This window comes from Manis pentadactyla, chromosome 15 (assembly GCF_030020395.1).
Source record: "Manis pentadactyla isolate mManPen7 chromosome 15, mManPen7.hap1, whole genome shotgun sequence".
Classification (NCBI taxonomy): Eukaryota; Metazoa; Chordata; class Mammalia; order Pholidota; family Manidae; genus Manis; species Manis pentadactyla.
In genome coordinates, this window is record NC_080033.1 from 18,435,802 (window position 1) to 18,579,980 (window position 144,179).

Here is a 144,179-nt window from a genome sequence, read left to right on the forward strand (position 1 = left end):
GAAAGAAAAAGGCAGCCAGGTAGTGAGTTCTCTGGGTTTTCTTTTTTATCTCCCATGTAACCCCAGTGACACGCAGGAGAAGCCTGAAAACTGGAACTGCCAGAGACATAGAGAGGCAACCCCCAAAGCCTAGTCCTTCTGGCCAAAAGACTAGGGGTGGCCTACCAGAGACCTAGTAGACAGCCCCCCAACCTCTGCCCCACAACTGAGGCACCTGTGGGATGGAGGTAGATTTGGTGCAGCTGCAGCAAGAAGTTGGGCTGTCCCAGCCCCCACCTGACAACTGGGTAACTGGAAGTGGTTTGACCCAACTACCGGGGCCCCAGGTTGGAGCCCTGTCTCTCTCTGTCCTCCTTCTAGTGGCATAAGGAAACGCAGGCTTAACAACTGCTCCCCCACTTCCCTGGTGGCAAAAAGTGGCCCAGGCAGCCAAGGGAGACCCTTTCTCTGCAGGGAACAAACAGGGATTGAGTGGGAGTTACAGCGGTGCCAGAGAGCAAAGCAGGCCAGGATAGCAGTACCTGGGCTCCGAAACTACACTGTCATGGGAATGAAAGCCTGCAAACGTAGGCCAGAATCCACTGGCACGCTGAACTGAAATAGGGCGACTGCCTGCTGAAACTGAAGATTTGATACGATCACGTCTACTAGCACAACAACAAAAGGTCCAGGATGCAATAAAAAAATATATCACTTGGCATACCAAGAACCAGTAAAAACTACAATTTGAATGAGAAAAAATAATCGGCTGAATCCAATTCCAAGATGAATCAGATGTTGGAATTATCCGACAAGAATTTTATAAGGCAATCAGTATAAAAACGCTTCAGTAACTGATTATGGTTTCTTTTGAAAAAGACTGAAATCCACAGTAAGAAAATAAAACTTATATGTGAGAACCAAATAGAAATTACAGAACTGAAAAACACAATAACTGATGCAAAAAAACCTTATAGACGGACTGATTACTATAATAGAGATAGACAAGAATCAGTGAACTTGGGGACAGATCAATAGAATCTACTACTTCTGAAAAATAGAAAACAAATGGAAAGAAAATGAACAAAGTCCCAGGGATCTGTGGGACAATGACACAATGGCCTAATATTTGTACCACCTGAGTGCCAGAATTAGAGGGGAAAAAACATGGACCTAAATAATATTTTAAGAAGTAATGTCTTCAGAAACTCAATGAACCCAATACAGGGTAAACCTAAACAAATCACACTAAGATGTATAGCAAACCCTTGAAAACTAAAGAGAAAGGAAACAAATCTTACAACAGCCAGAGAAACAATGTATTACCTACTAAGGAACACTAACTCAAATGACAGGAGATTTTTGTATCTGAAAACATGGAGGACAGAGGGAAGTGGCACGTTTTTCAAATGCTGAAAGGAAAGAACTGTCCGCTATGAACACTAGAATACAAATACTGTATCTGGTAAAATTACCCTTCAGAACTGAAAAGGAAATAAGGAAATTCTCTGATGAAGGAAAACTGTGAGAATTCATTGCTAGCTGACCTCTCCTTAAAGAATGGCCAAAGGAAAGAATGTCCAATTCATCCTTTTGTTGCTTATGTTTGATATCCGATCTAAATCTAACCAATACTAAAATAATCAAAGTCAAACAGAGTATGTTCCCTGACAGCAATAATCAAACAGAAAGACAACTGGAAAATCTCCAAAACAGCATGTATCTAAATAATCTAAGAGTCAAAGAGGAAATCTCAAAGGAAATTGAAAAAGCACCAAAATTAAGTTAAGTCCACTAAGTTAAAAAAGCAAAAACCAAATGAGAAACACCCAAACTTTGTGAGATGCACCTTAGGCAGTGCCCAAAGGGGAATTTTTAACCCTAAATCCTTACAATTTAGAAAAAAAGGAAATAGCTCAAAATCAACAACCAAAGGTCCTATCATAAGAAAGTACAAATAACAGCAAAATGAACGCAACTGAGAACAGGAAAGAAATAAAGATAACAGCAGCAAGGTGACCTTTACAAAGGCACCCCGCATGGATACACTGGACCTGAGACCCCGGAAAGAGCAGGGCTGGGTCTATATAGTCAGACTGGTTCTGTGGGTAAAACATAAACAGGAATGAAGAAGATGGGGTGGCTGTGAAGGCCCCAGTCTTTTCTCTTCTCCTGGGGTTAAAGTCAAGTGGAGCCCTTTGGTTTGCGGAGATTGGTCCTCACACCACCCTGTCCCTTGAGAGGTAAACGGGCTCAGTGGGAAGACAGCAGATGGGAAAGGCCTCTGACACCAGGTGCGGGGCTCAGCCTGGAGGAGCTGGAGGGCGACTTTGTTTGTTGCTTATGTCTGATGTCCTACCTAAAATCTAACCAATACTAAAATAATCAAAATCAAACAGAGTATGTTCCCTGACAGCAATAATCAAATAAAAAGACATAACAGAAAGGAAATAGGAAAATCTTTTTTGGGGCATGCTTATGCAACTGGCTGCTTGGGGGGTCTAGGCTGGGTCTCAGGGACCAGAATGCTAGGTCAGGCAGGGGCTGCTCCATGTGGGTAACAGGTTTGTTTCCAAGGTCGGGACCGAGGGCCAGAGGTTCATCACAAACCCTTCCTTGCTGTAGACAAGACAGTGGCCTGACTCTCAGGGGCAGAGAGATTTCCTGAGAGGCCCCAGCAGGCCCTCAGCCTCCCCAAGGCCTTACTACGGTGCAGCGATCAGCCACGCGGGAGTTGTAATGGACGTGCAGAGATTCCTGATTTACAAATCAGAGCAGAATTGGGTTCTCCCTGTAACATAGTCTGCCTCCTGGTGTCTGGTGTCCCATAGAAATGGGCGGCCTTTCCAGCGGCCCCTCCCAGGGTGACCTCCCTGCTGCAGCCCTGGAATGACAAAGCTGCGGCGCTGTCCACGGTGCTGACAATCCCGCTACCCAATGGCTCGGGGGACCCGATGGTCCAGTGGGGATCAAGGCACTCTTTCACCTTAGCAGATGAGGACTAATGACAAGCAAGAGGTGCACAGGGCTTCAGGGAGTGTGGACTGGCTCTGTCTCCACCCCTCGAGGGCAGTCAGGGGCTATGGGCATCACCGCAGGAACTGCCCCTCAGTCGGGGTGACCAAGTCCAGGCTGCCCAGGAGCGGTTAGGCCAGCAAGATGATGAGCATGGCCTTGAGAGGCGCAGAGGATGGTATATGGGCCCTCAGTGACGGGCACAGCCTTGTCCCCCACGTGTGTGAATATGTTGCATGATAAGGAAACTTACACACTGAATTCAGGCCAGTGATTGGCAGGTTGCGGTGGTTTACCCAGTGGGCCTGATATAATTACAAGGGTCCTTTCCTGTAGGTGAGGGAGGGAGATGGCAGCTGGAGAGCCGGTAGGAGACGTGGGATGGAAGCAGATGACAGCCTTCAGGCTGCTGCACTGCTGCTCTGAAGAGGGAGGAAGAGGCCCCAGCCCAGGAACACAGCTTACAGGCCAAGAAAATGACTCCAAAGAGAATGCAGCTCAGGGGACATCTCCATTTGTGCTGAACTGCACATGAAGTTTGTCGTGATTTGTTTCAGTGGCAATAGGAAATCAACAAACACGTTGCTCTGCCTAACCCAACACCCGGTGCATCGGGATAAGGAGCATCTGAGCTACATGGGGATGTGACACTTTGTAGGTCATTTCCTTACCTCTCACCTCATGCAAGGACCCTCGGGCAATGGGAGAACCTCCTTGGAGATTGTAGGTTCTGTGCCTCGGTGCTCAGACCCTACATGGGAGCAGCACCCGCCCCAGGTCCTCAGGGAAGGACTGGGAACTGCGGGCCAGGATGTGTGGCAGGGGCTGCAGCTGAGGCCCAGTGGGAGGAGGGACACTGGCCCTGTGCTTGGGAGCCCAGGAGGGTTAGTGGGGGAGCCCTCCCTCTGGGACATGGGCCCACATATGTGGTTGGACACATGTCTCAATGAGGTCCACGTCAGGGAGGAAAGGGGAAGCAGATGGGAAGCAGGGCCGGGAGCACCATGCTCAGGGCAAAGAGAAGCTGCCAAGGGGAAGTGTGCAAAGGTGTGGGTCCTGCCCATGGCTGCTGCCCGTGGCAGCTCCTCTTCCTGCGGACATCAGATGGCCCCCTGTTCTGTGTACCTGAGACCCAGTGCGTGTCTGCAAAGGGGCAAACACTGGGAGGTGGCCACGGCCCGGGGTCCTGAGCAGGCTACGGACGGCGGGGGTGCGCCCCTGGCTGGGTCAGCTCTTGTGATCTCTCCCTTTCCTGTTAGTATGGCCCCACTCCATCTGCACTCCTCATCCTCCTCCTTCCCAGGAACAGAGATAAAATTACCCCTGTGTGACTCAGGAGAGAAGGGACCAGAGTTTCAGGTGAATTTCTGCCAAGACATGTTCCCATTCACAGCAAAAGACAAAAGAGGTGAAGGGTCCTCTTTATTCACACCCTCTCAGGTGGTGGAGGAGGGTCAGGTCACCATCCCTGGGAGCTCCCCCACTTCCTGGGGGGATGGGAGCCTTTGTCTGGCCCACCCAGGAATCAGGGCAGCCCTTTGGGGACTGAAGAAATCAGGAGAGTCGGGAACCTGGCCTCGGGTCCCTGAATATGCCCAGGCTCAGAGCTGATTTTCTGGCTCAGGCTCCAGCTTGTGACCCTAGCCAGGGAGTGGGGTCAGGCGGACCCTGCCACAGTTCTTAAAGAGCAGCTGACAGAGGAAACTAAGAAGCCGCATCTGCTTTATGGTCGATGCGGCAGTAAATGTTCGTGTTGGGGTGTGACAAACACTGTAAAAGAAGAAGAGGCCAAACACTCACCAGGAACCTTCGCAGAACCTGTGCAGCACCTGCCAGGCCCTGAGTCCACCTGGGGCTGCTCTAGGCAGGACCGGGCTGGGCCAGGGGGTTTGACCCCAAAGCCCCCCCTCCTCCCATCACCTTCTGTTTCCCTTTCTGCCATCGTTTTCTGAACCTAGTAGATCAGCAGGGGGTGGGTTGGGGGCATCTGGGACCCTTGGGGCTGTGGGACCAGAGCATTCATTGCCCACACTCACCTCATAGGAAGACAACAAGGATGTCACTTTCAGTGTCCCATTTGTACAGTAGAAAAGCCCCAGTCATAACAATCAGGCAAGAAGGAGAAATGGATGCATCCAAATCAGAAAGGAGGAAGTACAGTTATGTACATATGTTTGCAGACGGCATGAACTTACATGTAGACAACCCCAAGGATTCCACAAATCTGGTAGAACTAACAAATGAATTTGGCCAAGTTGCAAGACACAAAATCAACATACAAAAATCAGGTGTGTTTCTCCACACAAAAATGAACTATCCAAAATGGATATTAAGAAAATGATTGAAATTACAATAACTTTGCAAGGAATAAAATACTTAGGAGTAAATTTAACCAATGAGGGAACAGACTTGTGTAGGGAAATCTAGCAATCATGTGGAAAGAAATTTACAAAACCACAGATAAATGGAAAGACATCCCATGTTCAAGAATAGGAAGACCTACCATAGTTAAGATGACAATACCACCAAAGAGACACACAGATTCAATGCAATCCTTTCCAACATTCCAATGAAATATTTTATAGAGAAAGAAATTTCCAAAAACTCACATAGAATCTCAAGGGATCTCAAATAACTAGTTGCAGACTCAGGCCCCATAGAGGCAGGTGGGGCATTCTGTCCTGCTGTGTGATAATGACTGACCAGACACACTGACCCCGTGAATGGCACTGCAGGGACTAGGAATCCAGAAATGAATGAGGGGGGCAGGCAGGGAGCAGGGGGTGGTGAGTACGTGAGGGAAAGCTCTACCAGTCAGTCTACTGTTTGTGAAGTACAATTCACCCCACCCAACACCCAGAGGTCAGAAAGGAATCACTCACGGTAGACACCAAGCTGGACAGCTGCTGTTGTACTCAGAAGACTTCCGTGTAAGGCTTGTAGGGTGTAGTATCCTGTGTCCTCTTGGGTGACATTCTGGAACAACAGGGATCCACTGAGGTATATTGTCTCTCGGCTGCTGTATGCGATCCCTGGGGTAACTGCTTGTGTGTTTATTACATATGATACAATTGTAGAGTTGAAATTTACATGGTCCCCTTTGTACCAGGCATAGCCTAGAAGACTCTCAGGAGGATTGCGAGCAAGCAGAAGAACATCCTGCCCTTGGACAGCATTGGGCGGCACCGACTCCACAGCGAGCTGGGCAGTTGTGAGCAGGTTCCAGGTTAAGAGTGAGACTAGGAGGGAAGAGGGAGAGATCCATCAATATGTGGATGTATTATTGGGATAGAAAGATGAGACCCTGGGTCCTGAGCAGGGCTCTTCATCCCTCAGCCTTGGTATGTGTGTGTGTGTCTCCTACTGGTCAAGGTCAGGAGCACGACCACCATGACTTCAGCCCCTCGGCCCCTCTGTTTCCAATGCTCTTCCCAGTGTCTGTCCGGTTGGGTCCCACACACACTGAGGGCATCCTTGGGAGACACCTGCCCTGACCATCTCCTCTAAAGACCCTCCGTCTCCACTTTCTGACCGGCCCCTGCTCTGTTCCCTCCACGGCCCTGTCTGCCCTGGACAGCACATCCTAGATCTCCCTGCGTGTCTGCCTCCCTCCCCGTAGAACGTGAGCCCCAGGAGGCAGGGCCCGCCTGATCTGGCTGCACCCAGCGGGGGAACAGGGTGCAGGTACCCAGGCGGCAATGAATCAGTGTTCCCAGGCCTTCTGTGTCCCTCCTGGCGTTTATATGACAAAATCTGAGGTTGGTGAGAAAGGGCGATATTTATTAGCCTTTGGTTGTGGTTTTATTTTAATTTTAGTGTTACCTCAGATTGTTATTTTTCTTCTCAGTTTTCATAATTCAATACTCAGAGATGAATAACCTGTAAACCTCACAGCAGTTGAGATTTCCCTGCCTCTGACCACTTCCGGACCATGAACCCTCCTGCTGCTGAGCCGCAGCCCCGCCCGCCCCTGTGCCCCTGTCCTCTCCGCTCAGGCGCAGAGGGAAGCCGCTGCCCCTCTCGGAGCCCTGTCCTCCCCCGGAGACCCCAGCCGCTCTCTGTCTCCCATCCCGCCGCCCTCTCCCCGGGAATCGTCCCCTCTCACCTGCCAGCAGGAGCCCCTGCCACGGAACCAGCCCTCGGGGGGCAGGGGCTGTGGGGGGCGCCAGGGTGTCCGCTGCCGGTCTGTCCCTGCCTCTCTGAGAAGAGCTCCTGCTCCGGAACCGCTCGGACCACTGCCGTCCCCAAGTGCCGGCTCTGCCTGCCTTCCTCCCTCTGTCCTCCTGGGGTGGAGCGCTTCGCGGGGTCACGTGGGCTGGGGGCGGGGTCTAGCCCGACACCCTCCCTCTCCCCGCCCCTCAGCACTGCCTCCCACGTGGTTCCGCTCCCCATTGACTACATCTGGCTGGGGGATTTCTGAGGCCTCTTCCTCTTCATCTGTGACTCCCCCCCCACCACACACACACACTCTCACACTCACACAAGCACGCCCTTGATGGATAAGCACGCCCTTGATGGATAAGCACAAGCCTGTACTGTTGGTTTGGGCGCACAGTCAGCCTCCCCTCAGTCCTCACACCTCCACATCAGGCTTTTCCAGAGCAGGAGCCTGGGGGCTACATCAGGACTTCTTGTCGCACTATGTCCCCGCTGTTCATCGAAATCATCCGTGCGACTTGAAAACACTTTCATATGCCCAGGTGACAACCTTAGAAATGCTGCCTTAGGAGCTGTGCCGGTGACGTAGATGCTGAGCCGGGTTGAGGCCCCGTGATGTGTGGCGCGTGACACCCCGTCCCCTTCTCCTGCGCTCAGGGAGGCTGTGCAGACCCTGTTCCAAAGCAGATTCTGACTCGGCAGGTGTTGGGGGGACCGGATTCTGTGTCTTTAATAACCACCAGAGGATGCTGGTCACATTGATAACCACACTGTGGATAACAAGGCTGATGGAAAACCCCTCCCCCTGAGAGGACAGCTCGCCCACCCACCCCAGCGTGACCTCTGCTGTGTCCTGACCTTGGTTCTGTCCACACCATACACACAGCCCCAAGAGTCCCCAAACCCAAGGGATTATTTCCCTTTGAACACAGAAACAGAGCTGGTTACCAAGGTCTTCCCACTGATCTTAAATGCTCTGGGAGGAGACTCCCAGCAGGCAGGTCAGAGAGGAATGTAGGGTGAGAAAGGGGCCAGCTGGGTGTAAGCAAATGTTTTCACAGCATACCTTGTGTATATGTACAGATAACTATTTAATTCTCACTGTTCACTTTTAACTGACAAAGAAAAAGAAAAGTGAAAACTACAGAAACTGTGGTAGAACTTGGCTTGCTGTTCTGGCCCTGGTTGTACCCACCTTTGGTCAGTCACATACCTACTCAAGACATCTTCCCCGTAGAGTACAACAGGATGAGAATCTGAAGTCACTTAGATATCCCCGACTAAGTAGTAAGTATAAGACTTTTAATTGACAGTATTCTGTGGATTGTGTTTAAATAATTCAAAAGTACATTTCTGATTGTGAAGATACTGTGGTATTGCACAGTTGTCACTTTATTGAATGTGCACAACAGTCCCATGAAGTTTATAAAGCGTACCCTTCAGGTGCTAGAATTAAAACTGATCTGTTATTAAAAAAAAAAAAAAAAAGGCAGACCCTGGGTTCTCCTGTCCCATCCTGCAAGGGACATTCCCCTTATTCCCCAGGATCCTCAGGGAACCACAGCTGGTGTCCCCACAGACAGGGACCCCCAGGATGGGGCGTGGCCTATGTGGTCAGGGTGAGGCTCTGACCTCCCGTGGTGATAATTCCCCCTGGGGTGGAGGGCCTGAGTTCGTGGGAGGTCAGTCACTCCAAGGAAGAGGTGGGGAGGGGGGCCCATTTTCTGGGAATGAATGTGCATTGAGCCCTCACTGTTGTGCAGCCCCCATCCTCCCTTGTGACTCTACAAGACATAAAGGCCCTTCCCTGGGACATTGGCAGGCACCTGCTGGCCACCCAGGCTGGGGTCAGGGCCCCTGGGTCTCAGGGAACATGGTCTCTCCCCGGGTGTCACACAGGTGGTGACATGCTTCGAGTATACGGTTTCTCATCCATTTAACGGTTATTTACTGAGCATCTGTGACGTGTCAGGCACTGGGAACTCCAGAGAACAGGACACACCTGGGCCCTGCACTCACAGAATCACAGAACTGAGGAGTTAATTATAATGGGGAGAAGGGCCATGGAGGGAAAGTGTCTGGAGCATCCGGAGCATGGAATGGAGTCTCACCTGATCTGGAGGTGCATGGAGCACCCCTGAGAAAGGGACCTTCTGGCAAGACCAGGAATGTGAGTGAACATTTGCCCCTTGAAGGAGGGAAGCTGTGGAGGAAGGAGCTGCCTGCAGAGGGACCCGTCTTCGGGTGGGCAGATGTCTGGCTGGCTGGAGGGGCTGACGGCGTCCAGTGTGGGAGCTTGGAGAGCGAGAGGACTGTGGGTTCAGCGAGGCTGGCACGGGTCAGGCCTGCTGTGACGAGTTTGTTTTCCTTTTTATAGATCCTTGAGGTGTTCATGTTAGGGTCTTTATTTCAGATCATTTTTTTTTTTAATGTAGGCATTGATTGGTACACATTTCCCTCTTAATAGTGCTTTTGCCCAGTCCCATAAGTTTGGGTATATTGTATTTTTGTTTTCATTAATATAAAGGTATTTTCTAATTTGCTTTCCATGCTGTGGTGGAGGGGTTGTTTTCACAAACGTTTTTACAAAGACAGCTTCTATGATATTCTGATACAAATTCTTTGTACCTAAGTGTGCATTTTTGTACAGTATATAGCTAGGGATGGAATTGCTGGGTCATTAAGGTATGTGTATCCTCAGCTTTATTAAACAGTGACAAATTTTGTCAAAAAGTTAAATCATGCTTAGTCTGTTCTTTCTTTTTTTAATTTATTTTTATTAAGGTATCATTGACATACACTCTTATGAAGGTTTCACAAGAAAAATAACATGGTTATTACATTCACCCTTACTATCAAGTCCCCCCCTACCCCATTTCAGTCACTGTCCATCAGTGTAGGAAGATGTCAAAGTCCCTATTTGTCTTCTCTGTGCTATGCTGTCTTCCCCATGACCCCATACACACCATGTGCACCAATCATGATACCCCACAATCCCCTTCTCCCTCCCTTCCCACCCGTCCTCCCCCACCTCTCCCCTTTAGCGACCAAGTCCATTCTTTTTTAATATTTTCTGGCTTTTACCTTGGAGAGGTAGAAAACTCCCCAAATACAGCAGAGTCCTTTACGTGCTGGGCAGCTAGAACACGAACTGTGCCCATCATGAGAATTTCCCCTGGGCCCTCCAGGTGGCGATGTCCAACAGGGAGCGGGACATCCAGGCCTGGAGCTCAGGAGCCAGGTCCTGCTAAGAGCTGGAGACTTGAGAGGCACGTGCTTATGGAAGAGAAGTCATGAACGGGGAGTGGAGGGCTTGTGGGCAGTGAGAGGAAGGAGCCGGCACAGACCCTGGGGAACAGCCACATTTAAAGGTTGGTGAAGCAGCTGAAAACAGGAGTGACGGGCAGGATGATGTCTTCCAAATTCACCAGGTTGGGGGTGCCAGGAGAATGTGATTAAAAGGAAAGGCGCCTCTCAACCCCCAAACCCTCCACACAGGTAGAAGAGGGAATCAAAGGCAGTTGTATGACTGACTGAGCATTAAAGCCAGAATGGGATGAGCATCACAGGCGATCCACTAAGAACTACAAAGACAGAAAGAAAGCTGACCCCTTATGTGGCCAGGCAGACAGAAGCCATTACACACACGCTGTCAAGATAAACAACAGCTAGTCCTCAAGTAAGAGGACTGGACAGCACCATCTGTCACCCGTACTTCATCCTAAATTCACCTGGTAATGGGGTGGCCGCCTGTGTCAGCGAATTGGCTTTCTCCAAAGGAAAAATGAACTTCTCATATTTTGATGCAGATAGTTTTGCAACTTGGAGGGGCCCGCCTGACTCAGGCTCCTGCCCCCCCCCCCCGGGAGACAGGGGTGGGACCTTCCTTGCCATTACATTTCAGAGCTGGCAAGAGGCTATTTAAATTTTTTTAAAGATTTCCATACACCTCTCAGAGATAGAGAAAGAAGTTCAATGATACATTTTCTATAGAAAATGCTCTGAAATAAAGGGGGATCTCTTTCCCTTTTTGTGCCAGGGAAGATGAAGTTTTCTTTCCTTTTTGATTTGCATTTACTCTTAGGGGGCTGATGCCAGGAAAGTACAGTGTTGGGTCAAATGCCGCAACACCAGCCTGAGGAGCACCGGGCAAGTGTAGCAATGGAAGAGGATGTTGGTGACTTTGGTAAGAGGGATGTTCGAGAAGGGGGCGATGGAAAGCGGGCAAGGAAGGGTGAGTGGAAGGTGAAAAAACAGAAGCAAAGAAATGTATCCAGGCAGCTGAAGATACGTGACTGAGAAGGGAGGAGGCGGTGGCAGGAAGAATAAGCCAGGAAGTGATTTTCTTTCTTAAAGTGGCTTGGTAGGACTTGTAGGAAGGGGGACAGAGCCAGTGCAGAGGGGAAGGCTGGCGACCTGACCCACTCTTAGATCTCTGGGTGCCCTGCCCTCCCCTCACGTAGAGAAACCCTGTGTTGGGGGAAAGGATGGTGTGTTATCAGACACAGGTGGCCACTGCTTGAATGTCCATAGGGCAAGTTCAATGTTCCCAAGCCCCTCCCTAAGTGGTTATCAGGTCATAAAGTGTGTGGGTGTGGGTGGGGATAATAATACATGGAGAGGACTGGGAAATAATTCAGCATCCAAGGCTGGTCCCGTTATGAGTTCAAGGGAGGGTTGGGTGCAGAGGTGTGGCAGGGGCTAAGAATCATCTGGAAATAGGTTCAACACGGAGGGTTCCCCATACCAAAGGGCTAAAAATACACCAAGGCCAACAGCCCAAGCCAAATAGAGGGGAGGGGAAGCTCTGGCTTGGGGGAGAGTTTCATTCCCATCAGAACTCTCATGTACAGAGAAGACCCCAATATCACAGGTATGGTTCAACAAGGAGCCAGAAGGCTGGGTCATGCAGCCCTGAACGTTCACTGTGTAGGACGCCCCACCTAGAGAGTGAACACTGAGTCAGAGAGGACTCAAAGTGGGCCGCTGAACCTCCTATGGCCTGGGAGTCCCAGACGCTCCCCCTCCAGCCTCAGACCAGGAGACCAGACTCTCAGTCCCCTCCTCCCTGAGACCTAGACATTTGGGTTCCCAGCCCCCTCCACCCACAAACCCATGAGTCAGGGCCTCATGCACCCTCGCACCTCAGAACCAGTGAATCCAGGACCCCAACACCTTTATCTTTGGAACCTGCCCTTCAGTACTCACCTCCATTGAGACGAATGTAGCCACTGTAACATTGAGTGGTGCCCATAGGACACGTGACATTTTTAGAATTTTCTGCACAGGTCCCAGAGACCTCCACACAGGCAGGACACTGCAGGTCTCCTGGGGCAGGCACAGCTGGGGAGCAGAGAGAAAGCTGGGGGTGCACAGCTCTGCTCCCAGGTGCAGCCACCTACCCTGAACCTTGGAGTCTCTGTGACTCTGGGGCCCATCACTCTGTCCTTGGCCCCAGCCGTCCCTCTGGGATCCCATACCTGGATGGGGGAGGGAATTCAGCAGGATGCTGGTACTGTTGGCCCTGTTGCAACCGTCAGAGGAGCAGAGCTGGGCGTAGGAGGCAATGAGCATGCCAGGCGGCCCCGAGTGTATGGAGATAGTGGGGGCATGCTCCATCTGGTCCAAGCTGCAGCCTTTGCTCCCCAGGATGAGTGACGTGTGTCCTGAGGGTGAGACGGCAAAAGCTGGATTGGGAGGGAGGCCGAGCCCCAGGTTCTTCATCACCAGCAGGCAGGCAGAGGGTGGGCTCAGCATCCCTGATTACAAGAGCCCAGGTCCTGCTGAGTGTGGGGTCCAGGCTGGGGCCAGTGCCTGAGTCCTCCGCAAGCTCTGCCACCTCTCACGGTGTCGCTCAAATGTCACCTTCGGAGTGAGCCCCGAGTACCCATTTTCAAATCACAACCTTCATCTCACTCTCCCTTTTCCCTCCCTGCTGCATCTCTCTCTACAGCTCTCACCTGCCCATCCATATCTTACGTCTTGGTTCTTTGCTGTTTTCTGCTATCCTCTGTGCTTAAAGCTGCAACGACGCAGGCACAGTGGGATCTGAAGTGCCTACAACATGCCCTCCATACATTAGGTGCTCAGTAACCTTGAGTGAAGGTGTACTTCCCCGAGGTTACTCTGGTGGGTGGCTCTGTGCTCAGCCCTTCCCCTGGACCAGCCCCTCTATCCTCACCATCACCCAGCCAGGCAGGAGGTATTCTTGCCATCACCTTGCCCTGTTTTCAGGCTGGGAAACTGAAGCACATAAGAGCAAGAGTTGGGCTTAGAACTCCTGGCCTAAGGGGAATCAGGCAGGAAATGCATGGGACAGAATCCAGGGTGGGGAGACCCCAGGCTTGTACAGCGAACTCACCTACATCTATGAGCAGAAGCGTCTCCTGACACACCTCCGCAATATCACAGGTCTGTTGCCTCTGTGGGGCCATTTGACAGGTTCATGAGACAGGTTGTGATGAGTCCACTGCATGTTTCCCTGGTGACAGGTCAGTAAACCTGAGGAGGAGGAATACCAGGGCCTGTTCCAGCCAAGGGCCCAGCCACGTCTGTCCTTCCTGGTGTCATGCTTGGAAAGGTGATCACATCCTTGGGTTGCAGTCCTGGTGACCTGGCCCCAGTGTCCCCTAATCTCACATTGATAAAACATTGGAAGGCAGAGTTCCACTCCCATCCTTTAGGCTGTTTTTGTTCAAACACCCGCAGAGAACTTTACCTGATGCTACTGGAGGAAGGCTGCTTCTGCCTTTGGGATGAGAGAAACTGTGGCTCTTTCTGAGCCTGAGTCTGACTAACTCTGCTCCCCTTTCCGGGCATCAAGGTCCTCACCAATGAGGACAATGAGGAAGGTAGCTTCATGCCATATATTTCTTTTAATGGGAATCGCTATATTCCTAACAGAAGTACTCCATTGCCACATGTGCACTGGGCACTTCCTCGGTGCCCAGCTGTCCCGCTCCCTGGCTTAGCCCATATAAGCCTCCCAAGGGGCTCACTTCACCTGGACTCCGTCATTCCTCACAGCCACTCCCATCGTCGTGCCCATTTTCAAGATGGGAAACAGAGGCAGAGGACGGTTACGGTGCTTGCCCAATGCCCCACCACTAGTCTCTGGCAGAGCTGGGCTCAGAACTGGCATTCTGGTTCCTAGGGTGAGTGATGGGCAGACGGGCGGATGACCAGCCTCGGCTTCCTCGGCCCCTGTGGGCCTCAGGAGCGCAGTCGCAAACCCGTGAGCTGGGACCTTGTGAAGGTCCCCCCATGAGCCCCAGGAAGGCGTGCCCCGGTGCAGAAGCTCCTCACCGAGATGTACCAGCTGCAGACGTGTGACCTTCTCAACAGCCCCATGAAGGTGACCACTCATTTCCCCACTTCACAGACCACAAACTGGCCCGAGCCTGGGGCGCGCTCCCCAGCCCCCATCTTCCCCATTTGGGCCACAACACCTCCTTCTTTGCACTTGCTCATGGAAACTGCTGGAGCTCTTGACAGTCCCTTTCCCTCACACCCCACGTTGCACCCATCAGCAGATCCTTGGCTTAAACTGCAACATACTTCTGGAACCACTTATGAACTACGTCCGCGGCTTCCTCCAGGGTCCCAAACCCCTTGGTTCTAAGGTGCTTCGTCCCGAGTCTCCCTGTGGGTCTCCCACCCTCTCCCACCTCCCCAAGCTCTGTCCTCCACCAAGCAGCCAGAAGGATCCTCAGAAAAGGTAAGGCGATTCACCTCTCTCTGCTCAGAAACCTCCAGTAGCTCCCCATTCCGCTCAGAATAAAAATTCTAAGTCCTTAAATGGCCCCTAGGCCCTCCTTGCTTGGGCACCACTACCTCTCCATCCACACCCTGCTCTGCTCTCCTGGTGACACTGCTGGAGCCACTCTGGCCTCTGCACTCTTCCTTCAACACACAGCAGGCGCTCGCTCACCCCAGGGCCTCTGCATATACTGCCCTGCCCCCAGCTGTCTGGATCATTCCATCCTCCCTGAACTCACAGAAAGAGGCTCAGAGAAGTAATGATCCCCAGAGCCCATTCAGTAAGAGCCCAGCGAGGAACCGCATCTTTCCAATCCAGACACAGGCTTTTTTGGGAGGCTGTGCTCGCCCAAACTTTCACCCCACCGCTCTCCTGGAACAACTGCCAACGTCCACAGGAGGACAGTCAAGGCTGCCCACGATCCAGGCCTCGGTGCTTCCTCAATGGGCTCCCGCCTTGGCCTGTTTTGGGCAATCTGAGCTCTTGCACCGGGCCTTCCCACATCCCATTTCCTTGGCAGGAGCCGTTCTCCCATCCCCCGGAATGGCTGCCTCTCTCCATTTGTCGGGGTTTGGGGTAGTATGGGGTATGTGTTATGTGCCTGGTACGCTTGTCTGCTGAGTAGTGTGTGTGTATGGCCTGTGAGCAGTTGTGTGTGTGGTGTTATGTGGTAGATGTTTGTTGTGTGGGTATGGCATGGTGTACAAGGTATTGGGGGCCCTCCCGGTGTCCCCATTTGGCTGCTGCTTTCCCTGTCACAGTGAGGCCCTTGATTCTCTCTCTGGTCTTCTATCCCCAGCAGCAGGCCTGCTGGGGCAGCCAGTCCCCTGGGTGGGGATGAAGCTGTGGTGGGAGCAGGAGAAGGGAAGTGGAGGCCCAGAGTTACCCAAGTCAGGGGTGAGGAGAGGCAGGACCAGCAGCACTGAGGGATTCCCAGTCTGAAGCCAGGAGCAAGAGCTCCTGGACTGGCTCGGGCACCAAAGGGTGGGGCATCCGGCCCCCTGTGCCCCTCTGCCCTCCTCCCTGCTCCCGCTGCCCTCCCACCGGGACGCTGGGCTCTGTCCTATTTACCTGTCCCCTGGGCCACATGCCTCACCCTGCCCCTCAGCTGGACACCTCCTGGCACCCCTGGAGAAGTGCCCACTGGGAGCATCCTGCCCTTTGCCTACGCGTCTAAGTGACATGTGGGTGCTGGCCTCGGGATGGGTTTGAGGGCAGGCCTTCTCCAGGGGCCCGAGCCCGGCTGCACTGGGGTCACGGCCCGGCTTCTTGTCAGGTCCTCACCTCTAGGAATGCAGTTCTCAATCATTACCAAGGGCCCGATATGCTGAGTCCCTTTAAACAAGTTGCAGCCTTCTTGAGGCACGCATCCCTGGATGCTGACACTGGTTCCGATGCCCCCTGTGGAAAGAGGAGAGAGGGAAAGAGGGAGCCGCTGCCCCTGGGACCATCTAACCCTCCGCAGGGGCCGCAGCACCTGGAGCCAGGCCCGCCCTCCCCCAGGCCCCAGGTTCAGCGGTCCCCCTCCCCAAGGCTGATCTTGGTCCTCAGAACCCTTCCCCTGCCCCAGTTAGTGCCCGCAGGGACCTGAATCCTGGCTGACCTCCGATAAACCCCAGCTCCCCACTGCAGCAGTGGGTGGTCCCAGCTGGGCAGGTCTCCTCTCTGGCAGGCCTACAGCTTGTGGGGATAAGCAGACCAGACACCTCACGGATACTGGGACTGGGGGTGAGACTGGACGGGAGGGCTGAGGGCTCTGGACTGGGGTTGGGGGCCTTTTCCCCACCTGCCTTTTGCTGGCCCAAGAATCAGCTTCCCTATTCCACCCCCGAGTGCCCACCTCGGGCTCCTGTCCTGCTGGCCTCAAGCTGGGCATTAAGGACGGCTGACTGGGGAGGGGCAGAGAGGGAGGGGACAGGAGGCCTGGGGAGGGGCACCTGGGACTCATATGGGGGGACACACGGGGAGGCACACTGTGGGAGGAAGCAAGGCTTCACCCCGAGTGCCACTGAACAGTCCATGAAACTGGTAACCCGAGGTCACGAACTATTCCACAGAGCACAGAGGATCTACACATCACCCCAAATCCAATTTGTGATCAAAGACAGGACAGCGGGAAGTTACAGAACAATTTGCCGAGGAAGAGGACACCCAAACCCTAAATAGCACATGAGTGAACCAAACCCAAAGGCAAGAGAATGGGCGCAGACACCAGGGCCGTGGGTGGAGTCTGAGCAGCTGGTGGGACATCAGGGTGTCAGCGCTGGTGGGGGCTCAGGACTGACAGGAGGTGCACTCAGGGAGGGAGTCCAGGGAGCGTGGGCGGGACGGAGGCAGGGGCACAAGGACCTCAACCCTCAGCCCGGGTTCTGCCCCCCTGACGGCCCCTTCCCCTCCCCTTGCTCCCTGGGCACCTGTGGGGGAGGGCAGGTCCCAGAGAGGAGGGTGGTGGGGAGGTCATTGCAGGCATCCTGGCGGCACACGCGGGTGTAGGAGATGACAGACACGCCGGGGCCTGGGTTTTGCTTGGTGATGTGGGCCTCGTGATCCGTGGCCTGGGTGCAGCCCTTGGTGAGCACTATGTACACTAGAGGTCCTGGATGGGGAGACGGGAACATGCCACTGGGACTAGCCCTCGTGTGGCCTGGAGGGAGGCTCTGCATCCTGGCCTGCGCTGAGAGGCTGGAGAGGAGGCAGCTGGGCACCCACAGGGGGGCCCCTGCTGGGGAGGCGGACAGCTCTGGGAATGAGGACAGGGGTCTCTGAGGCCTGCGCAGAAGGCAGGTGGGACCGGTGAGGGACAGGGAGGTCTCTGCCCAGCAGAGGGGACTCTGGCGTGGGGTCCAAGGGGCCTTCTCACCATCCTCAATAAGCACAAGCGTGTCCTGACAACCTTCATCTCCCTCACAGACTCTCTGGCCAGCCGTCCACTGGAGGGGCATTCAGGACGTATATTCCAGAGCCTCGAATGTCCCCTATTGATAGGTCAGGTCCTGCACTCCTGAGATGGGAAGGGCAGATCCATCTTAGTGCATCCTGCAGGGAAATGCCCTCCCTAAGGAGGGGGTCCTCACTCACCAGGCCACATGAGGACGGCACCCAGGAGGGGCAGCAGGGCAGGGCTCATGGTCAGGGCTCCTGGGAACTCTCCAACCTGCTCTTTCTCCCAGGAAACTAAACCCTTTATATCTAGCCTCACCCAGGGCAGCCCAGGAAAGGGTGGGGAAGGGAGGCCTTGCTAAAGGAGGCCTGGGCCCACCCTGAGTCTCAAGGGCTTAAAGACCAAGAAATCTGGGCCCTTCCCCCTTCTCCTACCCAGGAGCCCAGCCCCCAGCCCCTCCACAGACAGAAAATGAGGCCTCCTGGCCCCCAGCCCCACAGCTCCGGCTGCCCAGCCCGCCTTCCTCCTGAGCCCGCCATCAGTTTCAGCGGGGTTTGAGAGGGCAGTTTCCTCATCCCTCATAGGAACCTGGCCACCTTCTGGCCCAAGGTGGGGAAGTGGCCCAACCACCTGTGAGGACACTGTGCGGTGGGCATTGGCCTCTCCCTGTGTTCCTGCTCCCCTAACCTCTGCCCGCCGGAGTCCTACTTCTTCTTCTTCATCTTTCCTGCCTATATTGCTCACCTTTTCCTTGGGTTTTCAGGAACTACTCTTGGGCTCTTTCCTCTGCCCTCCCAGCACAACTAGGACCAGGGTCTCCACTTGCCTCCACCCAGGAGGGGGCTGGAGGCTGACTAAATACTTATGCAAGACTTGGGCTATGCTTTGACCAAGCCAAGTGTATTTGCCAGAAGGAGATGGAACAGCGTGTGCGAGAAAACCACATTTTCAGAGAAGAGCATCAGCAAACCCAGCCTCGTGTCTTGGCCTATTTCTGTGGCGTAAATACTCCTACATTGTCTCGTCTTAAGCTACCAATAGTTCTACAAGAAGCCTGGAAATGTCCTAAGTATTTAACAATAGGCCTTTGCAAACCAGGGCAAAGCAGCTCTAGCTCACTGGGTAGGGGAGAGACAGGGCAGGATCCTTGTCAGTGGGGCACTTGTCAGTGACGGCAAAGGCTGGATGTGGGGGGTCGCAGGAAGACAGGGAGAGGAAAGGGAGAGGAGAGGGGGGAGAACAGTAGAGCAAATAGTAATGAACAGGTATTGCAATCGTGTTTTTTTGACAACTCCCTGCTTTCTATTTTTATTTTTGTTTGCAAATTTAAAATTTGCCATATAGAAACACGTTTCTCTTCTCCACTGTATCTATACCACTAACCAATGTGAATTTAGTGCGATCAGTAACTATATATTTGAATGAATGAATACGGAGGAAAAGACGACCACAGAGCCCTCAGTAAGTCTGTACATTATTGCTGTGTGAATGGCACCCTCCAGAGGTCTGGGTGGCCTTGAGCTTGTCCCTGGTGGAGGAAGGGAAAGGATGGGAACATAGGCACATAGGGTCCTAGGCAGTCAATGAAGCATCTTGTTTTTGTCAACAAATGTTCCCTGAAGCTGGACTTTGTGCCAGGCACTGTCCTAGGTGGAAAGATACAGGAAGACCCTCAAGAATGAGGCCACTGCTTCTGTTGAGCTCACAGCGCACTGAAAGAGACCGACACTAATCAAATACATGAGCACAAAATACAGTGCTGGGTTCTGGGTGGAGAGTGAGAACCAGCTGATGGGACAGTAAGTGACTGAGCTGGGATCATGCAGGGCCTCCCTGAGGAGGTGACATTTCAGCTGAGAGCAGAATGAAGACTTTGCCCTGGAAAGATATGTGGAAAGAGCATTCTAGGTAGAAGGAAGAGAAGGTACAGAGACCATGTAGTAAGACCAAGTTTGGCTTCTGTGAGGATTAGAAAGAAAGCAGTTAGCTAGACTGTAGTGGAGAAGAGGAGAGTGATAGATGATGAGAGGGGAACGGCAGGCCGGGGCCCAGCAGTCAGGACATTAACTTCCCCTCCTTGAACTCCATCATCATCTTCTGTAAAGTAGGTGTGATGATTATCCACAACTCATCAGCTGTGAGGAGGATTAAGATCTGTAACACAAAGTGTGTTCTCATTGAATGAGAAAAACAGTGAATATTCTCAGCCCTTAAAATGTTCTAACCCTAACAGGAGCCTCACAGCTGGACAGAAGCGTCCCGGTGCAATCAGCCCAGGAGCTGGGAATCCCGGGGAACTCCGGGCGCCCGAACCCCCTGGGCGGCAGCGCAGCTCTGAGGCCCCTCACGGCAATAAACAGCCTCCCGCCTGCTCCCTGCCGGCAGAGCGGCCACGCCCACAGCAGCAGGCCTCATATCTGTGCAGCTGCCCAGTACAAGCTGCTAGGCGGCGCCATTCTCCCAGGAGAGGAAGGCCACAAACCAGCAAGAAGGGACGTTCTCCCGGCTGACACACATGCCAGCTCCCCACAACTACCTCTATCACCATGAAAAGGCAGAAGAATTTGATCCAGACCAGACTAACAGAGACAACCCCTGAGAAGGAGCTTGGGGAGATAGACCTAACCAATCTTCCTGAAAAATAATTCAAAATAAAGGTCATAACCATGCTCATGGAGCTGCAGAGAAAAATGCAAGAGCTAATGGACAAAGTAGGGAGGGAGACTACAGAAATAAAACAATCTCTGGAAGGACTTAAAAGCAGAATGGACCAGATGCAAGAGGCCGTTAATGGAATAGAAACCAGAGAACAGGAACGCAGAGAAGCTGATGCAGAGAGAGTTAAAAGAATCTCCAGGAATAAAACAATATTAAGAGAACAGTGTGACCAATCTAAACGGAAGAACATCCGCATTATAGGGGTACCAGAAGAAGAAGAGAGAGAAAAAGGGGGAGAAAGTGTATCTGAAGAAACAACTGCTGAAAACTTCCCCAAAATGGGGGAGGAAATAGTCGCTCAGACCACGGAAGCACACAGAACTCCCAACTGAAGGGACCCAAGGAGGATAACACCAAGACACATGATAATTAAAATGGCAAAGATCAAGGACAAGGACAGAGTTTTAAAGTTTAAAGGACAAGGACAGCTAGACAGAGGAAAAAGTCACCAGAAAGTAAAACCCATCAGGCTATCATCAGATTTCTTAACAGAAACCTCACAGGCCAGGAGAGAAAGGCATGATATATTCAATGCAATGAAACAGAAGGGCCTTGAACCAAGAATACTGTATCCAGCACGATTATCATTTAAATATGAAGGAAGGATTAAACAATTCCCAGACAAGCAAAAGTTGAGGGAATGTGCCTCCCACAAACCACCTCTACGGGGTATTTTAGAGGGACTGCTCTAGATAAGAGCACTCCTAAACAGATGTCACCAGAGAAAATAAAATCACAGCAAAGAAAGCAGACCAAATACTAACTAAAGGCAAAAAATAAAATCAATTACCCACAAAAGCAGTCAAAGGAAACACAGAAGAGCACAGAATAAAACACCCAATATATAAAGAATGGAGGAGGAGGAATAAGAAGGGAGAGATATAAAGAATCATCAGACAGTGTTTATAATAGCTCAATACGCGAGTTAAGTTAGACGGTAAGATAGTAAAGAAGCTAACCTTGAACCTTTGGTAACCACAAATATATAGACTGCAATGGCAATAAGTACATATCTTTCAATAATCACCCTACATGTAAATGGAATGAATGCACTAATCAAAAGACACAGAGTAATAGAATGAATAAAAAAGCAAGACTCATCCATATGCTGCTTACAAGAGACTCACCTCAAACCCAAAGACATGCACAGACTAAAAGTCACGGGATGGAGAAAGATCTTTCACATGAACAACAGGGAGAAAAAAGCAGGGGTTGCAGTACTAGTATCAGACAAAATAGATTTTAAAACAAAGAAAGTAACAAGAGATAAAGAAGGACATTACATAATGAAAAAGGGGTCAGTCCAACAAGAGGATATCACCATTATAAATATATATACACCCAATACAGGAGTACAAGCATATGCGAAACAAATACTAACAGAATTAAAGGAGGAAATAGAATGCAATGCATTCATTTTAGGAGAATTCAACACACCACTCACTCCAAAGGATAGATCCACTGGACAGAAAATAAGTAAGGACACAGAGGCACTGAACAACACACTAGAACAGATGGACCTAATAGACATTTATAGAACTCTACATTCAAAAGCAACAGGATACACATTCTTCTCAAGTGCACATGGAACATTCTCCACAATAGACCACATACTAGGCCATAAAAAGAGCCTCAGTAAACTAAAAAAGATTGAAATTCTACCAACCAACTTTTTAGACCACAAAGCTACAAAACTAGATATAAATTGTACAAAGAAAGCAAAAAGGCTCACAAACACATGGAGGCTTAACGACATGCTCCTAAAGAATCAATGGATCAATGACCAAATAAAAATAGAGATCAAGCAACATATGGAAACAAATGACAACAACAACACAAAACCCAAACTTCTGAGGGATGCAGCGAAAGCAGTCTTAAGAGGAAAGTATATAGCAATCCAGGCATATTTAAAGAAGGAAGAACAATCCCAAATGAGTAGTCTAACATCACAATTATTGAAATTGGAAAAAGAAGAACAAATGAGGCCTAAAGTCAGCAGAAGGAGGGACAAAATAAAGATCGATGAAATAAATAAAATTGAGAAGAATAAAACAATAGAAAAAAAATCAATGAAATCAAGAGCTGGTTCTTTGAGAAAATAAACAAAATAGAAAAGCCTCTAGCAGACTTATTAAGAGAAAAAGAGAATCAACACATCAACAGAATCAGAAACAAGAAAGGAAAAATCACAACGGACCCCACAGAAATACAAAGAATTATTAGAAAATACTATGAAAACCTAAAAGCTAACAAGCTGGAAAAAGGAGAAGAAACGGACAACTTCCTAGAAAAATACAACCTTCCAAGACTGACCAAGGAAGAAACAGAAAATCTAAACAAACCAATTACCAGCAACCAAATTGAGGCGGTAATCAAAAAACTACCCAAGAACATAACCCCCGGGCCAGATGGATTTACCTCGGAATTTTATCAGACATATAGAGAAGACATAATACCCATTCTCCTTAAGGTTTTCCAAAAAATAGAAAAGGAGGGAATACTCCCAAACTCATTCTATGAAGCAACCATCACCCTAATACCAAAACCAGGCAAAGACCCCACCAAAGAAGAAAACTACAGACCAACATCCCTGATGAATGTAGATGCAAAAAGACTCAACAAAATATTAGCAAACTGAATTCAAAAATACATCAAAAGGATCACACACCATGACCAAGTGGGATTCATCCCAGGGATGCAAGGACGGTACAACACTCGAAAATCCATCAGCATCATCCACCACATAAACAAAAAGGACAAAAACCACATGATCATCTCCATAGATGCTGAAAAAGCATTCGACAAAATTCAACATCCATTCATGATAAAAACTCTCAAGAAAGTGGGTATAGAGGGCAAGTACCTCAACATAATAAAGGCCATATCTGATAAACCAACAGCCAACATCATACTGAACAGCTAGAAGCTGAAAGCCTTTCCTCTGAGATCAGGAACAAGACAGGGATGCCCACTCTCCCCACTGTTATTCAACATAGTACTGGAGGTCCTAGCCATGGCAATTAGACAAAACAAAGAAATACAAGGAATCCAGATTGGTAAAGTAGAAGTTAAACTGTCACCATTTGCAGATGACATGATATTGTACATAAAAAAAACCCTAAAGAATCCACTCCAAAACTACTAGAAATAATACCGGAATTCAGCAAAGTTGCAGGATACAAAATTAACACACAGAAATCTGTGGCTTTCCTATACACTAACAATGAACTAATAGAGAAATGAAGAAAACAATTCCATTCAGAATTGCATCAAAAAGAGTAAAATATCTAGGAATAAACCTAACCAAGGAAGTGAAAGACCCATACCCTGAAAACCATAAGACACTCTTAAGAGAAACTAAAGAGGACACTAACAAATGGAAATTCATCCCATGCTCTTGGCTAGGAAGAATTAATATCATCAAAGTGGCAATCCTGCCCAAAGCAATATACAGATTCGATGCAATCCCTATCAAATTACCAACAGCATTCTTCAATGAACTGGAACAAATAGTTCAGAAGTTCATAAGGAAACACCAAAGACCCCAAATAACCAAAGCAATCCTGAGTAGGAAGAATAAAGTGGGGGGATCTCGCTCTCCAACTTCAAGCTCTACTACAAAGCCACAGTAATCAAGACAATTTGGTACTGGCACAAGAACAGACCCACAGACCACTGGAACAGACTAGAGACTCCAGACTTTAACCCAAACACATATTGTCAATTAACATATGATAAAGGAGCCATGGACATACAATGGCGAAATGACAGTCTCTTCAACAGATGGTGCTGGCAAAACTGGACAGCTACATGTAAGAGAATGAAACTGGATCACTGTCTAACCCCATACACAAAAGTAAATTCGAAATGGATCAAAGACCTGAATGTATGTCATGAAACCATAAAATTCTTAGAAAAAAACATAGGCAAAAATCTCTTGGACATAAAAATGAGCGACTTCTGCTTCAACATTTTCTCCCCGGGCAAGGAAAACAAAAGTAAAAATGAACAAGTGGGACTATATCAAGCTGAAAAGCTTCTGTACAGCAAAGGACACCATCAATAGAACAAAAAGGTATCCTACAGTATGGGAGAATATATTCATAAATGACATATCTGATAAAGGGCTGACATCCAAAATATGTAAAGAGCTCATGCACCTCAACAAACAAAAAACAAATAATCCAATTAAAAAATGGGCAGAGTAGCTGAACAGACACTTCTCCAAAGAAGAAATTCAGATGGCCAACAGACACATGAAAAGATGCTCCACATCACTAGTTATCAGAGAAATGCAAATTAAAACCACAATGAGATATCACCCCCCACCAGTAAGGATTGCCACCATCCAAAAGACAAACAACAAATGTTCACAAGGTTGTATAGAAAGGGGAACCCTCCTACACTGCTGGTGGGAATGTAAATTAGTTCAGCTACTATGGAAGGCAGTATGGAGGTTCCTCAAAAAACTCAAAATAGAAATAACATTTGACCCAGGAATCTCACCTCTAGGAATTTACCCTAAGACTGCAGCAGCCCAGTTTGAAAAAGACAGATGTGCCCCCATGTTTATCGCAGCACTACTTACAGTAGCCAAGAAATGGAAGCAACCTAGGTGTCCATCAGTAGATGAATGGATAAAGATGTGGTACATATACACAATGGAATATTATTCAGCCGTAAGAAGAAAACAAATCCTACCATTTGCAACAACATGGATGGAGCTAGAGGGTCTTATGCTCAGTGAAATAAGCCAGGCGGAGAAAGACAAGTACCAAATAATTTCACTCATATGTGGAATAGAAGAACAAAGGAAAAACTGAAGGAACAAAACAGCAGCTGAAACATAGAACCAAGAAAGGACTAACAGTTACCAAAGGGAAAGGGACTGGGGAGGGAGGGAGAAGTGAGGGGAAAAAAAAAAGGGAGCCATATGATTAGCATGTATAATATTGGGGGGGGGCACAGGGAGGGCTGTGCAACACAGAGAAGACAGGTAGTGACAGCATCTTACCGTGCTGATGGACAGTGACTAATGGGGTAAGTGGGGGGGACTTGGTGAAGGGGGGAGTCTACTAAATATAATGTTCTTCATGTAATTGTAGATTAATGATACCAAAAAAATAATAATAATAAAAGAGAAGTAGGAACCTAAACATTGTGATGACAGCACGAGCAGTGGCTTAAGGCTTTAGCTTTAACGCATCTATCATGCTGGGTGCTACTCAATGCTTTACATGTACTAATGTTATCAGCATTAATAGTTCATCTGAGGAAGTTCTGTGCCCATCTTATGTTACAGAGGTAAAACAGTGTCACAGACACTGTAAGGAACTGGCCTCTGGTCCAACAGCTAAGAAACAACACAGAAAGCGCCTGAACTCAGGTGGTCGACCTTCAGAATTAAATGGAAAGAATCCAACAGCTAAGTAACAGAGCACTAAAGTACACGGACAGAGGGTCCTCTACCAGGAAACTGGAAATAACGTCAAGGTTAACTACCTGGGACTACAGAAAAGGAAATTATACGTGCACACATACACATGCAAAAAGTACATTTAAATAATTAACAGGACAGTGGAAGAAATAGGTAGAAGGCCAAGGAACATACTGAAGATATAATTTCCATTGCTAAAAGTATAAACTTGTTTACCATAAGATGTCTTTTAAAACAACAATGGTCTTACACATCTATGTACTTGTACATGTACCTACAAATACACCAATTATCTGCCATGGGAAAAGGTGTCTCTCAACTAATTTTTGAATTGATTTTTTATCATCATTTTTATGTGTATGTATTTTACCTTCTTTGAGACAATGAAAATAAACCAATGGTACTTATTTCAGTTTGTCAGCATCATTCAATAGGACAAGGGAAAAGTACAAGGAAAAAAATCGACAATACTTCATTCCCTATAAAATACCCATATACAAAAATATAATTTTATCCACTCAAATTTAAATATGTAGCCATTAAACAAAGCGAAATAGACTATTTACTGCACTAATAATGACTCAAGCTTTGGAAGTTATCAGCTTTACACATTACATAACAGCTCATTAAGAAAAAAAAAAAAAGACCACAAAAATGAACACTAGAAACAACTACTGAATAATTGAAAAATCATGAAGAAAGGTTATTGGGGAAAAAAACTGTTATTACACTAGAAATTTCAACAAACACCATGATCATTGCAACACTGGACGCATTTCTTCTGAAATTATGGTGGAAAAAAGGGCACTGCCCAGGGCTCCTGCCATTCACCCCTGTCCAGGCAAACTACAGATGCATGAATCTCAGGACAGGGAGAGGCTCAAAAGGAAAGAGGGAAAGATCCCCGATGCCCCCGGGATGCTCCAGACAGCAGCAGCAGCCGTATCAGGGCACAGGAAAGAGGCCAGTCAGGAAATGTCACAAGAGACAAAGGACAGTAGAATGGCAAGAGGGACAATTCCCAGGAAGATGCAGCCATCATAAATGTGCCCACACTCTCACACTGATGAAGCAAACACTGAAGGAAGGGACAGAGAGACAGCATCACAGAAATAGTATGAGAGCCAACACCCCAGTGTTAGTATGGACAGAACAACCAGCCAGACGGGCGAGGAGGAGCCTGAGGTCTCACACAGCTCCACAGCCCGACGGGGCCCGACAGCCAGGAAGGACACTCCCCCGCAGCCACAGGGCACCTTCTGCGCAAGCACACGTGGGACATTCTGCAGGACAGGCCACATGTTATGACACAAAACAAACCAGAAATGTCCAAAGATTGAAATAATAGTATGTATCTTCTCTATCCACAGTGAAGCTAGAAACAGATAGCAGAGGGAAAACAGACAACTCGACAACATGTGGAAATAATACACCTCATGTTTAGACACTAAATGGGTCAAAGAAGAAATCACATGGATTTTTAAAACTATCACAATAAAAATGGAAATACAACACAGCGAACCTGGGGGACGTAGTGGAGGCAGCACTGAGGAGGATGCCTGCAAGTGGTAAATCTTACATTACAGAAAAGGAGTGGTCTCCGATCAGAAATAGGATTTTATACCTCAAGAAATCAGAAAAATAACAAACTGCACCAAAATTTAGCAGAAGGAATAAGATCAGAGCAAGGAGAAATGAAACAGAATAGGAAAACTACCTAAAAATCAAGAGACCGAGAACAAGTTTTCTGAAAGATTTAGAAATTGACAAACATTTAGCTAGGCTGAGAGAGAGACAGAGAGACAGAGAGAGAGAGAGAGAGAGAGAGACGACGAGCCCTCAAGTAAATCAGAAATGAAAGGGGGACACTGCAACAGGTGTCACAGAAATGTTGCAAATGGTCTATAAGAAAGTACTATGGGGGGCGGAAGATGGCGGCGTGAGTAGAGCAGCGGAAATCTCCTCCCAAAACAACATATATCTATGAAAATATAACAAAGACAACCCTTCCTAGAATAAAGACCAGAGGACACAGGACAATATCCAGACCACATCTGCACCTGAGACAACCCAGCGCCTCGCGAAGGGGGTAAGATACAAGCCCCGGCCCCGCGGGAGCCGAGCGCCCCTCCCCCCAGCTCCCGGCGGGAGAAGAGCAGGCAGAGCGGGAGGGAGACGGAGCCCAGGACTGCCGAACACCCAGCCCCAGCCATCCGGGCCAGAGTGCAGGGCGCTCGATACTAGGAAAACAGGGCAAAAAGAACAGTGAGCAGGCACTGGAGGCTGGGTGACAGAGGGCATAAGAAAAGCGCGCGACCATTTTTTTTTTGCTTTTTTGCTGTTATGTTCTGGCGAGCGCTTTTTGGAAGTCTTAAAGGGATAGGGACCCCAATACTAGGGAAACAGGAGAGCAAGAACAGTGAGCAGGCACTGGAGGCTGGGCGACAGAGGACATAAGAAAAGCGCGCGACCATTTTTTTTTTTTTTGCTTTTTTGCTGTTTTGTTTTGGCGAGCGCTTTTTGGAAGTCTTAAAGGGATAGGGACCCCAATACTAGGGAAACAGGAGAGCAAGAACAGTGAGCAGGCACTGGAGGCTGGTCTACAGAGGACATAAGAAAAGCGCGCGACCATTTTTTTTTTGCTTTTTTGCTGTTTTGTTTTGGGGAGCGCTTTTTGGAAGTCTTAAAGGGATAGGGACCCCAATACTAGGGAAACAGGGCAGAAAGACCGGTGAGCAGAGGCCTGAGGCTGGCACCGGAGAATAAAGAAAAACGAACGACCACCCATTTTTTTTTTTTTTTTTATTAAAAAACTTTTTTTTTTTTTTTTAATTAAAAAATTTTTTTTTCTTATTTTTTTTTTTTGGTGGTCGTTGTTTTGTTTTGGCGGGTGCTTTTTGGAAGTCTTAAAGGGGCAGGGCGGGTCACTTAATCCAGAGGTAGGGAATCCGGGATCTCTGGTCACACTAACCCCTGGGCTGCAGGGAGCAGGGAGGCCCCTTACGGAGATAAATAGCCTCCCAGCAGCTCCTGCTCCAACGCGACTCCACCATTTTGGAGTAGCTGCCCAAGCCAGGCCACGCCCACAGCAACTGCGAAGATTAACTCCATAGCAGCCGGGCAGGAAGCAGAAACCCTGTCTGCACGCAGCTGCGCAGCACAAGCCACTAGAGGTCGCTGTTCTCCCAGGAGAGGAGGGCCACAAACCAACAAGAAAGGAAGTCCTTCCAGCCGTCACTCGTCCCAGTTCTGCAGACTATTCCTATCACCATGAAAAGGCAAACCTACAGGCAGACAAAGATCACAGAGACAACACCAGAGAAGGAGACAGACCTAACCAGTCTTCCTGACAAAGAATTCAAAATAAGAATCATAAACATGCTGACAGAGATGCAGAGAAATACGCAAGAGAAATGGGATGAAGTCCGGAAGGAGATCACAGATGCCAGAAAGGAGATCGCAGAAATGAAACAAACTCTGGAAGGGTTTATAAGCAGAATGGATAGAATGCAAGAGGCCATTGATGGAATTGAAATCAGAGAACAGGAACGCATAGAAGCTGACACAGAGAGAGACAAAAGGATCTCCAGGAATGAAACAATATTAAGAGAACTGTGTGACCAATCCAAAAGGAACAATATCCGTATTATAGGGGTCCCAGAAGAAGAAGAGAGAGGAAAAGAGATGGAAAGTATCTTAGAAGAAATAATTGCTGAAAACTTCCCCACACTGGGGGAGGAAGTAATCGAACAGACCACGGAAATACACAGAACCCCCAACAGAAAGGATCCAAGAAGGACAACACCAAGACACATAATAATTAAAATGGCAAAGATCAAGGACAAGGAAAGAGTGTTAAAGGCAGCTAGAGAGAAAAAGGTCACCTATAAAGGGAAACCCATCAGGCTAACGTCAGATTTCTCAACAGAAACCCTACAGGCCAGAAGAGAATGGCATGATATATTTAATACAATGAAACAGAAGGGCCTTGAACCAAGGATACTGTATCCAGCACGACTATCATTCAAATATGACGGTGGGATTAAACAATTCCCAGACAAACAAAAGCTGAGGGAATTTGCTTTCCACAAACCACCACTACAGAACATCTTACAGGGACTGCTCTAGATGGGAGCACTCCTAGAAAGAGCACAGCACAAAACACCCAACATATGAAGAATCGAGGAGGAGGAACAAGAAGGGAGAGAAGAAAAGAATCTCCAGACAGTGTATATAACAGCTCAATAAGCGAGCTAAGTTAGGCAGTAAGATACTAAAGAGGCTAACCTTGAACCTTTGGTAACCACGAATTTAAAGCCTGCAATGGCAATAAGTACATATCTTTCAATAGTCACCCTAAATGTTAATGGGTTGAATGCACCAATCAAAAGACACAGAGTAACAGAATGGATAAAAAAGCAAGACCCATCTATATGCTGCTTACAAGAAACTCACCTCAAACCCAAAGACATGTACAGACTAAAAGTCAAGGGATGGAAAAACATATTTCAAGCAAACAACAGTGAGAAGAAAGCAGGGGTTGCAGTACTAATATCAGACAAAATAGACTTCAAAACAAAGAAAGTAACAAGAGATAAAGAAGGACACTACATAATGATAAAGGGCTCAGTCAAACAAGAGGATATAACCATTCTAAATATATATGCACCCAACACAGGAGCACCAGCATATGTGAAACAAATACTAACAGAACTAAAGGGGGATATAGACTGCAATGCATTCATTCTAGGAGACTTCAACACACCACTCACCCCAAAGGATAGATCCACTGGGCAGAAAATAAGTAAGGACACGGAAGCACTGAACAACACAGTAGAGCAGATGGACCTAATAGACATCTATAGAACTCTACATCCAAAAGCAGCGGGATATACATTCTTCTCAAGTGCACATGGAACATTCTCCAGAATAGACCACATACTAGGCCACAAAAAGAGCCTCAGAAAATTCCAAAAGATTGAAATCCTACCAACCAACTTTTCAGACCACAAAGGCATAAAACTAGAAATAAACTGTACAAAGAAAGCAAAGAGGCTCACGAACACATGGAGGCTTAACAACACGCTCCTAAATAATCAATGGATCAATGACCAAATCAAAATGGAGATCCAGCAATATATGGAAACAAATGACAACAACAACACTAAGCCCCAACTTCTGTGGGACGCAGCAAAAGCAGTCTTAAGAGGAAAGTATATAGCAATCCAAGCATATTTAAAAAAGGAAGAGCAATCCCAAATGAATGGTCTAATGTCACAATTATCGAAATTGGAAAAAGAAGAACAGATGAGGCCTAAGGTCAGCAGAAGGAGGGACATAATAAAGATCAGAGAAGAAATAAATAAAATTGAGAAGAATAAAACAATAGCAAAAATCAATGAAACCAAGAGCTGGTTCTTCGAGAAAATAAACAAAATAGATAAGCCTCTAGCCAGACTTATTAAGAAGAAAAGAGAGTCAACACAAATCAACAGTATCAGAAACGAGAAAGGAAAAATCACGACGGACCCCACAGAAATGCAAAGAATTATTGGAGAATACTATGAAAACCTATATGCTAACAAGCTGGGAAACCTAGGAGAAATGGACAACTTCCTAGAAAAATATAACCTTCCAAGATTGACCCAGGAAGAAACAGAAAATCTAAACAGACCAATTACCAGCAACGAAATTGAAGCGGTAATCAAAAAACTACCAAAGAACAAAACTCCCGGGCCAGATGGATTTACCTCGGAATTTTATCAGACATACAGGGAAGACATAATACCCATTCTCCTTAGAGTTTTCCAAAAAATAGAGGAGGAGGGGATACTCCCAAACTCATTCTATGAAGCTAACATCACCCTAATACCAAAACCAGGCAAAGACCCCACCAAAAAAGAAAACTACAGACCAATATCCCTGATGAACGTAGATGCAAAAATACTCAACAAAATATTAGCAAACCGAATCCAAAAATACATCAAAAGGATCATACACCATGACCAAGTGGGATTCATCCCAGGGATGCAAGGATGGTACAACATTCGAAAGTCCATCAACATCATTAACCACATCAACAAAAAGAAAGACAAAAACCACATGATCATCTCCATAGATGCTGAAAAAGCATTTGACAAAATTCAACATCCATTCATGTTAAAAACTCTCAGCAAAATGGGAATAGAGGGCAAGTACCTCAACATAATAAAGGCCATCTATGATAAACCCACAGCCAACATTATATTGAACAGCGAGAAGCTGAAAGCATTTCCTCTGAGATCAGGAACTAGACAGGGATGCCCACTCTCTCCACTGTTATTTAACATAGTACTGGAGGTCCTAGCCACGGCAATCAGACAAAATAAAGAAATACAAGGAATCCAGATTGGTAAAGAAGAAGTTAAACTGTCACTATTTGCAGATGACATGATACTGTACATAAAAAACCCTAAAGACTCCACCCCAAAACTACTAGAACTGATATCGGAATACAGCAAAGTTGCAGGATACAAAATCAACACACAGAAATCTGTGGCTTTCCTGTATACTAACAATGAACCAACAGAAAGAGAAATCAGGAAAACAACTCCATTCACAATTGCATCAAAAAAAATAAAATACCTAGGAATAAACCTAACCAAAGAAGTGAAAGACTTATACTCTGAAAACTACAAGTCACTCTTAAGAGAAATTAAAGGGGACACTAACAGATGGAAACTCATCCCATGCTCGTGGCTAGGAAGAATTAATATCGTCAAAATGGCCATCCTGCCCAAAGCAATATACAGATTTGATGCAATCCCTATGAAACTACCAGCAACATTCTTCAATGAACTGGAACAAATAATTCAAAAATTCATATGGAAACACAAAAGACCCCGAATAGCCAAAGCAATCCTGAGAAAGAAGAATAAAGTAGGGGGGATCTCACTCCCCAACTTCAAGCTCTACTATAAAGCCATAGTAATCAAGACAATTTGGTACTGGCACAAGAGCAGAGCCACAGACCAATGGAACAGACTAGAGAATCCAGACATTAACCCAGACATATATGGTCAATTAATATTTGATAAAGGAGCCATGGACATACAATGGCAAAATGACAGTCTCTTCAACAGGTGGTGCTGGCAAAACTGGACAGCTACATGTAGGAGAATGAAACTGGACCATTGTCTAACCCCATATACAAAAGTAAACTCAAAATGGATCAAAGACCTGAATGTAAGCCATGAAACCATTAAACTCTTGGAAGAAAACATAGGCGAAAACCTCTTAGACATAAACATGAGTGACCTCTTCTTGAACATATCTCCCCGGGCAAGGAAAACAACAGCAAAAATGAGTAAGTGGGACTATATTAAGCTGAAAAGCTTCTGTACAGCAAAAGACACCATCAATAGAACAAGAAGGATCCCTACAGTATGGGAGAATATATTTGAAAATGACACATCCGATAAAGGCTTGACGTCCAGAATATATAAGGAGCTCACACGCCTCAACAAACAAAAAACAAATAACCCAATTAAAAAATAGGCAGAGGAACTGAACAGACAGTTCTCCAAAAAAGAAATACAGATGGCCAACAGACACATGAAAAGATGCTCCACATCGCTAATTATCAGAGAAATGCAAATTAAAACTACAATGAGGTATCACCTCACACCAGTAAGGATGGCTGCCATCCAAAAGACAAACAACAACAAATGTTGGCGAGGCTGTGGAGAAAGGGGAACCCTCCTACACTGCTGGTGGGAATGTAAGTTAGTTCAACCATTGTGGAAAGCAGTATGGAGGTACATCAAAATGCTCAAAACAGACTTACCATTTGACCCAGGAATTGCACTCCTAGGAATTTACCCTAAGAACGCAGCAATCAAGTTTGAGAAAGACAGATGCACCCCTATGTTTATTGCAGCACTATTTACAATAGCCAAGAATTGGAAGCAACCTAAATGTCCATCAATAGATGAATGGATAAAGAAGATGTGGTACATATACACAATGGAATACTACTCAGCCATAAGAAAAGGGCAAATCCAATCATTTGTAGCAACATGGATGGAGCTGGAGGGTATTATGCTCAGTGAAACAAGCCAAGCGGAGAAAGAGAAATACCAAATGATTTCACTTATCTGTGGAATATAAGAACAAAGGAAAAACTGAAGGAACAAAACAGCAGCAGAATCACAGAACTCAAGAATGGACTAACAGGTACCAAAGGGAAAGGGACTGGGGAGGATGGGTGGGTAGGGAGGGATAAGGGGGGGAGAAGTAGGGGGGTATTAAGATTAACATGCAAGGGGGGGTAGGAGAAAAGGGAGGGCTGTACAACACAGAGAAGGCAAGTAGTGATTCTACAACATTTTGCTATGCTGATGGACAATGACTGTAAAGGGGTTTATAGGGGAGACCTGGTATAGGGGAGAGCCTAGTAAGCATAATATTCGTCATGTAAGTGTAGATTAGTGATACCAAAAACAAAGAAAAAAAAAAAAAAAAAAAGGGCAGTTCCTGTGTGGTAACCTCCAACGAGTTCTACACAAGGGTATAAAGGGCATATAAAAGTGTAGGCAAAGGGTCTGTTTGTGTTTATACAGAGGATCAAAGCCTAATTGGGCTACCCCAAAAATGAACTAAGATACGATATGAAAAAGAACTTCCAACATCAGCACTCTCTGGAAGACTCATGCCAGAAGATGATCACCAAAAAACCCCAACAAAGATCCACGCACTGCTACAGCTGTAGATGCACTCATCCCACCCGTTCCTGGACTTGCCATGGGAATGAGGAAGGAGATATCTAAGCTGGCCTGTGCATACAGTAAAACAACAAATTGGACTGGATCTATACTGTTGGAACTCAACCAAGAATTAGGAGAAGTGCAAATTGTAGCGCTCCAAAGTCTTACAACTACAGACTATTTACTGTTAAAAGAACATATGGTATGTGAACAGTCCCCAGGAATGGGTTGTTTTAATTTGTCTGATTTCTCTCAGACTGTTCAAGTTCAGTTGGACAATATCCACCATGTCATAGATAAGTTTTCACAAATGCCTAAGGTGCCTAACTGGTTTTCTTGGTTTCACTGGAGATGGCTGGTAATTACAGATATGCTTTGGTTATGTAACTATACTCCTATTATGTTAATGTGTGTGCGCAATTTAAGTAGTAGCTTAAAACCTATTCATGCTGAAGTTACTCTACAAGAAGATATGCCAAAGAAATAATCAATCTTCCCATGTTTTCTTCCGCCTGCTACTTCTACAGCTTTTCTTCTTCCTTCCTAATTACAACCCTTAAATAGAATTCGTGCCTTGTATCAAATTTATCGAGTATCATAATTCTTCCAAGTGGTAAAGATACCTCAAGACAAATGCTGGTCATAGAAGCCACAGGGCATAAATATGCAAAGAAGTAAAAAGCTAACCTTTTCAAACAATAAGGCTTCTCTCTCACTTACCAACTTCACATTTCCCTGTATGGCCCCGGAAGATGACTGGTTAGCCAGAGACGGGTAAGATTCCTCAAGGGAGGAACAACCTAAGACAGGCACAGTCGCAGGGGGGCCATCAGGTGAGAAATTGGGGATCAACAGAGGTGAGGCTTAGAACCTCACCCCCCCTGTTCTGAGAGAAATCTTCTGCATACGTGGACGTTTTATTGCCCTGGTCTAGCTTGGATTAACACATAGTCTACAGGCACACACCTGATCATCTACATTTGCTCTCTTACAACACTAAACTATGTTTTCTACCTTTATCTTGTATCTACCTACCACTTCAGCATTTTATTAAAAATAATAATAATAAAGAGAGAAATGTAGTATCCACACATAAATCAAGTATAAAAACCAAATGAATATTCATATTTGAACTGACTGTTTAGAGTTCATAATGCATGAGCAAAACTGAAAGTTTCTGTGATGACTGCCCTTGTACTGTTCACTATGTAACTTATTCATTATGTAAGAATTTGTTCTCCATGTAAGAACTTGTTTGTTATGCCTCAGAAAATTGGAGACTGACGAAAATTAGGCTTGGGGTGGATTAATGATTGTGCATTGAGCATTGACTCCCCTATACAGAATTTTATTGTCGTTAACAATCATTTGATCAATAAATATGAGAGATGCCCTCACAAAAAAAAAAAAAAAAAAGGACAGACTTCCAATGGTAAAATAAATAAGTAACCGGGATGTAATGTATAGCATAAGGAATATAGTCAAGATAATGTAACAGCTTGGTAGGGTGATAGCTGGAACCTCGAATTATGTATATAAATGTTCTACCACTGTGTTGTACACTTGAAACTAATGTAATGTAATACTGTGCGTCAACTACCCGTCAAAAAAAAAAAATAATTATTATTAAAAAAAAAAAAAAAAAAAAAGAAAGTACTATGAACAATTATATGCCAAGAAATTACATATCCTAGAAAATATGGGTACATTCAGATAAACATACAACCTCGCAGACCACATCACCAAGTAATAAAGAAAATGTGAACAGTTACAATGAGAGAGAGTCAAGCAGTCCTCAGAAACCTCCAACACACACCCAGGACCAGAAGGCTTCCCCAGGAGCCTACCAAATACTTACAGAAGAATAAACACGAATCCTGCTATAAATCTTCAGAAACACTTGTATGGAATCGCATGATTCTGACACCAAACCCAGAAAAAGAGACAGGAAGAAAAGTAGAGACCGATATTCCTGAAGAACATTGATGCAGAAATCCTTAACATACAAGCAAATAAAACTCAACAGCACATTCAAACCAGTACAGACAAGTGGAATTATTCCTGCATGGCTAGGAATATTCAACATACAAAACCACTCAATGCTAATGCGCTCCATTAATAGGAAGGAAGGGAAAAGAAACACACAATCATCTCAGTTAATGGGAAATAAGTCGTTGACAACGTTTGACAAACTCTGAAGATAAACACTGAAGGAACCAGGAATAGTAAACACGAGGGCCCTATATGAAAGGCACACGTAGAACAGTGAGAATGGAAGCTTTCCTTCAGGCCCGGGGAGCGGCCCAGGATGCACCCGGCCCGGAGTACCGTGCAAAGTGCTGAACTACCCAAAGTCTCAGTCAGGTCATTACCACGCACACGACCAGGAGCCATCCGTGCTGGAAAGGTGGACGCCATAGTTTAAAATGCATGATAGAATCCCACACCCTCTATCTCTGATGGTGTTTCCCAATCATTAAGATTTTGGGACAGTGACTCACATGTCCAGCTTCAAATATATTAAAAATCAGGCTGAAAAGATTGCCCCTCTTTGGTCTCCTTTCCCATTAGTACGCGGCTTCTCCCTGCAGCCTCTTTCATCCGGGCTACAGAGAGCTGACGGTGCATCCAGGTGCAGCCCTGGATGCGTCCCTGCTGCCCACCCACCCTGACGCCCAGTCCCCCGCACAAGCCCCATGTCACTGGGTCAGCTGACATGGAACCGAAGTGGGGATGAGAGGTGCTGAGGGGTGAGTGGAGTGACCAGGGGTCACACCGTCAGGGTCAGAGCTCAGGGAGACCCAGGAAGGGCCCTTCAGGAAGGACAGACAGAAGGTCACCCAAAGGGTAGGGACTTTACCTGAGGAACAGCCATTCCAGCTCCTTCTCTGCTGTCCTCCTCCTCTTTTTCCGGACTTTGGCCTCAGGGAACGTGAGTCTTTCTTAGAAGCCAATCCTGAATGCGGAAAACATGCCGTTTAATGCTTAGAGTCATCATCGCATTCCCTTCCTTTGCCATAACCACATGGGGGGGCCTCCCGGTGTGGAAAGGACAGTTACCTGCTGCCCACTGCTCAGGAGGGACTCGCGGACAGTAACCTCCTTAGGCCACCCAGTGAGTTCCTCCATCATCTCTTCAGATCCCACCTTCCTGGGAAGCCCTCGCACACTCTGCACCAAAAACCTATGATCAATAAAGGTGAATTAAAAAGAAATCTGCTCAGAGATTACAACTGACTCTCTTTCCGTATTTTGCACATGTATAGCTATGTTTTTGCAATTCTGTATTTTTAAAATATTTTACAATTATTTCCTGGAAACGGAGTTATGTGTTACTATCGGTGTGAAAACCTTTATATAGTGTCACCTGACCAGAGGTTCTCCTTCCAGGAGGTGAGACGGGACCAGCCTTAATGTACGTCACCTGTGTGCAGCAGTGAGCACCAGGGCGCTGAGCCTCCTCTCCTGAGGCTGGGGGTGGCCGCAGGGAGGGCTGTCAGGCCTCCATGGGGTGTGATCAAGACCGGGTCTGTGACCTGAAGAGGGGTGTGGGGACAGCCAGGGTCCCCACTGCTGCAGTGTGTGCGATAACGTTTGCTTTTAAAGATGGGAGGATAGAGTGCATAGAAGACCTGTGTTTGTGTGCGGGGGTCCTTTGTGTGTTTCGGATGCACATACCACCATTTGTGGCTGCTGACCGAAGTAACATCCACGAGTCAGGATTACACATCCAGGTTCTCACCCTGATACCAACACTTAATTCCTTTCCAGAAAGTCATTGTGAAATGTTTTTAAAATGCAGAATTATGAAAAAGCGACTACAGGTGTGCACAACACTGAACGAGTAAGTTGTAGAAGTAAGTTCTGAGCATGCTTCCTTTTCATTTCAGCTTTACACATGGGTGCGGTTTTGTTTTTGTTTTGAGAATATTGCTGCACCAGACATAGTTGGGCTCTGTTGCACAGAGCTTCCAAGTCAATCCGGCACATCTTCAACACTGCAGAAAAAAGACAAGAGAGACCAGAGGGGAACAACTACTCTGAGGTCACAGCTCACTATGTTAATAAATCACATAAAAGGGAAGAAAACTGAGTACTACAAAACTGATTACATTAGTCTTTGACTCTTAAAACATTACTGACATCCCTACCAACTACCAATCAAACAGTCCAAAATTATTAACTGGTCACCAAAGAACACGTCCAAGACAGAAGATACAGGGGACAGAGACTGCAGGCCTGATTTAAACCACAAACAAGTTTAAAAAGGAAATGACGTCTAGTTTTTCAAGTCTAAGTCATTTTGATGTTAAAAGTAAATGTTAGAATATATCATCCTGATAAAAGAATGACATGAGTTCATTAAGGCCACCAAAACTTATTTGAGAATCATAAGGAAGTAGAAAATTGAAGAACTAACATTTATCTCAAACTACCAAATTATGAATTAAATGTTAAGTGTCTATATATGTACATATATAAAATTCCATTATAAAGAAACCAAAAAACAAAGCAGTCATTTTACTGTACCCTTAAAAAGAGCACCGTACAGTGACAGTCGTTTCGTCCACACTTGTCTTTCCCAACCTCTAACCCACACCAGGAAAACGGAAGGGGGTGACCCACCACTGACCAAGTCGGGTCACTGCCCTCAGGCTAAAAGTTGCAAATTTAAGCTATTTTCTGACATACAATATAAATTGCCCAAGCCTATTAGAAGTTTTGCAATTCTCAGTGTTATCTCTTCCACTGAAACGAATTTTAGATGTATTTTTAAAGCCACCAATGTATCACAACTTAATCACTGAGCAATCACCAGGATCCAGAGCCTCACCACCACCGCCCCCGTCAGCCTCCACCCCTGCCTCTCTAATGTTGTGTTACCATCTTTTATTTTGTATATCCACCTCCCTATTTCTTTTTCTCTTTGATTTTGTGTTTTTCCGCTGGGTTGCTTCTCACTCAGTTGCCCTCCCCTTTCCTGCCGTCTCTCCCTTCGGTGCCTTCTCTCACCCCTGTTCCGCCCACACTGCAACTGGTTCCCCTCCTGCTGCCCCTTCTCCCCAGCCTTCCTCACGGTCCCCACTCTCCCCGCATGCCCGCCCTCTTACACTCTCCAGCGCAGTCACTCCCCTGCCCTCCCGCGCGGTCACGCGCCCTCCGACCCTCTCCGGCGGCTCTGCTTCCCTCCTCCGCCCTCCGGGCCGCCCCGGTCCTCTCGGGCGCTACACCACGCCGCCCTGCGGCCATGGCTACTAGCCCGCAACCTCCCCGGACTCCCCCTCGAGGGCCTCCCCGCCGCACCCCAAGGGCCTCCCTCCCGGGGGCTCACCTTCATCCGGAGGTCCCGCTGGCCCGCTGGCCTCTAAGCCTCCCCGGCTCCGCCGCCTGCTCCTTCCTGGGCTCGCCCGTCCTCTCCGTGCGCCAGCTCTCCCGCAGCCTCCCGGCCTCCGCACTCGTTCCGCTTCTGTCCCCGCCGCTCCGGCCCGGCCTCTCCCGAGCGCCGCCGCCCGCGAGCCCAGGGGCGCGGAGGCACCGGGCGCCGGCCTCCCGGGAGAGCACGTTCACCGTCGGCGGAATCAGGGCTCGAGCCCGGGCGTCCCAGGCGTCCCGGCTCGCCTCCCGCACCGCGCTCTGGGGAAGAGGCGCCTCACAGGGGCGGCCTGGGGGGGAAAGAGGGCCCGGCCCGAGGCCACGGGGAGGCGGTTGGGGGGGGGGCGGTCGGCCGGAAGGTCCAGCAGGAGACCGGCGGGCGCGGTGGGCCTCCTCCTGGAGTTGGGCGGCCGGCGCTGCGCTTCGGGAGCCGCACAGTCCCCGGTGGAGGGTCACCAGGCGCGGGAGGCCCGAGACGCCAGGGAAGGGCTTCAGGCAAGAAAACGACGGGAAAGGGGCGTGGAAGAGGCCAGGGGCGGGGCCCAGCCTCACGGGGACTGTGAACCGCAAGGGGTGCGCGTGGGCGGCCGCAGCGACGTCGGAGGTAGCACGGTGGTGAGCGGGGAACAGACCGGAGGGACCCCGGACCGCGTATGGCGGACGGAGGGCAGGAGGACTCACGCTCTTCTGGGCCTCCGCCGCCTCGAGCTGGGAGCTTGCAGGTCTGAGGGGACCTGCGCGCGGCAGGAAGAGGCGGGCGACCTGGGGGCGGGGCGTGCGCGGGGACGGACTGCGCATGACGGCGGGCGGGTGAGGCCGAGCCCTGAGCTGGGCTGGGTCAGCCCCGCCCCCTGCTGGCAGGTCCCTTGTTCACTAACTTTTTCTCCTTTTTCCGTCAAGGTCTGCATCCTACCTATCTGGATGTTTCAGACTGTTCAAGATACAATGTTGCAGAGTTGTGAGGACCATTGTCGCTGGGAAAGATGTTTTCTTCCTCACAGTGAAAACAGTTCAAGTGAAAAGCTTTTTCCAGTGGGGTGGGATGCAAGTTCTGCCAGTGAAGCTGAAGCAACTGACAATCCGGGAACCAGGACCTTGGGGGGTGGGGGGAGAAGGACCGTGGGGCCATGGTTGGATCCAGGAACCTCCCTGCAATTAAAATCAATTTAAGCAATGCAATTAAACCCTGGAATTGCGTGTGAGGGACATGCAAACTAGAATGTGAAACGAAAAGTCTACCTGGGGGGAATGGGGTTCTTCACACTGACACCCCAGTAACCACATTTGCACTTCTCCATTCGTCCTGGAGTCACAGCTCAACCCTCCGCTGAGTTCAAAGACTTTCCCAGAGAGGAGACCTGGCAAGGAGGGCGGAGGCATGTGCTAATGCAGATCGCCAGTCCTTGTGAGACAGGGAGGGTGGGTGTAGTCAGAGTAGGGGGAGGGCCTCCGGAAAAAGCAACGGAAGGATGTTTGCAGCCAGAGAAGTGTAACTGACAGGGAACGCCTTACAAGGACAGCGGTCTGGCCCAGGTGGCTCCCTTCTGCTGCTCTTCTTCGCAAAGACAACAGAAACTCCCTTAACTTCCCCCGAGCTTCACTCCCGGCTCTGCCAGGCACTTACTCCCCCTTGCTTGCTCGTTTGCTGTGCACGTAGAAATGTTGCAGCTACGAAAGCAGAAAGATATGTATTGCTACCCTTGCCTTTGTTCAGGGCTCAGACCTTGGGAGATTACTCCCCTCTGAACCCGCAGGTGTATGAGACCGCAGGTGTAAAATAAACCCTCAACACTCCAAGACTTCCCAGGGCCGCTTGGTTCTTCCGTTGGTGATCCAGTCCGGGTTTCTCCAGGCCCAGCTTCATTCATCTTTACCTATATGCTGTTTTTTTCTCCTTCCGTCCCTAATTAAGTAGTTCTGTAACCTAGGCAACTAATTTAGCATGCAGGCCCAGCCTTAAACAACATAGTAAAAGGCAGGAAAGATTCCATCTTAAAGATTGTATTTTAATACCCAGGAAGTTAAAAATGTAGGATTCTTAACTTACTCTTTAGCAAACAGAGAACAGCGCATCCCACCTCGGGGGCTGGGAAGGAAGCTGCTCTGCTCCCAGACCCAGACACCGGTATTCCAGGGAGAAATCAGAGCAGGAAATTCCCTGTGTTAAGTTAATTCTAAGTATTCAAAGACCACTTAACAAGTCTGCACCCCTATCCCTTCGTCATCCCAGGCTCCTTCCTGCTCAGTCTCTCTGCTGGGTCTCAGGCTCAGAGGCTGAGCACTCTGGCTCCTAAAGTTGAGCCCCCTCCGCTCCTCACAACCTGGCCTGTTGGATTCTTGGATCCCACCTCTGCAGAGTCCCAGATAAAGGGTGATTTCTTAACTTGCCCTCTCATGAGGCAGTGTGATCCATCTGGAAGACCAATCTGAGGGGTAGAAAAATCTCCCATGATTCCTGCATACCGGAGACAGTTACTGAGTGTCTGTGAGCCCAGCAGTGAGCCTGCAGAGTCCTGGCACCCAGGGCCTTAGGTTCTGGAGATTTGAGGTCAGTTTCCCTTGCTTCCTGGACCCCAAGCTGTCTCTGTCCCAGACAGGAGCTTCTGCAGACAGCCATTCCTCTGCAAGACAGAAGCAATCTGCTCCTTCCTTCCCAAGCTGGCCCTCGGGATATTTGAAGACCTCCGCTCTGCCACCTGCACACCCCCAGTCTGGTCCTCAGGTGACATGACTTGTTAAAATACCTTTTATCACTTTACCAAGGGACACAGAAAGCATGGAGACATATTCCAGTACCGAAGAAGAAGAAAATAAAATTGGCTCATAATCCTATCAGTCTATTCAATTCTCTCTGTTCTCTATTAAAATTTATTTTTCTTTTTTAAAGACTAGGATAATTTTGTTTTGTAACAGGCTGCTCTTTTCTCAGTATTAAGGCATGAATGTCCTTTCATGTCATCAGATAGTTTTCCACAGTTTTACCTTAAATGCTTATGTCCTAGACCATTTAAACCATGATGGTGTCACCTACATGCTCTCTGATCAGGTAGCAGGCTGTTCTAACAGGAAAGGCAATGCTGCAGGTAATTCCCCTGCAGTTAACTCCTCATATAAGTGTACATTATTTCCTTTAAAAACCCAAAGGTAAAAGTGGCTGGGAGAAAGGATTTATACTTCTGTAAGTTTTGGATGATGTATTTCTGGATTGCCCTTGTGAGAGAGCCATGATGTCATAAGGCCCCTGCAGCCACGGCAACCTGGTTCTTAGAATCCTTCCAGGCCACAACTGACCACAGTTTGGCCTCTGACTGGGCACTGTACTGCAGTGTGGCCAGACCAGGGTCCTTTCTCTCCCAACTCCCCGGTCTACGTCTTGTTTTCTCTGTGAATTAAGGTACTGGAGATGGAGAAAGGGTTCCTGGGCCTCTCTTCCCGAGTCTACTGTGGTTCTAAGAGTCAGGGAGCGCTTTAGCCGAGCTCTTCCATGTCCCCAGGTGTCTCTAACGTGGGCTTTCTCCTTCTGTTTGTTTAGACCTGAGGCTGGCCATGCTTCAGGTGCCTAGAGATGGTGACGAAGGAGGCAGGGCCACCTCCGGGAGCGCAGGGAAAGAAGAGCAGCATCACACTTCACCTCAGAAGCCGCTTCTGGATTGTAGCCTCTGCGGGAAGGTGTTCAGCCGCGCCAGCTCTCTTAGCAAGCACTACCTGACGCACAGCCAGGAACGGAAACACGTTTGCGGAATCTGCAGCAAGGCCTTTAAGTGCAAGGACCACCTGTATGTAGGAGTCTGGTCACCAACATCTGTGCAGGGGCCTGGGGAGGAGGGGGCATGTTCCTAGGTCGTTCTCATCACCTCCCAGATGAGCCTGACACACCCTGTCGGTGTTGGGTCCCTGTGACCCGTGCTTAGACGAGGACTCCATGTCTGGGGACAGGTCTGCCACTGCCCTGAACAGGTCACCCTTGCGAGCTCCCAAAGTCACACCAATGAGAAAATCATTGCCTTGATTTGCAGATGGGACGTCCCGAGGCAATTTTGTCATGGAGGGAATCGGGTTAACTTTATAGAGAAATATTTGGAGACAGTGATAGTTGCCTGAGGAGAACCAGCCCGTGTTTATTTGAGGAACATGTACCGGGACTCCACAGGGCACGAGAGATTCCAAAATCCCTGTGCCTAGAATGGGGCAATGGCACATTAACTCTTGTCTCTCTTTTTTAACTCCTGATTTTTTTTATTTAACTCTTGATTTTAAAAGAAAGCCCATAAGGAGTCTGGAGCAGAATTCCTTTTGTTCCTAATGTCTGGTAAATGATAAGCTTTTCTTGCTAGTGAGGAAGGACAGACAGACTTCCTCAAACCAAGAGACTGGCAAGTGGGAATCGGCAGTCCATTGCATTTTATATGCTCCTGGCCTTCCCACAGGGCTTTGACTGACACACCTTCCCACTCATCCTCTCGCCAAGCCCCCCCACCAGGGAAAGGCAGCGATTTGCTCATGTCACAGACCGATTAACAAGGGAGCTGGAGATTGGGTCTCTGCCACTCTCCTCAATTGGAGGCCAGGGCCGCCCTTTGGAGAAGGGCTCTGTCATTTATCAGCATGCCCCATGCGCCGCATTATTAGGACTGTCCGGAGTAGGGCTGCTGGGAACACGGAGGGTATTTACTCATCTGTTTATGTTATTAATATAGATATAAGTATGACATAAACATAGGACATATTTGTATTCATTTATTTTATAGGAGGCACGTTTGACTGTTTTCTAGAATGTTCTGTTTGGGCATCTGTAAATTGTATTTTTTCCTGTGGGGGGTTTCAGGCAGCTGTCTCCTTATAGGAATTCTATGATAGGGGAAAGACTCCTTTGTTAAAGGCAGGATGCTCCCCAAATGAGCTTTTCCTCAAATGTATTCTGCAAAATTGGTTCTTGAGGGCACTAAGAGGAACTATTTCAAAAAACAGTTCTGTGGGCAACTATGTTTCAGAGACATGGCAGGTTAAGCAGATGACCCTCTATCTATCTACCTGCTATGTGGCTGTTACATTTGCTCCCATGAACCTCCAAGAAGCACATGGTGCTCTGTCGGGACTGACTTGCCAGCGGAGCCCACGTCCTCGGGGAGCCACTCTGGAGGGCTGGTGTTCCTTGGGAACCCATTCTGGGGAACTCTGGCCTGGCTTCTGTTGATTTTTCTCTCAGATAAGGGGTTTGCTTAACGGTGAGGGAGAGAGGCACCCCTTCCAGATGCTTAGACCGTAGCTGGGGGCTGAGTACAGGCTCTGAACTGTGGTTCTGAGCTCCACTGCCCCTTGGGAGCACTGTGGGGGGAGTCAGGCTCGGGACCCTGCAGTGGGAGGCTGAGCCCCAGTAACCTCTGACTCCCTTCTCGTGTGTGACTCCAGGACTACGCACATGCTCACCCACCAGAAGACCAAGCCCTTTGCGTGCAGGGAGCAGGGCTGCAGCAAGAGCTACTGTGATGACCGCTCCCTGCGCCAGCACTACGAGGTCCAGCACGGCTTGTGCATCCTGAAGGAGGCCCCCCTTGAGGAAGAAGCTTGTGGGGACTCCTCTCCTGCCCACGAGGTGGCCGGCCAGCCTGCTGCGGATGGCCTGCGGTCCCTGGTGCCTCCAGAAGCCAGGTCCCCAGGCCCCCTTTTGCCCAACCGAGAGCCCCTGCGCTCTATTGTAAGCAGCATGGTCCACCAGGAGATCTCATCTTCCGGCCCGGTCCTGGCCGGGCCCTCAGATGACAGGGAAGGGAAAAACACAGCCTGTCCCTCCCCACCCTCACTGGGGCCCTACCCCTGCACCCCAGCGGCCCCAGGGACCCTGGGCAGTGATGTTCCTGAGGAGTGTCACCCCCTGTGGAAGGAGCCCGCCACTGGGTTCACAGCCATTCACTCCAGGGTAGCAGAGGATGGTGGTCCAGACCCAGCTGAGTCGGAGCGGCCGCCCCAGCTACCGCCCACCCTGGAGAGCGGGCAGGAGGGTGGGACCCTGCCGGCTGGCCTGCCTCTCTTCCAAGGCCAGGCAGCACCTGCCATTGCTGAGCCTTCAAACCACAACTTCCAGTGGCTCCAGAACCTCCCAGGCTGCCCCGAGAGCGAAGGGGATGATGTGTTTGCCATCCAGAAGCCCACTTCCGTGTCCTCTCAGGAGGGCTCCAAGTCTGGGCCCAGGCCCAGCAGCACCTCCCTGATGGGGGAGCCCTCGCCCAGCGGTGGCCCCAGTCTGGAGGATGCACTGCCCTTCCCCCCCACACTCCTGAAGGCACCTGGGGAGGCCTCAGGCGGCCCTGGATATGCTGGCGAGGAAGGGGACACCAGGGCTTCCAAGAAGAGCGATTCTGACAGCGACTCCTGCTCACGGCAGCACGTGGAGGAGCCCAGCCTCCAGGCGGCCCTGAAGCTGAGTGGGCTGTCCTCTGACAACACGACGCTGCTCTCCGGGCAGTTGTTCCTGAAGTCGGAGGAGTGTCTGGTGAGTCAAGGGCAGATGCAGGTGTTCCAGATGATCACCAAGTCCCAGTGGATCATCTCTGGACCCCAGGTGGCTGTGGCCTCCCCCAGCATGCTGTGCCTGAGGGCAAGCAGGCTGCACTGAAGCCACTTCAGGGGCCGCGGCCACACCAGCCCCCACCACTGGCACCCACAGTTGACTCCTTCCATCCTGGTCCTGCAAACCCAGAGCCAGAGGGATCCCCGCCCCACAAGAGAAAAACCACGCCCGCCTTCCCCAGGGAGGCCTTGCCCAGCAGCAATAGACAGGACCCGAAGGGAGGACCAAATGTGGCTCCTGTACCATGGGAACCCCCTGGGAATGCAGATGTCTCCTCTCTGGCCAAGCAGCTGAGATCCACGAAAGGGCCCTTAGACCTGGGGGACATCCTCCCCACAGGGGGCCCATGGCCGACCCAGCTAGGTGGGGACAATCCTGCCGGAGCCCAGCTCCCAGGGAAGCAGGCCCAGGTGGAGAATGGCCTGGCCTTGGGGGCCATGAAAGGTGCAAAGGGCCTGGCCTGCTCCCAGGGCAGAGGCCACAGGCTCTTCTCTGGCAACATGTGGGCCCAATGTTTCTTGGACTTCCAGAAGGAGAAGGTGAAAATGGATACGCGCTGTGAGGCCTCTCCCAGCCAGGTGGCCATGGCCTCCTTCTCATCGGCCGGGCCTTCAGTGGACACCCCGCAGGACTCAAAGTCCAAGCTGACGATATCCAACAGGATCCAGGTACCTGACTTTATGCTGTGAGATGAGTGACTCACTCATCACTTGGTTCTGAATTTCTGAGTGTCCAGACATTTTATTTAGTGCCCGTGAGTCCTCAGACCCAGTTTTACAGAGGGGAAGTGAAGGTTCAGAGAGATCATGGCCCCCCACCAACCTTCCCCGCAAAAAAGCCAGGATGAAGGCTTTGCAAAGTTGCTGGGATGCCCCGTGTCACCTTTCCTCACTGAGTTTTTTCTGCTTGTTATCCTCTTGTCCTTCTCTTCCTTCTGGGTTTGCCCCCTCAAACTCTTCAGAGGATATAAAGGTAGAGTTCCTTCCCCCTCAGTATTCCTGCATGAGATGCCATTTATGGCTGTGGGGCAGGGGTGACCACATGTGTAAGCACTTGTGCAGCATTAGCCTGGTTCCTTCCCAGGTGGTGGCCACGAGGACCTGGGCACCAGGTGGTCAACCGCTTCTCTTTGCGACGTGCTCAGGTCTAGCACCCGACAGCTGTATCCTCTTTGTTTTTAAACAGCTTTAATATTCATATGCCATCTAATTGACCATTTTAAATCACACCATCTGGTGATCTTTAGTAGTACTAACAAAGGTTGTGCACCATTACCACTTTTTCCACAACATTTTTCATCAACCCAGAAATTAACCCCACACCCTTAGTTGTACCCCCAGGTCTCCCCATAACCTCCCAGCCCCTGGCACCGTGAATCTACCCCTGTCTCTATGGATTTGCCTACTCTGGACACTTCATATAATTGAAATCATACACTGTGGCCTTTAATGTCTGCCTTCTTCCACTCAGCATAATGTTTTCAAACTTCATTCATGTTGTAGCATATGCCACGCTTCGCTCCTTTTTATGTATGAATAATACTCCATTGTGTGGATACATCACATTTTGTTTATTCATCAGTTGATGGCCATTTGGGTTGTTTCCACGTCTTGGCCATCGTGAATAGTGCTTCTGTGAGCATTCATACAAGTTTTTGTGGGGACATACATTTTCATTTCTCTTGGGAATGACCTAGGGGTGGGATTATCAGTTCATGGGGTAGCTCTGTGCTTAACCATCTGAGAAGCTGCCAGGCTTTTCCAAAGCAGTTGCAGCCTTTCACATCCCTATCCTCGGTGGACGAGGGCTCTGATTTCTCCACAGCCTCATCAGCACTTGCTATTGTCCAATTTTTTTTTTTTACCATAGCCATTCTAGTGGGTGTGAGGTGCTGCCTCATCATGGTCTGACTCACGAGGCTCTAATGGCTGATGGTGCTGAGCATCTTTTCATGTGCTTATCAGCCATTCATGTCTTCTTTGGTTTGGTGTCTGTTCATATCCTTTGCCCATTTTTGAACTGGGTTATTTGACTTTTGTTAGACTGTAAGAGTTCTTTATGTATTGTACATACAAGGCCCTTATGAGATGTATAACGTGTAATGACTTTCTCCCATTCTGTGGGTTCTTACTTTCTTGATGGTGTCCCTTGATGCAGGGAAGTTTTAAGTTTTGATAAGTCCAGTTTGTTCTCTTTCTGTGTCATCCAAGAAAGCATGGCCTAATCCAAGGTCATGGAGTCACACCTGTGTTTTCTTCTCGGCACCTTGTAGTTTTAGTTCTTGCATTTGCCTCGTTTTTGATATGTCGGCTCAGATGTATTTTCTTCTTCAGGATGGAAATACCTACCGGCTCCCCGATCCAGTGAAGGAGGAGAGCATGGCAGCAGGTGGATGGTAAGTTCGGAAGCCCCTCCCTGCCAGGCCTGGGGGCTCAACCCATCAGGAGTCCTCTGGGGGCTTTTATGTGCTGGCCTTGGGCGAGTGAGCTCTGGATGCTTCAGCCCTGAAGAGGTACATGCCAGGCCACGAAGGAAGGGGGTATCGTCTCCATTTCTGGGGATTCATCGAGAGTTGTCAGTGGATCAGACTTAAAAGAAAAAAAAGAAAAAAACAGAGGATACAGGGGTGGAGTCCCTTTCCCCAGTTCTTCCCCCCTGGTGTGTCTCTCCATAGTATGCAGCAAAATGGAGGCCCTGCAGACTGGGCAGAGCCAAGGAGCACGTATGTCTGCAAGAATTGCAGCCAGATGTTTTATACAGAGGAAAGGCTGATCAGCCATATGTGTTTTACCAACGACCAGTGGCTGCCACCTCGAGGGAACCAGGACCAGCAGGTGAAGGGGCGCGCGCAGTAGGTTCTGTGCTCGCAGGGCGCTCACAGGCTTTGGGGGAGGGAGTCAGTGGCTGGGTGTCATGGTCTCAGGATGGAGGCGTCCTCCTGGGGAAGCCTGGGCAGGGACCAGGGGTCAGGCTGCGCTGCTCTGGGGGGCAGGCCCGTGCTTGAGCCTGGAGCAGCCTCTCTGCCACCTGCCTACAGTTCCTCTTACGCTGCCATCTCTTCCTGTGTTTAGGTGTCAGGCACAGAGTTTTTCAAGCCTCTGAGTCAGGCGCTGAGGGTGGAGGTGGAGGCACAGGGCCCCCCAGGAGCCATGAAGCCCCCAGACAGCATGAGCACAGCTCCTCTGGGGATGCCTCTGGGCCTAGTGAGCTGGCGCCTGGGAAGCACAGCCAAGGTGGGTGCTGGTTGGTCCACTTTCTTCCCACTGCTTCCTGCACAACTTGCCAGTGGAAGCCACGGGCAGAGCCCAAACCAGATGCCACAAAAAATCTTCTCTCCAGAACAGCTTAGCTTGCACATTCATTCATTCATTCACCTTCTGTGCCGGCGCTGTGGGGACAGTACTGGGGACACCTTGGTGACAGGGATGGCCCCAGCCAGGCCTCCTGGGGCTCCCAGTCCATGCGAGTAGATGGACCCATGCCAGGCAGTGAGGACTCAGACTGGGCTGGGCTAGGAGGGGGAGCAGAGGGACTGAGGGGACACCAGAGACCCTGCCTGAGGAGGTCAAGGGGGACATCCTGGAGGAGGGGGTCAGAGTTGAGACCTGGAGGATGAGGAGCAGTAAGACTGGCAGAAAGAGGGGAGATTGTGTGCAGGTGGGTAAGAGATGTAAGTTCATGGGATCAGCCATTGCAGCCTGGACTGGAGGGCCCCACCAGGAGAAGCCCCCTCCAGGCGGGGCAACAGGTTGCATAGATCCACTTATCCATCTCATGGAGCTGTGGTCATTTTTCATTTTGTCATGCTGTTGCACTGCATCTCAGGCCCCATCTCTAAGTGCCAGTCATTGTACCAACTTGACCCTGGCCTCATACATCTCCAAAACCCTTTGTATCAGGGCCTCTCCTTGTGGGGGTGGGCACATGAGGAAGCTTCCGGCATCATCCATCCAGGCCGAGAATCCGGGGTCTGGCTCGGGCGTGGTGGCCATGCTCGGCTCCCTTGCTGAGCCCGGCTCAGACAGGGGTGTTGGGTGTTACGTTTCCCTCTGGCTCTGTGGCAGTGCCCTTGCCGGTGCTCACACCCGCTTGAAGACTGAGCTGTGCACAAGTGGCCCCAAGTCACCCACCTGTGGCTTTGAATTCTCTTCTCCAGGGACAGGACAGAGACCAGGAGAAGAGAGATGGAGAGGAGACCAGCCAGCCCAGAAAGCGGAGAAAGCGCCCCCGGCCCAAGGCATCATTCCCACCTCCCGCCCCTTCTGCCTCTGGGGGGCCGGGCCCTGAAGAAGGCCACCAGAGCTGCCTGCAGTCTCCGGTGCTCCTGGTGGACCACTCCCTGCAGGGACTGTGCCCGCACTCTCCCGATACACCACCCCTGGTGCTCAGCCCCATCCGGGAGGAGTCTGGGCTGGATTCCAGCACTCTCTGTTCCATGTCCACTCAGGCTGGTCCTGACAAACTCATCAGCAGGAAGCTTGGTGAGTGAGGCTGGGGCCCGTCATCTCTGACCATCACACGGCAGGCCTGCGATGGGCCAGATCCACCTCGATGTGTAGCATTTGGTCCAGGTGTTCTCTCTGGCCTGTGGCTGTGTCTGGCCTGGGTGACCCATGGCTGCTCAGAGGTATCCCAGGACCATGTGGAACCAGCAGCCTTCTAGGTGCTGAGAATTTTACAGGCAGAAGGAAAATATAGAGGCCATTTAGCCTGACCACCCTTCTGCCTGTCCTTTTGAAAAATTTTGTTAGCAGCTTTATTGGTACATAATTCACATACCATATGAATCACCCATTAAAGTATACAATGTGTTTTAGTAAATTCAGAGTTGTGCATCCATCGCACTATGTAATTTTAGAGCAATTTCATCACCCCAGAAGCAGCACTGTATCCATTAGCAGTCATACACCCCCCACTGCCCCCGTCTCCCCAGCCCTGGGCAACCATTAATCATCTCTAATTATCATGGACACACTTACTCTGGACATTGCATGTAATTGGAATCATACAGTATGCGACATTTGTTGTTTAGTTTATTCATTTAGCATAATGTTCTCAAAGTTCATCCATGGTACAGCGTATACAGTGCTTCAATCCTTTTTATGGCTGAATAATATTCCGTTGTGTGGATACACAACATTTTATCCATTTATAGCTGATGGGTATTTGGGCTGTTTCCATCTTTTAATGGTTGTGAATAATGCTGTTATGAACATTCACATACAAGTTTTTGTTGGACAAAGGCTTTCATTTCTCTTGAGCTTATGCCTAGGAGTGGAATTGCTGGGTCACAGGGTAACTATGTTTAACAGTTGAAGGAACTGCCAGACTGTTTTCCAAAATGGCTGAGCCATGGGAATAAATTTCCATGCACGTTGCACGCAAGTTCCAATTTTCCACATCCTTATCAACGATTCTTACCTTTTTCAATTATAACTCTCCTAGTGGGCATAAGATATCTCATTGTGGTTTTGATGTGTATTTCTCCAATGGCTAATGATGTTGATATCTTCCCATGTGCTTATTGTCCATTTGTGTATTTTCTCAGAAATGTCTATTCAGATCCTTTGCCCCTTTTTAAAATCGAGTTATCTTTGTATTACTGAGTTGTAAGAGCTCCCTTTATATTCTGTATGCAAGTCCCTTATTAGATATATGATTTGGGAATTCTCTCCTGTATCATGTCTCGTATTTTCATTTTATTTATGGCATTTATGGTACAAGAGTTTTTATTTTTTGTCACTTGTGCTTTTGGTGTTGTATCTACGGTTTTGCCTGACCAAAAGTCACTTTAAGTCAGTTAAGAAAAGAGAAGAAATATGCAATTATGCTGACTTTTGCTCCTTTTTCTTCTAAGAGTTTTATGATTTTAACTTTTACATTTAGGTCTTGGATCAATTTTAACTTACCTTTTCTATATTATGTGAGATAGGAGTCTAACTTCATTCTTTTCTGTTGGGATATCAGTTGTTCCAGCACCGCTTGTTAAAGAGATTATTCTTTCCCCCATTGAGCTGGTGTGGCACCTTTGTGGAAATCAACTGACCATAGTGATTTTAGATTTTTCTTCTTTTTTAATACAGACAGTTACAGCTATAAGTTCACTTGGAGCATTGCATTAGCCACATTCCATAAGTTTTAGTATGTTATGTTCTTCTTTCCTTTATCTCAAAATATTTCCTAATTTCTCTTTTGATTTCTTCTTAAATACACTGATTATTGAGGAGTGTGTTGTTTTATTTCCACATATTTGTGAATTTTCCAAATTGTCTCCTTTTATTGATTTCTAATGTAATTCTACTGCAGTCAGAGAACATGCTTTGTATTAAGTTGGTCCTTTCAAATTTATTGAGACATGTTTTATGAGCTACAATATGTTCTGTCCTGAAGAATGTCCCATGTGCACTTGAGAAGAATATATTCTACTGATGTTGTGTGGAACGCACCAAAAATGTTACTATGTCTTGTTTCATTCTGTGTGGTTGTCCTATCCATTACTGCAAGTACTGACATCTCCAACTATTGTTTTGAATTGTGTATTTCATACTCAATTGTGTCAGTTTCTGCTTCATGTATTTTTGGACTCTGTTTTTAGGTGCATATATGCTTATAATTGTCATAACATCCTGATGAAGTGATGGTTTTTCTCATGATATGACTACAATGTTATTTATCATCACTGCAATAATTTTATCATAATCTCTATGTTTTTTTTGTTTTAAAGTCTAATTAGCCTAACAGTACCATTCTGCCTCTTTTAAGGTTGTTTACTTGGTATATATTTTCTGACTTTGTATTTTCAAACTGCTTGTGTTTTTTAAAATAAACCATGTTTCCTATAGATAATATTAGTTGGATCATACATTTTTTATCTAATGTGACAAACCGTGCATTTTGATTGGTTTATTCAATCCGGTGTCATTTAATGTTACATTGATATAGGGAGGTTTACATTTGCCATTATGCATTTCCTTTTCTGAATGTACCTTGCCTTTTCCTCCTAATATTCCTCTATTCTGGCTTACTTATGTATTAAGTATTTTCTATTGTAACATTTTAATTCCTTTATCTTTTCATGTTTTTCTTAATCCTTCCTTAGTGGTTCCTATATGATGTAAAATTACATCTTAATGTCATCAGAATCTGTTCAGATGTATAATAACTTACAGTGAAATACAGAGATGCTACTCCTATGGAGCTCAATTTCTCCTAACCCTTTGGCTTTTATTATTTATATATGTACATTATATATGTATGTGTGTGGGTGTATAAACCCAGCAATACATTAATTCTTACATTATATGAATTTGTATTATGGAACCAAAACTGAGGGAATAAAGGAAAGCAAGCATTCTTTATACAGTTTGTTATATAACATTTTTAGTTACCATTTCTCATCTCTTCATTTATTCCTGTGGATTTGAGTTACTGTATGGAGTGTTATTTCTTTACTCCAATGCGTCTCCCCTTTGTTGTGCTGTTGTTGTCATATATATGTTTATAAATTACAGGCCTATAACAGTAGTGTTTTATGCAATTACTTTTTAAGTCAATTAAGAAAAGAGAAAAAAATGCAATTATACTGACTTTTATAATTACCTATAGAAGTACATTTACCAGTGTTTTTTGTTTGTTTGGATTCAGATTACTATCTCATGTCATTTTCTTTTTCAGTCTGAAGAACTTCCTGTAGTATTTATTTTCATTGTGGAGGTGTAATTCACATGTCATACAATTCATCCTGTTAAAATGCCCAATACAGTGGTGGTTGGTATATTCACAGAGCTGTGCCACCGTTGCTACCATCAATTTTCGGATATTTTCATCATGTCCCAAGGGAGCCCTGTCCCCAGCCGTAGGTAACCACGAATCTACTTTCTGTCCTGTAGGCTCGGCTCTTCTGGACATTTCATATAAGTGGGAATCATACAATGTGTGCTTCTTTGTGTTTTCTTCCAGTTAGCATGAAAACTTAAGGTTTCACCCATGTTGTGTATATCAGAACTTCATTTCTTTTCATGGCTGAATAATTCTCTCCCTTTAATGTTCCTTGTAAGACATGTCTGCTAGCAACAAGTTTCCTCAGTTTTTATTTACCTAAGGATGTCTTTTTTCACCTTCATTTGTGAAAGGTAATTTGCTGGATATAAGATTCTTGTTTGAGTTTTTACTTCCAGCAATGAGAACATGTTGTACCCACTGCCTTCCAATTGCTATCATGTCCGATGAGAAGTCAGCTGTTAATCTTACTGGAGTGTACATGTATATCACGTTATTTTTCTCTTTTTGCCTTCAAGATCTTTATCTTTGGCTTTCAGTATTTTGCCTATGATGTGCCCAGACGGAGAGCTCTTTGTGTTTATGCTACTTGGAGTTTATAGAGTTTCTTGGATGTATGTATTGTTTTTTCATCACATTTTGTGCATTTTCTGCCATTAAATACTTTAAATATTTTTCTGTTCCTTTCTCCACTCCTCCTTGTATTCCCATTGCATGTGTTGCTGCACTTATTGATGCCCCACATTTCTCTGTGGCTCTTCGCTTTCCTTCATTCATTAATTTTTCTCTCTGTTCTTCAAAATCCATAATCTCCATGGATCTCGCTTTAAGTTGGCTGCTGGTTACCTCCGCCAGCTCAAATCTACATTTTGGTTATTGTTCTTAACTCCAAGATTTCCATTTGGTTCGAAAGAAAAACAATTTCTACCTCTTAATAGTATTCTCTCTTTGATGAGTATTTTTCATTGTACCTTTCTTTAGCTCTTTAGGCATGAGAGCTGGGAGGAGAGGGACCCCCTGTGTCCCTGGCTGCACCTCCCTGGAGTAGAGCCCTCCAAGTATAGCTTCTGATACACAGTGCATGGGGTTGGTAGGTAAGGGAAAAAGTCATGGCTCAGGTGCCACAAACTCACTATTCTTACCGACATTTACTCAGTTGTCCTGAATGAATATTTCTTAAAATGCTGTATAACTTTAGGATAACTTCTGGAGACTTTAACTGCTTTTAAAATAAGTTTTACCTGTTAATTTGTTTCTTTACTCTTTGCATTTTCAGAAGTCCTAGTCCTATTCCTCATGATCTTTTTAACAATTATTGTTGTGACAAGAAGAGTGAACATAAGACCTACCCTCTAACAAATCTTTTAAGTGTTCAATATAGTATTGTTTGTAGTGCCATACAGCAGATCTCTAGACTTTATTCATCTGGCTTAACTGAGACTTTACATTCCTTGGTTAGTAACACCCCATTTCCCACAACCCTAAACCTAGACACCACCATTCCACTCTTTTTATATGGATTTGACTATTTTAGATACTATATGTTAAGTTGCATTCATGCAGTATTTCTCTTTCTGTGACTGGCTTATTTCATTTAATATTCTCAAGGGGTTCATCCACATTGTTGCATATTGCAAAATTTCCTTTTTTCAATGCTAAATAGGATTCCATTGTATGTATAAACCACATATTCTTTCCCCATTCATATGTCGATGGGCATCTTGGTTGTTTCGACATCTTAGCTATTGTGAATCACGTTGCAGTGAACATGGGAGTGCAGGTGTCTCTTTGAGAGCCTGATTTCAGTCCTTCTGGGTCAGTACCCACAAGTGGGGTTGCTGGATCATACGGTAGTTCTGTTGTTAGTGTTCTGAGGGAGCTCCCGACCTTGCAATCTTGGAAACCCTGCTTTCAGCTGCTCTACAAAGGCAGGCAGAAGGTGACCCTGCATCACTTCCAGTCCGTGTTCTTGAAGCTTTCTGTGGCATGTTTTCTAGATCTAGTGAATGACTCTTCTGGCATCTGTGCATTCGAGGATGACACGGAGCTCAGCACTGAACCGTGAGTTGGAACAGACTTAGAACCTGGGGGTCCTACCAAAGTGGGGATATTCTTACCCTCCTTGTGTTCCCCCAGAGCTCCTTCCTCACAGGGGCGTTAGCTTCTCTCTGGGAGAGAAGTGGTAGATTTCTCTGGGTGTATGTGGGAATTCCTCCAATGTTCCTTCTTTCTGGGCATCCCATAGTTGGGCCCATGGGGACAAATGCCCAGGACCCTGGGGATATAGGTAGAACTGTTGATGGCACATGTGAGGCTTGAGTATCCATGGAATGTGACTAGAGGGATGTAGCCATGGATTTAGAAGCATGCCAGGCATCAGCATACACCTCCCCTGTCCTGGACCCCTAGAGGGGTACCTGAGGGAGAAACGTGGTGATAAGGAAAATTGGAGGAAGGGAGTGTAGCTGGATGGTATCCAGAACACTTGTCCATGTCTGTCCAGGGTGACGAATACTCAGCAGATGCATCTGGGAGATGACAGACGTTTCCACAGAGCAGGGTTGTGGCCTGAGTGTAGGGCACGTCACACATCTCCGTCTTATTTTCCATCTTAGTCACATGTGCATGTCTTGTGTGTGGCCTCATTTCAGACACATCAGGATAGGAGGCGAGTTTCAGGCCGAGATCCCGGAGCTCCTGGAGCGCCCTCCAGCTGAGACCGGTGAAGATGGAGCTTCTCTCGTCTGGAAGCCATGGGACGATTTGTCAAGCAATCCAGAACCACAGGATAGAGGTGGCTGAGACATGGGGGTCAAATTCCCAAGGGTAACCCCCTTTCCCTCTTCTCCAAGGAGTTCCTCCTCTCAGTTCTCACCTGGACCAAGAAGCAGTATTCCTGGGTGGGGTAGCAGGCTGTGGGACCAGGACTTCTCCCGCCCCCCATTCTCCTCATGCAGTAACCAGCCAGGCCATCCTGAGCAGGTGCCAGGAGAAGGTTTTCTGCCCTTCCTCCCTGTCCTTCAAATGCCTGCTTTTCAGGGAGCTGTGACGGAGACAGGGACAAGAGCCCCTCCCTGTGCTTTTGGGGACATCTCCTCCCCGGCATTCACTGACTCCCTGTGTCTCCCATCTCTCTCGCTCGGCTGGGGACGTTTGCTGGGAACAGTGACTGAACTCTGCAACTTGGCCTGCTCCAGCACCATGCCAGGAGGGGGCACCAACCTGGAGCTCGCTCTGCACTGCCTGCACGAGGCCCAGGGTGAAGTTCCGGTGAGCTGGAGGCAGGGGCGGGCTTGGCGGGTCCCTGGGAAGCCCCTGCCCTGCTGAGGCTGGGGATCTGTTGCATGTAACGTGCCATCTGTGGGCTTTGCGGCTCATGAAAACTGAGAAAGTCCACCCATCCTTTTCCCCAGTGGCTGTGGGGTTGATGTTCTTGTCAGTTGTAGGGCAAGTGTGTAGATGGGGCCCAGTTAGTCAGTTATTTACCTGGAGCAGCAGCAGAGCACCAGGTTTCTCCGAGATCGCAGGGGCAGGGGAAGTGGAGCCGAGTAGACTGACTCAGGTCCTGCACTGATCTGGTTTATTGATGGAGCTTTATCTTTTTAATTTAAAACCCATGTACGAAAACCCCCGATGCAACAAAAATATCTGCTTCCTCCAAGGACCCGCTTCACCATCCTGAAGTTTAGAAAATAAAAAGTCCCACTCTGAGTAGTGGGAAGGGAGGTCAAGTCACCTGAGTTAGGGCCCCAGGTGTCAGTGTTGGCAACTGTACTGTTCCTCAGGTTGCAAGGCAGTGGGCGGCGCAGAGTAGGTGCTCAGCCAAGGAACCAGCACATGTTTGTTGGCCCTCATGAGTGTCGTGGCCCTGGGTCACGGCTGGCTTTGAGTCCCCCCTTGGACTAATGCTCTGCCTCCACCATTTTTGAAATTAACAAATTTTCTTAAAGGGGCCTGCGTTTTCATTGTGTGCTGGGCCCTACAGGTTCCACGGCCAGGCCCGATCGGGTTTGCACTGGTGAACGAGACAAAATCCTTCTCTGTGGGGCTTACGTTTTAATTTTAGGACAGTCAAAGGGAAATCTGTTTTCAAAAATTGTTAGTGGTTAGTGCTATGAATAAAATACAATGGAGCGTGGCACAGGCAGGGCTCCTACAAATGCCAGTCCTTGACGAAGGAAGGAGCTGGTGCCGGAATAAATCCACACGCTGCTTCCTTCATCAAGAAAACAATACTGAGAAAAACACAAGCTGCACTCAGCAGTATGCGTAGTGACGGAGCTGGCATGTCCACTGTAGTTCACAGGCTGTGGCCAGTCCACGGCCCCACCACGCGCTGAGTAGCCGTGGAGCGAGGGAGGCCTTAGGGATGGCCTGTCAGTGCTTTTCAAATGAATGAAAGAATGAAGGCAGGCCTCCACCTCACCTTCCCTCCCTCAGAAAGTAGCCTGCTTTCCTTCCTGCTCCAGGTGGCCCTAGAGACCCTCTTACTCAGCGGACCCCAGAAGCCACCGAGTCACCCACTGGCTGATTATCACTACGCAGGTACTGGAGCGAGGCTGCGGGGGTGGGTGTGCCCGGCTAGTACCCGGGAGCCAGTCAGTCTCAGCGGCAGGCTCTGCTTGTGCCTCTGGGTGTTCTCTTGGGGCCCTCCTTCTCCTGCCTTTCCAGAAGGGCCTTTCCTCTCCAGGGGACCTCAGGGGGTGCCTGTCTCTCCTGGCTGGGTCCTCCCTTCCCCCTTCCAGTGGTTCCCTCACCGTCTGTGCCCAGCCAGGAAAGGGATCCCCTGGCCAGGGAGAGGTGAAGGCGGGCTCAGATGCAGTGGCTGAGCACCCCAGCCTGGGAGTCAGGCAACTGGGGGTTGCTGCCTCCCATTGGCAAGTCTGTTAACCAATGGAAGCCTTGATATTGCATCTGTAAAGTGGGGATAGTACTGATCCCAACCTGCTAAGGTTTTTCTAAGGATTGTATGAGATAAAACAGAATTCTTGGCACATACTTGGTACTTGGTAATGACAGCTTTAAAAAGGGCAGGCTGCATTTCAGCCATGGCTGCGGCCGCAGAACTGTCCTTCTCCCTCCTGTTTCTCCGATAGGTTCAGACGTCTGGACCCCCACAGAGAAGGAGCTGTTTAATAAGGCATTCCAGGCTCATAAGAACAACTTTTCCTTGATACACCAGATGGTAAGGTGTACGTGGGTGGGCTGGTGTAGACAAGGCCTCATCTCACACCGCTGAGCTGAGCTAGAGCTGGAGGGCCTATCCGGGTGACACGCTGTTCACACTGTAAACTGCTTGTAGTTTATAAAGCCATTGATGTGAACAACTCCAGACAGTACAGAAATGCCATCACGTGCTCAAAGCCCTCCGCACCCATCCCCGTCGTCCTACTTCTGAATGATGACCTCTGACTTTGGCTGGGCACCTCAGGCATTTCTTTCCCTGTTCAGATCTTACGTGCATATACACATGTATTTAGAAAAGGATGTGAACATACTATACTTAATGTCTGCTGATGTTTTTTGTTCTTTTAACTTGATACACACAAAACTGCACGTAACCAAAATGTAAGATTTGATGTTTTGACATATTTATACCTGCAAAACCATCACCATGATCAAGATAAGAAACACATTCATCACCCCCAAAAGGTTCCTCCTGCCCCCGTGATAAATCCCTTTTTCCTACCACCCCTGTCCCTAATCACCTCCTTATCTTCTTTCTGTCACTATAAGTAAGTTTGCATTTTCCAGTGTTTTCTATCAATCCTGCAGCATGTGCACTGCTTGTCTGCCTTGTGTGGCTTCTTACACTCAGCATCACTATTTTGAGGTCCATCCATGTTATTGTGTGGACCCTTTTTCTTGCTGAGGAGTATTCCATTGTGTGGATGTAACACAGTTTGTTTAATCATTCACCTATTGAGGGACATCTGCGTGGTTTCCAGGTATCTGCAATTATAAATAAAGCTGCTGTGAACATTCACATTCAAATCTCTACATGACCAAGTACTGTTGGTGGCAGGGAGGGTGGTAAATACTTAGGAAAGGAATGAGTGGCTCACATGATAGGTGTACACTGAACTTTTTAAAGAAAGTGCCTTTTCATCTACTTCTTCCAGGTGGTTCTTTACCCAGTTTTGGGCCACCTCATATGCATATGCTGGTCAGCACATTGCTGAACGCTCGAGGGGAGCACCCCCCAGATCTGTGGAAGTTTCCTCTGTGCAGCTCTCTTCCCTGTCCTGCCTTGTCCTGTGAACTCTCACCGCCTTGTTCTCCCAGAACCCTCCCTCCCATCTCAGCTCAGGAAGGCCACCGGGCTCTGCCTGGACCCCTCTCCCCAGACCATGGCCTGGAAACTCACTCAGGGTGTAGTGTGTAGGGACAGTGGGGGCTTATTTTCTGTCTCTCAGAAAGACTTGTTCTTGGCTTGCCTAGTGTCTCACCAAACATCATTTCAGACATTTTGACTGTTTCTTCTCATTGTTTTCAATGGGAAGGTCAGTGTAGCTCCTGCTGCTCCATCTTGTTTGGAAGCAGAAGTCCAAGTTCTTTTTTTTTCTTCTAACATAGTGATATCTCTTAGGCAGAGGATTTACTACTCTGGCTCCTAGTCTTTGAAGATATACAGAGCTGAAAAATCACATGGAGAAAGTATTTTCTGAAGTGAGCCCCACATCTTAAATGGCCAATTTAATTTTCCTGAGAAATAGCCTTCCTAGAGCAATTAAACTTTCCTGTTCTGCTTTGTTTTTACAGAAGTTATTATTAATGGGGTCCATTCTTAGTGGGGGGAGAGCACATGTTGGAGTCTGAATGCCCAAGGATCCGACTGTGCCCTCAAAACCCCCTCCTCCTCTCGTGGGCCGCCTACCTCTGCACTGCAGGGCTCTGCCTGGCTGTTGCAAAGGCTTTGTGGTACCTGCTGATGAGGGCATCCTGCTGCAGGCAGTCCCAGTTGGTAAATGCAGAGCCATTAGGCCTGATGTCACAGTGAGCACCTGTGTAGGGAGCCCTCGTGTACACCTTCCCATAGGGAAGGCCTCCCGGGATTGACTTGGGGCTCAGAGAATGTGCAGAGCTTGGACGGTGCTGGGTATGGCAGCTTTACCCTGAGCCCCTCATCACCAGCAGGACTCTGTGCTTCTGTGCTCCTTGTAGCCCAGGGGTGTGCCAAGCCCAACAGGAGAGACATTCCAGGAGAGCTTTCAGAAAGTGCCTAGCCCCATGGCGAGGGGGCGTGTGAGGCAGTGCCCAAAGCCCGCTGCTGTTTTCTTTCACCAGGTCCAGACAAAGACCGTGGCCCAGTGTGTAGAATATTACTACACCTGGAAAAAGAGGGTCAGGTTTACTACCTCTTCTCTGGCCCCAGGACAGAAAAAGAGGGTCAAAAGAAAGCTGGCCGAGGCAGACCCAACAGAAGCAAAGGTAGGGGATTCTGGGACAAGGGGGTCTCACTGGAGTTCAGTGCTGGTCTGAAGACCTACTGACCACCCAGGTCGGGGTGGGGAAGGGGCCCCTACAGAGGAAAGCATCACTGTCAGAAGGGTGGAAGATCGGCACCCTGATGTCATTTCTGCCCCTTCTGCAGGCCACTTGCAGCCCTAAGAAGAGACCCAACCACCATCCAACCCCTGAGTTGAAGACAGAGATGGAGAGTTGCAGGGGAGAATCCTTCATCACCGCCAACCCAACTGCTGCTCCCAAGCGGACCCCTTAGCCTCCGGGGCGTGTCCAGGGCCAAGGCACTTTTCCCTGTGGGGAGTGTGAGAGGTGGGCACCAGCCCTGTCCCCGGATGCACCCGTACAGCCTGCCCTCTGTCTCCGTGGGCCCTCAGCCCACCTTCCCCCTGCTCTGACCCGTTTCCTCTGCTGACTCTGCAGGGTGTTTGATAAGATCTGTAGTGGCAATGCCCACATGAAGCGGAACCGGCTTCAGGACCCCGTGGAAACAACTGACAGGGAGGAGAGGCCAGCGAAGGCCCTTAAGCTGGTAGAGGAGGAGAAGGAGGAGGAAGGGGAGACGGGGGCTGACATGGGCCCCTTGCAGGGGTGATTTGGGCCGTGAACCGGGGCCAGGCAGCGTATCATCAGGATGAGGACCTCGGGCCATTACCTCTCCCTTTAGCCTCCCCGAGGTGTTCAGAGCATCCCTCTGCCTCCACCCCCACCCCCCGGACCCCCTGACCAGCTCAGCTTGTCCACCTTAGACCGATGGGCACCGTGACAGAGCAGCACGCAGCATGGTTTCTATACACACACCATTTACGCTGCATCTGATTTTTCCTGCTCTTCCAAGTGTGTCCCAGGGTCACGTGTCACAGTTAGGATTCCTAGTCTTTTTCTGCAGTGATCCTTTTGATTATACCTCAGACCCAGCATTCCATCACAACCACGGAGGTTATTTAAGAACTATTGGATGGTTTACTCCACAGGCACACATGAGTTTCAAAGCTTCACTCACTTGTTTCAGTAAAATGAAAAGGGCAGCTCCTTTTACACGTGAACCTGCTCAGCCAATTTACAACTTAGCCTTCAACTTGTCCGGGCTGGGCAGAAATCAACCGTGCAAACTGAGTATGTTTCCTCCTTCCTCTCCCATTACTTAACTTAGTCATGTCTCTTCCTAGAAATAGTGCCATTTTATTTCTCATCTCTTCCATATCCACCCCACCCCAAACAAAATCAACCAACCCACCCCAACTTATTTCTCCTTTAATGCCTGCATCCTGACTGTGCCGCACTTCTCCCAGCATGACTACAGGGTGACTTGAATTTTCATTTTGCTTTCCCATGTCTGGGAAGTTAAACATATGACTGTTAGTGGACAGTTCTGATAACCTCCTCCCAAAGGACATGGCTTGCCCGTGAGATTGCCTACAAACTCCAAAAGTATCTATTTCTTTCAATAAATAAGTTCTTTTTGTATTGTTTATAGGCAACGAAACAGCTACAAAATCTTCTTTCTATAGGGGTTTTGTAGTGCTAGTGGAGTTGGGAAGTTGGCAGTGGTGGCAGTGGTGACAGGGTACGTGTGTGTGTGTGTGCTTCATTTTCCTTTCTTCCTAATGCAACAGTCTTTATAGCCCAGGAACAGTGTGGCCATTCAATCCTGAGAACCGTTTAAAGCAGACCTGGGAAATGAATTACTGACGGCCTCATTTCAGCACAGTACTACATGATCAGACCTCCCTATGTATTTTGCACAGCTCAGAATTCGAAGTCACACGTTAAGTTTCATGAACATTGCTAAAAAACAAAAAAATCACACCAAGATCACTTGTTGAACCCACTGAGTGTATTTTTCTTCAATCATCTCTTTTAAGATCAACATTAAGAAATCCACATTTGTCTTAACGGACTCCTCCTGCTTGAAACTATTCCCATTTAATTATGACACATTTGCTAAGATGATTTAGGATTCTTAGCCTTGCCAAAATTATGGATTCTGTTTCCTAGGGCGAGAGTATTTAACACTTTGTATATTTACAGTATAGTGCCCTGAGGACCAGATCAGTTTGGAAGCCTCTGAGTAACCCATCTGTATACACACCATGACCGCTGGCCCAGGCTCCAACACACTCAACACTTTTCCTAAACTCGTGTCCCCAGTCCCTGTATTAGAGATAACGAATCATCTCATGGCCAGGAGCAGATCGTGATATTCCATGGTCTCAGCTGAGATGAATCAAACCCCTGGAGGTTGGGAATATGTCTTAATTGTATATTTGGTCTTGAACAAAACTACTGCTTCCATTTGATTTCTTCCCCCCTTTCCTTATCCGGATGATTTTCATTCTTACCTCACCCATCAACTAGTCAATAGGAGAATAGGAGCTATTTCCCTTCTTTGTTTGGGATTCTGGCTGCAACCCAGGCACCATTTTCCAAGTAATTCATGAGCCCTGCAATGTCCTGGCTTGTGACCACCGGCCTCTTCCTTTGTTATATTACATCTTGCCAGGGAAAGGACTGAATGCAGGAGCAGGCAGTAGACTGCCACTTAATGAAGAGCAAGCTGCTATTTTTAGGTGAAAATACCCTAAGTTCTTTTACTTTTGCCACATGGAAAAAGTGTCTATATAAAGCTGAATCTTAGGCTTATGAAGAAAGCCGAAGAGGCACAAGTATTTAAGAGTTACAGAGACCGAATACATTGTCAAGGGCTGGAACGGAGCACACAGTCTGGTAGGGTAGGAACTCAGTTTGTCCTCCCACCTGTCCCCCAAAATCACTTTCCCTGCATCAGCAATGAGATATCACCAGGTGACCCAGTTTTGGGTGAAGGGCAAAAAGAAGTCAAAAGGTTAAAGTGAACTTTTTTCCCTATTCCTTAGAGGCAAGGGGTCAACATTTTGAGGTGTTGTTTACCGTGCTGCATTAAAAAAAACATGTTCTCACCATCTGCTGGGTATCTAAGATTGATCTGGGTATTAGTGGCAGAGTATTCATCAAACAGAATCTTTATACTCAAGGAACAGCCTAGTTGAAAAGGACTGGAATGAATGAATGAATTAATTAATGGGTGAATGCATGAAAGGAGCAGCGAACAAATGAGCTTAAAATGGATTTTATTCACTTTAGGATCACTTGTTTATGGTCACAGCAGGTTAGGTAACATCTGTAGCTTGTAGTAGTAGTAGGTAACATCTGTAACATGTAGGTAAAGCCATGTAAACCCAATCTCTTAACATGATCATAGGCTTTTTTTCCTTTTTTTAAATTAAGGTATTATTGATATACACTCATATTGTTCCTTCAGTTTTGCTTCATTGTTATACTGCACAAATGAGGGAAATCATTTGGTATTTGTCTTTCTCTGCCTGACTTATTTCCTGAGTATAATACTCTCTAGCTCCATTTACATTGTTGCAAAAATGTTGGGATTTGTTTCTTTCTTATGGCTGAATAGTATTCCATTGTGTATATGTACACTAAACAGTGTGACGAAGGCTCTTAATCAATGTCTCCTCACACTTGATGAGAGGAAGTGTTGACTCCCGGAACCACCTAATCTTTTGTTTTTTTCATATATGGATCTAATTGACTTTAACTAAACATGAGAGAAGAGGTCAACATTTCTTCTCAGTTTATAGTGAGGGGAAGAAAACCATGAAATGGCTTAATACTATTTTTTTAGGGTAGTGGTCTAACTTCTTGCTAAAGGTAGCCACATATTTCTGAGCTGGTAGAATTTTGTAATTTTTAGAAGTAATTTCATTCATACATCTAGAATTGAAGTTTTCTTAAAATGCCTGAGGGGAAAAAAACCCACAAAATATTTTTGTTGTTGTTTTTCCCCTGACAGACTATATCACTTTTATTGGCTTAATGATTTGGGGAATATTTGATAACAAAGCAAAACTTGAAGGGGTGAACTTTATTGCTCTCATTTATTTTGCTAAGGGGTCAAAGTGAGTTGAAACATTTATCTCTGTAGTGTATCTTCTACACAAGCTCCAATCATGAGGACTGACTCATAGTTACATGTGAAAAGATTCACACCTCTGAAAGAAAATTTTGCTTAATACCATGTTTATTAAGTTATTGGGCCAGAATTTTTTATAATTAGTGTAAATAATAGTGACAGAGTGTAGAAGGAACTTAAAGCCCTCTAAAATTAATTTTAGAAGTCAGCTTTAAGACTTGCTTATAGAATTTCACATTAGAATTGCATCAGAATTTCACAACTAGAAGGGTTACATTTTTTAAAAATTTGTACACTAAGAAACCAAGACCAGAGAAAATAATAAACTGATTGCTGAAAAATTGTAACTAGGATCAAAATCTTCAGTTTTCTAGAGTAAAGCTATTTCTCTAATCCCCCCAAAAGTGGTAATAGTTCAGATAATTAATTTAGAATTCTCTTAATGAATAAAGTCACAAAAGGCATTGATAATAATGATTATTCAAACTAGAACCAGTATCCAATATTACTTAGAAGTCCATCAATTGATATATGAATAGCTAAAAAAGACTAGATACATATATACAATGGAATACTATTCAGCCATAAGAATGAAATCTTGCCTTTTGGGACAACCAATTAGTCCTAGAGGGTATCATTCCTGGAGGGTATCATGCTAAGTGAAGTAAATCAAACAAAGAAATACAAATACCATAGGATCCCCCTTATATGTGTAATATAAAAATCAAAACAGAAATAGACTTATAGACACAGAGAAGAGACTGTTGGCTGCCATAACGGTGGCAGGTAGAGAGACAGGAGAAATAGGTCAAGCAGGAATAAAAATTAGAATGTCTGATATCTTGATGAAGATGATTATTACATGAGTGTATATGTGCATGTCAAAATTCATCGAGCTGTACACTAAGATGTGTGTCTCAGAAAAATAACAATAATAATTTAAAAGACTGAAACTTGAAAGCTTTTTCACTTGCTATACTCTTCATGTTATTTGCTTGTTTCTTTTTTTTTTTTTTTCTGTAGGGGAAGAGAATAAACTCTTACTAAGCTAATACAATGCCCAGACACTGCGCTTAGCATTTTGTTTATCTTATTATTATATTTAACTCTTAAAGGAGCCTCTTGTATACTTTCATTCCATTTTCAGTCACGGAGACAGAGATTCAGATTAGTAAATGTCCCCCAATAATGCAGATAGTAAAGTGGCATAAAGGTTCTAAACATGTTTTTTACTTCAAAGCCCATTCTCATTTTTCTATAGAATAACTTACCACATCCTCCATAATCGTATTTTTTGTTAATTATGCGATATTTCCTAGCTCTGATTTCTTTCAGTCATTAAGTATTCTCTTGCATTCACCAAATATATTTCCTTTATCAATTTATGATCAAAGAGATATGTTTGTAGGCATTTATATTATTTATTTCCTGAGCAGTATTCTGTCCTTTCTACTTCCAATTGCATGAATATCCCTTCATTAAACAAGGTGGTCAAAAAGACATTTTATTTTTGAAATGACATCTTGCAGAGCAATACTGTGTGAATACTGAGCTCTTAAAATCTCAGCTTTGATAATGTTACAGGAATTAAACCAGAAACCCAGAGAACTTGTCATCATTGAATGACAAACCAATGATTAGGTAAAGATTTTATTCTGATGAAGCAGTGATCCTTAATAAAAAATAAACTGACTTTTCCTTTACAGCAAATTTGCATTTAGCCTGATACTTGATGGCATTTTTTTTTTTTTACATATATATATAGGACATCCTCAAAGTTTACTTTGTAAGTATGGGGAGAAAAATTTAACAGATGGATTAACCAACACAAGAAAAGTACATGCACGTTTGGGGTCAAAATAAAAAATAAATTGAAAATCTTTTGATTCTTTTAACTGTTATTTACTCAGCAATCTAATGAGAGATTAATAGATACACAGGTAAGGCTGCAGTGATAGTTTCAGATTAATTAAATTAGTAGCTAATCCTTCACAGTCAGCTCCATGTCCCAAAGACACTAGGGACAAAGACAAGTATTTCAAAGACGTGATATGTTCTGTTACCCAGTACATGCTCTCATTATGGTTTGATATCTTCTAATGAAGCAATAAAAGGAAATTATCACTTAAATGACTGTTTTAAGACATTAACTAAGGCAAATACTATTGGATTGACAGGGAGTCCATATCATAAATTTCCTGGCATCAAGCTCTTTTTCCTTCTTTTCTTTTCCTTTTCCTTCCTTTCCTATCTATCCATCTGTCCATATCTTTCTCAGATACCATTCCTTTGTTATCCATCAGGGATTTGACACTCTGGCTTGAGATAAATAGAATTCTCACTGAAAGTACTATCTTATAAGAGACAAAATACAGAATAACAGATCTGGGATAGATTGACAGTCATTTCCTGATAATACAGACAAGTATTATCCTCTAAAGCTGTTTTCTGCTACTTAAAGAAGCAGTATCCATTACAAAAGGAATATATGAGTCTACCTTTAAAGTATGGCTCCACTGGAAAATGTTTTGTTATGATTGTTGCAAATACAAGCATTTGCCTTTGGCTGTTTGAAATTCAAGCAGTTTCATTTCACTTAAGAAGGTTATGTGAACACATTTAAATTGGTAACATGTAGTTAAATCTTTCTTCCAGGAGAACAGAAAAGTTATTTATGTCCATTTCTATGTATAATAATCTTGAACCAGGATTTTCTACTATACATTCTTAGTACAAAGCCCTGTTTGTGTTCTCTGCACCTCGTCCATGCATAGTATTCAGATTTAGCAGAATAATCACTTTTAAATTTCATGGTGGTCACAGTTCCCTTGCTCATGAACTTCTATTCATATCTATTAGGTTGGCAGAGAAAAAGTAAATCATAAGCTAGGCATGTGATGGCCTTGACCAAAGAAAATTCATCATTTCTTTCATTTTAGATATGGATGTCTGAAAAAAAATGGGAGGAATTGAAAACTGAACATTTTACTCTACCACCAAGGAATGATCTCTATCGCTTTACTAGGATGTGTGCTTGTAGAGATTGCATCATAAAAAGGTAGTAATAGTGATCATCAACTTTTTTTCTCTTGCATTTTATTTTCTTAGGGAACAATGGCTCGCCTACTCTCAGTCCTTTGCACAGAATTCTAGGTTTTGAATCAGAGTACACTATATTTCTGACCACAAACACTGACTCAGGGTTAGGTATTTGACTCTTCTCTAGCAAATTTGCCAGAATTATATAGAAAAGATTCCTTTTGGGTTCACAGCCAATAAGAACCATGGAAACCTGAAGATGCTAGAAGCCATTTCACCAATATGTACATACAAAAAGGAAAGAGCTTACCTGAGACAAGAAAAACAAACAAACAAACAAAAAAACAAAAGCAGAGCCAGGGGAAAGAAAAACATTTCTGATGACATTTTGAGCAGAAGGACTCAGTTGCATCCAAAATCATTTACCTGAGTTGAAAATTTCTTTTTTTTAAAGAAAGTTTGGTTTTTTTATGATTAAGAGCTGAATAAACAGCATTACCAAATATCTCTTACCGTGATCTCATTAAATGTATTATAAATCAAGAAGCTTTTGAAGTAACTTTAAACTATGAATTTATAGTAAATGATGCTTGATTTACTACATATAAAGCAATTTTAGGGAATAAAATCAAGATAGATTTATAATAAAAGTAGTAGTTCACAGCATGTTTTATTTTATCATTTTTGGTTGTAATACTTTGTAATTTAATTCAAATTCAATTTTATTATATGTTTACATTTATATAAATATTCATATAAATACATTTCTTTAATTTGTATTTAATTATTTAAACAATATTTTCAATCACATGTCTAAATTTTTGTTTAATTATTAAAAGATATATAATCATTATCTACCTCCAAACCCTGCCCTCACACATTCCCAGTTCCATCTCATTAAATGAATGGCAGTTATATGGATTTCCATATGTAGATTTATTAGGTATATTTATAAAACATTGTGTTCATATACAAGTAAACATGGTTATATATCCCTTCCCCACCTGATTTTTTTTTTAACTCAACAGGGATGTACTTTACACAATTTCCCCCTTACTTATTGCATTTTCCATGTGGGCTAGTAATTCCCTAGTTTCTGTGTATAGATTAGGCCTCTCTGCTTAATTCTAGACCCGCATATTTCATGACCTAATTGACATCTGCACTAGGATAAAAAACTGGCATCTCAAAATGAAGCTGTTTCACAATGAGGTCAGGAGGCCTCTCTTTCCACAGCTCTCTCTCTGACTTTCTTCATCTCAGTCACTGACAGCTCCATTCTACACGTTCAGGCAAATGACGTCACCTTTGCCCTTTCCCCTTTCTCGTGCGGGTTCCAACAACCAACCCTATTGGCTCCATTTCCAAATATATCCGGAAGTCAACTGTGGCTCACCATCTCCATTTGCCAACCGACATTGGTAAAAGCCACCATTTCTCCCCGGGACTGCTGCAGTAACTTTTGATCTGGGTTCCCTTTCTATTTGCCTGAAACCTACTCTAAATACAACAGCCAAATTTACTATTATTACCTGCAAGACCCTGCATGACGTGCACCTCCTATTAGTTCTCAGACCTCCTGTTTTCTGATCTCCTTTCTGTTCACTGCCACAGTCTCATGCGTTTTATTTCTGTTCCTCTAATACACACAGCACTCTACTGATTCTCTCCTTAACTGACTTGCTTTACTTCTTTTCTCATACTCATTGAACTCTGTTTCAGTATTTTCAATAATTTAAAAATTGTTCTTTAAATTTCTATGTATTCAAGTCAATGTTAAATAATTATGATTGTTTTCTGTATAGTGCTCTAGGTATTGAGGACTATTTATTTTCTTCCAAGTGTTCCTTTAGCGATATCCCATAAATTCTTAAATACAGTGTTTTTAAATTCATTATATCTATTCTGTAGATTTCCTATTACATTATTTTACATTTGCTCCATGAACCATGACTTATTAAAAAACATAGTATTAAAATTTACAGTTAGCATGAAATTTTACTTTCTGGTTATACTACTGTCATTTTTATTTATCTATGGTCACAGTATAGTTTCTATATTCTCTTGATAGATATTAAAATTTTATCTTTGATCTAATATATGATCAATTTTTATTGTGATCTAAAAGAAATTATAACATCAATTTTAGAGAAGTTTTATATAATATACATATTGTATATTTATATATACTATGTATATAAAATTTTATATTCATATAAGATATATACAGATATACAAATCATTAATCTATACATAGTAAATTATATGCATATAAGAACCAATTAGCACTGCATTAAGTCATTTTGTTCTGTACTATTATTTTTTCAGTTGATCTGAGTGAAAAAACTGAAATTAACTATTCTTTGATTCTGTTTCTTCTTTCATATTCTAAATATTTATTTATTATTATATAATACTGTTTTTCTTGGCTTTATTTTTACTTTTTTTGGTACAGCTGCAGAATTTCATGTATTCATTAAAGTATGTTTTCTTGTTCAGATTTTAGTTATGTTCTAGGAGAATTTTTCATGTCAGATTTTTCTTTGTAAAGTAATGTGAAATTAGTTTCCCATTGATTTTAGCCCATTCAAACTTACTTGCCATTCCAATTATGTTTTCATATTGCATCATGTTACATTTACTTTTAAAAAATTGTATTGATTTTTAAACTGTGTGTTTGCTTAAATTCTCTTTATGTAGATTTTCTGATATTTAGGAAAGTTTGCATTTTGTTGTAGTAGCATCTTTATGATAATATTTTAATTTAAAACCATTAGTCTTTTATTAATTCTATATCATGAAAATTATTACTGTATTTTCTCTACTGCTTTGTCTCTTACCTCTTACCTACATCTGGTTTTAGAAAATAGCATTATTTTTATTACTTAGCTTTGCATTGCCAATGTTAGCTATTTATTTCCAGATACTTTGGATGAGGTAATTAGTGAACTTGTTCTACTTTCTGTCTTTTTTTCTCTCACATTTTCCTTTAACTTAATCATTTAGGCATAGTGAGGTGTATCCCTTTTACATTTTTTTCTATCACCTTATAACTGAAATATATCTTAAACCTATTCCACAGTTTCATATATTTAGTGCTCACAACCTCATCTTGTACATAGTCTCTTGAGATTTCCCATAGCTAAAGTTCTTGTAGTTTACTTAAGAAGTACGCTTGAGGAAAAAAATTTTTTCAAGTCTTTATGTATGTTCAGGTTTTACAGTTGAGGAATATTTTTCCTGTATATGAAATCCATAGTATCACTTTCTTCTGAGTATATTATAACTTTGCTGCTCTATTTTCTGGTATACAAATTTAAAGCATTCCGAGGCTAGCTTAATTCCATTTTTCTTCAAAATAGACTTTATACTTTGGCCTTGCTTCCCAAAGATTTCTTTCTATATCCTTCCTGGGTTCTTATTGTTCTGCCTTGTGGCTGGAGTAATCCAAATCCCAGAAAGAAACAGGTGACCACTCAGATGGGGCCATGCAAGTGAGGAGACTCTAATAAACAGATTATTACAGCAAGTAGATAGATGGCGAAGCACCTAAGGCTGACAAGAGTGGAAAACGCATTATGCCATCTAGACCTGAAAAGAGGGGACTGCTGGAGCGCAGAGGAAACAGCAACACATCTACTGCTGTACCTTTAGTGGAGGAACACAGCATACCAGCATCCTGGCTGGGAGAAAGCTGGGGAACAAATGTCCTGAACTTAACCTTCTCCTGCCCTTCGGCCTCCTCCCAGCACTCCCACCAGCCCACTGGCCAATCAACGTGAAGGAGCAAGAGAGAGCTGCTGAGAAGTTCTCAAGGACCACCCTTCATGTGTACCTAGCAAATTAGAGCAGAGAGAAGCATGTATCAGGAAGAGCCAATAACAGATATCCAACACAAGGTCATTATTCTTAATCAGCTGGTAAATCTTTTCTGCTCTATTTCTTGTTTTTCTTCTGGTATCTTTCCATTCTTTGTTAATTCCTTTTTAGTATTTATCATACTGAATGAGTTTTCCTGATTGAAGAATGGAAATATGGCCATGTATTGTGTCAAACCACAGGAATCTGCCATCTTGATTAGCTTTAACTGGTAGAATATAAATATAACAGGATTCAACAGATAGAGGCTCATTCATTTCCATGACCCTTTCTCTCAGGTATACATGATACACTTCCACTTCCGGGTTTGCCTAGGCCTTGTCATTCTCGTTGAACTCTTTCTTTTTTAAACTAGATTGGGTCTCTTGGCTTCTGCTGCCACGCTCTCTCCTGTGGCGCTTCAACATGCTATTGCAAGTGAGGGTATATTTGGGCATCTTGAGGTATTCCCTTCCCATTTGTAAATTCTTTTAGTACTTTAGGCCATTGCAAGATATCTCAGAAAGCACTAACAAAAATACACTCCCACTACTGAAATCTCTGTCCAAATTTCTTTACTTCTTTCCACTTCAATTCTGCTTAATTCCAGCTGCTTTTGAACTATTTAGACTTATTTGTTAGTCTGGGGATTATAGTTGTCTTTTGCTTCTCCAAAACTGGAAAATTATTTTTATGGTGCCACATTCCGACCAACATGTAAATATTGCATACAAAGTTATGTGTAATGTCCAAACTTTAGGGATACAACAAAGTTTGCTAGTGAATCTTACTTATAGTCTGTATAGATAGAAGGATTGGTAGATATTTATTTATTAATATTTATTTATTAATAAATGGATTTATAGAGAGATGGGCAGAATAGACAGTTTATGTTTTTCAGGTCATCATGATTATTGTCACAGAGCTGTATTTTGGCTGAAGATTTGTTCACTTGGGCTGGATCCCCCTGGCTGCACCATTAACCCTGGGTGGGGCTTGCTCTAGTAACTATTGATTGGCATGAGGGTGGACAGGGGTATGTGAGCTAATCTAAGCCAGCCTGGGCTGGGGCACCATCTCTGCTTAACAAGCTCATCTTTCTAAGATGCAAATTAACCCAAACTTGTTTCTTTTTCTTTTTCTTTTCCTCCTTTTCCATTTTTTTTTCTTTTTGACAACGGCTGAGGCACAAATGCACAACAGAAAACACAAAGAAAAGGTCTTTGAGGTCTTGACTCAGAACTAGCTTTTGCTCACTTATGACCACTGTGTATGTACAAACCAAAAATTAAGGTGTAGGAAGTCTGACCCAGCTATGTTGCACAGACATGGAAATACACGGTAAAGGCCATGGACACAAGGAATAATGAACAACTGGAACCAATAATGCAATCACCCAGCAAACTCCCCCTCCTTGCAATGTGCCAATAATAGCTTACCAGAGATTTGAGGCCGACCATGTCTTAGCGACAGAGCTGCAAACGAACACAATTCTACATAGCCGAAACTGACACGCTCTAATATTGTCAATGCATAGTTTTGGAACAACCAGTGGCCTAACCATTAATATATCCAGTTACTTCTCTAACCCGAGATCCATCAAGCACCCTGAAATTCTAGTAATATTAATAAACTATAATAATTGTATACTGCAATATTAAAAAATGCAGTAATTGAAAGAACTTTTTATTCATTCTCTGCTTTGCATTAATTGAATAAATCTAAATTTATCAGGGAAGTCCTATAATCAATTTACTTGCTGCTTAATGCAGAGAATAAACTCAGCAATTTAGAGAAATTTCGAGAGAACAAGTGTGTAAAAATTCTTTTAATGCATTTTCCATGAAGGATAAAGTTTTACGAAGTTCTTACAGAGTCAGGTTTAACTGCTAAACTCTGTGGTGTGGTCAGGGTAGGGTACTGTACTTGTCAGTACCTGAGGCCATTTATTAAGGTCTTGTTCAGTCTGTCTATGTTCTATAATTTTGTCAACCAGGACATTGTAAGAAAGTACAACAGCCCCTAAATAGCAGTAAGAGACAAAAAATTTCACTAAAGATTCTTTTCCGTTAATCCCATAGGAGAGATTTAGTCCTGGTCAGTAAAGATAAAGGAAGCTGTTGTTATTCACGAAAAAGATTAAGGAAGCCTGTGCATGTATGTATGTGTGTGTATATATATGAAATAAGCAAGAAATTGCAATTATGCAAACACTGGCTGTTATAGTAAGGAATAAAATATGTTAAAGTACAAGTCTATTAAAACAAGATTTCTCTTAGAAGGTCAAAGATTACACATAGAAGAAACTAAATAAGATCGCATACTATACTTAATCCGGAGAGTTACAGAAGCTCCACTGGTGATGTATAAATAAAATAAAAAATCATGTTACTGTGGAAATTAGTCACTGTACTACTTTCAAATTTAAACATTTTTCTTTATATCAACTACTAATGATTGTTTTCCTCCTATTGCAAGTTAACTTATTGTGAACTAACTCCATGTTGTGTCACACTGACCACCTCATCAGAATTTTTCTTCTCTCAGACACCTTTCCGCTCATGTGTGCTTTGATTCACATGCACCTATTACAGGAAGTGAGCTGTGACCCCCTGTGGTCTACACAACATTGTAAAGCTATTGAATTATTGGAATGGAAATCAAAACACTCTCAAGGGCTATACTCAAATAGCTGCCTATTTGTATTTCAAACAATGAAGTTTGGGGCGGTAGCATTCTCTTTTGCATTTTGCTTTATAATTCACATATGCATTACATATATTCTTTGGCATGAACAGTTCATTCATGATTGAATGGAAGGAGTTCTGTTTCTAGGATAGCTGAGTAAGGTTCTTCCAACTCTGCTGCACAAACACACACATTTCTCCAATAAACAGTAATAACTTACTAAATATTTAGATAAGCTCTTCTTAAAATAATGACAAAGTCCACAGGGCTGGGGTAAAGTCAAAAAAGTATTAACTGATACTCCTCCATTGGATGATGGCTCTTAACTCTTACATGCCACTTAACCTGAGATGCATCTTCTGTCAACTAAATGGGTCTAATATTCTTTCCAGTTTTAAAATTCCCAAAATGTTGAAACACAAGCAAAACAAATGTAGTCTAGCACTTCATTTCTACTATGAAGGCATTACCTCACTCTTAGTAAAGGCATCTTTTACTCCACACCTAGGAAAATCCTCGGCATCCTTTCTGTTATCAGCGTGTAATCGTCCAGGTACAGCCTTTAGGTCCAACAACTGCAATAAGTCTTTCAATACTTTCTTCACAGTCCGATGTTTATTTCCAACATTTCACTGATTTTCTTTCTTTTTAAAAAGCACACATATCTCCTAAGTAATATTTCTATAATTTTTGCCTTAACTAACTGATGTTTTTGGATTAAAACATTAACAATTACATTAAAATTTATCTCATATAAAAGGAAAATTCTTTTTGATGACAATGAAGCTTACTGTACTCAAGAAACATTTAATTAACCTGTATTGAGTAGTTTTAAATCTATGGTGAATATTAAGTAACACTTGATCTTGAGCCATGAAATGCTTACTGTGGGTGTCAACTTCACAGTAGAGTAGCTAAGGCAACTTCTGGGCCACAATTAACACGAATGTAAGCTGTGCAACTAGAAGGCGCTCTGCAGTATTACATGAGCCTGGTTACAAGCATTCTGAGGGTTTTCCTTAACCAAATTTTAATTACTGATTCATGTGGCATCAATAATAACTAAATTTCTGCCCCTGTAAGAAATGACACTTAGAATGTGGCTACATATGTTATTTCCAATGAATTTAGCATTTGCTTTACTTTTCAAAGCAATAAACTGTAATTGTGTAATTTATTTTCAAGTACAATAAAGGGAACTTTGCTTTTCCTTTTTTGGTTATAGGGGATTTTTGCTTTGAGTTTACTAGTGAAAAGAAAGCTTACAAATGCACTAAAATTTTAATATTTTATTTTAATGGTGGCTGTTTTTATGTCAAGGATTCAGAAATAAGATGAAATACAAAGAATACAAACAAGAGAACACCAAAGCATAAACAGGTCATTTGTAAAAGGACAGACATTCCTGTGATTTTTTTTTTCCCCATGTTTCTTCAGTTGATTCTGTTTTTATGCACCCGACAGGAAATTCTGGAAGGCACTAAGCTCCTTTTTCACCAGAGAAGACATCATTTTTTTTTCTTTTAACATTGACCCTGACCTCTCTGCACAATGAGCTAGACAGATAAACATTTAGATGGCTGGCTTCAACCTAGTAGCTCATCTTTATAACTCCTCATCTCACCCACTGCTGCAAACAAGATTATCTTTAAAATATTAAAGCTATAAGCCCAAAAAGACACTATGATGAATTGAGAGTTTGTAATCTATACATACAAATGCTGTCTAAGGACAGCAAATCAATAAGGTGCAACACAGGAATAAACAGGGATGGGGCTCTTTTTGTCAGGAAGATAATGATGACCATGGAAAGCACAAAGAATACATACTCAAATAAACAGAACCACAGAGTTATCTTCAAAAAAGAGAAAATTTTATCCACATCCCCAAGTAGAAAATTTTGTTTTTGACTACCTAAATATGGGAACCTCTTTGTTTACTATTGTTATTGATAAGGGGTACTGAATGAACATGAAAGCGATTCATCCTTCTCTCATTTTGACCCCTAATAGAGCTTTCTCTCAGACTGTTTACATTCACAATTTGAACAGCGAGATTAAAGCACAAAAACAACTACAATGGGAGAAGTTTCTCAAAGCATATCAGCTAAATCCAAAGGTTAGTGAACTCTCAAAGCTCAATTGCTAGCTTTTTTCTTGACTCAGTAAGGACTATCAACTATTTGAACTTGACAGAGTTATTAGCAATGGTGCATTTCAAGATGACAACACACAGAAATTTTGTTACATCTGAATATGAGTACGTGTTCATATTTCTGTTAAGACATAAAAGCTAACAAGCTAATCACAACCCAAGCTAAGTAAACATCAGATAAGAGTAAAGGAGAAGGTGGCAGTGAGCTTATTTATTAGAATGGATCTGAGCACAGATTCTGGGACACGTACATTCAAACTTCCAGAAGAAAAATCAGAACACAGGTTTTATAGTCATCACGTCATCTGTTATACATTTGGGATCTAAAAGCCATATCTCCAATGCCTCATCTGAGGATGTACTTTAATTTGGATAATGCTTCAGGACATAAGCTTTTGCCTCTAGAACTACTTATAGGAAGGTTTGAGTTTGGACACATTTCTGATGCAGAACCCTCAAAAACAGATGTTTGGTCGATCAATCAATCAAAGAGCTGTAATCATATTTAAATCATACATACCGTTGATACCTTGGGTACAGAAGCCTATAGATGTTCATACTTCAGTTCATACAAGGGGTCAGTAAACTATGGAGGAGTGCCTGTTTTTGTAAATAAAGTTTATTGGAACACAGCCATGCTTGTTCATTTCCATATTATCTATGGCTGCTTTTGTGCTGCAACAGCTGAGTTGAGTAACATACAGACTATATGGGCTGCAAAGCTGAAAATATTTATTATCTGTCCCTTTACAGAAAAAAAGTTTGCTGTACTCTGGTCTATCTGAGTTGTTTAAGCATAATTTGTTTAAGCAAAATATAGATAATTTGTTTTGCCAGATTTTCTCTCAATAGTCTATACTTGAAGTTTTTCTGAGCTACTCAGCAACAAATGAGTCTTTCAATCCAATATTAAGTAAATGGGTTTCACAACTACACTATTATTGACCATTCCAAATTCTTTTCCAAAGTGTAGTGAAATAAGTCACGAAGAAAAGCCTTTAGAGTCTTCTGAACTTATATTTGGTCCTATCTTTATAGACTTATGTGCCAAAATGTGCTAGATATTCTTTTCGGTTATTAATAACTTTTAATAATTTTTCTTTTAAGAATTTGGGTAATTTCTAATATCAAATAGAATCTAGATAGACATGGTCACATTTAGAAATAATGTTAGATCAGGCCTAGCTTAAGCGAAACATCAAACGAGCATGGCTGTATTTAAATAAAACTTTATTTACAAAAATAAGTGGTACATTTGATTTTACCTGCCGACCATAGTATGCTGACCCCTATTTTAGGTCTATGGTTGCCAAGGAAACTGGCTATTGGCCTGGTGTTATGCAAGATTAACTCCTAATATGTGGGGAAATATGGGAATAAGAGGAACATTAATTTGTATTTATTTGTCTTACCCTTAAAAATTCCAGTTATATATGTACATTATTGTGAAGAATATATTTGTAGAATAATACGATTATCACTTAATTGCATATGCATATACCTATACTGGAAGTGCTTGCTCAATACGATGTTTTGAATGTGGGTATAGGACCAAAAAATACATTTGTATATAGACAACTACTTCAGGTGATAGGGAATAATTGAATGATAATAAATTTTTTAAATCAGTAAAATAATACAATCAGATTTTTTTTTCAGAAGGGTAATTTTGTGAGCTGTATTTTCATTATATTTAATTTCTTTACTGGGAATACAGCTATCATTTCTTTTTTTAATTTGTAAGTTTTCTTAGTTTGGTTTCTTATGTCTTTGACTATCTTAGTTTTATCAAATATAACGTTTCCTGATAGTTGCCCCAAATTGAAGTCACAAAAAGCACCAGCATTATGGAAAGTAATAACAAAAAGCAATGAAGAATTTAATAAGTTGATGAGATCTTACTGCACCAAAATAATTCAGTGCAATTTTTGGTTTTGCTTGGAGGAAACAGTGAAACCACTCAGGAGGGCAAGTCCAATCCTCATGACGTAAGGAAGTAATTAAATGGTGAGGTCTCTGAATCACTGCCAAAGGAATATTAAAAGGAGTTAACATAGAACATGTCGTGATTTACTATAATAGAGAAAATGCATTTTTAAAATTTAAGCAAATCAGGAATTCTTCTGACCAGAAAGAATGGAATGCTCATTTCAGAATTAATATAGTAAAAAGACAACAGGAAAGAGCTCATCAGGCTGAAAGAACAGTTGCAAGACCAAGAAAACAGACAAATCCATCGTGGTTTTAACAAAAGAGGGTATAGTTTCTACAAAATAATGGAAGGGAAAAGCTACAGACATCTGTTGGGGAAGGATTGTTTTCAAAGGTAAAAAAAAATCAAGCATTCACATTTTTCCTACTGTTTGAATTTAAAAGAAATAACCAAATCCTAGTACAGACAAGCTTCAGAAAGATAGTAGATGCTGAACAAAACCAGAGAAAAGCGGAAACCAGATGGGATGACAACAGATGCTAACCTCTTGGTCATCAAGTAGGGTGCTTGAAAAATACAATATTCTCATGGGTGACCCATTATGAACTCTGACTTAAATATCACCACCACTGCATCTCAGGTTCTCACCCCTGTGATCCCATCCTCAATATCAGTATAACCAAAATTATGGCAACCAAAAATGTAACTATCCATTTCTATTCTTCTTGTTCATTTGCTCAGTGTCCCTCTGCAATAATCTTTATACCTCATTTAGAACTCAAATTAAGTAACTCTAATAAATTGTATTATCAATTATTTTTCTCCATATTAGACTGTGCTTGTGGAATCGTCACTATAATCACTCTTTTGTACAAGTACTCAAATCTTACCAAAAAACAGCAGATTATCCATCAAGATTTTATTAACTCACTATTTGTATGTATAATGGCTGCAACACCACAGTCTGCTAGTTTATGCTAAATTGTGTTCAGGAATGGACAGTGAATAGTGGTAGACAGCTTCCTGGAGGCAGTTTAGCTTGATCTAGGACTTCAGAATGTATAGAAACTGGATGGATGGTAAAAAATCTGTAGGAGGAAGGCTCTGATGAGAATAAATGAAATAACTAAAATATGAGTTTAGGCCTCAGAGGTAAATACAAGGGATTAAGATTAGGAAAAATCCTAACAATACTTAAAAAATATACAGTTCATCTTTGCATATACCCAGTGTAAGTTTACAAAAATTTACAACATAGATTGTTGGGCAGGACACACATTGAACAGTCATCTATTTTTTAGGATGCATTCTCAGTCAAATAATAGTGCTTTTCATGAGTAGTGAGAGAATTATTTTTCAACAAAATTATTTTTCTAAATTGTACATGCTTGATTATGTTTAGTTTCTTAAGCATTAATTTATAGATACATGTGAAAATTATAAAATTAATTAAGTTCAATGTTTAGTATTTGATTAAGTCTCTTTATATAATGTCATACCCAATCATGTTTATGGCTCTAATATATTTAGCATGACATGGTAAACAAGATTAAAAGCACAAAAGCTACTTACTGAGCTCAATCAGAATTTTACCCACAATCTGCATTTATTACAGACCTTCATTTGCAACTTGGTATAAATTGAAATCTAAGAGTATATATTAAAGACAATCATGCCATATTAGTGGTTTCCTATATCTTGATCTGTGACAGCCATCTCCTGCATTCATAATTTCTGTGTGACATGTCAGGAGCTGAAAATTAATTTCAAACACTGGAGCAAAATTCAAGAATTTTACAGCTATGTATCAGAAAAAAAAATTCTTTCTTAATAATGAATAAACAACATTTGCACTTAAGAAATATAGTAATGGCAGGAAATGTTTTAGACTTTCCTTCTAATGTCCACAAACAGACAACATATTTATAGAACACAGTAAGAATAAGGAATCAATGTATATAAGCCTTTATTTAGGAAAAAAAAGTTAAAGAGTTTGACCAGAATGTTTACTTCAAACAAGTATTTTATACCATAAAGTGGATATGAAAGAAAGATGAACACACCTATGAATCAACAGCCACACATTAAGTTCTAGAAAACCTGTAATTTCATTATTCTGTATGTCTCGGAGGACTAACTGTTGCCTGGGAACTGAGAAGAGAAGAGGGATAAAGAGAGACAAAGTTAACTTCAGGTGATACTGATTCTTTATCTAGCCGGGTAGTTTATTAATGGTTATTGTAGAGATGGCTGTCTATATATAAACAAAATTATAGTCTTTCATTAATTTATTATGAATAAGCATGTGTTGACCTAACTAGTTAAATCTGTCAGAATATATAATCTGCTATGTTTACATAATGTGCATATAGAGTATCAGACTCATTGAACCTGTTCTTAAGAGGCAAGGGAGCCAAGCCAAAGGTTTGGATCAAGGGTCATAGCTCACATACAAATGCATGGGCACAAGTTCACACACACGCACACATGCACACACACGCACACACACACACAATGTTAGATCAGGCCTAGCTTAAGCAAAACATCAAATGAGCATGGCTGTATTAAAATAAAACTTTATTTATAAAAGTAAGTGGTACATTTGATTTTGCCTGCAGACCATAGTATGCTGACCCATATTTTAGGTCTATGGTTGCCAAGGAAACTGGCTATCGGCCAGGGGTTATCCAAGATGAACTCCTAATATGTGGGGAAACACAACCTTTTTGAGTGCATCAATAAACAATAATCTAGATTACAGGAAAATTAGAAATACAATAAAAAGCTTAAAAAATATGGTCATTGAAAAAGAACACAGAATAAATTGAAGTATACAAAGCTTTTCTGACATGAAAAAGAAATCAAGGTTTCCATCAGAAATAGGTCATGATTCTTCTAACATAATTAAGGTAATAAAACCTATGATTCTAATGAACTTGAAAAATTGCAGTAAAATCATACTTGCCCCCAAATTTCAAAATAAAAATGCATACAAATGAAAACACTTGGGGACTGATCCTACCCAGTGGTGTAGAAAAAGTCTGAACCCACCTCATCCCACATACACACCAATTCCACACTTATACACAGGGTAATTTATCCTAAGGAAGGAATGAGGCCTGAATGAACACCTACTGCACAATAAGGGAATTAAAAAAGACCACAGAAAAAATCCAGGTGAGATGGAAACATCGTAGCAGAGGAAGCCCCACCTCCAGCCCAGCTCTGTGTTAGGGAAGGATATCGCTGAGGGACTGGAGCACAGAATAGCCTTCTCTGGGGAATGGAATAAAAGCCACAGTTTGTGGGTCAAAGAACAACCATACCATCAATGTAAGAAACGGTTTTCAGAACTAAAGCACCCACCAAACACCGGGGGACCTGCTAGAACTTGCTCTGGGACTACAGGTGCTAGGGGACACCCTCATTTATGTTCCTCCACACATTGTTACTGCAGAAGGGGCAGGGTGAGTACCAGTGTTTACATTTCCTCCCCATATTGCTGGTGCAGACTGAAGCAGCACGAGTGATACTGTTAATGTCCTAAACCCATATTGACAGTGCAGGTGGGAGCAGGGTGAGTACCGTTGTTTACATTCCCCCTCATGTAGCTGGTGTAGACTGCAGCAGACTGAGTGATATTGTGTATGTTCCACACCCATACTGACAGTGCAGAAGGAGCAGGGTGAGAACATCATTTATGTTCCCCATGCATATTAATAAAAATATGTCATTGGCAAAAGCAAACACATAGCAAAGGCTGTAGATCAATCACTTAAAAGGTAGTGTGCAGATAAAAGACAATAGTAGTAAAATCAGTCACTTCTAAAAATTAGTCAATGGAATCATTAAATAAAAAGGAGCAAAAGAAGATGTCATATACATAAAATGTGGAGGAGGCAAAGTAAAAGGGGACTGATGTTAGAATGTGTCCCAATCTAAGTTACCATCAACTTAACAGACTATTATATACATAAGATGTCATAGATAAGCCCTGTGTCAAACCAGAAGCCTACAATAGATCAATAAAAAAAGAAAGAAAGTTATCACATACAAAGGAAAAGAGAATAAGAAGAATGGATTAGAGAAGATTGGCAAAACAATCATAAAACATTTAACAAAATAGTAAAAGTCTATCAAAAATCACTTTCAATGTAAATGGACTAAATGATCCAATCAAAAGACACAGGGTGATTGAATGGATAGAAGAACAGGACCCTCAACTTGCTGTCTACAAAAGACACACTTCATACCTAAAAACACACAGACTGACATTAAAGGGATGCAAAAAGATATTCTATGCAAATAGAAATTAAAATAAAGCTGAAGTAGTAGTACTTACATAGAACAAAACAGACTTTAAAACAGGACTATAAAGAGACAAAAAGGACATTATATAATGATTAAGGGCTCAATCTAGAAAGAAGACATAACAATTGTCAATATCTACACACCCAACAGAGGAGCACCTAAATATATGAGGCAAATATTAACATGTATAAAAAGAGAAATTGATAGTAATAATAACAGTAGGAGAGCTTTACACCCATTTACAGTAATGGCAAGATTATTTAGAAGAAAATCAGTAAGTAAAGGGTGGCTTAAAATGACACATTAGAACAAATGAGCTTAATAGATGTATACAAAACATTTATACATGTATAATTTATACATTTATACATGTACATTATACATGTAAAAAGGAGATGTATACATATCCTTTTGAAGTGCACATGGAACATTTTCCAGGATAGATCACGTTAAGCCACAAAAAAGTTTCAAAATTTAAGACTGAAACCATACCAAAGAACTTTTCTGACCACAATGGTATAAAACTGAAAATCAATTACAAAGAAAAAAACTGGAAAAATCACACACACATGGAAACTAAAAAACATGCTACTAAACAACCAATGGATCAATGAAGAAATCAAAAGAGGGAATAAAAAGAAATACTTGGAAAATAATGAACATAGAAAGACAACAATTCAAAATCTTTGGGATAAAGCAAAAACAGTTCTAAGAAAGAAGTTTATACCATTATAGGCCTATCTCAAGTGAACAATGTAACCCTACACCTAAAAGAGGTAGAAAAAAAGAACAAAATGCCCCAAGTTAAGAGGAAGAAGAAAATAATAAATATCAGATTGTAAATAAATGAAATAGAGACTAAAAAAAAAAATATATATATATATATATATATACAGCAGGTCAATGAAACTAAGGGTTATTTCTTTGAAAAGATAAACAAAATGATTAAACCTTTAGCGAGACTTATCAAGAAAAAAAGAAAGGGGACTCATAAATGACATCAGAAATGAAATAGAAGTTACAATTGACACCACGACAGCTGTAAGAGATTACTCTGAAAAATTATATGCCAACAAACTAGAAAACCTAGAAGAAATGGGTAAATACCCAGAAACATACAATCTTTCAGGACTGAACCAGGAAAAAATAGAATATCTGAATGGACTCATTACTAGTAATAAAAATGAATCAGTAATAAAAAAAATTTCCCAACCAACAAAAAGCCAGAACCAGACGGCTTCATAGGAGAACACAACCAAACATTCAAAGAAGAATTAATACCTATCATCAAACTATGCCAAACAATTGAAGAGCAAGGAAAGCTTCCAAATTCATTCTAAGAGGCCAGCATCACCTTCATACCAAAATCAAAGACGATACAGAGAAAAAGGAAAGTACATACTAATATCCCTGATGAACATACACGCAAAAGCCTCAACAAAATGTTGGCAAACCTTATTAAAAAATACATTGACAGGATCATCCAGCATGACCAAGGAGGATTTATTCCAGGCATGCAAATATGGTTCATATCCACAAATCAATTAATGTGATGCACTGCATTAAAAAAAAGGACAAAAGCCATATGATCATCTCAGTAAATGCTGAAAAAGCATTTGGCAAAATTCAGTTATCTATTCCTCATAAATACTCTCAACAAAGTGGATATAAAGGGAATATATCTTAACATAATAGAGGCCATATATGACAAATGCACAGCTAACATCGTATTCAATGGCAGAAAGCTAATAACTTTTCCTCTAAGATAGGGAATTAGACAAGGATGCCCACTTTCACTACTTGTATTCAATATATTACTGTAAGTCCTATCCATAGCAACCAGACAAGAAAAGGATATAAAAGGCATCCAAATTGCTGAGGAAGAATTAAAATCATCACTTTCTGCAGATGACATATATATACTATATATACAGATACTATATATACAGTAAACCCCCAAAACTACATCAAAAACAACTAGAATTAATAACTGAATTCAGTAAAGTCACAGCATACAGAATAAGTATACAAAATATGTTGTATTTCTATAAACAAGTAACAAACTAACAGAAAGAAAAGGTAAGAAAACAATCCAATTTATAATTGCATCAGAAAGTATAAAATACTTCAGAATATATATAACCAAGGAAGTAAAAGGCCTGTGCTCTGAAAACTACAAGGCAACTTAGGAAAGAAATTGAAAACAACACAAGTAAATGGAAAAATATCCCATGCTCATGGACAGGAAGAATTAATATTGTTAAAATGGCCATACTGTCCAGAGTGACCTACATATTCAATGCAATCCCTGTCAAAATACCAATGGCATTTTTTCACAGAATTAGAGCAAATGATCCTAAAATTTGTGTGGAACCACAAAAGGCCCTGAATAGCCACAGCAATCTTGGGAAAAAAAGAACAAACCTGGTAGTTTCACACTCTCTGACTTCGAACTATACTATGAAGCTACATTATTAGTATGATGTTAGCTAGGGTTTATTGCATTTGGTCTTTATTATGTTAATTTATGCTCCCTAAATACACATTTTATTTGAGAGTTTTTTTTTAAAAGGTCAGGGTTTAAAAGGAAGTTTTTAATCTTTCATTTATTTTGCTTCCCATGTTTTAATGCATAACACAGTGTAACACTAATACAGATGTAGAAGGAAGGACAAGGAAATGTAACAGGGAGAGAACACTGTGGTAGAGGTGACAGAAAGTTTTCACCCAGCCTGAGAACCTAAACTGAAATCCAGGTCTTCCAGCTGGAGAACGGGAATGCCATTTCATCTTTCATCATCCTGTTTTTGTCTCTGGCCGGCCAAGTAGCTGGGGAGTAAGGCGTTAGAAACTTGTCTTGCTGTGCTCTAAATGCCACCCCTTCTCTTTGCTTTGCTTTAAGGCAGTTTAGTTTGCATTTTGTTCTTTACCTTCTTGCAATCATAAAAAGACTATACAGATATTGCTATTACAGTTTCATAATCAAGTAGAGGAGGAAAATAGCAAAAATTCTCAAAGATGGATTACCTTAGAAAAGAGAGTGTGAGGAATATTTTAAACAGGGACGAGAAAATGGAGATTTAATTCTTGGCAACTACTTCCTGCCCAAGTAACCACTTGTACGTAAAAATGCTCAAGCCCATAATATAGATGCCACTGAGACGGTCGAATGAGGTATAGGTCTTCAACAACCATTTTCCTCCTATGAGTAGCATACGGTTCATTTGCATATGCAATGACCAACATCTGAACAGTAGCATATGCCTCTTAAACCTGAGGCGTATTAGAGGAGTTTGGTATCTGTTGCTCTTAATGAAGAGATGCCTCTCTCATTCAGATTATCAGGTAGACGTGAAAACAAATACTTTCATTGGCAGACTCCCCAGGAAAGATTCTAGCAAGATGAAAAAATCCAGGCCATCAAGTCATACTTCATCACTAATGTTATTTTTTCCTCATCTGAATGCATATGGGAAGAGCTAAGAGCTTTTCATCAGTATTTGGGTAGGCCTTTGCATTTAAAATGTTTCTCCATAATGCAAGTACCATTTAGAATGCACCTATTTTAATTATGTACATGTGTTATGCAAGACAAACAGGTAAAATAAAGTGCCTTTTTTCTCTAAAGGATAAAATCCTTTAGGCTTTTAAAAAGTGACTCAACTAACTGAAAGACTACTAAAATTACCCTACACAAACACACACACACACACACACACACACACACACACACACACACGCATGCATGCGCACACACGTACACACATGCAAACAAACAAAATCAGAAATTCTTGCTTTCCAAGGTGCTCACAGGGAATAATTAATCACTTTATATATTGTTATTTGAGGAGAGATTTTTTTCTATTATATCTTTCATACATGTTATCTGTCTACTTGCTCCCTGCCTACCCTCAACTGCCATGTGAAGATTATGAAACAAAATTATGGTTCATGGAAATCAGTCAATAATGTGCCAATTGTTTTTGTATTTACTGAATGTGTGGATTCACCCCCTCTATCTTGTGTGTACAGGCTCTCAATACAGTATCTATTTTCATGTGACTCTTTGTAGTTTGCAAATAAACAGGATGAGTTCACAATCTAACAAAGCAAAGAAAATCCACAGCAGGAAAGCAAGTCCAATCCTAGGAGAATTTGGGTAAAAACGAAAAGCTCTGTATTAAAATGATTGAGAAATATTTGAATTAAACATGTTAAATCGTGCTCTAATTTTTTAGGATGTTGGGAAATGGGAGAAGGAAAATCAAGACAGAAGGTGATGGGCTGTCACTGTTCCCTTCATACTTAAAACCTTCCTAAATTACTGAGAACGTGGTCCCAGACAATCAGGCTTAGGATGTTTTTGGGTTTTTTTCCTTTCTTTCTTTTTCTTCTTTCTGCTTTTTTTTTTCGTTTTTACCCTGTTTGTTGCTCAACCTGGCCGCAAACGAACGCCACCACCCGCGTGTGGGCAACAGCTCCACGGAGCTGGCGGTGGTTGCCTGCATTGAGCTCCCTGCCAGCGCCTTCTGGCTGGACACCGTGTGCCAAAGAGCGCCCAGGGAAGCAGACAGCAATAGTGGGGACCCCACCGATGTCATGGATGCACATGCATGTTCATCATCTGACCAGAAAGGGAGAGAGAGAGAGAGCAAGGGCCTGCGGATCCCGGCTGGGAAGCCGCCGCTATGGAGCCGGCAGCGCTCGGTGGGCGCACAGGTGTCTCAGGGCGGTGGCGCCGGGCGCGCTCGCGGCCGCCCCCCGGGTCAGCACCATCCCTGGCGCCCTGAATGCCGGGCTTGCAGCCGAGCCTGGGACACCCGCAGCCCGAGCCGAGGGAGGAAAAGGCGCGAAGGGGGCAGGCGGGCGGGCGGGGCGGGAGGCTCGCGTCCCTTCGTCCCGAGTTTCTCCTCCCGCGCTCTTGGGGTCGGACCCTGCGCGGGGCTCGTGCGCCGCCCCACAGGGCGGTCCCCGACCCGCTCCTCGCCCTCCCCGCCCGCTCCGTCCCTCCCTCCCCGCCGCGCGCCTCCCCTCCCCGCCCCCCCGCCCGGCGGCAGCGCGGCGGCCGCAGAGCCGGCGATGGCAGAGCGCGCGCGCCGCCCGGCAGCTGCGGACCCACCGCGCTCCCGGCCCGCCGCGCCCCGAGCCCCGCCGCCGCGGCCGCCGCCCGGCGCCCTCCGGCCCCGGCCCCGCGCCCGGGATCGCGCCGCCCCCGCCGCCGGCCCTGCCCGCCGCTTCTTGAGTTTTTATTATGAGCAGATATTGAATTTTGCCAAATGCTTTTTAAGCACATATTGAGATGATCATATGGTTATTATCCCTTTTTTCTATGAATGTGGTATATCACGTTGATTGACTTGTGGATACTCTACCAACCTTGCATCCCTGGAATAAATCGTACTTCATCATGATGGATGATCCTTATGATATATTTTTGAATTTAGTTTGCTAATACTTTGTTGAAGATTTTTGTATCTATGTCATCAGGAATGTTGGTCTTTAATTTTTTTATATTGCCTTTGGTTTGTCATTAGAGTGATGTTGGCCTCATAGAATGGATTTGGAAGTATCCCCTCCTCCTCTGGGAATTTACGTTGAAGGAAACAAAATCACTAATTCAAAAGTTATAAGTATTCCTATATTTATACTAGCATTATTAACAATAGCCAAGATATGGAAGCAACCTAAGTGTCCGTTTATAGATGAATGGATAAAGACATGGTACATGTATACAATGGAATATTATTCAGCCATAAGAAATAATGAAATCTTGCCTTTTGAAACATGGGTGGACTTAGCATTATCCTAAGTGAAATAAGTCAGACAGAGAAAGACAAATACCACATGATTTCACTTACATGTGGAATCTAAAAAAAAAAAAAAAAAAAGCAGAAATAAAATAGACTCATAGATGAAAAACAGATTGGTGGTTGCCATATATGGGATGGGATTTGAAGGGTTGGTGAAATAGTTGTTGGGGATAAAATTTAGTGAGAACGTTTGATATGTTAATCTGCGTCATGGGCACTTAAGTGTAAATACATGTCAAAATTCACTGGGTTGTACACTAAGATTTATGGATTTTATTATATGGAACTCAATAAAAATAATCTACCCCCCACAAAAACCTGAAAAACTTGACTCCTATTAGACTTTCCTCTTTCAATATAAATGTTGAAAGATACTGGTTTTGAGAAACTTAGTTTGAGAAAATTTGTTCAAAAACCAAGAATTCTATTCTCATTCTCATATAGTTTATATTAAAGGCCAATGGGAATCCATTATTAAATTTGTAGGGAATAAGAATCAATATGCATAGTCTTGTATGAATATGAATATATTTTATAATTATATCAGATATAAATGTAGACATAAGAATAAATACGTTTGCATACAAATATAATCAAGCTATAAGAAAGATGAAATAACACTGAAAAATCCTAGTAAAGACAAAGATTACATGAGAAATGAATATCAAGTATACAAAAATATAAATCTTTTGGAATAGTTGGTATTCGTCCCTGTGGCAGAAATTGAGGAAAACAGAGCAAAAATAATTCTTTTAACATTGTATCATTAAAAATTATTCTCTGCTACGGGGACGTAGGGCCGGGCGGTGCCAGGTGGCAGGGGCGGCTCCCAGCGCCGGGGTCTCACACGCCCGGCCGCCCGCCGGGCGCTCGCCGCGGGGCCGCGGCTTGCGGAGGCGGAGGGGGCTGTGCGGGCGGCGGCGACGGGCGCGGCGGGCAACGCGCAGCGGCGGCGGGAGCGGCCGGGCACGCACGGCGGCGGCGGCGGCGGGAGCGGGGGCCCCGTCCACGCGCGGCCGCGGCGGCGGGAGCGGCGGCGGCCGCGGATGGCCCAGAGCTGATCTATGCGGCACCTGGAGCGGCTGTGTCGGCGGCGGCGGCGGCGGCGGCGGGGCCCTGCCCGCGAGCGGCGCGGGAACAAGATGAAGTACCAGAAGTACCTGACGGTGCTGCAGCTGGCCATCGGCGTCACCCCCTCCAACCGCGGCAGCCTCCTGCCGCTCAAGAGGAAGCTGTGGGTAACGCCATCCTCTGAAAATCCTAATGGTGCTACTTATAGTGTCAGCCAAGGAAAACCTTCTTTAAAAAGAATAAAAGGGAGACTAAACTGAAAATCCCGTCTGGGACTCTGAGCTAAGATGCCAGGCAGAGGTTACCAGAGGTCGCCTGGAAGAAGAGCTCTCCAAGTGCTACGGACACTTGGCCAGCCCCACTAAAATTTCATCATTTTCAAGCAAAACTTTGAACTTTTGTCAGAAAACTGTAAGCTTGAGTTTATATATCTTAGAGGAGGGGGCTGAGAAAAAGAAAAACAGGTCTATCATTTTTTATGCATGGAACACACCGGCATGTGATTTCAGTAATTGCTACTTGTTTCCTGGGCGTGTGGCGAAAGACTAAGTGAAGAACATGGGGCTCTTCCACCTCTAGAAAGGATCAGCTTTATCCTTTTGGGCTTTTATGGAAAAATTTAAAAAGCACTCATTCTCATCAGTTAGTATTTTTTTCAAAAACTTATGAAGTGTTGGGCATTTTAACAGATTCTTAAAAAAGAACAAAACAGTGTATTCATTTTGATTAAAGTCAATGAAAAGGGAGAAGCAAATAAGTAGAAAAGCAGACTTTATTTTTAGGAGATTAGGTTGGATACTAGGAAGAATTCAGGGTAGAATTAAGGAAAAAAATAGAATTTGATTTTCTTTTTCTTTAGCTTTTAAGATTAATCCATCGGTTTAAAGTACACAGACATTCTATGTTGAATATCTCAAGAAAAGTTGGGGGCAGCTGGACTGAATAAACTAAACTCTCAATGGTTTTCAGGATTTTTTTTTTAAGTGAGTAGCAAATTCAGAGATCTGAGTAGTAGTGATGGTAATGATAACTAATTTATTATTAGCAATGGCTCAGTATCTGTAAGAAACAAAATATTTTAGGGGAACATGTAATTTAATTATTAACAAAAACTGATTATCCTCATAAATAAGAAAACTGAGAACACAGAGATTTAAAAGTGATATTGAGGGGGTTGCTCCATTAACTCCAAATCAGTAGGTGATAAAATTATATAAGTATTTCACTGTTATTCTCCCTTTTTTTCCCCTTCCATTATCAGTACCACCCGTCAGCTTCTGTTCTTTCTTGTTTACTAAATACATATTCATCTTATGTTTTCCAAGTCCACTTCGGCTTCCTGAATAGGTACCTCAATGACACAATAGGCCAGCAAACATGGCTTCTTTCTGCTGAAACTGTAATAAGCTATTGTGATATTTAAAGGTATAAATTAATGTTGAATTTAATAGGTAAATTAAAAATAATCAATGAAAAAATGGCAGACTCTAATCACTCAATTTTATATTACTTCTCATGATAAACCTTATTGTTTCAGAATTCCTATATTTAGTAGGATCTATATATAATCTATAAAACACAGGGCACCTATGGTTTTACTATATTACACGTAGGACTATATTGTATATCATCACTAGTCATACTAGGCAATGAACTCTTAGGAAGGATTTTAAAGAGAGAAATTCACACATCAGAAGAGTATGTAACCTTTAATACACCTTTCAACTCCAAGTTACTTTGATTAGAAAATTCACCATTTAGAAGTCTTATTTCCATTATTTCATTTTCTTTTTCTTTTTTTTTTTTTAACTAAGAAACTGGTCTCCATAGTTATGTCTTATAAAACATGACATACATTGTTTTGAAGTTCAAGAAAATCTTTTTAATATGTTACATCAAAATATCAAGAGTCATGGTTTTTATTATTTTCTTCTAGGATTTACAGCTTTTTATTTATCATTTAAGTGCATTCAACTGGAAAAAAAACATTTTCCTGCTTAATACAGGAACCATCAAAAATAAAGATGGACTGATGTTTTTAGTACCTGCTAACATTGGGTCTAGATGTATCTGCTTTGAAAGATGCTCTATTTGTCAAAGGCTTATTTAATATGGAAAATCCTCTATGGTCAGTATTAGTCAAGTTCAGTCTTTCTTGTTTTGTGTTTCATGTGAGGGAGGGAGAAAAGAGAATCATCAATAATCCAAGCACACACTTCTATTTGAATGATAGATTTAATAACTTCTTACATAAAACATAATTTTTGTAGACATTCATACATGAATTTGGATTAAGTATATTTTTTGTGCTTAAGATATCAAGAGTATATGTGTGTATGTGTGCATGTTTTGGTGGGGGAGGAACCTTAAAATTTCTCTCACTTTATTTAAACAGCCTGTGAAATTCCATGCTTTTTATTAAGTTACTCTAGTTGATGAGATCATTTTCTACGACCCTTCCAAGTCTGGGTTTACATTGCCCTAGGCTTTTCCTTGAAATCCTCTGAATCTATGTGCTTTCCTTCACTCAACACATAAAATGAAATTACTGTTTTTTTTCTACTTGTCTATTTGCTAATTCATTCAATTGATTATTTATTTATATCCTGACAGTTAGATATGTACTTGGTAAAAAACACGTAAACTGGTATCAAGGAATGCGCTAGTGTCCCTCCTGCCCCCAAGCCCCATTTCACTGAAGCCACAGAGAAAAATATTTTTATGTACATTGATGCACAAATATTTACATTTGCATACACATGTTTTCAAGATGAATTCAATAACTTGAATCGTTACATCAAAAGTTTGCATGTTTTAGATATTGCCAAATTTTTCTCCAAAGGCTTTTGATCATGTTTTTATTATCACATAGGGAATACCCGTATTTTTTATCAACAGCGTCTCATTAGACATTGTAATCTTTGTCAATCAGACAAGTAAAATTTACTAGTTACTGCAATTTTAGTTTGCATTTTGAAGTTATGGTTAAGATCAGGCTTATGTTTATAGGTTCATAAGTCATTCCTATTTCTTTGCTCATGAATCACTTGGTCATCTTTCCTCATTGTTCAAATTGTGTGATGCTTTTTCTTACTATTTAAAAATATCTATAAAATAAGGTAACCAGCCATTTATCTGTTATATTATCATTTATGGTTTGACTTTATGTATGTATTTCAATATATCCATGTAGCAACATTTGGTTTCTATGTATGTAGCCAAATTATTCTTTCTTCTTAAGTTTCTGTGTTTTGGTCTTTAAAAGGGCTTTTGGATTATAATTAGCAACTTTTGAATTATAGTATGTTTAATGTAGCTCTCATACATATCAAAAGTTTCCTTCTGATATCCTTTTTCACCAAACATAGTTTAAATGATGGAAATTATTTTTACCCTATACCATGTATTTTTTTGTTTGTTTTGGGCAATGGGTTTGACTTTGACTTGCTAGTGCTTCTGTGGCCTAATATATGGTAATTTTATAATATTCCAAAGCCACTTGTAAAGAAGTGTTCTTATTTGATTTCAGGATAACTATCCTATCTCTAGTAAGTATGTTTACTATGTTTGAGATTATGTCTAATTTTCCTTCAATTTGATTTAGTTGTTTGAATTATCAAATTTTCAATCTAAGTTATTTGTTTTCCAAATTTCTGTCTCCTTTTCTGCATGTGCAGAGACATGGGGGACTCACGATCAAGCTCTGCAGGTAACAGGTATGTGTGTGTGTGTTTGTGATGATTTAGGATTAACTTCTCTTCAGCTCATTCTCTGCAGTGACTAAATGCAAATCTGATTGCCGTGGACTGTTTCTCCATTCCTTTGCTATCCGTTCCGTTTCCTGAAAAAATGTCATGCCAGCAATTCATCCTTCAGCTGCACAGTGTTGACAGTTCTTTGTCATTCAAAGGGACTGGGGTGCTCCTGAAAAGCACCCACACAAGTGCCCACAATCATTTTCTACTTCAAGCAGTGGAGTGCAGGGTGGTATTTATTGTCTTCAGAAACTCTAGTTTTGAAAAAGTCTCCAATAAAATTATATCCCCTCTTAGAAGCCTCCCTTGATGTGGTCCCAGTTTCACTGTCTAAGGCAGCTTTGCTTCACAGTTTGTGGTTTAGTCAGTGAGCAGTTTTCCAGTTACTCTGCAGATGAGGTTGTCTTTGCTTCATTCTTTTGTTGTTTCTTTTTATCAGAGAAGAGGAAAAACAGTGGTCTTGTCTTTGCTTCTGTTTCTAACTGGAAGAATCACATGCTCTCATTCTTCCTCTGAACTTGAGGTTTTCTGTACCTGCATGTAATACATTATACTCATAGCCTATTTTCATTCACTTACATGTGCATGTTTTCATTTTTCCTGGTTCAGGGATTCTAGAAGAATAGGAATAAGTGTTCACATTCTATATTTATGCCAAGAAAACAAACCCTATTCAAAAACCCAACTTTGATTGCTTGGTGCAAGTTGTCCCTTTAGAAAGAAGAATATTAGTCAAAATATAAGCCTTTTGGGTTCTTGACATCTCAAATCAGAGATGAATGTACAGAAGCTGAGAAAAGAGGATGATCTGCTTTAATGCAAAGGACTGAGACCTCAAGGACTAAACATGTCTAAGTGTTTACCAGCAAAGAGAAGAGTGGTCATTGTTGTCTCCCATGACAATGTGTTCTAAGAAAAGGAGGGAAATCAGTGTTCTACGATTTATAAGTGTCTTTGTAAGAGACACACAGAGGAAAGACTTACAGGGACAAGAGGAGATGGCCACATGAGGATGGAAACAGCGACCGGAGTTAAGCAGCCATAAGCTAAGGAACACCCAGCTCCACCAGGAGCTGAAACAGGCAAGGAAGGGTTCCCCTTAGAGCATTTAGGAGGTGGGAGCACAGTCCTACTGACACTTTGATTCCAGACCTCTGACCTCCAGAACTGTGAGAAAATAAATTCCTTTGTTAGACATGCAGTTTGTTACAGCAGACACATTAAATGAATACAGATGGTTAAACTTCTGTCTGTACACATACACAATGGAATATTATTCAGCCATAAGAAGAAAACAAATCCTACCATTTGCAACAACATGGATGGAGCTAGAGGGTATTATGCTCAGTGAAATAAGTCAGGCAGAGAAAGACAAGTACTAAATGATTTCACTCATCTGTGGAGTGTAAGAACAAAGCAAAAATTGAAGGAACAAAACAGCAGCAGACTCACAGAACCCAAGAATGGACTAACAGTTACCAAAGGGTAAGAGACTGGGGAGGATGGGTGGGAAGGGAGGGAGAAGGGGGGGAAGAAGAAAGGGGGCATTGATTAGCATGTATAATGAGGGGGGTGCACGGGGAGGGCTGTGCAACACAGAGAAGACAAGTAGTGATTTTACAGCATCTTACTACGTTGATGGACAGTGACTAATGGGGTATGTGGGGGGTCTTGGTGGAGGGGGGAGTCTAGTAAACATAATGTTCCTCATGTAATTGTAGATTAATGATACCAAAAAAAAAAGTAAGACGTAGAGAGCTCGTGTGTGTGATCAAAGGGGAAAAACGTATGCATAGGAAAGGGAGCTGGAAAAATCAACCCCAAACTCCTCACGGTGGGACGAGATAGGGACAGTGAACAGACCTCTGTAGTGTTACATGACTTTTTTGCTTGTATAATAATGAATACAGACCTGCTCTCAAATTGGGAACCCCAAAAGCCATGACTTGAGGAATCTTCTTTCAGCCTCAGCATCCGATGCCCTCCATTCCACTTGCAGAGCCCTTAAAGCAACTCAGAAACCACTGAATACCCCCTCTGCACCTTGCTGCTCAGACATTGGCCCCTTGCCAGGGGCAGCAGGCAGCCTCACCTGGGAGCTTCTCAGAAATCCCATATGTTCTCTGAGCAGGGAGCTGGTTCCCAGTTTATCACAGCCTATGTGATGCTGGGGACCCTGATGTGCATGGCCCCAGGGACACTCAGACAGGGCTCTATGTCTCAGGAAGCAGGTATCCCTCCAGGGCCTGGACTGAGCCCCTGTACAGGGCAGCAAGAGCCATGTTCTAACCTGTCACTCTGACAGAGAGACAGCAACCCAGAAGTCATGTATGTTTGAGTTGGTCTGCATAGAGTTACTTTGGCGAGCCAAATTTTAAAAACCCAGAGGAATTTTTTTTTTAAAGATTCTGGGGTCCCAGGTTTTTCTTGAAAAAAACTGGCATGTCCATCCTATAACAAGAATTGAGCAGCAACTGACCCCTTCTGACACAGGATGTGAATCCAGAATATATACAGAAATCCTACAACTCATTAAGAACATAAACAACCCAGTTGAAAAACCAGCAAAAGTAGGCCTAGCTATAAATGGCCCACAAACCAATGAGATGTTCAACACTTTCAGTCATCAGGGAAATTACAATTAAGACCTTAATGAGACAGTGCTACTTACCCATTAGAATGTGTGAACCTCAAAAAAATGACAGTATCAAGTGGTGGTGAGAATGTGGAGCAACTGGAACTCTTACATGTTGCTGGGGGTAATGTAAAACGTTACAGCCACTCTGAAAAATGGTTTGGCAGCTTCTAATAAAGTTAAACATATCCTTATCTGACCCGGCCATTCCACTCTTGGGTATTTACCCAAGAGAAATGATAGCATATGCCTACACAAAGATCAGGACACAGATGTTCACAGCAGCTTTGTTTGTAATGGCCAAACAGTGGGAACAACTCAAATGTCCACCAACAGGTGAATGGATAAACAAATTGTGATATATCTGCATGAGGGAAACCTGCTCAGCAACAAACAGAAATAAACCACTAATACATGCAATGTAAATGACTCTCAAAATCATTATCCTGAGTGGTAGAAGCCAGATACAAATGTACATGCTGCGTGATTCTCTTTATAAGAAACTCTAGAAAAGACAAATCGAACTTATAGTTAAAGAAGGCAGATTTTATTGCCTGCGGCCAGGAGGTAGAGAGGACTGACTGCAAAAGGCATGAGGGATTGTTTTGGGCATGGAAATGTTCTGTGTCTTGATTGTGGTGGTGGTTACATTATGGTACTGTTCACCCAAATATATCCAATAGTAGTCTTAAAATAGATATATTGCATCATACATAAATTATATCTCAATAAAGTTTGTTAAAAAAAAACTGCACTGGACTCCGAATCTAGCCTGCCTGGTTCAAATAATGTTTCTGCCGCTTACTGGCTGTGACTTGGGGCAAGTGTCTTCACTTCCCTGTCCCAGGGCCTTTGCACTTGCTGTTCTCTCTGCCAGGAACACTCTCCCTGCAGACAGAAACAGGGCTTGCCCCATCACCTTCCTCACATCTTTGCTCAAACGTCACCCTTACAGCAAGGGCTGGTTAAAATTCACACCCTACCACCAAACCCCTCCACCCACTTCCCCTCTCTCCTTTCTCCCCAGCACTCAGCACCTTCTGATGAGTCCTATCACAGGTCTCCCCAGCCAGCAGCCAGCTCCCCAGGCAGAGATCATTGTCCTGTTCCTGGCATATCCCTTCCTGTGACACAAAGCCTGACACACACCAGGTGCTTAGTAAAGAACTGCTGAATAAATGAACAAAGGGATACATGTTACTCCCATTTTGGGATGTGAGTTACAGAGACTCTCAGTATGTGTCTGATAAAGAAAGGAAGGAGAAAGGCCAAGGGAAGACAGAAAGAAACGGACTTCAAGACTATCCTGTGAAGGAACTGAGGCTCAGAGAGGTGAAGGCTCTGGCCCCGGGTCACATGGCAAGTAAGGAGCAGAGCTGGGGCTCCCTCCGGGTGGGACACTGTCACGGTCTGCACATCTGCTGCCCTGGGGGACAGCGGGAACTGAGGGCCACCAGGAGACCCAGACTTCACCTCCTCAATCCCCAGGGCCCAGAGGGGCTGGAGGCCTCTCATGGGAAGACTGAGAACCACGGCATGAGAAACCAGGGCCAGAGAAAACAGTCAGGGAGGGAGAGTATCTGGGGGACAAACAAGACAATCAGGAACAGTGGTGCCATCCTTCATCTGGAAACATAATCAGAATTTAATACCCCATGAAAAGAGGCTCAACATCTTTAGCCATCAGGGAAATGCACGTCTAAACCAATGAGACACTACTTCACACCCACTAGGATGGTTATGATAAAAAGGATGGAGAACTGGGGTCCTCTAACACTGCTGATGGGAATGTAAAATGGCGCAGCCACCGAAGAACAATCTGGAGGTTCCTCAGTAAGTTAACAGAGTTCCCACATGCCCCAGCAATCCCACTCCAGGAATATACATGAGGGAAATGAAAATACACACCCACACAAGCACTTATCCATGAATGTGCATGGCAGCATTGTTCATAACAGCCCCAAAGTGGAAATGACACACATGCTCATTAACTGACAAATGGAGAAACAAAAGGCGGGAGAGCCAGACAATGGAATATTATTCAGCTATACAAAGGCATGAATGCACCAACAGGCTGCAACATGGATGAACCTTGAAAACACTGTGCAAAGTAAAAGACACTAGACACACACCACATGGTATAGGATTCCATTTATAAGAAATGTCCAGAACAGAGGCAAATTCACAGAAATAAAAAGGTGATCAGTGGCTGCCAAGGGCTTATGGAGAAGAAAGACTTGGGAAATTGAGGAGGCTGCTAATGGGAATAGGATTTCTTTCTGGGGTGATGAAAATACACTGGAACCTGACTGTGGTGATGGTTACGCAAGCCATGACTATACTAAAGCCCACTGAACTGTATGCTTTAAAAGGATGAATTTGATGGTATACAAATTATATCCCAATGAAAAGAATGTAAGCAAAAAAGCACACCCCTTGATGATACCAAATGACTTAATTTTCTCATATTTGATAATGTCATTGTGGTTATGGAAGAAGATGCTTATTTTTATTCTTTAAATACATACTTCAGTATGCAGAGTTAAAATGATAGGAGATCTGGGATTTGCTATAAAATATTTAAACAACAACAACAACAAGAAAGAGACCAAGAAAGCAACTGTGGCCAAACTGCGATATGCATGGGACCCAGAGGTAAGTAACAGGAGTCCCCGATGCCACCACCCTCTCTACTCCTGTGTACATTTGGAAATTTCTGTAATTTTTTTTCAATGCACACACCAGTTAAAATCTGGGATTTTAACTTACAGCTCTACTCATATTTATGCAAATCAACAATTATACACAGTTACTTGCAGCCTTGTCTGTAAGAGCCTGGAGCTAACCTAGGTGTCCAGCAAAGGGGTACTGACTCACTACGTTAAGGTTCTCTAATGCAATACTAGGCAGCCGAGAAAGACACTGAAACTTGCTAAGTTAGAACCTCCAGGAGATATTATTAAAAGGAAAAGGCAAAGGGCAGAATGGGGTTAGAATATGCTGTCATTAGTGCCTTAAAAAAGCATGTGTGTGTGTATGTGTAATGCTGACAAATGCATAGAACATCTCTTAGGAAAGAGGCCCAAAACTATAACTGTTTTACCTCTGGGAAGAGGACGGCTGGGAGTCCGGGGAGAGAGGAAGACTTTTCACTAGAAACCTTTGGTACCATCTGAGTTTTGCACTTGAGCTTGTGTTCCCTAGTCCAGAAAATAAATGAATATGTAAGTTTTTAAAAGCCTAAAAGACAAGTGTTTCCTAAGTGTGACCCTGTCCACACACATTTCCCCGGGGGCAGATTAGAAGGATCAGGTTGTCCCTGCTGCTCTCTCCACTGGGGTGAGATGCAGGCCGAAGCCTCCCTGTGGGGACAGGAACATTCCATGGGCCTGCCCAGGGCTCCCTGGAAATGACTCCCAGACTCACACTCCCTTAGCTGAGGCTGGGGGAGAGGGAGATACCACACAGACAGAACTCGGGGAGGGAGGGAGGGAGAGAAGGGACAGAGGAGGGGGCCCACGTGCCTGAGAGAACAAAGCAACAACAGGCCTGGGCAGAAGCCTAAGCCACCAAGTAGCTTTATTCAGAACTGACAAAAAGTGGGAACAACCCAAGTGACCACCAATGGGTGAATGAATAAACAAAATGTGGTATATCCATACGATGGAATGTTATTTGGCCATAAAAAGGAAGCGCTGATGCACGCTACAACACAGACGAGCCTTGAAAACAACAGGTGAAGTGAAAGAAGGCAGACGCAAAAGGCCACATGGTGTGGGACTCCGTTTACATGAAAAGTCCAAGACGGGAAAATCCACAGACATGGGAAGCGGTGGTTAGTGGTTGCCAAGGGCTGGGGGAAAATAGGTACAGCGTTTCCCCTTGGGGTGATGAAAATGTTCTAGAACTAGATTGTAGTGACAGTTGCACAACTTGGGGGCTGTATGAAAAACCACTGAACAGTACACTTTAAAGGGGAGAAATGGATGGCACATAAATATCTCAATTTTTGAAAAGACAGAAAAAAAAAGGAATGACGCATGGACAGAGGCTACAACAGGGATGAACCTTGAAAACATACTGAGTGAAAGAAGCCAGTCGCAAAAGGCCCCCCAGTGTGTGATTCCACTTCCATGAAATGTTCCACAACAGGCAAACCCAGGAGAGAGAAAGCAGATAGGTGGTTGTCAGGGGCTGGCGGTGGGGTCAGGGGAGCGACTGCTCATGGGGATGGGTTTCTATTTTGGGTGATGAAGATGTTTTGGAACTAGATGTGGTGAATATACTAAAAACCATTGACTTGCACACTTTAAATGGGTGAACTTTATGATGTGTGAATTATAGTTCAGTGAAGCTGTTTAGAATTTTAAGCAAGTTAAAGACGAGGAAAGAAACTGGTCACGTGGCCCACGACCCCGAATCCCAACCAGCATCTCCCCACTGCGCGGCTGCCACTCCCAAATACAGAGGCCTGACCCAGAGGGGCAGAGCCAGCAGCTCTGCTGCCAGGCCCAGCTCCACTTCCCAGTCCCCTCCATGATCTGGTGGGTCCCCCATGTCACCCCGGGCTGCCTCCCTCTGTGCCCACTGCTGACCCGGGGGGCACAAAGCTTTGGCCTCACATGCTGCATACCATTTGCCCCATGTCCAAAGCCGAAAGTGGCTAAGATACAGAATCACAGAGTAATGTGAAATGTGTGGGGCCTGGAGAATTTCCTAAGCGCGTAAAGTGCTGATTTCGGAAGCATAAATACCTTTGTACTTTAAGATGAAACAGAAATGTTTTTACTGCATTAAAAAAAAAAGATAACCACACATGAAAAACCAGACTTGAGGGACACAAGGGACAGGACCGGATCCTGCCCTCCCGAAACACCGACTATGTAACGGTGCCTCATGAGGTGAAGTTATCAAAAGGTGAGATTTAGGATTGGTTTTAAGCAGGGCACAGGGAACAACCTGCATTGTTCCTAAGCTTTTCTTTTATGAGATAATAATCTATAGACATATGTCCTTGTTTCAAGCAACCAAGCTATTCATTCCATAGAATTCCTGGGAATGGCTTTCCTGGCTCCAGTCCTCTCGCTCCCATCCCTCACCTGCTCCTCCAATACCACACTCATCTGCCCGTGTTCTGAGGTCAGGGAAAACAAAACAAAATACTTTGATTCATTGACTTAGCAAATATTTCGTGTGCACCAACTATGAGCAGGCCCTGGGACACCCCTCATGGAGCTGAGTTCTCCATGGTAGCAGGTGCACACCATGAATTAGTAAACAGAATAATCTACAATGTAATGGTAACTAGTGGTAAGTGGCTAGATCATAATGCAGGATAAGGGAGCAATGGGGAAAGGGAGGTTTCAATTTCAAATTAGGGTGGTGATTAGAGGCAACACTGAAGCAGAGACTGAATGGAGAGGAGAGAGCCATGTAAATATGTGGGGGGAAAAGCCTCCCAAGCAGGGTGCACAGTGAGTGCAAAGGCCCTGAGGCCGGGATGTGCCTGGCCAGCTTCAAGAACAACTAGGCCCTTGTTGTGGGGTGAGTGGAAGGCACTGGAAATGATGTCAGGAAGGTAGGGGGGTGGAGGGACTGGGAGGCATGTGGATTACGGTCTAAGTGCTCTAACCTTCAGTATTGCCTCATCACCTCCAACATGCTTCCAAAGTGGGGTTAGGATGCGTGGGAAATTGGGAGTGGTACTGTCAGGAGTCCAGAAGTCACCCATACAGTTAAAATTCTCTCCATTTCCATTTTCATTTTCAGTGTTTTTCAGATTGTAGGTTGCAATATTTGAGCACTAATGAATTCAGTGTACTAGGGTTTCAGCCCTATGTACTCAACAAATGACAGAAAAAGAATAGCATAACAAAAACATATCACTGAATGACTCAAAGTCAATCAGTCTAAGTGTTCCACAGGCCTTTTGTTTCAGGTTATGTGTGTGTGTGTCTGTCCATCTAGATCAGGGTATAAAACATATTTCCTATTGGTCCTTTTTGACTGCAAGTCAGAAAGTCAGGAAAACAACTAATCCAGATGCCCCTGCACCTAGACCTGAGTCCTTCCCTCCTACTCCACTGGCTATGCGGCCTCTACAAATACATGCCCACAGTGGCAAAGACTGTTGTGAGTTCCCCCCAAATCATTTCCTTTTCCTCCTAGGCACACTGCTGGACTGCATTTCCCAGCGTCCCTGGTAGCTGCAGCCACGTGACTGGCCAATAGCATGTAGGACAGTGACGCATGTGTTTTCCAGGCCTGGCTCCTAAGGCATTCCTTCACTCCTCTCATCCATGGTGGGCTCCACAGACTGAAGAGGAGAGCAGGGCCAAAAGAGGGAGGGTCTGGTTCCTCAGTGAGGTCACAGGAGGCCGCCTAACCAGAAACACCCCCATGCATCTGAATTGTACAAGAAAAAAAATGCTTATCATGTTAAGCCACTGAGAATAAAGGGCTTATTTGTTACAGTGGCTACTGTGACCCATGCTAACTCACCCGCCCACCAGCCTGCTGAATGAAGACCCCTTTGGAGAAGTTCCAGAAGAGGAGAGAACAGGGGAAACTGAGTCTCTGTGTGCCTCAGAGCACAACAGGCAAACCCAACTCAGGAGAGCCTAGAAATATCAGGCCATGTCTAAGGCCTGAGATTTAGTGTCCACAAAACGTTCTAAGCCATCTCACATTCCTATTCTGAAAAGAAACCTGATCCATGTTCAAGGCTCAACCTGCATCTCAGTACCACAAACGGTAAGAGCTCCCATTTGTAAATCACCATTACCCGAAACAAGGTACTGGGCTTTCGCAACAACCCCGCATGGCTGGCACCTTTCTCCCTACCTCACAATGAGGAAAGCTGAAGCCCACAGCAGCTCACCTGACAACAGGAACTGCTGTTCGCCACAGGCCAGCCTCCCTCCAGTTAGGCACTTAATTTACACGTGGGCTGCAGAGGTGAGCGTCTAGAACCTCGGTGAAGGCAAGGAGGTTGCCTACCTCTTCTACCACAGTGCCTGGCACACAGCAGGTGTGCAGGACACAGTTGTTGAATTAGTAAACAAACAGCTGTTATTTTCCCTTTCTACAGATGAGGCAATGAGACTCAGAGAGGGCGAGCCACTGACTTAAGGGCACCCTGCAAATGAATGAGGGAATCTGGTTTCAGGTCAAGAGTGAACCCACGAGCACTCACTCTGCCTGCTCGAACAGCTGGCTTGCCTAGTGCCCCTCACACCCACCCAGGGCTCAGTCAGAGCCCACTAAAAGCCGTGGGCCTTTACTCTGCTGTTCACTTCCCTCCCTCCACTCCCAGGACACTTTCTTTTGGCTCGTTCATGTCCTCCTGGGTTCCTCATTTACTAAGTAGTTATCCACTCAGCAATTAAGGGCCAAGACACCTGCTGCATGGAGGCTCTGCTCTAGAAGCTGGGGCATGCCTGTGAACCAAAGAGGTCCGTCCCTCAAAGCTTACGTGTTTGAGGAGGCTAAGGATGCAGACAGAAGAGAACGGGAATGTAACAAATTACACTAAGTATTTACATATATTTAATTTACATGCGTTTACTGAATAAAAACTATGCATTATAGATCATATGTATAAATATTAAAACAGATATGCTGTTACATACAGAATTATTTATAAATAGTAAACATATTTACAAATATAAAGTATTGATATATATGAAATCAATACAAATGTAAAATTGATGGTATGTCAGAAGTTGCTAAGTGCTATGGAGGAAAAGCAGTGAAAAAGGGCAAGGGTTTGAGATTTTTAATAGAGTGAAAAAGGCAGGCTTCATTGAGGAGGGTTGGGAGGGAGTCATACAGCTGGGGAATAGCAAATGCAAATGCCCTGAGGTGGGCTTGTGTCTGACTTTAGGAAGGCGGCCAGTGCGGCTGAAATAGAGTGAGTGAGGGCAGAAGATGAGATTAGATAGAAAGTCAGGGGCCAGAAGCCAGGGCATTAACAGTAGTAACAGCTAAAAGGGAGATATAACCCAAGTATCCACCAATGGATGAATGGATAAACAAAAGGTGGTATATGCATACAATGAATTATCATTCGGCCCTAGAAAGGAACGAAGTACTGATATGTGCCACAACACAGACGAGCCTTGAAGGCACGATGCTGAGTCAAATAATCCAGACACAAAAGGACAAAGATTGTACGATTCCACTTACATGAGGTACCCACATTAGGAAAATTCATAAAGACAGAAAGTAGATCAGAGGCTACCAGGAGCTGGGAGGAGGGGATAACCGGGAGCTAGTGTTGAATGCGACAGTCTCTGTTTGGAGTGATGAAAAAATTCTGGAAATGGTTAAGGGTGACAGTTGTATACAACACTGTGAATGCCCGTAGTGCTGCTGAATTGCACTTAAAAATGGTGAAAATGGTAAATTCTATGTTTTGCATATTTCACCACAATTAAAAACCCTGCTAATACTTCTGTGGCGCCTGATATACCAGGTGCTGTTGTAAAGGTTTTAACACGTTACCTCCCGTGCTCCTGTTGGCCCTGCAGGGGATGTACCTGCTAAACCAGTGCGTCCAACAGAACTACGATGTGAGCCACGCATGTCATTTCAAATCCAGTTTAAAAACTAGGGGAACTTACATATGTTATTTAAATAATATATTTCATGTAACCTGATATATGCAAACAGATCATTTCAATGGGTAATCAATACAAAAACCATTAATGAGGTGATTTGCTTTTGCCCCCTTTGCTCTAAGTCTTGAAACCCAATGTGTATTCTACACTCGGAGCTCACGCAGTGCTCAGGGGCCACATGTGGCTGGCGGCTACTGCACGGGACAGCGGGGTTCTGGGCCACCGCAAGGACTTGGCCTTGACTCTGGGTGAGCCACAGGAGGACTCGCAGCAGAGGAGGGTCGTGGGCTGACTCGGGGTACGACAGGGTCCCTCTGGCTGCGTGAGGGGAGCAGACTGGGGGGCTTCGGGTGGAGCCCAGGAGGAAGAGACCGCGACAGACCAGCTGGAGGAGGCAGAGGGGGCGGGGAGACAGGCCAGCCTCAGGAGACACTGTGCAGGCAGAGGCGGCAGGCGGCACCTTGGGACCGGTGGGAGGCAGGGGGCCGGAGGAAAAGGGGCATCAGCACAACCACACGAATGCGATGAACACTCCTGAACTCACACTTAGAAAGGGTTCACACGGTAAATTTTATGTTACTTGTTGCTTATCAGAACAAAAGGAATTTTAATTTTAAAGAAAGAGAGAGTGTGTGTAGAGGAGGATGTCGACGCTGCCAGCCCAGGCCCCTGGGGGGACGGGCTGCCACTGAGGGGGGTGGGGACACCCGGAGAGGAGCAGGTTGTTTTGGTTCGTTTGGGGGCCAGGGGAGCTCAGGGCCGGGAACGTCAGGTCGAGGGGCCTTATTAGACAACCCCGGGGAGAGTTCGGCAAGGCGGCACGGGCTGGACACAAAGGGACCAAGAGGAAAGCGGATAAAATCTCCTCCCTGGCCCGCTCATCCAGAATTCCTCCACCTGACTGTATGCAGGTCCTGACCTCTCCCCTTGGTGCCCCACGAGGAGGGTATGTGCCGAGGGCTGGCCCCGGTCTAACCCATCACCAAGGCACCCCGTCCTCCCTTGTCACCAGCCACAGCCCAACCCAGACTCCAGGCGCCCCGTTTTCGGACAACAGGTTTCCAGAAGCTCTGCTGCTCATCCTCCACCCGCCCTGCTTCCTCCCCTTCAAAGCCCAGCAAAGCTCGGCACCGCTGCTCATTCTGAATCTTCTAGCAAGAAGTAGAGAATCTGGGTAGTAAATTCAACCAAACAGGGCGCTGGAAGACGCCAAACAGTGTGCGTGCACAGCGTGCAATCTGGGATGCGTGAAAGGGGGAGACAGGATTGTACCTGAATAGGTTCCCGATCCTGGCTTCAAAGCCCTTGAGGGGAGAGGTGTTCCAAAATATATCTTCTCCAGCTTTACAAGGTGGACAGGGGGTGCACGTGTCTATCACAGAACACCCCTGGCAGGCTCCGAGGCAAGAAACCTGTAATCAAACACTAATACTTCTTCAGCCGAACATATGAATATTCATGTGGAGACGAGAAAGACAAACTATAAATAGCCTCGCTTCAGGTCGGGTCTTGTTGCCCACGGGTCACTGCGGGTGAGCGGCCAGGACCATTGCTGACGGTGGTGGTGGTGTCTAGAGAGCATCTTGCTCACCAGCTGTTCTAAGAGTCTTTGTGTGCTAAACCTCAAGGCTCCCCAAGGACCCCCCAGGAGGAAGCTCATGAGCTCTGGGTTGTTTGGACAAACCTGGCTTTCAAATTCCCACCCTGCAGTTTTCTGACTGAGAAACTGACCTCATTTCTCTGGGGTCTCAGTCCTAGGGGATAAGGAAGGATCTGGCTGTTGTCCATATGCCTTAAGTTAATAATAATGACAATGCAATAATAATAATAACAGCTAACCTTTATGAAGCCTTACTACATATGGCCCAGAGAGGTCCTGAGCTCTGTGCCGCAGTTTCACATCACTGCCAACCCCCGTCACGCTCTGAGGCCGCTTCTACTGTTCTTCATCCTACTTTAACAGAGGCCTGGAGCACCTTGCCAGAGGAAGGGGTGAGCTGGGGCTCCAGGCCCAAGTGTATCTGACATGGGCCCTAAACACTGCCCAAAACTTGGGTCAAGCCTGCCCCTCAGTCAGGTTGACCTGTCCCAATGCTGTTCCCCTCCCACCTCAGTGATAATTTAGTCAAACAACAACCCCTGTGCTCTCTGCCTTCTCGTGGAATCCTCCCAAACAAAGCCCCAAGAGGGAGGTACAATTATTTAACTCAGCTGTACCCTGACAGGACCCGCCCTGACAGGGATCCTTCCTGTGCGGTCTCCAGGCCAGTGCAGTCCGCCTCCTGACCCAGCCAGCCCTCTGCCATTCGGCAAGTGGCAACCCTCCTTCCACCTGAATATCCTCTTGCCTCCTTTTTTGGTTCCTATGGAAGCTCTGCCTTCCCTTGAGCTCAGAGGCAGCTCTAGATGCTGCCCTGGACCTCAAGGATTGAGAGTTGTTTAAGCAGCAGGTCCTGAGCCAATTCTCATCTGTGTCCCTAGGGCCTGACACCAAGCAGCCATTCAGTAAATCCTGGATGCTGTTTTCAAGGGGTGAGAATAGTAAAGCCTTTCTGGAACGCAATCTGGCAGGGCCTACCCACCTCTGAACACATGCTTCCCTTTGCTTAGCAATTCCTCTCCTAGGAATCTGGCTGGTTGAAACACTCTTGCACAAGTGACTAAAGGTGTGGACACAAAATACGTCAGGTGGGGTCACTCCCCAGCTCAAAAGCCTCCTGTGGCTCCCATCTCACTGAGAATCAAAGCCCAAGTCCAAGTCCAAGAAGAAGAATGGAAACTGCACAGCAGCAAAGAGACTGCGTGAGTCAGCTAGGAGCACGGTAAGATGGTATGCAAAAACACTCATTTAACCGAAAGGAGATGGAAAACAAGAAAAAGAAAGGAACAAAGAACATAGGAGATAAACAGAAACAAATGGCAGGATGGAGATTTAAAAGCAGCTACATCCCTAACAATAGTAAACGGGGAAATAGTCAAAACCTGTGCTGTCCACGCTGGGCAGCTTCACGTGACTGCCAAGCACGGGAAACACAGCTGGTCCAAATACAGATGCACTGTGAGTGTAAAATACACTCCAGATGTCCAAAACTTAGTGTGGAGAGAAAAAAAAAGATTGTAACACAAGTGCTGGTGAGGATGTGGAAAAACTGGGGAGTCTTGTGCACTGCTGGTGGGATGTGAAATGGGGAAGCCGCTGTGGAAAATAGCAGTTCTTCAAAAAGTTAAACACAGAGTTGCTATGTGATCCAGCATTTCCACTCCTATGTACATGTCCAAAAGAGTTAAAAGCAGGGACTCAAACAGATACTTGTACACCAACGTTCATAGCAGCATTATGCACAATAGCCAAAAGGTAGAAACAACTCAACTGTCCATCAACTGACAAAGGATAAACAGAATGTGCATTTACAGACAATGAAATGATTCAGCCTTAAAAAGGAATGAAGCAGTGATATATTCTACAAAGTGGATGAGCCTGGGAGACACTAAGCTAAGTGAAATAAGCCCCACACAGAAGGCTGAATACTGTATGATTCCACTTCTGTGAGGAACCCGGAGTGGGCAATTCAGAGAGACAGAAAGTAGAAGAGAGGTTACTGGCAGGTAGGGGAAGAGGGCGTGTTTAACGGGTACAGGCTTTCTGTTTGGAATGTTGAACTAGTTCTGGAAATGGACAGCGGTGACCATGACACATCATTGCAAATATATTTGCCACTGAGTCATAAACTTAAAAATAATTAAAATAACAAAATTTTGTTATGCATATTTTATCACAATAAAAAGACTGAAATAATCTCATTAATGATTTCTATATTGATCACATGCTGACATGAGAGTGTTTCGGATATACTAGGTTATGTAAAATATTTTCGCATGGATTTCCTGTGTCTAGTGTGGCTATTAGAAAATTTAAAATATTGGTTTGTATTGGCCAGCACTGGTCTCAACATTCCAATCAGCAGACGGAGACTGTCAGACCACATGCCATCTGCAAGAGACACACTTTAAATATAAAGGCACATACAGGCTCATAGCAAAAATTGGAACTAATATGGAAAAAACCATCCAAAGGATGAAGGTTAAATAATAATGTTTTCGAGTACTTTTCAGCTGCTAAAAGAATGAGGTTCTAGATTGTTGACATGGAAACAATTCTAAGACACTTGCTTACTATTAAAAGTAAGATGTAGGGAACTCATGTGTATGTGATTGAAGGGGAAAAACGTACGTACAGGAAAGGGAGCTGGAAAAATCAACCCCAAACTCCTCATGGGGGGACGAGGTAGGGACCGTGAACAGACCTCTGTAGTGTTACATGACTTTTTTGCTTGTATAATAATGAATACAGACCTGCCCTCAAATTGGGAACCCCAAAAGCCATGACTTGAGGAATCTTCTTTCAGCCTCAGCATCCGATGCCCTCCATTCCACTTGCAGAGCCCTTAAAGCAACTCAGAAACCACTGAACACCCCCTCTGCACCTTGCTACTCAGCCGTGTGGGCCCCCTGTCGGGGGCAGCAGGCAGCCTCACCTGGGAGCTTCTCAGAAATGCAGAGTCTTGGGCCTGCCCGAGCCCTACAGAAAGAGGACCCACATTTTCACAGGATTTCCAAGGAATTCACGTGCACATTCATTCAAGTTTGGGAAACTGCTGATCCACAGCACGGTCCAATCTCTCCGCACCAGTAGGTACACATTACAGGCTGGTTAGTGATGATAACTGCGACAACCACGGTGGCAACAGCTACCCGCATTTACAACATGCCTATCATGTGCCAGTCACCATCTCAATTAAACTCCACAACAGTCCCACCAGGTAGATGATATTAAGGTCTGTGACCCCAAGGCTATAGTTCCATCCTCCCTAAATCTCTAAAAACCATCCTTCTTTTTTTTTCTGACTGATTTGGGGGGCAAAGCTGGCCTACGATGACTTATATTCTTAGCATCACAGCCACAGATGTATAAGCAGCAGTAATATTACTCGGCCTGTCTGGGGATCGGGGCTGCTCATCCTGCTTGGGGGTTTCATAGCTCATCCAGTGTGAGCTCTGGTTTGAAATATTCTGAATTTCCAAACACCTACAATGGCAGGTGTTGCCATAAATGCAGCGCTTCTGTTGACAGGTGAGGTCGTCTACTGAACCTCCAGGAGGAGGACACTAGGCCCCTCCCTGCCAATGGGGAAACTGAGGCTGAGAGGTGGGGCACTTGTTTATTCCAAGCCTCACAGCTGGCTTCAAGCCAGACCTGCCCTGGAGTCCTGCCCCCACCCTTGCAGGTCTTGCTGACTCACATCAGCTCCTCACCCACCTGTCACCCACCCATCACCCACCCAGTTTGCTCACAAGCTCACCAACATAGCTGCTGTCTGGAGGAAGCTGGGGCACCAGGGTTATGTTAATGAAGACACAAAGGAGGGTAAGAAAGGAAAGAGGGAGGGGTGTCACCCTGCTGAGCCTGGCCTCCAATCTCTCAGCTGAGACTCAAGCTGGACCCCAGGGCAAAGAGGGGTAGGTGGCTTCTGGCCTTGGCCTCTGCAAGGAAGCAGCAGGGAGGCCTGATGGCTAAAAGCCTGGGCTGGGTGGGACAGACTGCCTGGAGGGATTCCCCGCTCAGCCATTCAGCAGCTGTGCAATTCTTGTGATTCTTGGAAAGCCACTTAACTGCTCTGTGCCTCGGTTTCCTCATTTGTGAAATGGGGGTGCTCTCACCTACTTCATAAGGTCCTTCTGTGAGTAAATGAGTCAGTACTTGCAAAGGGCCTAGACCAGTGCCTGGGGCAGGGTTGGCTGTCATTAGTGCTGCTGGGGCCACAGTCTGTGTAAAGCTGTTAATGGATACATGGCCCTTCTGAAACCCTCTGCCAAATCTGGGGATGGAGAGCCAAGCACCTGTTTCTCGGGGGAAAGGTCTGTGGTTCTGAGGCTTTGGGCTCAAGGCTGTTCCCAGCAGAGAGATGGCCCGGTGGCTGCTAGAGGCTGGGATGCTTTGCTCAGAGGCCAGTTAAAGGTTCATGGGGAAGGAAGGCCCAGGACATTGGGCGTTGGGGTGCCTTGGTTTTGTTGGTGGGAGGTAAGAGAAAGAGGTTCCCTAAAGCATTCAAATCTCCTTTCTCCAAACTAAGAACCACTCCATGCTCTTAAGACCGTGGGCCCAAAGAGGTAAAGTCACCTCTCCCAGGTGGGATGAGGCGGGGAGACGTGCCCCCCACCAGCTGGTAGTAACACGGGGCACCCCCACTCCCAGGCCGCCCTCCTGAGTTTCTTCCCAACTGCACAAAATCTTTCCTCTGCCTTCACACCTTCTACTGGCCTCCTGACCTGCGAGGGAACTTTACTCCCGAGCCCAACCCAGTACTACCTCCTCCTGCCTCTTCTAGAATCTTCCTTCGTACCTTTCTCTCTGAAGCCTCTAAGCCTGCTCAGATCCTTCAAAAAAGGTCCTATGTGCTCTTCTCTTCACGATCTGGGTAAAGTCTCCCTGGCCCCACATCTGTGCAGTAAATACCCACTATGGGGTTATTCCGAGTCAGGGCCTGGGGATGAATCCTAACACGGAAATACACAGTGAGGCGACGGGAGTTGGCCAGGGCTGTCAAGGGGCTTCCTGTGGAGCGGGTGTTTGCGCCGAGGCCTGAAGCCAAGCAGCGGGAGGCAGGAAGGAGTGCGGGCAGTGATGCAGGCAGAGGACAAGCACTGGTGCGGGCGGGGGAGGCAGGAACAGGCCTGGGGCTGAGAAGGCGGGGTGAGAGGGCAGGAGAGGAGGGCGGGGAGAGGAGCGCAGGCACCTGACTAGTGGGGCTTTGCAGGAGGCGAGGTTAGACTTTCACCTGAGGGCACTAGGGAGGCATCAAGTGTAGCAAGATTTCTTTAAATCTCTAGCTGCCAAGCTCTCTGACTTCCTTCCTGCCATCCACAAAGCCATCCTTCTCCTTCTCATGTTCCTCACACATTTCTGTCTGACCATCAAACCCAGCAGATCTCTGCTTCCAGAACAGCTGCAGCCAAGCCAGGAAGACCCCCCCTTAGGTCCATCTCAGCTAATCCTCCTAATCCTCCTCCCCTCTTCCTACTTCAGCCAAAGATTCAGCCACTACACATGGGCAGCCACCCAGGCTGATTCTCCACCCTCCCTGGTCCTCTCTCAGGAAACGGCCCCAGCCTGGGCTTCAGCTCCCACTCAGCACCATCATCTCTCACTCATGACCCATTCAGTTCACTCATTTTCCACCTCTCTCCCCCTGCATCCCTCCGCCAGCCAGGAGTGGGTCAGAGCTTTGCTCTCGGGGGTTTACATTCCCCAAGCCAGAGACACCTCCACTCAGTCTCAAGGACACCTGCCTCCACCCAGCTGCTCAGGCCAATGACCTTGGATCACCCTGGGCTCCTCTTTCTCTTACCTCCCACCAACAAAACCAAGGTACCCCACGTCCAACATCCTGGGCCCTCCTTCCCCATGAACCTTTAACTGGCCTTTGAGCAAAGTATCCCAGCCTCTAGTAGCCACCGGGCCATCCCTCTGCTGGGAACGGCCTTGAGCCCAAAGCCTGTCCCCAGAAGCCCCCTCCTGCAGGAAGCTGCCCTGATGCCCCACCACACCCCAAAAGCAACGCTTCCTCCTGACCACCAGCCCAGCGGGCGCGCCCTAGATACTGTCTCATGGCAGGGACGATGGGGGCATTTCTGGCATCCCTCCCTCCATTGTCCGTGAGGGCAGAGCTCTGAGGCCAGGCACACCACGACCCTCTTGTGTGGGTCTGAATGAACCAGAAGGAAGCTCCTGGATTCAAACCCCCTGAACTGTTAAACAGATAACACCAACCTTCACAAGGCTGCCGGTGCACGTTATGGGTGTTATTTATGCCTCACAACAGCCTTCCAAAAGTAGGTAGTGAGATGAACCCATCTAGTTGAGAGGAAAACTGAGGCCCAGAGCTTGCAAGCCCCTGGCCTGCAGCCACTCAGCCAGCAGTGGCAGAGCCAGGATTTGGACCAACGAACAGTTGGCTTCCAGAGCCCATGCTCTTGACCTCCACGCCAAAGGGCAAGCACATGACCCAGGCCACAGGCAGGAAGGAGGAGGGCAAGGAAATCACAAGAGGGTAAAGACAGTGGGACTGACAGGTTGGCTGTGCTGAACAGGAGGGGAGCAGCTTCCTTCAAGACACAGCTGCAAAGGTACCAAGAAAGACCAAATGACACAATGCAGGCTCTTGATCCAGCAATGCCACTTCCAGTTTATCTCACAGACGTACCCACTTCCCGATACGACTGGATGTGTACCTTCCAGCTCTGCATGCAAGGAAACGCCTCCACACCCACGTTAAGTAAGAGAGGGTTCGCCCACCCTGCAGAATATCATGCAGCCAAGATAAAGACAGGGTGTGCAATAGGGTCTCCCAGGGAGATGACCTGACGAAAGCGGGGTGCAGCACGATGGGCAGAGCGAGCTGGCCCGTGTGAACTGTTTCTGAAGACATACACGGTATATAAATGTGTGTGCACAGAACATCAGGACTGAGGTGCTGCCCCTCAGGAGGCCAACTGGGGGGGCCAGGGAGGCCAAGGGGGTGGAAGGAGAGACTTACTATGCTTGGGATTTTAATTTGTCCCACGTGCATGTATGGCTTGGAAAACAAGAATGAGACAGAGAGCAAGAAGCTGCTTCCTCCTTGGAGCCTTCCAGACCACCCAGACAGAATTAACCAAATCCGCCAGCAGCTAATCCAGCCCTGCGGACAACTTATCTCTAACCCCCTCCTGGACTGAGTCCCAGTATCCTAACTGAGCCCCAGGGCCCTGGCACACAGTAGGCCCTCAGGAAGTTTAGGTGGGAACCACGGAAAGAAAAAATTCCCTGCCACTGTGAATACACAAACTTGTACACAAAACTAATTGCCACCAAACTAGGAATATCTTAGAAAACTCCATCGGGGGATCTTGCATGTCATGAAGGCTTCAGTCTGAGGGGACAAAACTCTAATGGTGGTAGGGACTTCTAGGGAAGGAATGAGGAGGGAATCCTTGGGGACAATTCAACCAAACATTTCCCATGTCTCTGGTGTGACAGGTCCTACTCTGGGGAGCCGCCTCAGACAGGCCCTTAAAGAGAGAAGAAAAACTCAGATATGAACAGGAGAGTAAGTGGAGTGGGGAGGGATCACTCTGATGAAGGGGGCGACTTATATCCGTGGACCAGTAGCTCAGGGAACTGCTGTTTCCACCAAGAGGGAGGGTGCCTGGGGCAGAAGACCCAAAGGGGCAGGGCGAGGCCACCGCAGCCCCCACCCTCTCCCCTGCTGTGGGACAGGGAGAAAGGCAGCCCCTCAGCGCTTTCCAAGCCCGGGCCAGCTAGAAAGGAATGCCATGTTTTCCTGTTTCCAGTTACCTTCCCCTCACCAGCAGCCTTCTGCATTCATGAGACCAGGAGTCAGAACGCACAGGGGAAAGCTGGGACCGCTGGTGGGAACTCCCCGGTGGCTGGGCTGGGGGCTAGAAGGTGGCCCTCAGGACCTTGGGAGGGTGACCCCCTCACCCCAGCCCCCCTCCCAAGAAGCCCAGCCCCAGGTGCTGACCCCCTGGCCCTTCCACAGCCTCAGGGCAGGCGGGGTGAGAAGACCCCACATCCCCAGGGAAGGTTGGGAAGGCCCAGGAGGCCTCTGGGAAGGAAGTCAGCAGGAGGCGGTGGGGAGGGTACAGGCCTGTCCCCTGTGGGCCTTACTCAAGCTTCCCTGCTCAAAAAAACCAATTCCTACTTTCAGGAAACTCACCCTCGAGATCTGTGTGTTTCCTAATGCCCATCTTCTCCTGCCCCCCACCCCACCCCACTCCACCCCCAGGAATTGTTATTACTTAAGCCTATTATCTCAGGAGGGTGCACATCAAGAAGAGGGCAGCAGGGGAGGGGCGGCACAGGGGCTACCTCAAAACACTGCCTCTCCAGCTCTGCTGACAAATACTGAGTCCCTGTCCTACCACGCCCGGCCCCTGCTATCTGGGTTGGAGTCCCCTCCCAGCCCTGGACTCAGTTTCCTCATCTGTACAATGGGAAGATCATCTGTGTCACCTCCCTCACTGGGCCATCCCCAGCCACCCCCGCAAATGTTTATTTAGCACCAGAAGTGCTGAAGGGGTAGGGCCCCGTTCAGAGAGCTGGAAGGCGGCGTATCAACAAAGCGGATTTATTCACAGTCTCCCCTTTGCCCCCCACTCCCACCCCAAAGCACAGGGAATTCCTCCAGGGTGCCTGCCGTGGCTACTCCCCCTTAAATGCCCAGCACCCAACACTGTTGCCCACCCCTACAGGCAGGCCATATCCCCTCTGCTGAATGAGAAATAAAAGTTAACATGCTTGGATAATACTTTCCCCACCTCAAGGTCCATTAAAGGAACTCTAATTACGACCAACTGCAGAGGAACCTGAGGACTAGCGAGGTCAATCGCCTGCCTAAGGTCACAGAGTGGGCCAGGCGGTCTGACACCGGGGCCAAGGGGAGAAAGCTCCCCGCCAGCCGCATCAGGTCACCATGGAGGCCGACAGGGCAGAGTGACCGCAACGGTCCCCGACAGTTCAGCCACCCTCCCAGCAGCAGCAAGCTGGGCCAGCTTCCAGCTCAAGTGGAAAAGGAGGAGGGTGACAGTGGGGCCACTCCCAGGTGCCCCCCGTGCCCTGCTCGACCAAGCCTGGGGCCCTCCTTCCCCTGACTAGCCACCTCCAGCTCCCAGGTTCTGTAGGCAAACACTCTGCTCCCATCCCAGGGGCAAAGATCCTGCCCTCAGCCAAGCTTCCAGGTCCTCCTTACCCCTCCCAAAACCAGCACTCAGGGGGAAAAAAAAAAAATCCAACACCTTTTCCAGATATTATCCCTATTTGAGACCCATGTCAACAAAATCAAAAGGGACAAAATGCCACAGAGGGGGTACAGGAGAACCTGACAGTTTGAGCTGAGCTGGAGAAACTTGAGAAGGTAAAAATGGCGCTGTGTGACCCCAGGCAAGTCATATAGCCTCTCTGAGTCTCCATTAGCCTGTCTGAAAAATGGGAATAACTGTTTCCAACTTGGGCTGGGGCCACTTGTAATGCAGGTAGCATCAGCCAATCCATAAAGCTCCCTGGGTAGACAGATGTTGTTATTTCCGGCTTGTAGGAGTGGGGGAGCCAGGTAGGAGGGTGGGGTAGGTAAACATGCTCCTCAAGTCCCACTGGACAAGGGCACAGGGGAAGGGATGGTTTCTGAGCTGTCCACTGTCTCCGATTCCCACCACCCGGTACATCGGAGGTGCCTGCACCCCCCATCCCCAGCCCAGGTGAGAGAAGAGACTGAAAGACCCAGACAGGGCTTATCATAAATCTCAGGCCTTGGAGTCTTGGGTGGTCCCACAAACTGTTTCCCAACAAGCACCTTCGGAAAGGAGGTGTGACTCAAGACCAACACATCCCCCAGTGCAGAAACAGCACATGCGCAGACTGCTACTGCTCTGCTGGAGGGCTGTGCGACAAAAGCGGCTGATTGTCAGGACAGAAGGCTGGGCACAGACAGCAGCCCACGGGCTGGGAACACCAGAGGGCTGGGACCTGTCACCCCCGCCACCCCGACAGCCGACACGGTGGCCTCTGACCCCACCTCCGAGGATGTTCAGCTGCTCAGAACCACAAAGCAAAACAAAGGGGCGCGGAGGGAAGGGGCTGCCGTGCCTTCCAATCACGGCTGGCTGCGGACCCAGAGCCAGGCCTCCCGCGGCTGCTCGCCCCGTTCTCCGCTGGCCGCGGACCAAGGCCCGGGCAGCCCCCGCTCCCTTGTCTCCCCGCGGCCGCCCGTGTCAGGAGCCGGGGAAGCAGCCGAAGGGCAGCCAGGGATGGGAAAACCAGGCGGCTCCATCCCGCCTCCCTCCTCCTCCATCCCTCCTTCCGGGAGCCCGCGGCCTGGCCGCCCTCCGCAGGGACCTGGGGAGGCCGCGGGCCCGGCTCGTCCGCGCTCACCCCAGGGAAAGGGTTGTCTTTGTCTAAAGGTCACCACCCGAGCGCGGTGCCCGGGATGGGCCTGGTACCTCCCATTCCCAGGCCGAGGGGGCGGAGATGGGGGGCCGCCCCAAGTCTCGGGAGGTGACAGGGGTAAGGCTCACCTCCCTTTTACCCCCACTCCCCGCACCCGCGTAACGGCCCCCTCCGGGACTGGCCAGCAAGCCGCGGAGGGGGCTCAACTCCTTTCAGTGCCGGGGAGTGGGGGACCAAGTCAGCTCCTTTCATTGTTTAGGGGCGGTGGGGAGGAGGAGACCCAGGGGTCTCCTTCCGCATCCGTCCCTGCCCAGCCTGCCCGAGGCCCCGTTTCTCCCCGGCACCCCCTGGAAGGATTTGGGGTGGGGGGCGCAGGGGACGGGCGAGAAGGGGAGATGAAGGCTCGCCACCTCCGGCCGGGAAATCACCATCCTTGGCCCCACTGCCCTCTTCTTCACCGAAAGGTGGGGAGCACGGTCAGGGGAGGAGTCCCCGATCGGGGGAGAGGGGTCTCCCGCTCCTCAGCCCGTGGAACATTAGGTCTCGTTTTTCCGCCGCTCCATTGTATCCCCGGCAGCCGGGGGGATTTGGGCAGGGGAGCAGGGGTGGGGCGTCCCCGCAGGATCGGGGCGGCGGTGGTGGTGGGAGAGACGCAGGAGGTGGGGGGGCTGCCGGGGATGGTGGGCGCCGAGAGAAAAAGGAGGCAGCGGGCGCTGCGCCCGGGTTGGGGGGCTGAGTGTGTGAGTGTTGGGGGGGGTTCGGCCCCGGCTCCGGCCCCCCCACAAACACCCTCGCTTTTGCGCCCTGTCACAGCCCCGACTCGCAGGTAGAGAGAGTTAAGAGATTTAAAGAGAAATTGCTACATTGTGAGAAACTCACCCTGATGTTCGAGCAGCCGTCGGCGCGGCGTCTCCGAGACGGCCCCGCACGGGCTGCAGAGGGGGGACCCAGAGGGGGCCGACTTGCCGGGCCGGTCAGCGCACTGCCTGGTAGCGTTGCGGCCGCCAGACAGCCTCCGCCAGGCCCCGCCGCCACCCCGCGCCGCGGCCCGGCCGCGGACCCGCGCCCGCTACGGGGAGGAACCCTCGGGTTTGGGGAAAAAAAAAATTTTTTTTAAATTAAATGCAAAAGAAAAAAATACAAAAACCTTGCAGGGTTTGTGTTCCGCGCCCCCCTTCTGCCACCGCCTCCTCCTCCTCCCTCCGCCCTCGCCGGGGGGAGGGCTTGGGGGAGGCCCCGCCCCGCGCGCCGCTCCTGCCCCAGTCCCGGGGCTTTGGGGAGGCGCCTTACAGGTTCCGGTGCAGTCGGCCGGCTACGTGTAGCGCTGCTGCGGCTTGTGAAGGGGACCAAAGGGCTTCGCGTTCTCGGACCCCGGGCGCCAGGCCCTGCAGGGGAGGGGGCGCCATGCGCCCTGGGCGCGGCCCTGACGCAGGGGATGGTCGCCAGGCGGGAGCACGTCCCCAGGGCGAGCGCCGAAGGTTCGAAAGGTAGACGGAGGCGAGGATGGAAAAGAGGGGAGGCTTCGCAGGTGGGACCGCGAAGGAGCCGGAGTACGAGCCAAGAGGGTGAAAGGCGGTGGGGGCCTTGGGGCCACCGGCCCGGACACCCGGCGTGGTTTGATCACTCACCCCAGCCTGTCTTTGCCAAGCGGTGACGGCCCCAGAGAGGGCGCCAGGGACGGGGGCCGTTCTGCCTCCCGACGCCTCTCGAGCCGCGCTGTTGGGATTCCCAGAAGCCTCGATCCCAGCGTGAGAAGCACTGTCCCAACCTATGGAGAAGATCAGGTGGTCCGCCTGCAGGCGAGACAGTGGTGGGAGGCACAGAAGACGAAGGGGGCAGCTTCACCCAGCGATGTCTTAGGGAGAACGTGGTGAGCATGTGACTCCCAAGACAGGTCAGCCACAGCAGGGATTCCCAAACCTGGCTGCACACCGTAATCACTTTTAAACAAAACAACACTGGGGTCACAAGCCTGCTCACTTACTTTGTAAGGTGCTGTCCAGGACATCACACTGGCCAGCACACGATTCCATCTGGGGTTGGTTGTGTGCGATCTGGTTACACCAAGAGGAGAAGCTTTGCCAGGTGGTGAGTTTGACACCCTTAACAGATTCTCCTTCTTTGCAATTACATATAATGAGTCCCTTTGACAGCGCTAATTGTTACCTGGTAAGGTGAGATACATGGAGGACAGTTAGGGAAATCTTAATTTGGGCTGTTTGATCAACTATTTGATAAAAATCATGGATGAGGATAGAAATTTAATACACAGAAATCTGTTACATTCCTATATACTAACAATGAACTAGCAGAAAGAAAAATTGGGAAAACACTTGCATTCACAATTGCATCAAAAAGAATAAATACCTAGCAAGGAAGTGAAAGACCTAAACCCTGAAAACTACAAGACACTCTTAAGAGAAATTAAAGAGGACACTAATAAATGGAAATTCATCCCATGCTCTTGGCTAGGAAGAATTAATATTGCCAAAATGGCCATTCTGCCTAAAGCAATCTACAGATTTAATGCAATCCCTGTCAAAATACCAACAGCATTGTTAAACTAACTGGAACAAATAGTTCTAAAATTCATATGGAACCACAAAAGACCTGGAACAGCCAAAGCAAACCTGAGAAGGAATAAAGCAGGGGGGATCTCGCTTCCCAAGTTCAAGCACTACTGCAAAGCTGCAGTAATCAAGACAATTTAGTACTGCCACTAGAACAGATCCATAGACCAGTGGAGCAGAATAGGGAGTCCAGATATTAACCCAAGCATATATGGTCAAATAAAGGAACCACGGACATACAATGGGGGAAATGACAGCCTCTTCAACAGCTGGTGTTGGCAAAAGTGGACAGCTACATGTAAGAGAATGAAAATGGATTACTGTCTAACTCCATACACAAAAGTAAACTCGCAATGGATCAAAGACCTGAATGTAAGTCATGAAACCATAAAACTCTAAGAAGAAAATATAGGCAAAACTATCTTGAATATAAACATGTGCAACTTCTTCATGAACATATATCCTTGGGGAAGGGAAACAAAAGCCAAAATGCACAAGTGGGACTATATCAATAAAAAGCTTCTGTACAGCAAAGGACACTACAATTAGAAAAAAAGGCATCCTACAGTATGGAAGAATATATTCATAAATGACATATCCAATAAGGGGTTAACATCCAAAATATACAAAGAGCTCACGTACCTCAACAAACAAAAAGCAAATAATCCAATGACAAAAATGGGCAGAGGAGCTGAACACAGTCCAAAGAATAAATTCAGATGGCTAACAGGCACATGAAAAGGTGCTCCACATCACTAATCATCACAGAAATGCAAATTAAAACCACAGTGAAATATCACCTCACACCAGATGGGATGGCCAACATCTGAAAGACAAACGAAAACAAATGTTGGCGAAGATGTGGAATAAGGGGAATTCTCCTACACTGCTGGTGGGAATGTAAACTAGTTCAGCCATTTTGGAAAGCAGTATGGAGGTTCCTCAAAAACTCAAAGTAAAAGTATCATTTGACCCAGGAATGCCACTGTTAGGAATTAACCCTAAGAATTTACGAGCCCAGTTTCAAAAAGACATATGCACCCTTATGTTTATCGCAGCACTACTTACAATAGCCAAGAAATGGAAGGAACCTAAGTGTCCATCAGTAGCTGAATGGATAAAGAAGATGTGGGACATATAAACAATGGAATATTTTTCAGCCATAAGAATAAAACAAATCTTACCATTTGCATCAACATGGATGGAGCTAGAGGGTTTTATGCACAGTGAAATAAGCCAGGTGGAAAAGACAAGTATCAAATGATTACACTCATCTGTGGAATATAAGAACAAAGCAAAAACTGAAGGAACAAAACAGGAGCAGACTCACAGAACCCAAGAATAGACTAACAATTATCAAAGGAAAAGGGACTGGTGAGGATGGGTAGTAAGGGGAAAAAGGAGAAAAAGGGGCACTAGGATAAGCACACATAATGTAGGGGGGGTCATGGGGAAGGCAGTATAGCACAGAGAAACCAAGTAGTAGTGACTCTAGCATCTTACTATGCTGGTGGAGAGTGACTGTATTGCGATATGTGGCGGGGACTTGATAATGGGGGGTGTCTAGTAACATAATGTTGTTCAAGTAATTGTACATTCATGACACCAAAAAAAAAAGATCCTCTGACAGTCTGTACTCTTTCCTTATTTTTTTTTAAGAATAACCATATTATGTTCATAAGGTATTGGTCTGTCCCCCACTAGAGGTATGCTGTGGAGTACCAGAGACACTCGCTATATGTGCTATGATGTGGCTAGTCCAAATTGAGACGTCCTGTGAATGTAAATATACACCAGATTTTAAAGAATCCAAAATAAGTAAATTATCTCATTACAATTTTTGTATTGATTAAATGTTGAAATAACATTGCAGGTTGAATTGTTTATTAAAGTTGATTTCACCTTCTTCTGTAACCTTTGTTTTAAAAAATGATTACTAGGAAATGTAAAATTGTGTCTGACACCCGGGGCTTGTATTTCTTTTGGACGGTGATGTTCTGGAATATAAGCCTAGGCAGGAACGTTTGTTTCTGAGGTACAGACACTGCTGTACCTCAGCAGAGAACAGAAACCCAGTAAGCAATATTTGCTGAATTAAGGAACCCAAAAGTAGAATGCCAGTCCTTCTTTTTGTTGTCTACCGCAGGGATCCATTTTTAGAAAATAACAAAACTTTGAGGTATAATTTCCATAAAAGTCACCCATTGTAAGTGTATAATCCAACAATTTTTAGTGAATTCACCAGATTGTCCAACCGTCAACGTCCCTTTTAGAATATTTGCATCACCCCAATCGGATCCCCTCATGCTCCTTTACAGTCCATCCCCATCCCATCCCAAGGCAACGACTATACGTTGTCTCCGTAGATTTCCTGTGTTGGATTTCTAAGGAATGAATCCCTATGTCCTTGACCAGACCGGGCCATTGCTCTTCCCGGTTTCTGTCTGTCTCTCAACGCTGCTCAGCAGAGGCCCAGACCCACACGTGGCTCAGGGTTTGCTGGAGGGAAGGCGGGTGAGCTCGCGCCCCGCCCCCTTAGGGGTTCTGCAGCCCCGCGCCTTCCCAAGGCCCCGAAGGGCAGGCCTGGGGGCTCGTGGTCCGCTGCCGCCTCCTGAAGAGCACGTGGGGCTGCCTCGCTGAGCCCCACAGCCCCGCGGGAGGGGCGCCTACTCCCCAAGCCCTCCTCGCGGGGACTGCAGCTCCCAGCGGCCCGCACGGGCGCGAGCGCCGCATCAGCGCGTTCCAGGGCGTCCCGTGGCGGCTCCTAAGCCTGCTCTGCCGCCGGGCGCCTAACCGCGCTGAGCCCCGCCCCGCCGGAGGTCCCGCCCGGGCCCCGCCCCTCTGCGTTGGACGAAAAGCCGCCGAGGCCGCCCCGCCGAGCCGCACGCGCGGGGAGCCCGGGCGTCGCAGGGTGCGCGCGAGGATGCTCCGGGCCGGGCGAGGCGGCCGCGGCCGCGGCCGCTGCCGCGCATGCGTGCCCGCGTCGCGGCTGAGCTCAGAAGATGCCCCCGGGGCAGGCCCGGCTGCGCGAGCGTGCCCGGCCGGCGGGCAGCGCTGTGGAGACCGGGGGACGCTGGGAGAGCCGCGAGGCCCGGCGCGCGACCCCCGGAAGCGGTTAAAACCCGGTTGCTGCCGTCCCGGCCGCCTCTCTTCCTATCCCCATTCCTGCTCCTTCGTCATTTTCAGCCTCTTACCCCTTTAGAACCTATTCTAATTTGTTGATACATTGCTTTTTGAGGGGGCCTATCTCCGTTTCGAAGGGCGCAGGGGGCGCCGTGGGCGCCCCTCACCCCGCGTCACGCACGCAGTGTCTGCCCTCCCAACGGCTCTGGGCCTCGCTGCACCCCGCAGCCCCTTCTCCCTTGGAGAAGACTCCGCGGCCGCTGGCCACTGCACCCCTTTTCTTACCTGCGCCGTCCCCCAGGCCCCAACTGCCCCCTCGCCGCTCTCCAGCTCGTACCTGGGGCCCTGCCCCGACCTCCGCCCTTTCTGCATCTTGGCCTTGGATTCGCCGCCCCCCACTTCCAGGTTCGTTCTGCTAAACATTCTCTTTCCTCCTGAAGAGTCCTCCTCACCTTGGGGATCCAGGTTTGTTTGTTTTTAGGATCTTCCAGCAAAAACAAAAATCTCTTCTTTATTTCTTGACTACACCCCTCCCCCTCCTTTTAGGAATTTAGAGCAAAAAATATCTTTCTTTCTTCACAGATTTTTTTTTTTTTCCTCTATCCAGGATCGCTTTCCAGCAAAAATCCTTCCTTTCCATCAAGGATTTTTTGGTATATCTTTCCAACTCATTAACAAACCATTCATTCCCAGTTTCTCTCTCATCTGATATTTGTTTTCCCAACCCTCTTCCCCAACTCTGCAACAAAAATCTCTCTTGATCACCAGTTCTACCCCAGTTAGGCTTGTCCCAGCAAAATCCCCCAGGTCCCTCCCCAGAGAGGGGAGATAGGAAAGGAGGAAAAACCTTTTTCTTAACAACAAAACCCTTTTTCCCACCTAGATCTCTCCCTTTTGCTATTGCTTCGTTTCTTCTAAAAGTTGCCATCTCCTCCAATTTCTCACCAGTGTCCTTGCTTCCTTGGGGACCCAAGTTCTGAATTGTCCCCTTCCTTTCCAGCACCTGCTCTTCAGGACAAAAGAAGTTGGACGAATCCTGAATTTACCACCCGGCGTTCCAGGAGGCAATACCCAGTGGTCTGACCGTTGCTGTCCCTGTGGGTCCTGACGTGGGCCCTCCTGTTCCCTGGAGGATCCGTCACTTGCTCTTCCGGTGAGTTTCCGCCCTTCCTCGGTGGATTCCTTTCTTTCTCAGACGTGTTTCTGATCCCTCCAACAGTCTTCTGTAGCAGTGGTGAGATCATTACAAAATTGCTGTTTGGGAAATCAGATAAGGAAAGGGGTTATTTATTGTTGTGCATGTTGACCTCTCTGGAGGAATGCAGACATTTATTAGACTGGCTTATGTTTCATTGTTTATTGCAAAAATGCCTTTTCCTTCTCTAGCCCAGGCTAGCAACTTCAGATACCTACAGGCCCTGAGTGTGATCAACCAGACTGCGCCCTAAGCGACGCCAGTCAATGCAAATGGCCACATAGAAATGCCAGGACAGTGTTGCGAGAACTTAATTTTTTTAAAGTATCGTTGATATACAATCTTACATTACGGTGATTCAGCAGTCCCTGAGACCACCTAACATCGTGACTGCAAATTACTGGGCCCCTTTATCCCCCTATCGCACCCCGCCACCCCCCAGCGTCACCACCACACTGGCCCCATCCCCTCCTCCTTGGTAACCACTAGTCGCCCGTCAATGTCCATGAGTGTCGTGCTGTTTTGTTCCTTCTGTTTTACTTTGCAGAACCTATTTTTTTTTTTTTTTGGTGAAGAGACCAGAACACTGTCTCTGTGTGAAACCTTTTGCTCTTTAAAAATGCTGACAATGAATTTAATAAATATTTAAAGACAGTGTAGGCCCCTCACAAAACATGTCTGCTGGCTGCCAGTTTCGAATTTTTGGTTTAGGGTTTCTTTCTGTGTTAGACACACTCACACAGATACATATCCCCCTGGGCACATGCGTATGTGCAGGACTTGTTCTCTTTAGGGCTGAAGTCCTCAAACTTCTTGAGCTTAGGGCTTGTCTACACTTAAAAATTATGGAAGACCCCAAAGAGGCGTTCTGCCTGTGAACTATATCTGGTGATATTTGCTGCGTTACAAGTTTGAACTCATAAACTTTAACAATATTTATTAATTCTTTTTTTTTTTTTGGTATCATAATCTACAATTACATGAGGAACATTATGTTTACTCCCCCTTCACCAAGTGCCCCCCAACAAACCCCATTACAGTCACTGTCCATCAGCGTAGTAAGATGCTGTAGAGTCACTACTTGTCTTCTCTGTCTTGCACAGCCCTTCCCCCACATTATACATGCTAATCTTAGTGGCCCCCTTTCTTCCCTCCCCCTCGCCCCGTTATCCCTCCCTTCCCACCCATCCTCCCCAGTCCCTTTCCCTTTGTTAAACTGTTAGTCCGTTCTTGAGTTCTGTGATACTGCTGCTGTTTTGTTCCTTCAGTTTTTGCTTTGTTCTTACACTCCACAGATGAGTGAAATCATTCGGTACTTGTCTTTCTCCGCCTGGCTTATTTCACTGAGCATAATACCCTCTAGCTCCATCCATGTTGTTGCAAATGGGAGGATTTGGTTTCTTCTTATGGCTGAATAATATTCCATTGTGTATATGTACCACATCTTCTTTATCCATTCATCTACTGATGGACACTTAGGTTGCTTCCATTTCTTGGCTATTGTAAATAGTGCTGCAATTAACATAGGGGTGCATGTGTCTTTATCAAACTGAGCTCCTGCATTCTTAGGGCAAATTCCTAGGAGTGGACAGGCCTATGTTTTTTAACAATGTTAGGAGTGGGGAAATCAGGAAAAACTTTCATAGGTTAAAAGCTGCAGGTCTATTTGCAACAACATGGATGGAGCTAGAGGGTATTATGCTCAGTGAAATAAGCCAAGTAGAGAAAGACAAGTATCAAATGATTTCACACATCTGTGGAGTATAAGAACAAATAAAAAAACTGAAGGAGCAGGACAGCATCAGACTCACAGAACCCAAGAGTGGACTAACAGTTAACAAAGGGAAAGGGACTGGGGAGGATGGGTGGGAAGGGGAAAAAGGAGAAAAAGGGGCATTATGATTAGCAGACATAATGTAAGGGGGGTCATGGGGAAGGCAGTATAGCACAGAGAAACCAAGTAGTAGTGACTCTAGCATCTTACTACGCTGGTGGACAGTGACTGCAATGGGGTATGTGGCGGGGACTTGATAATGGGGGGAATCTAGTAACATAATGTTGTTCAAGTAATTGTACATTCACGATACCAAAAAAAAAAAAAGTATCCTCTGACAGTCTGTCCTCTTTCCTTATTTTTTTTTTTAAAGTGTAACCATGTTATGTTCATAAGGTATTGGTCTGTCCCCCACTAGAGGTATGCTGTGGAGTACCAGAGCCACTCGCTATATGTGGCTATGATGTGGCTAGTCCGAATTGAGACGTCCTGTGAATGTATATATACACCAGGTTTTAAAGAATTCAAAATAAGTAAATTATCTCATTACAATTTTTGTATTGATTAAATGTTGAAATAACATTGCAGGTTGAATTGTTTATTAAAGTTGATTTCACCTTCTTCTGTAACCTTTGTTTTAAAAAATGATTACTAGGAAATGTAAAATTGTGTCTGACACCCGGGGCTTGTATTTCTTTTGGACGGTGATGTTCTGGAATATAAGCCTAGGCAGGAACGTTTGTTTCTGAGGTACAGACACTGCTGTACCTCAGCAGAGAACAGAAACCCAGTAAGCAATATTTGCTGAATTAAGGAACCCAAAAGTAGAATGCCAGTCCTTCTTTTTGTTGTCTACCGCAGGGATCCATTTTTAGAAAATAACAAAACTTTGAGGTATAATTTCCATAAAAGTCACCCATTGTAAGTGTATAATCCAACAATTTTTAGTGAATTCACCAGATTGTCCAACCGTCAACGTCCCTTTTAGAATATTTGCATCACCCCAATCGGATCCCCTCATGCTCCTTTACAGTCCATCCCCATCCCATCCCAAGGCAACGACTATACGTTGTCTCCGTAGATTTCCTGTGTTGGATTTCTAAGGAATGAATCCCTATGTCCTTGACCAGACCGGGCCATTGCTCTTCCCGGTTTCTGTCTGTCTCTCAACGCTGCTCAGCAGAGGCCCAGACCCACACGTGGCTCAGGGTTTGCTGGAGGGAAGGCGGGTGAGCTCGCGCCCCGCCCCCTTAGGGGTTCTGCAGCCCCGCGCCTTCCCAAGGCCCCGAAGGGCAGGCCTGGGGGCTCGTGGTCCGCTGCCGCCTCCTGAAGAGCACGTGGGGCTGCCTCGCTGAGCCCCACAGCCCCGCGGGAGGGGCGCCTACTCCCCAAGCCCTCCTCGCGGGGACTGCAGCTCCCAGCGGCCCGCACGGGCGCGAGCGCCGCATCAGCGCGTTCCAGGGCGTCCCGTGGCGGCTCCTAAGCCTGCTCTGCCGCCGGGCGCCTAACCGCGCTGAGCCCCGCCCCGCCGGAGGTCCCGCCCGGGCCCCGCCCCTCTGCGTTGGACGAAAAGCCGCCGAGGCCGCCCCGCCGAGCCGCACGCGCGGGGAGCCCGGGCGTCGCAGGGTGCGCGCGAGGATGCTCCGGGCCGGGCGAGGCGGCCGCGGCCGCGGCCGCTGCCGCGCATGCGTGCCCGCGTCGCGGCTGAGCTCAGAAGATGCCCCCGGGGCAGGCCCGGCTGCGCGAGCGTGCCCGGCCGGCGGGCAGCGCTGTGGAGACCGGGGGACGCTGGGAGAGCCGCGAGGCCCGGCGCGCGACCCCCGGAAGCGGTTAAAACCCGGTTGCTGCCGTCCCGGCCGCCTCTCTTCCTATCCCCATTCCTGCTCCTTCGTCATTTTCAGCCTCTTACCCCTTTAGAACCTATTCTAATTTGTTGATACATTGCTTTTTGAGGGGGCCTATCTCCGTTTCGAAGGGCGCAGGGGGCGCCGTGGGCGCCCCTCACCCCGCGTCACGCACGCAGTGTCTGCCCTCCCAACGGCTCTGGGCCTCGCTGCACCCCGCAGCCCCTTCTCCCTTGGAGAAGACTCCGCGGCCGCTGGCCACTGCACCCCTTTTCTTACCTGCGCCGTCCCCCAGGCCCCAACTGCCCCCTCGCCGCTCTCCAGCTCGTACCTGGGGCCCTGCCCCGACCTCCGCCCTTTCTGCATCTTGGCCTTGGATTCGCCGCCCCCCACTTCCAGGTTCGTTCTGCTAAACATTCTCTTTCCTCCTGAAGAGTCCTCCTCACCTTGGGGATCCAGGTTTGTTTGTTTTTAGGATCTTCCAGCAAAAACAAAAATCTCTTCTTTATTTCTTGACTACACCCCTCCCCCTCCTTTTAGGAATTTAGAGCAAAAAATATCTTTCTTTCTTCACAGATTTTTTTTTTTTTCCTCTATCCAGGATCGCTTTCCAGCAAAAATCCTTCCTTTCCATCAAGGATTTTTTGGTATATCTTTCCAACTCATTAACAAACCATTCATTCCCAGTTTCTCTCTCATCTGATATTTGTTTTCCCAACCCTCTTCCCCAACTCTGCAACAAAAATCTCTCTTGATCACCAGTTCTACCCCAGTTAGGCTTGTCCCAGCAAAATCCCCCAGGTCCCTCCCCAGAGAGGGGAGATAGGAAAGGAGGAAAAACCTTTTTCTTAACAACAAAACCCTTTTTCCCACCTAGATCTCTCCCTTTTGCTATTGCTTCGTTTCTTCTAAAAGTTGCCATCTCCTCCAATTTCTCACCAGTGTCCTTGCTTCCTTGGGGACCCAAGTTCTGAATTGTCCCCTTCCTTTCCAGCACCTGCTCTTCAGGACAAAAGAAGTTGGACGAATCCTGAATTTACCACCCGGCGTTCCAGGAGGCAATACCCAGTGGTCTGACCGTTGCTGTCCCTGTGGGTCCTGACGTGGGCCCTCCTGTTCCCTGGAGGATCCGTCACTTGCTCTTCCGGTGAGTTTCCGCCCTTCCTCGGTGGATTCCTTTCTTTCTCAGACGTGTTTCTGATCCCTCCAACAGTCTTCTGTAGCAGTGGTGAGATCATTACAAAATTGCTGTTTGGGAAATCAGATAAGGAAAGGGGTTATTTATTGTTGTGCATGTTGACCTCTCTGGAGGAATGCAGACATTTATTAGACTGGCTTATGTTTCATTGTTTATTGCAAAAATGCCTTTTCCTTCTCTAGCCCAGGCTAGCAACTTCAGATACCTACAGGCCCTGAGTGTGATCAACCAGACTGCGCCCTAAGCGACGCCAGTCAATGCAAATGGCCACATAGAAATGCCAGGACAGTGTTGCGAGAACTTAATTTTTTTAAAGTATCGTTGATATACAATCTTACATTACGGTGATTCAGCAGTCCCTGAGACCACCTAACATCGTGACTGCAAATTACTGGGCCCCTTTATCCCCCTATCGCACCCCGCCACCCCCCAGCGTCACCACCACACTGGCCCCATCCCCTCCTCCTTGGTAACCACTAGTCGCCCGTCAATGTCCATGAGTGTCGTGCTGTTTTGTTCCTTCTGTTTTACTTTGCAGAACCTATTTTTTTTTTTTTTTGGTGAAGAGACCAGAACACTGTCTCTGTGTGAAACCTTTTGCTCTTTAAAAATGCTGACAATGAATTTAATAAATATTTAAAGACAGTGTAGGCCCCTCACAAAACATGTCTGCTGGCTGCCAGTTTCGAATTTTTGGTTTAGGGTTTCTTTCTGTGTTAGACACACTCACACAGATACATATCCCCCTGGGCACATGCGTATGTGCAGGACTTGTTCTCTTTAGGGCTGAAGTCCTCAAACTTCTTGAGCTTAGGGCTTGTCTACACTTAAAAATTATGGAAGACCCCAAAGAGGCGTTCTGCCTGTGAACTATATCTGGTGATATTTGCTGCGTTACAAGTTTGAACTCATAAACTTTAACAATATTTATTAATTCTTTTTTTTTTTTTTGGTATCATAATCTACAATTACATGAGGAACATTATGTTTACTCCCCCTTCACCAAGTGCCCCCCAACAAACCCCATTACAGTCACTGTCCATCAGCGTAGTAAGATGCTGTAGAGTCACTACTTGTCTTCTCTGTCTTGCACAGCCCTTCCCCCACATTATACATGCTAATCTTAGTGGCCCCCTTTCTTCCCTCCCCCTCGCCCCGTTATCCCTCCCTTCCCACCCATCCTCCCCAGTCCCTTTCCCTTTGTTAAACTGTTAGTCCGTTCTTGAGTTCTGTGATACTGCTGCTGTTTTGTTCCTTCAGTTTTTGCTTTGTTCTTACACTCCACAGATGAGTGAAATCATTCGGTACTTGTCTTTCTCCGCCTGGCTTATTTCACTGAGCATAATACCCTCTAGCTCCATCCATGTTGTTGCAAATGGGAGGATTTGGTTTCTTCTTATGGCTGAATAATATTCCATTGTGTATATGTACCACATCTTCTTTATCCATTCATCTACTGATGGACACTTAGGTTGCTTCCATTTCTTGGCTATTGTAAATAGTGCTGCAATTAACATAGGGGTGCATGTGTCTTTATCAAACTGAGCTCCTGCATTCTTAGGGCAAATTCCTAGGAGTGGACAGGCCTATGTTTTTTAACAATGTTAGGAGTGGGGAAATCAGGAAAAACTTTCATAGGTTAAAAGCTGCAGGTCTATTTGCAACAACATGGATGGAGCTAGAGGGTATTATGCTCAGTGAAATAAGCCAAGTAGAGAAAGACAAGTATCAAATGATTTCACACATCTGTGGAGTATAAGAACAAATAAAAAAACTGAAGGAGCAGGACAGCATCAGACTCACAGAACCCAAGAGTGGACTAACAGTTAACAAAGGGAAAGGGACTGGGGAGGATGGGTGGGAAGGGGAAAAAGGAGAAAAAGGGGCATTATGATTAGCAGACATAATGTAAGGGGGGTCATGGGGAAGGCAGTATAGCACAGAGAAACCAAGTAGTAGTGACTCTAGCATCTTACTACGCTGGTGGACAGTGACTGCAATGGGGTATGTGGCGGGGACTTGATAATGGGGGGAATCTAGTAACATAATGTTGTTCAAGTAATTGTACATTCACGATACCAAAAAAAAAAAAAGTATCCTCTGACAGTCTGTCCTCTTTCCTTATTTTTTTTTTTAAAGTGTAACCATGTTATGTTCATAAGGTATTGGTCTGTCCCCCACTAGAGGTATGCTGTGGAGTACCAGAGCCACTCGCTATATGTGGCTATGATGTGGCTAGTCCGAATTGAGACGTCCTGTGAATGTATATATACACCAGGTTTTAAAGAATTCAAAATAAGTAAATTATCTCATTACAATTTTTGTATTGATTAAATGTTGAAATAACATTGCAGGTTGAATTGTTTATTAAAGTTGATTTCACCTTCTTCTGTAACCTTTGTTTTAAAAAATGATTACTAGGAAATGTAAAATTGTGTCTGACACCCGGGGCTTGTATTTCTTTTGGACGGTGATGTTCTGGAATATAAGCCTAGGCAGGAACGTTTGTTTCTGAGGTACAGACACTGCTGTACCTCAGCAGAGAACAGAAACCCAGTAAGCAATATTTGCTGAATTAAGGAACCCAAAAGTAGAATGCCAGTCCTTCTTTTTGTTGTCTACCGCAGGGATCCATTTTTAGAAAATAACAAAACTTTGAGGTATAATTTCCATAAAAGTCACCCATTGTAAGTGTATAATCCAACAATTTTTAGTGAATTCACCAGATTGTCCAACCGTCAACGTCCCTTTTAGAATATTTGCATCACCCCAATCGGATCCCCTCATGCTCCTTTACAGTCCATCCCCATCCCATCCCAAGGCAACGACTATACGTTGTCTCCGTAGATTTCCTGTGTTGGATTTCTAAGGAATGAATCCCTATGTCCTTGACCAGACCGGGCCATTGCTCTTCCCGGTTTCTGTCTGTCTCTCAACGCTGCTCAGCAGAGGCCCAGACCCACACGTGGCTCAGGGTTTGCTGGAGGGAAGGCGGGTGAGCTCGCGCCCCGCCCCCTTAGGGGTTCTGCAGCCCCGCGCCTTCCCAAGGCCCCGAAGGGCAGGCCTGGGGGCTCGTGGTCCGCTGCCGCCTCCTGAAGAGCACGTGGGGCTGCCTCGCTGAGCCCCACAGCCCCGCGGGAGGGGCGCCTACTCCCCAAGCCCTCCTCGCGGGGACTGCAGCTCCCAGCGGCCCGCACGGGCGCGAGCGCCGCATCAGCGCGTTCCAGGGCGTCCCGTGGCGGCTCCTAAGCCTGCTCTGCCGCCGGGCGCCTAACCGCGCTGAGCCCCGCCCCGCCGGAGGTCCCGCCCGGGCCCCGCCCCTCTGCGTTGGACGAAAAGCCGCCGAGGCCGCCCCGCCGAGCCGCACGCGCGGGGAGCCCGGGCGTCGCAGGGTGCGCGCGAGGATGCTCCGGGCCGGGCGAGGCGGCCGCGGCCGCGGCCGCTGCCGCGCATGCGTGCCCGCGTCGCGGCTGAGCTCAGAAGATGCCCCCGGGGCAGGCCCGGCTGCGCGAGCGTGCCCGGCCGGCGGGCAGCGCTGTGGAGACCGGGGGACGCTGGGAGAGCCGCGAGGCCCGGCGCGCGACCCCCGGAAGCGGTTAAAACCCGGTTGCTGCCGTCCCGGCCGCCTCTCTTCCTATCCCCATTCCTGCTCCTTCGTCATTTTCAGCCTCTTACCCCTTTAGAACCTATTCTAATTTGTTGATACATTGCTTTTTGAGGGGGCCTATCTCCGTTTCGAAGGGCGCAGGGGGCGCCGTGGGCGCCCCTCACCCCGCGTCACGCACGCAGTGTCTGCCCTCCCAACGGCTCTGGGCCTCGCTGCACCCCGCAGCCCCTTCTCCCTTGGAGAAGACTCCGCGGCCGCTGGCCACTGCACCCCTTTTCTTACCTGCGCCGTCCCCCAGGCCCCAACTGCCCCCTCGCCGCTCTCCAGCTCGTACCTGGGGCCCTGCCCCGACCTCCGCCCTTTCTGCATCTTGGCCTTGGATTCGCCGCCCCCCACTTCCAGGTTCGTTCTGCTAAACATTCTCTTTCCTCCTGAAGAGTCCTCCTCACCTTGGGGATCCAGGTTTGTTTGTTTTTAGGATCTTCCAGCAAAAACAAAAATCTCTTCTTTATTTCTTGACTACACCCCTCCCCCTCCTTTTAGGAATTTAGAGCAAAAAATATCTTTCTTTCTTCACAGATTTTTTTTTTTTTCCTCTATCCAGGATCGCTTTCCAGCAAAAATCCTTCCTTTCCATCAAGGATTTTTTGGTATATCTTTCCAACTCATTAACAAACCATTCATTCCCAGTTTCTCTCTCATCTGATATTTGTTTTCCCAACCCTCTTCCCCAACTCTGCAACAAAAATCTCTCTTGATCACCAGTTCTACCCCAGTTAGGCTTGTCCCAGCAAAATCCCCCAGGTCCCTCCCCAGAGAGGGGAGATAGGAAAGGAGGAAAAACCTTTTTCTTAACAACAAAACCCTTTTTCCCACCTAGATCTCTCCCTTTTGCTATTGCTTCGTTTCTTCTAAAAGTTGCCATCTCCTCCAATTTCTCACCAGTGTCCTTGCTTCCTTGGGGACCCAAGTTCTGAATTGTCCCCTTCCTTTCCAGCACCTGCTCTTCAGGACAAAAGAAGTTGGACGAATCCTGAATTTACCACCCGGCGTTCCAGGAGGCAATACCCAGTGGTCTGACCGTTGCTGTCCCTGTGGGTCCTGACGTGGGCCCTCCTGTTCCCTGGAGGATCCGTCACTTGCTCTTCCGGTGAGTTTCCGCCCTTCCTCGGTGGATTCCTTTCTTTCTCAGACGTGTTTCTGATCCCTCCAACAGTCTTCTGTAGCAGTGGTGAGATCATTACAAAATTGCTGTTTGGGAAATCAGATAAGGAAAGGGGTTATTTATTGTTGTGCATGTTGACCTCTCTGGAGGAATGCAGACATTTATTAGACTGGCTTATGTTTCATTGTTTATTGCAAAAATGCCTTTTCCTTCTCTAGCCCAGGCTAGCAACTTCAGATACCTACAGGCCCTGAGTGTGATCAACCAGACTGCGCCCTAAGCGACGCCAGTCAATGCAAATGGCCACATAGAAATGCCAGGACAGTGTTGCGAGAACTTAATTTTTTTAAAGTATCGTTGATATACAATCTTACATTACGGTGATTCAGCAGTCCCTGAGACCACCTAACATCGTGACTGCAAATTACTGGGCCCCTTTATCCCCCTATCGCACCCCGCCACCCCCCAGCGTCACCACCACACTGGCCCCATCCCCTCCTCCTTGGTAACCACTAGTCGCCCGTCAATGTCCATGAGTGTCGTGCTGTTTTGTTCCTTCTGTTTTACTTTGCAGAACCTATTTTTTTTTTTTTTTGGTGAAGAGACCAGAACACTGTCTCTGTGTGAAACCTTTTGCTCTTTAAAAATGCTGACAATGAATTTAATAAATATTTAAAGACAGTGTAGGCCCCTCACAAAACATGTCTGCTGGCTGCCAGTTTCGAATTTTTGGTTTAGGGTTTCTTTCTGTGTTAGACACACTCACACAGATACATATCCCCCTGGGCACATGCGTATGTGCAGGACTTGTTCTCTTTAGGGCTGAAGTCCTCAAACTTCTTGAGCTTAGGGCTTGTCTACACTTAAAAATTATGGAAGACCCCAAAGAGGCGTTCTGCCTGTGAACTATATCTGGTGATATTTGCTGCGTTACAAGTTTGAACTCATAAACTTTAACAATATTTATTAATTCTTTTTTTTTTTTTGGTATCATAATCTACAATTACATGAGGAACATTATGTTTACTCCCCCTTCACCAAGTGCCCCCCAACAAACCCCATTACAGTCACTGTCCATCAGCGTAGTAAGATGCTGTAGAGTCACTACTTGTCTTCTCTGTCTTGCACAGCCCTTCCCCCACATTATACATGCTAATCTTAGTGGCCCCCTTTCTTCCCTCCCCCTCGCCCCGTTATCCCTCCCTTCCCACCCATCCTCCCCAGTCCCTTTCCCTTTGTTAAACTGTTAGTCCGTTCTTGAGTTCTGTGATACTGCTGCTGTTTTGTTCCTTCAGTTTTTGCTTTGTTCTTACACTCCACAGATGAGTGAAATCATTCGGTACTTGTCTTTCTCCGCCTGGCTTATTTCACTGAGCATAATACCCTCTAGCTCCATCCATGTTGTTGCAAATGGGAGGATTTGGTTTCTTCTTATGGCTGAATAATATTCCATTGTGTATATGTACCACATCTTCTTTATCCATTCATCTACTGATGGACACTTAGGTTGCTTCCATTTCTTGGCTATTGTAAATAGTGCTGCAATTAACATAGGGGTGCATGTGTCTTTATCAAACTGAGCTCCTGCATTCTTAGGGCAAATTCCTAGGAGTGGACAGGCCTATGTTTTTTAACAATGTTAGGAGTGGGGAAATCAGGAAAAACTTTCATAGGTTAAAAGCTGCAGGTCTATTTGCAACAACATGGATGGAGCTAGAGGGTATTATGCTCAGTGAAATAAGCCAAGTAGAGAAAGACAAGTATCAAATGATTTCACACATCTGTGGAGTATAAGAACAAATAAAAAAACTGAAGGAGCAGGACAGCATCAGACTCACAGAACCCAAGAGTGGACTAACAGTTAACAAAGGGAAAGGGACTGGGGAGGATGGGTGGGAAGGGGAAAAAGGAGAAAAAGGGGCATTATGATTAGCAGACATAATGTAAGGGGGGTCATGGGGAAGGCAGTATAGCACAGAGAAACCAAGTAGTAGTGACTCTAGCATCTTACTACGCTGGTGGACAGTGACTGCAATGGGGTATGTGGCGGGGACTTGATAATGGGGGGAATCTAGTAACATAATGTTGTTCAAGTAATTGTACATTCACGATACCAAAAAAAAAAAAAGTATCCTCTGACAGTCTGTCCTCTTTCCTTATTTTTTTTTTTAAAGTGTAACCATGTTATGTTCATAAGGTATTGGTCTGTCCCCCACTAGAGGTATGCTGTGGAGTACCAGAGCCACTCGCTATATGTGGCTATGATGTGGCTAGTCCGAATTGAGACGTCCTGTGAATGTATATATACACCAGGTTTTAAAGAATTCAAAATAAGTAAATTATCTCATTACAATTTTTGTATTGATTAAATGTTGAAATAACATTGCAGGTTGAATTGTTTATTAAAGTTGATTTCACCTTCTTCTGTAACCTTTGTTTTAAAAAATGATTACTAGGAAATGTAAAATTGTGTCTGACACCCGGGGCTTGTATTTCTTTTGGACGGTGATGTTCTGGAATATAAGCCTAGGCAGGAACGTTTGTTTCTGAGGTACAGACACTGCTGTACCTCAGCAGAGAACAGAAACCCAGTAAGCAATATTTGCTGAATTAAGGAACCCAAAAGTAGAATGCCAGTCCTTCTTTTTGTTGTCTACCGCAGGGATCCATTTTTAGAAAATAACAAAACTTTGAGGTATAATTTCCATAAAAGTCACCCATTGTAAGTGTATAATCCAACAATTTTTAGTGAATTCACCAGATTGTCCAACCGTCAACGTCCCTTTTAGAATATTTGCATCACCCCAATCGGATCCCCTCATGCTCCTTTACAGTCCATCCCCATCCCATCCCAAGGCAACGACTATACGTTGTCTCCGTAGATTTCCTGTGTTGGATTTCTAAGGAATGAATCCCTATGTCCTTGACCAGACCGGGCCATTGCTCTTCCCGGTTTCTGTCTGTCTCTCAACGCTGCTCAGCAGAGGCCCAGACCCACACGTGGCTCAGGGTTTGCTGGAGGGAAGGCGGGTGAGCTCGCGCCCCGCCCCCTTAGGGGTTCTGCAGCCCCGCGCCTTCCCAAGGCCCCGAAGGGCAGGCCTGGGGGCTCGTGGTCCGCTGCCGCCTCCTGAAGAGCACGTGGGGCTGCCTCGCTGAGCCCCACAGCCCCGCGGGAGGGGCGCCTACTCCCCAAGCCCTCCTCGCGGGGACTGCAGCTCCCAGCGGCCCGCACGGGCGCGAGCGCCGCATCAGCGCGTTCCAGGGCGTCCCGTGGCGGCTCCTAAGCCTGCTCTGCCGCCGGGCGCCTAACCGCGCTGAGCCCCGCCCCGCCGGAGGTCCCGCCCGGGCCCCGCCCCTCTGCGTTGGACGAAAAGCCGCCGAGGCCGCCCCGCCGAGCCGCACGCGCGGGGAGCCCGGGCGTCGCAGGGTGCGCGCGAGGATGCTCCGGGCCGGGCGAGGCGGCCGCGGCCGCGGCCGCTGCCGCGCATGCGTGCCCGCGTCGCGGCTGAGCTCAGAAGATGCCCCCGGGGCAGGCCCGGCTGCGCGAGCGTGCCCGGCCGGCGGGCAGCGCTGTGGAGACCGGGGGACGCTGGGAGAGCCGCGAGGCCCGGCGCGCGACCCCCGGAAGCGGTTAAAACCCGGTTGCTGCCGTCCCGGCCGCCTCTCTTCCTATCCCCATTCCTGCTCCTTCGTCATTTTCAGCCTCTTACCCCTTTAGAACCTATTCTAATTTGTTGATACATTGCTTTTTGAGGGGGCCTATCTCCGTTTCGAAGGGCGCAGGGGGCGCCGTGGGCGCCCCTCACCCCGCGTCACGCACGCAGTGTCTGCCCTCCCAACGGCTCTGGGCCTCGCTGCACCCCGCAGCCCCTTCTCCCTTGGAGAAGACTCCGCGGCCGCTGGCCACTGCACCCCTTTTCTTACCTGCGCCGTCCCCCAGGCCCCAACTGCCCCCTCGCCGCTCTCCAGCTCGTACCTGGGGCCCTGCCCCGACCTCCGCCCTTTCTGCATCTTGGCCTTGGATTCGCCGCCCCCCACTTCCAGGTTCGTTCTGCTAAACATTCTCTTTCCTCCTGAAGAGTCCTCCTCACCTTGGGGATCCAGGTTTGTTTGTTTTTAGGATCTTCCAGCAAAAACAAAAATCTCTTCTTTATTTCTTGACTACACCCCTCCCCCTCCTTTTAGGAATTTAGAGCAAAAAATATCTTTCTTTCTTCACAGATTTTTTTTTTTTTCCTCTATCCAGGATCGCTTTCCAGCAAAAATCCTTCCTTTCCATCAAGGATTTTTTGGTATATCTTTCCAACTCATTAACAAACCATTCATTCCCAGTTTCTCTCTCATCTGATATTTGTTTTCCCAACCCTCTTCCCCAACTCTGCAACAAAAATCTCTCTTGATCACCAGTTCTACCCCAGTTAGGCTTGTCCCAGCAAAATCCCCCAGGTCCCTCCCCAGAGAGGGGAGATAGGAAAGGAGGAAAAACCTTTTTCTTAACAACAAAACCCTTTTTCCCACCTAGATCTCTCCCTTTTGCTATTGCTTCGTTTCTTCTAAAAGTTGCCATCTCCTCCAATTTCTCACCAGTGTCCTTGCTTCCTTGGGGACCCAAGTTCTGAATTGTCCCCTTCCTTTCCAGCACCTGCTCTTCAGGACAAAAGAAGTTGGACGAATCCTGAATTTACCACCCGGCGTTCCAGGAGGCAATACCCAGTGGTCTGACCGTTGCTGTCCCTGTGGGTCCTGACGTGGGCCCTCCTGTTCCCTGGAGGATCCGTCACTTGCTCTTCCGGTGAGTTTCCGCCCTTCCTCGGTGGATTCCTTTCTTTCTCAGACGTGTTTCTGATCCCTCCAACAGTCTTCTGTAGCAGTGGTGAGATCATTACAAAATTGCTGTTTGGGAAATCAGATAAGGAAAGGGGTTATTTATTGTTGTGCATGTTGACCTCTCTGGAGGAATGCAGACATTTATTAGACTGGCTTATGTTTCATTGTTTATTGCAAAAATGCCTTTTCCTTCTCTAGCCCAGGCTAGCAACTTCAGATACCTACAGGCCCTGAGTGTGATCAACCAGACTGCGCCCTAAGCGACGCCAGTCAATGCAAATGGCCACATAGAAATGCCAGGACAGTGTTGCGAGAACTTAATTTTTTTAAAGTATCGTTGATATACAATCTTACATTACGGTGATTCAGCAGTCCCTGAGACCACCTAACATCGTGACTGCAAATTACTGGGCCCCTTTATCCCCCTATCGCACCCCGCCACCCCCCAGCGTCACCACCACACTGGCCCCATCCCCTCCTCCTTGGTAACCACTAGTCGCCCGTCAATGTCCATGAGTGTCGTGCTGTTTTGTTCCTTCTGTTTTACTTTGCAGAACCTATTTTTTTTTTTTTTTGGTGAAGAGACCAGAACACTGTCTCTGTGTGAAACCTTTTGCTCTTTAAAAATGCTGACAATGAATTTAATAAATATTTAAAGACAGTGTAGGCCCCTCACAAAACATGTCTGCTGGCTGCCAGTTTCGAATTTTTGGTTTAGGGTTTCTTTCTGTGTTAGACACACTCACACAGATACATATCCCCCTGGGCACATGCGTATGTGCAGGACTTGTTCTCTTTAGGGCTGAAGTCCTCAAACTTCTTGAGCTTAGGGCTTGTCTACACTTAAAAATTATGGAAGACCCCAAAGAGGCGTTCTGCCTGTGAACTATATCTGGTGATATTTGCTGCGTTACAAGTTTGAACTCATAAACTTTAACAATATTTATTAATTCTTTTTTTTTTTTTGGTATCATAATCTACAATTACATGAGGAACATTATGTTTACTCCCCCTTCACCAAGTGCCCCCCAACAAACCCCATTACAGTCACTGTCCATCAGCGTAGTAAGATGCTGTAGAGTCACTACTTGTCTTCTCTGTCTTGCACAGCCCTTCCCCCACATTATACATGCTAATCTTAGTGGCCCCCTTTCTTCCCTCCCCCTCGCCCCGTTATCCCTCCCTTCCCACCCATCCTCCCCAGTCCCTTTCCCTTTGTTAAACTGTTAGTCCGTTCTTGAGTTCTGTGATACTGCTGCTGTTTTGTTCCTTCAGTTTTTGCTTTGTTCTTACACTCCACAGATGAGTGAAATCATTCGGTACTTGTCTTTCTCCGCCTGGATTACTTCACTGAGCATAATACCCTCTAGCTCCATCCATGTTGTTGCAAATGGGAGGATTTGGTTTCTTCTTATGGCTGAATAATATTCCATTGTGTATATGTACCACATCTTCTTTATCCATTCATCTACTGATGGACACTTAGGTTGCTTCCATTTCTTGGCTATTGTAAATAGTGCTGCAATTAACATAGGGGTGCATGTGTCTTTATCAAACTGAGCTCCTGCATTCTTAGGGCAAATTCCTAGGAGTGGACAGGCCTATGTTTTTTAACAATGTTAGGAGTGGGGAAATCAGGAAAAACTTTCATAGGTTAAAAGCTGCAGGTCTATTTGCAACAACATGGATGGAGCTAGAGGGTATTATGCTCAGTGAAATAAGCCAAGTAGAGAAAGACAAGTATCAAATGATTTCACACATCTGTGGAGTATAAGAACAAATAAAAAAACTGAAGGAGCAGGACAGCATCAGACTCACAGAACCCAAGAGTGGACTAACAGTTAACAAAGGGAAAGGGACTGGGGAGGATGGGTGGGAAGGGGAAAAAGGAGAAAAAGGGGCATTATGATTAGCAGACATAATGTAAGGGGGGTCATGGGGAAGGCAGTATAGCACAGAGAAACCAAGTAGTAGTGACTCTAGCATCTTACTACGCTGGTGGACAGTGACTGCAATGGGGTATGTGGCGGGGACTTGATAATGGGGGGAATCTAGTAACATAATGTTGTTCAAGTAATTGTACATTCACGATACCAAAAAAAAAAAAAGTTTCCTCTGACAGTCTGTCCTCTTTCCTTATTTTTTTTTTAAAGTGTAACCATGTTATGTTCATAAGGTATTGGTCTGTCCCCCACTAGAGGTATGCTGTGGAGTACCAGAGACACTCGCTATATGTGGCTATGATGTGGCTAGTCCGAATTGAGACGTCCTGTGAATGTATATATACACCAGGTTTTAAAGAATTCAAAATAAGTAAATTATCTCATTACAATTTTTGTATTGATTAAATGTTGAAATAACATTGCAGGTTGAATTGTTTATTAAAGTTGATTTCACCTTCTTCTGTAACCTTTGTTTTAAAAAATGATTACTAGGAAATGTAAAATTGTGTCTGACACCCGGGGCTTGTATTTCTTTTGGACGGTGATGTTCTGGAATATAAGCCTAGGCAGGAACGTTTGTTTCTGAGGTACAGACACTGCTGTACCTCAGCAGAGAACAGAAACCCAGTAAGCAATATTTGCTGAATTAAGGAACCCAAAAGTAGAATGCCAGTCCTTCTTTTTGTTGTCTACCGCAGGGATCCATTTTTAGAAAATAACAAAACTTTGAGGTATAATTTCCATAAAAGTCACCCATTGTAAGTGTATAATCCAACAATTTTTAGTGAATTCACCAGATTGTCCAACCGTCAACGTCCCTTTTAGAATATTTGCATCACCCCAATCGGATCCCCTCATGCTCCTTTACAGTCCATCCCCATCCCATCCCAAGGCAACGACTATACGTTGTCTCCGTAGATTTCCTGTGTTGGATTTCTAAGGAATGAATCCCTATGTCCTTGACCAGACCGGGCCATTGCTCTTCCCGGTTTCTGTCTGTCTCTCAACGCTGCTCAGCAGAGGCCCAGACCCACACGTGGCTCAGGGTTTGCTGGAGGGAAGGCGGGTGAGCTCGCGCCCCGCCCCCTTAGGGGTTCTGCAGCCCCGCGCCTTCCCAAGGCCCCGAAGGGCAGGCCTGGGGGCTCGTGGTCCGCTGCCGCCTCCTGAAGAGCACGTGGGGCTGCCTCGCTGAGCCCCACAGCCCCGCGGGAGGGGCGCCTACTCCCCAAGCCCTCCTCGCGGGGACTGCAGCTCCCAGCGGCCCGCACGGGCGCGAGCGCCGCATCAGCGCGTTCCAGGGCGTCCCGCGGCGGCTCCTAAGCCTGCTCTGCCGCCGGGCGCCTAACCGCGCTGAGCCCCGCCCCGCCGGAGGTCCCGCCCGGGCCCCGCCCCTCTGCGTTGGACGAAAAGCCGCCGAGGCCGCCCCGCCGAGCCGCACGCGCGGGGAGCCCGGGCGTCGCAGGGTGCGCGCGAGGATGCTCCGGGCCGGGCGAGGCGGCCGCGGCCGCGGCCGCTGCCGCGCATGCGTGCCCGCGTCGCGGCTGAGCTCAGAAGATGCCCCCGGGGTAGGCCCGGCTGCGCGAGCGTGCCCGGCCGGCGGGCAGCGCTGTGGAGACCGGGGGACGCTGGGAGAGCCGCGAGGCCCGGCGCGCGACCCCCGGAAGCGGTTAAAACCCGGTTGCTGCCGTCCCGGCCGCCTCTCTTCCTATCCCCATTCTTGCTCCTTCGTCATTTTCAGCCTCTTACCCCTTTAGAACCTATTCTAATTTGTTGATACATTGCTTTTTGAGGGGGCCTATCTCCGTTTCGAAGGGCGCAGGGGGCGCCGTGGGCGCCCCTCACCCCGCGTCACGCACGCAGTGTCTGCCCTCCCAACGGCTCTGGGCCTCGCTGCACCCCGCAGCCCCTTCTCCCTTGGAGAAGACTCCGCGGCCGCTGGCCACTGCACCCCTTTTCTTACCTGCGCCGTCCCCCAGGCCCCAACTGCCCCCTCGCCGCTCTCCAGCTCGTACCTGGGGCCCTGCCCCGACCTCCGCCCTTTCTGCATCTTGGCCTTGGATTCGCCGCCCCCCACTTCCAGGTTCGTTCTGCTAAACATTCTCTTTCCTCCTGAAGAGTCCTCCTCACCTTGGGGATCCAGGTTTGTTTGTTTTTAGGATCTTCCAGCAAAAACAAAAATCTCTTCTTTATTTCTTGACTACACCCCTCCCCCTCCTTTTAGGAATTTAGAGCAAAAAATATCTTTCTTTCTTCACAGATTTTTTTTTTTTTCCTCTATCCAGGATCGCTTTCCAGCAAAAATCCTTCCTTTCCATCAAGGATTTTTTGGTATATCTTTCCAACTCATTAACAAACCATTCATTCCCAGTTTCTCTCTCATCTGATATTTGTTTTCCCAACCCTCTTCCCCAACTCTGCAACAAAAATCTCTCTTGATCACCAGTTCTACCCCAGTTAGGCTTGTCCCAGCAAAATCCCCCAGGTCCCTCCCCAGAGAGGGGAGATAGGAAAGGAGGAAAAACCTTTTTCTTAACAACAAAACCCTTTTTCCCACCTAGATCTCTCCCTTTTGCTATTGCTTCGTTTCTTCTAAAAGTTGCCATCTCCTCCAATTTCTCACCAGTGTCCTTGCTTCCTTGGGGACCCAAGTTCTGAATTGTCCCCTTCCTTTCCAGCACCTGCTCTTCAGGACAAAAGAAGTTGGACGAATCCTGAATTTACCACCCGGCGTTCCAGGAGGCAATACCCAGTGGTCTGACCGTTGCTGTCCCTGTGGGTCCTGACGTGGGCCCTCCTGTTCCCTGGAGGATCCGTCACTTGCTCTTCCGGTGAGTTTCCGCCCTTCCTCGGTGGATTCCTTTCTTTCTCAGACGTGTTTCTGATCCCTCCAACAGTCTTCTGTAGCAGTGGTGAGATCATTACAAAATTGCTGTTTGGGAAATCAGATAAGGAAAGGGGTTATTTATTGTTGTGCATGTTGACCTCTCTGGAGGAATGCAGACATTTATTAGACTGGCTTATGTTTCATTGTTTATTGCAAAAATGCCTTTTCCTTCTCTAGCCCAGGCTAGCAACTTCAGATACCTAGAGGCCCTGAGTGTGATCAACCAGACTGCGCCCTAAGCGACGCCAGTCAATGCAAATGGCCACATAGAAATGCCAGGACAGTGTTGCGAGAACTTAATTTTTTTAAAGTATCGTTGATATACAATCTT

At 46.1% G+C, this 144,179-nt stretch overlaps 1 protein-coding gene, 1 long non-coding RNA gene and 1 pseudogene across 5 annotated transcripts; 1 reads left to right on the top strand and 2 right to left on the bottom strand.

Moving 5' to 3' along the window:
- Positions 1 to 4,398: 4,398 nt before the first annotated feature.
- Positions 4,399 to 7,287, bottom strand: LOC130680929 (uncharacterized). The gene is made up of 2 exons (XR_008993975.1): positions 7,100 to 7,287; positions 4,399 to 6,233 (listed from the first exon to the last, which is right to left on the bottom strand). It is a non-coding gene; the product is annotated as an uncharacterized LOC130680929 (long non-coding RNA).
- A 2,614-nt stretch (positions 7,288 to 9,901) lies between these two features.
- LOC118918107 (CD177 antigen-like) lies at positions 9,902 to 40,161 on the bottom strand. Of its 4 annotated transcripts, XM_057492726.1 has the most exons (10): positions 40,024 to 40,161; positions 37,752 to 37,875; positions 37,552 to 37,647; positions 17,772 to 17,912; positions 17,326 to 17,507; positions 16,196 to 16,312; positions 13,514 to 13,653; positions 12,633 to 12,818; positions 12,361 to 12,495; positions 9,902 to 12,095 (listed from the first exon to the last, which is right to left on the bottom strand). In XM_057492726.1, exons 7-10 carry the CDS (start codon positions 13,584 to 13,586, stop codon positions 11,854 to 11,856), a joined length of 636 nt encoding a protein of 211 aa, XP_057348709.1. In that variant the 5' UTR covers positions 13,587 to 13,653; positions 16,196 to 16,312; positions 17,326 to 17,507; positions 17,772 to 17,912; positions 37,552 to 37,647; positions 37,752 to 37,875; positions 40,024 to 40,161; the 3' UTR covers positions 9,902 to 11,853. The 4 variants fall into 4 exon arrangements, with proteins under 4 accessions (XP_057348709.1, XP_057348711.1, XP_057348710.1 ...); XM_057492728.1 differs by lacking the exons at positions 17,326 to 17,507; positions 17,772 to 17,912; positions 37,552 to 37,647; positions 37,752 to 37,875; positions 40,024 to 40,161 and adding an exon at positions 16,515 to 17,310; XM_057492727.1 differs by lacking the exons at positions 17,326 to 17,507; positions 17,772 to 17,912; positions 37,552 to 37,647; positions 37,752 to 37,875; positions 40,024 to 40,161 and adding an exon at positions 16,389 to 17,310 and having other exon boundaries at positions 16,196 to 16,352.
- A 5,307-nt stretch (positions 40,162 to 45,468) lies between these two features.
- LOC130681137 (zinc finger protein 541-like) lies at positions 45,469 to 62,122 on the top strand (annotated as a pseudogene).
- Positions 62,123 to 144,179: the final 82,057 nt, after the last annotated feature.

What these genes read in the sequence shown, in the direction of transcription:
- LOC118918107 (XM_057492726.1), bottom strand. Translation starts at nt 13,586, where the DNA reads ATGGCCCCACAGAGGCAACAGACCTGTGATATTGCGGAGGTGTGTCAG. An exon ending in GCTTCTGCTCATAGATGTAG is followed by an intron (nt 12,819 to 13,513) that starts GTGAGTTCGCTG and finishes TCTCACCCTCAG; the next exon opens with GACACACGTCACTCATCCTG. An exon ending in GAATTCCCTCCCCCATCCAG is followed by an intron (nt 12,496 to 12,632) that starts GTATGGGATCCC and finishes TCTGCTCCCCAG; the next exon opens with CTGTGCCTGCCCCAGGAGAC.